This window comes from Grampus griseus (assembly GCF_964374135.1).
Source record: "Grampus griseus genome assembly, chromosome: 5".
Lineage (NCBI taxonomy): Eukaryota > Metazoa > Chordata > Mammalia > Artiodactyla > Delphinidae > Grampus > Grampus griseus.
Genome location: NC_138998.1, coordinates 28,316,132 through 28,429,379, shown reverse-complemented (window position 1 = coordinate 28,429,379; position 113,248 = coordinate 28,316,132). Strand labels below are relative to the sequence as shown.

General features: G+C 39.0%; 2 protein-coding genes and 1 pseudogene across 8 annotated transcripts; 1 reads left to right on the top strand and 2 right to left on the bottom strand.

The window, feature by feature from the left end:
* Positions 1-5,658: 5,658 nt before the first annotated feature.
* Positions 5,659-86,050, bottom strand: CEP70 (centrosomal protein 70). Of its 4 annotated transcripts, XM_082654108.1 has the most exons (19): positions 85,976-86,050; positions 84,286-84,384; positions 83,499-83,601; positions 64,347-64,472; positions 61,412-61,502; positions 61,165-61,288; positions 60,652-60,832; positions 54,277-54,446; positions 48,706-48,762; positions 39,238-39,319; positions 39,045-39,133; positions 37,528-37,602; positions 29,076-29,181; positions 12,047-12,217; positions 10,296-10,442; positions 9,946-10,114; positions 9,667-9,781; positions 8,600-8,679; positions 5,659-6,327 (listed from the first exon to the last, which is right to left on the bottom strand). In XM_082654108.1, the coding sequence occupies exons 3-19, from the start codon at positions 83,505-83,507 to the stop codon at positions 6,266-6,268; spliced, it is 1,854 nt and encodes a 617-aa protein (XP_082510234.1). In that variant the 5' UTR covers positions 83,508-83,601; positions 84,286-84,384; positions 85,976-86,050; the 3' UTR covers positions 5,659-6,265. The 4 variants fall into 4 exon arrangements, with proteins under 4 accessions (XP_082510234.1, XP_082510235.1, XP_082510236.1 ...); XM_082654109.1 differs by lacking the exon at positions 48,706-48,762; XM_082654110.1 differs by lacking the exons at positions 83,499-83,601; positions 84,286-84,384; positions 85,976-86,050 and adding an exon at positions 65,961-66,071.
* On the bottom strand, positions 33,627-34,167 carry LOC309822360 (TM2 domain-containing protein 1-like; annotated as a pseudogene). The gene has a single exon. The product of its transcript is annotated as a TM2 domain-containing protein 1-like (transcript).
* A 9,204-nt stretch (positions 86,051-95,254) lies between the features above and the next one.
* FAIM (Fas apoptotic inhibitory molecule) lies at positions 95,255-112,767 on the top strand. Of its 3 annotated transcripts, none has more exons than XM_082654852.1 (5): positions 95,255-95,483; positions 101,453-101,573; positions 101,862-102,090; positions 108,941-108,990; positions 112,354-112,767. In XM_082654852.1, the coding sequence occupies exons 1-5, from the start codon at positions 95,443-95,445 to the stop codon at positions 112,501-112,503; spliced, it is 591 nt and encodes a 196-aa protein (XP_082510978.1). In that variant the 5' UTR covers positions 95,255-95,442; the 3' UTR covers positions 112,504-112,767. The 3 variants fall into 3 exon arrangements, with proteins under 3 accessions (XP_082510978.1, XP_082510979.1, XP_082510980.1); XM_082654853.1 differs by lacking the exon at positions 95,255-95,483 and adding an exon at positions 95,755-95,859 and having other exon boundaries at positions 101,441-101,573; XM_082654854.1 differs by lacking the exon at positions 95,255-95,483 and adding an exon at positions 95,961-96,024 and having other exon boundaries at positions 101,441-101,573.
* The last annotated feature ends 481 nt before the right edge of the window (positions 112,768-113,248 follow it).

Sequence of the window (113,248 nt, the reverse complement as noted above, 5' to 3'; positions counted from 1 at the left end):
CGCCATGTAACATTTAATATTTAAAAATGTTTATTAAATATCTACTAAGGTCATATGCTAATCAACTACCTGTACTGTGACTGGTATTTAATGTTTCTGTTTACTCTCCAATTGACCTAGAAGCTACTTGAATTGATTTTCGCCCCCATCATCCAAGGCTATGCTAAGTACATGGCCGACGTGTAATAAAATTTGTTTCTGCTGTTTTGAGTGACAAATTCTCATAATAAAATGGGACAAGTGATGCCTGTCCTATCTACCTCACAGTGGCATTGTAATGTTCACTAAACAGACAAGTTGCTTGAAAATGATAAAGTGCCAGAGGAGTAGAGGGAATGTATCATATGTCACGTCCTGAATATCAGCAACCCTAAAACAACTACTGCAAGATGGCAGACAAAGCAGACAAGTGAAAACCTATCTGTCCTCTTCCAAACACATAGAAAACCTCGTTAAACTATGAACGACATTTATTTTAAACATGGTTGATTAAAAAGTAACACAGGTAGGGCTTCCCTGGTGGTGCAGTGGTTGGGGGTCCGCCTGCCGATGCTGGGGACACGGGTTCGTGCCCCGGTCCGGGAAGATCCCACATGCTGCAGAGCGGCTGGGCCCGTGAGCCATGGCCGCTGAGCCTGCATGTCCGGAGACCGTGCTCCGCAACAGGAGAGGCCACAACAGTGAGAGGCCCGCGTACCGCAAAAAAAAAAAAAAAAAAAAAAAAAAAGTAACACAGGTAAAATTCTGGTGATGATCCAAAGAGAAAATCTACAGCAGGGTATAGGAGTTGAAGGGGGTGTTTTGAAGAGAACCAGAATTTTAGCACACACCAGAGAGAAGGCAAAGCTACTATGTAAGGCACAGGAGCCTGAAAAGTTTTGTCATCAGAAAATGCCTTTGCTGCCAATGAGGACAAGCAGTTGGTTGTCAGCAGTGGGTGGAAACAATCACCTACTCTCTCCTACAGGACCACGGGGTCTGAAGTTACACACAGTTGACTGGGTGTGGAAACCTCCACACCTGGAAACTAATGTGAAAATTGGTTTAGAACCTGCAACCATGTGAAGCCCTGACAGAGGCAACCACAAAACTAGCCCTTAGGGTTGTCATGCCCACCTAGGGCACACGTTGGACCACTGTAGCAGATAATTCCCACTAAAGGGAAGCTCACAGGCAAAAATTATAAAAACAAAAACAATTTTAAATATATGAAGCACATGGGAATACCAACTGAAAAATGGCCACTAGATGTATTTCAGCAAGAAGGAAAATGTAACATTAAGGCAGAAGTGGCATGTGGGAAACAATGGAGAGCAAAGCAATCTGTAAAATGTGTTGGTAAACCTACGTAAGTCTTGATTGTTTAAGAAATATAAAGTAAGCAAGCAACCAAAAATGTTTGCAAAAACTGGGTTCAAAAAGCCTGTGGCACTGAAATGCTAGTACTGACATCTAAGAAGGACTATGAAGCTGGTTCAGAGGAATGTTAAAGTCCTTATTTAAGAAATTAAAGATAGTTTTCTATTTTAAGAATTAATTATTAGTATGTGGCAGTTACTAGTTTATTACCTTTCAGCTCCACGTCAACCCATCTTTGCCCTGCTTTGATACTAGAGACACCACAGCCTCCTCTCCTTTGCCAGGGAGCTTGAGGTTAGGCTTCCCAAATGAGGGCACTGGAGAGACACTGCAAGGCCAGAGTGGGAAGAAGGGGCCTTTCTTTCTTCTACTGAGGTGCTTTTTTCCTGGCTGTGTGAGGGCCATCCTCAGTTACCAAAGCACCGCCACAGTTTACTCTTGGCTCACGCCCTTGGGCTTTGCAAACGTAAATATAGCCTTCATGGTTCAGCACCATCCAGCACCCTCTGGCAACTTTCTTTGCCACAAGTTGGTTGCCTGTTCCTATAGCAGCCAGACCTCTACTCAAAGGTTTAAATCTCAGCCTAGTGGGAAGGCAATTTTTAAGTTTCTACGTTCCTTCCTTGTTCACTCTCCTTTATCCCTGGGGGTAGTATCTGCTTTCTGAAGTCGCTACTGCATACCCCTTAGAGTCTCCTTTTCTCCCCTTTTAGTAGGTAACTACCATTACTAGTTAGCCATTCTTGTTTTAAATTTTTCCTGTTAGGCTACCTGTGCAATGTAGTTTCTATCTCCTGACCTTGACTAAGTGTATATTAAAAATTTTAAGATAACCAATAAAATAGAGTAACAATAGAAAAATCAACAGAGCTGAAATATAAAACTTCCAAATCAGTAGTGACGAAGAAAAAAAAAAATAAAGAGAAATTCAATACCCCCAAAAAAATAGGAAAGAAAAAAGTAGCATAGAAAAATATGATAAATAGAAAATACAAAAGAAGATAGGCAAAAGACTTCTAAATATATTTGTAATCACAATAAACCCACTATTAAAACCTGCAAGGGGGTCAAATTCCATGAAAATAAAAAGTACAGCTATATGCTATTTACAAGAGGTTCACTTCAAACACATAGAAGTGTTGAAAATAAAAGGATGAAAAAGATATACTCAAGGGTAGTTTAGATTTGTTTATAGTAATGGTAGCAAACATCATATTTAATGGTGAAACATTAAATGCTTTCCTTTTGAAATCTGGAATAAGAAAGGGCTGCTTGCTATCACCACTTCTACTCAGCCCTGTATTGTGGCATATGTAGTTGGGCAAGAAAAAATAGGTATATCTGACCAAAACTGTTGTTATATACAGATGATATGATCATGAGCATAAAAATCCAAAATAATCTAAAGGTATACTGCTAGAGTTAATCAGAGAGTTTCTAGCAAGATTGCTAACTGCAAAGTTAATATTTAAAAATCAACTGTAGTTCTCTGTTCCTGAAATAGTTGGAAAATGAAATTTTAAAAAGATAATTTATAAATGTATAAAAGATCAAATACTATGAATACATCCAACAATAATCCCTATGGGAAAATTATGAAACTTTATTAGAAATGTTAAAGGGAATCTAACCAGATGGAGAGCTATGCTGTATTTGGAGTTTGAAGACCCAACATTACAGATGCTGATTTTCCTCACTGATCCTATCCTTAATGAAAAAAAATCTCAATATGTAGTGTGTGTGTGTGTGTGTGTGTGTGTGTAACTTGATAATCTGATTCAATACACATGGAAACATAAAGGGTGGGAGGCCATCAACTGGATACCAAAGTTTATTTTAAAGTTAAAATAATGAAAACAGTGGGGTACTAGTGCAGGGAGAGACAACTGGACCAAAAGAATAGAAAAGAGAGTCCAGTAACAGACCCATTCACACACAGATATTCAATTCATGACAGAGGTAGCACTACGAGCAGAGGGGAAATAGATTTTTCAATAAATGGTGCTGAGATAACTGGGTATCTATGATGGAAAATGTAAAAATGGTCCTTTACTTATACCACATTTAAAAAATCAAACAACTGCAGGTATATTAGACTAAGTGTGAAAGGCAAAAGTGTACAGCTATAAGATAAGAGAATAACTTTACAACTTGTGACTAGAGAAAGGTTTCATAAGACACTTAGAGCACTAACTATAAATCTCTACATCTTTAACTATACTCTCTATATTAAAATTAAGTTTGTCAGTTCATAAAAAGAAACTAGAGGAAAATGGAAAGAGGACATAGAATGGAAGAAGACATTTGCAACACATATAACTGTCAAATGGCTCATGACCAGAATATATAAATAACTCTTACAAGTCAATAGGAAAAGACCGACTGTCCAATAGAAAAGTGAACCAAAGATACATACAAGCACTTCAAAAAATAAATACAAATGGCCAATAAACAAAGGAAAAGATGTTTAACTTCATTAGTAATCAGGAAAATGAACATTAAAACCACACTAAGAGCTCTATACACTATACTGGCAAAAATAAAAAATCTGACTTACCCAAAATTGGTCAAGATATGGAAAAATGGGAACTCTCATACATTAATGGTGGGAGTATAAACTGGTACAACCACTTTGGAAAAGAGTTTGGCATTTTCTTCTAAAGTTGAAATATACATTCTCCATCAAAGTTGCACACTATACAACCCCAGAGGCTCCATTCACATGGTTAGATGTGTTTTACTCTAGGACCCAGCAATTTTATTTCTTGGATATTGCTTCTAGAAAACCTGCACACATGCGATGAAGGATGCACATACAAGAATGTTCACAGCAGTAGCTCACAACAGCCAAGAACTAGAAACAACCCAAATGCCAATCTCTAGTAGAACAGACAAATGGATTATGGAACATTCATAGAGGAATACTAGACACCAATGAAAACAAATGACCTAGACCTACACACAACAACATAGATGAACAGTACAAACAATGTTGAACAAAAGAAGAATTAAAAAGAACATATACAATATGATTCCATTTTTATAAAGTTCAAAAATAGGCAAAACTAAACTATCTTGGTCTAGGTGTACACACAAAACTGGCAAAACTATTTAAAAAACCAAGTAAGTGATTAACATAAGTCAGGCTAATGGGGGAAGACACATATGGTATGTGGGGGAGGCCTTTGGGAGTGCTGGTGAATGTTCTGTTTCTTAATTGTTGCATGGGTGTGCACTTTATAATCATTCATTATACTTGACATTTATGGTTTTTATCATACTTAGCATATGTGTTATATTTATAACACACAAAACAGATTAGTGAAATAGGACTTCCCTGGTGGCACAGTGGTTAAGAATCCTCCTGCCAATGCAGGGGACACGGGTTTGAGCCCTGGTCTGGGAGGATCCCACATGCCGCGGAGCAACTATACATGTATGTCAACTATACATCAATAAAACTGTAAATAATCAAGAGCTAAACAATGGTTGCAGTACTTATATTTTAAATAATTAAAACTGGATAAAAGTAGACCTGATAGAGAGGGCCTAATGTTCTTCCTACTAGCAGCACTGTCCCTTCTCAGTGGCCCTCCAAAAAAACTCCTAGGCCTCTGAGGAAGAGTTTGAAAACCTCTGTTTTAAACTAAGAGTTAACCACAGGCTCTTAAACTAGCTGACAAAATTTAGATTAACATAATTTTAAAATTATATTTCTTCCATGCAAATCAAAACTATAATGAGGTACCACCTCACACCAGTCAGAATGGCCATCATTAAAAAGTCTACAGGGCTTCCCTGGTGGCGCAGTGGCTGAGAGTCCGCCTGCCGATGCAGGGGACGCGGGTTCGTGCCCCGGTCCAGGAAGATCCCGCATGCCGCGGAGCGGCTGGGCCCGTGAGCCATGGCCACTGAGCCTACGCGTCCGGAGCCTGTGCTCCGCAATGGGAGAGGCCGCAACAGTGAGAGGCCTGCGTACCGCAAAAAAAAAAAAAAAGTGGGGGTAGGGGGTGAGGGAGCAGCAGTAACCAAAAGTGGCCCGTACTCACAGATGTGAAGCCAAACACCTGTCCTTTAAGAAAATCAGAATGAATATGGAGAACAGAGGGTAAGTAGAAAGCATCAGGAAAACTACTCTTACGTAAAACACAGCAAAGGTGAACCAGGAAGGGTGCCCACGGAAGGCTCAGCCTAGTAAGAGAATACGACTCATTATCGGTGAGGAATACAAGTAAGTCACTGAGAACATTTACGTTTGGAAATTCATTACAAAAATTTTATTTAAGATTTCATGCCCTTATAAAAAGTACATCACATCAAGACAGCAAAAAGGACACTTTATGAGAGACTCACATCCACTCATCTATTTTACCTCATAATTCATTTCCTACCCTAACACGATAAAAACTTTTTTCCTTCTTCCTTTTGTTCCTTCTGCTCTGAAAGGGCAAGTGTCATGAGGGATATCTTAATAGTATGTGCCATTTCCTTGCCAGGAAAGCAACAGCTTCCTGCTGGCTGGACTAAAGAGAGCCACTGGCATTCCTTGTTCCCAGGCCAAAAAACTCTGAACTTAAATGCAACCTTTCTATTACTTGCACTCTCTCCCTGAGTGTCTCTCTTACACGCTGTACTTTAAAACAATCTTACATTTTAAGCACTCAAGAATTGCTTAAGAAATGATTAAAGGATCTAAAGTTAATTTAGTAATTAAACTTAGCAATGTTTTCTATAAAAGAATCTCAAAGTTAATAAAAATTATATGGATGGAGAAGGACCCAACAGAAAGAAGGGGGTGAATTCTGAGAGTATATACATTTTATAACCCTTGTCTCAGAGTAAGATCAATCCTACAAAATATTTAGAATGTTAAGAATGCAATTTACACAGTAAAAATGATTTGTTTTCAGCATGAAAGTATTTTTAATTTCCTTACTGCAGGTACAATGGCATCCAAGTCATCAATTTCTGTAATAGAAAAACAACAATAATAAAAGAATAGCTTTATCCACTGTTAGGCTCAGATGAAATGAGAATCTCTATTCAGAGGCAAACTTCAGACACAAAGGCAACATCACTAGTGCTTTCATGCACATGAAACTTTTCTCCAATAGTGGTGATGAGTGTATCACTGATTCAGACACAGATGCTTCACAGGGCAAAAAAAAGGGTAAAAGCTACCACACACCTACAAAAGCACCCTCTGACTCTGATATTAATCTCATTAGCAGTGTGCTCTTATTAACAGATCCTACTAGCAACATTTATGATATTATGTTACTGCCTCTTTAACTACATGGGTGAGCCTACATGGTGAAATCCCCAGAAGAGGCACTATCTCTCATGGGCCCCCATCTAAGGACTTAGGGATTTCTTCTCTTGGAACACAGTCCTGTTCTAAATCTATGATAAAGATTTCTCATTAGTAGGATGGCTCTTAGGTCTACCTTTTAGGATGAAGCCTATCTACCTAATAAAAGGTGTGAGGTGTCTCAGAGTAAAATCTCAGATGCGATGTATTATAGAGCTTAGCCTGGTCCAGCCTACAAGATAGTTCAGGTTCTTCTCTGCCAGATTCTTTCGGAATTTGACCTCTCTTCCTAAGACTATCTTCTTCCAACCAGCCTAAGTTAGAATTCACCATCTGGAAGCTCCTAGCCACTAAGGAAGGTCCTTCCTCTGATTATGTAGACTCCAGCCCTACTTAAGGTAAACCCCAGTGGCAGGTTCTCTAAATTCTCACCACTTTTTTCTAGATTATTCTGCTAGTTCACTGTTCATAAACTCACTTCCTTTACATAAAACATGATTCCTTGGATTCCATCTCTTTCCCTCCATGTTTAGCTGGATTTTGATTGTTCTTCCTTTAGCCAAAACACATGACCCATGCTGTTTAAGCTCCTGACTTCAGTCAGAATCCTTCTCTGAATCCACTTATCAAAATATAGGAAAGGAAAAAAATGAGCAAATCTACAGCAGAGAATTTGGTTCACATCTTACATTGTGGTAAGGTACAAAGATCAAGTTATTCCCTGACCTGCATTCTAAAATCACACCTGTTGAATTGAAGCAAATGATCCTACATGAACCATGCTGAGTATCCTATCTGAGGGGAAGTTTCTATAGAAGGATTCTGAAATAAGTGTTGCTAGCACACCTATTAAAATGTTTATTAATGACAAGAAACTCATTGTTTAATTGCTACGCCAAAGCAAGTAAAATCATATTATTGCAGGAAACAAGGCTCTCTGAGATACAAGGCAACACACTTATACAATTCACATCTCAAGTTAAACTTTCAAATTACATTTTCCCAAACAACAACAAAAAAACACTTTCAATTTCAAATGAGCTATATGGAAAAACAAAGAATTCATTAATAAATAAATCACTTTAACCTTTTTAAAAAGTGGGGGTTTTTTTGGCCACGCTGCGCAGCTTGCGGGATTTTAGTTCCCCTGCCAGGGATTGAACTTGCACCCTCGGCAGTGAAAGCCCAGAGTCCTAATGACCACTGGACCGCCAGGGAATTCCCTAAACAGTGTTCTTAACAGTAAGATAAATTATTTTTATAGCCATATATAATCACACTTAAAGAGAACTGGGTCTCTGTTTTGCCTATGATTCCTAAGCTAATTACATTTTTTTTTCCCTTTAAGAGATATTACTACTGACGAATCCCTCAATCTGACCAAGAGTGTAAAATGTAACTCTTCCCTTCAACAGATTTATAAATTTATCTCCTTTCTACAGATGTTTACTTTATATTACTTCTCATCACCTTAGAAGGAAATTTAATTTGTATATCTAAAAAACACAGTAAGTAGGAACTATCTTTAAAAAAAAAAAAAGAGAGAAGAAAAAGAAGGAGAAGGAGGAAGAAGAAAAAAAAAGACACCTTCCAAGATCATAAATTCTAAGGATATTTCTCATTAGCCAATGACAGAGTCAAGGTTACACTGGGCCTAGCCAGAGTAATGTCATTTCTCATTTTAAGGTCCTAAAACAAAGGCAGCCCCCAGCTCCTTAAAGGATATATATATGTTTCTCTGTTCTGCAGACTAATCCCAACCAACTTTAACTGCAAGTTAGAAGTTTGTTTCCAGAACTGTTAGTGGTTTCCAGACACTTTCTACAACTCTGGGTAAAAACACTAATACAGTGACTAAGGAGCACTGTTTCCTCAAACCCACTGACATCTTGAGACTCAAAATTTAACCACCACCAACAAAGATCTTACCTAAGATTTCAAGTAGATCATTAGTAAATGCCTGAAATGCTGGGAAAAATTCCTCATGTTCTTCCAATTTGTTGATAATGCTTTAAAAAAAATGCAGTTTACACTGAATTTCCAACTTGCATCTCACTGGACATAGAACATTTCAAAATGGAAAGAAATTGTCCTGCTAATTTAAATATAAGTTTAATGATCATTTACTGCAATCCATTCTTTTTCAGCTCTTTGTTCATCTAGTAACTTTTCTAAAAAAAAAGTCTATTATCAGTGTAATCATCTGTTCTAAAGTTAAATCTATATAACATTCCTAATATAGGAATTTTCTATTTAGCTTGAGGATTCTTAAGAGACCATGCTTTTATAACATTTTCTAAAAAGAATTGGCTTTTATATCCTGTATTCTATTAAACATTAAGAATAAGTATCAGTAATCAGTAAAACTGTGGGAAGGAGAAAAAGACCAATAGTGAGACATACATTCCTTTTAAAAGCATTAAGTATCAGAAAACTCAAGGGTCAGGTAAGGGTTCTTGGAAAACTTGCAGAACATATGTTGAAGTATAATATCTGGGGAAGGAGGGAGGAAGAGTATAGCTATAACATTTTGATATTTTAAAAAAACATTAGGTTTTATGTCGGAGATGCCTAGCTTTTTAAAAAAATCCTTAACATCTTCCTATCAAATAATACACATACTCTTAGTGATTATTTAGTGATCAGTGATTGATGGTAATGTACTAAAAATTGGACTTATATATTCTGAATTCACATAAAGTTGCTAATAAAGTATGAATTTCTCCATATATAATTTGGAAACAAGCTTATAGCAATAATGCTGGAGTCCTGACCCACCCTATGTAAACCTATAGGCCCTAGAGTCTACTTTTATCTTGAAAATACTTGACATTCTCTCCATCCCTAAGGTGTGAGATTATTTTAGATTGTCAAGTTATTTTAAAAAATGCTATTCCAAACAGGAAAGGTAAATAACTTATGAAGTTTTGGAAGTCTTTAATTTTACCACTCCAAACATTCTGGATGGTACTTTGCAACCTTTTCAAAATAAATACCTTTGGAGGTCTTCAGGTCCCAATACCTGCATAACCTGTTCATTCACATCTTCATTAACCAGCCTACACAATTTTCCAACTGTGCTCACCAGCACACACAATGAGGATGAACTATCTGCAAAAGAGAAATAAAAGGATAGGATATTTTAAAAGAGAGTTTTCAAAATCATTAAATCAAACACTTTATGCTTCAGTTAGCCTTGATTTTTTTAACTACTTTTTGTTGATTTATTAAAAATAATTCTTAAATGGGGGGCCAAAAAAACAAAGGGTCATCACCTAGTTCTAAGAGTTCCTGGAGGTTTCTCACAGCATTGTTCACTTCTCCAAGCCTAGTATAAACTTCATTCATTCGGGGATAGACTCCAGTTAAAGAAGGCACATCAAATAATTTTTGGAAGTGAGAAACAATAGCTTGCAAAATTTGAAAGTCTGGCATATTGCTGTCCTGCCCAAAAGAGAGGAAGAAAAAGATAGTTTACATCTTAAAATTATTCCAAATCTTTAATAAAAACTTTCAAAAGAGAAATAGAGTTCTAGTAGAATATCTATATCCATATCATTATTAGTTTCTAAGATAAAGAGTACATTAAAATGTGAACATTTATGTAAGTATTAGGTAGTATTACCTTTTCCTTATTTTCCACTTCTTCTAACATGGTATCTACTATAAACAACAGATCTTCAACTTTGACACCTTCATTTTCATCCTGCTTCTTTAAATTATGCCAAGGCACCAGTTCTGCAGATAGTATTTTCAAGGACTTATACAAATCCTTTACGAAAGAAACAATATGCTATTACTGATTTTTAAAGTTTTCATAATAATGCTAATAAAATATAATTATCCAAGCAGATTTAATATATATATTAACCATCATCATTATTTTTTTAAAAAATACCATTATCAGTTTAGAAAAAGTCTGTTAAATTAGTTTTCTCCAGGCCTTATATATATATATATATATATATATATATATTATCTGGAATCTGGATGTTTAAAGTAATTATAATTTATTTATTATTAGCATATGTTATTCAAGTAATTATTTTGAAATATTGATGAATAAAAAATAAGCTTGTCCTTAATATTTTGCCCTTGATTTTTTAAATAAGATATACTGAGATGTAATTCACATACCATAAAATTCATCCTCTTTAAATGTGCAATTCAGTAGTTTTGACTTATTTACAGAGATGTGCAATCATCACCATTATCCAACTCTAGAACATTGTCATGACTCCAAAAAGAAACCCTGTATCCATTTACAGTCATTCCCCATTCTCTCCTGCTCTCAGCCCTTGGGTAACTACTAATCTACTTTCTGTTTCTATGGATTTGCCTATTCTGAGCATTTCATTTAAAAAAATGGAATCATACAATAAGCGGCCTTTTGTGACAGGCTTCTTTCACTTAGGATATTTTCAAGATTCATCCATGTTATAGTATGTATCTCCAGGAAAGTTTTTAATTCAAAAGGATGCCTGAAGTAATTCGACTTGATTTTCATGACAGCCTACTTAGTTTTCCTGGCCTAGATATGTTGTCCTAATCTATTTAAAACTGTGCACAAGAGGCCGGGCTCCTGGAATTTTAGAAGTCTAAGACTGGTCAATCTATAAACAAATATTTACTGAGCATCTACTATGTGCACAGCACAGTGCTTGGCCCTTTAGAACAATGCCATCCAGAAGGAATGTAATGTGTGTCACAGTAATATTGTCTAGTAGCCACATTTAAAAAAGTAAAAAGAAGTAGGTGACAATTTTAATAATATATTTAACCCAATATATCCAAAATATTATCATTTAACAGATAATCAATATTTTAACTATTTTCCTCCATAATAAGTCTTCTAAATCCAGTGTGTATTTTTATACCTGCAGCACATCTCAGTTGGGACTAGCCACATTTCAAGAGATCAAAAGCTACTTGTGGCTTAGTGGTTATTGTATTAGACAGTGCAACTCTAGAATACAGAAAGAAATACAGGAAATTCTTACTTTTCTCAACTTCTTATTTTAGTCCTCCACTTATTCAACACTTTCCAATTAATACCCAGACCTCACATATTAATATCTTTAATCTTTCATTTGGTAAGAAGGCAGTCATCTATTTTAGCAATTCAAGGCAACACAATTCAGTGCCAAATAAATGTATTAAACAATACGTGCCACCAGAATTTGAAAAAAAGTCAGGAAGTCAGAGCATAACGATACTTTCATTAACCAACGTTTTTCATCATTAAGGTGCAATTATAAAGAAAAAGTCTATGGTAAAAGCACACCAAATATAAAACTTTGCTTGAGAATAAAAGTATATAAAGCCCATGGACTCCTACAGATTTGCAAAGCCTGTAAAGAATATTCAACCCCTTACCTTTAAGGAAGCCAGCTGATCTGCCCACATTTCTATTATAGGAACAAGATGCTCAAATCCACAATCTTGAACAAGATCTTTATTAAAATGTTGGGCTCCTCCTTTGCTCTGTTTATAAATTATTACTGGAGCTCTTGGATTGTGAATAATTGAATTGATGCTCCTTAATACCTTTAAAAAAGACAGTGTTTTTAGTTGAAATGTTTACCACAGTCCTATCAAAGTGATATATGTTAAAGGAGTGCTTTACATATCAATGTAACATCATTACCGAGTTAGAGATTCATTGGACAGGATTCACCAAAACAAGTGTCTTTCAAAGGACTGTACAGAACAAGTGAGTGAAAAATGCTGTGTTATTTTTCTTTTTTTCCCATAGAAAGCTACAGGTCTCCTGAGAATTTGATTTTTGATGCTTATTAACAAGCAGTTTTGTTGTTGCTGTTGTTTGGTTTAGAACATGCATTTCAATGTTTTGCTTCTATTATATTTAAACTCTACTTTGAATTCCATTTTAATGGAAAAAAATAATTAATTCGCCTTCATTAAATTATTAATGAGCACAGGAACATAGTATTTCTTCTCCCTCTGCCTCACACCAAAGATTAAGGAGGGCAGCAGAACTCCTAAAAGAAATCAGGGAGCTGATATTAGCTGAGTGCCAGAAGGTCATAGCACAATTCCCTTCCATGAGGGTGGCAGTGGACCAAGGGGGATTACATACATGTCTAGCAGTATGTACCCATACCTCGTAGTAGATTGTTAGCAAAAATTACTGCAATTATTACTCTTCCTTACATCCTCTCCCCTTGGCAGTATGACACTTCAGGTTCTCCCATCAAGAGGTAGAGTATTTCCTGCTCCTTGAATCTGGGGTAATCTTGGGCCTTGCTTTGGCATACAGAAAAGGAAGTTATGGTGTGCCAGCTTGAAGCCCAAGACTCAAGGGGCCTTGATTATTTCTGCTCTCTCCCGTTGAGATCTGCTGCCACATGGACCAGCCCAGGCTAGATGGTGAATGATGAAAGACACATAACCCAGTCAACCCAATCACTCTAATACAACTCCAGAGCCACTTAGCTGACTTGTACCAGATTGCAGATGCATGAGGGAGCCCAGCTGCAATCAACAGAACTGCCCAGCTGTCCAAGCACCGTAATATTAAAGGGGTGTTATTTTAAGTCACTAAGTTTTAGAAAGGTTTGTTACACAGCAAAAATAAACTGATACGTATATAAAGTCAAAGATAGAATAGAGCAAGGAGAGGAGGCAGCAACAAGAGAAGTCTGCCCTTTTACTTCTTCTGGTATGGTAAGAATATACCCTGTGACCAAGTGGACACTTTGGAAGACAGTCAAGCTTTGCTTTCATGGAAAAAAAAAAAAAAAAGCTACCTATAGCTGGAGGACCCTAAGGGAGTATCACTTGAACAAGAGGAAGAGAGGGATTCATAAGAGATCAGCTGGAAAATGCATTGCCCACAGAATGAATGGTATGTTGCCAAGGTCCCTAGTTGGTAGAGAGGAAATAACTGCACATACACACACACACACACACACACACACACACACACACACATTCTGTGATAGAGAAAAACAGGTAGTATTTGGTCATTAGCCACACAAAGGGCACCAGTGCTAGATTATACCAGCACCAGTCGAGAAAGATTCTACCCTTTTGCTTTGTGTTCTCACTCAACATTCACCCTCACTGACAACCTGGAAGAAGCTAGATATAGCAGAGGACTAGGAGTGAAGGGGAGCAATGAGAATAAAGAAACAGATCACACCCGCTTGCCACACTGCTTATTTGGAGAAGCATAGGTCAGACATGAGATAAAGTAAGCATAAGGTAGAAGCCTTGAACTGGATGAGAGATTGAAGTTTTGACTGAGATTTGAATGACTTTTTCTCCCAATTTTTCAACAAGGAAATTTTGAAACATACAGAAAATAAAAAGAATATAAACAATAAATACTATATTATATAGTCAGTGTTCACCAGAAACAGAACCAATAGGATGTGTATGTGTGTGTGTAAATGTCTGTGTATTTATTTATTATAAGGAATTGGCTCACACAATTATAGGAGCTGACAAGTCCTGAGATCAGCAATTGCTGAGATCTGCAGTCAGCAATGCAGCAATTAGCCAATGGCATAGTTCTAGTCTGAATTCCCACAAGCTTGAGACCAAGGAAGAGCCAATGTTTCAGTTCAACATTTGAAAGCTGGAAAAAAAAAATTGATATCCCAGCTCAAAGGCAGTCAGGCAGGCAGAAAGTTCCTTCTTCCTCAGCCCTTTTGGTCTACTCAGGCCTTCAGGTGACTTGATGAGACCCAGCCACCACGAGGAGGGCACTCTGCTTTACCCAGTCCACCATTTCAAATGTTACTCTCCTCCAGAAACACCCTCACAGACACACCCAGAACAAGGCTTGACCAAATTATCTGGGCACCCTCTGGCCTAGTCAAGCTGACACATAAAATTAACCATCACAAGTCCACCCCTCGTCAACTTGGCACCCATACACTTTGCCTTAAACATACTTAATCTCCAAATAAAGACAATAACAAGATCATGGATCACCTAACATGATACAACTGTGCTGTGTACAACCAAAAATGTACTAACCCCTTTGCCAGAAGAGGAGGTAAAGTCCTAAAGTGAGGATTACTCTTCTCCTTGATACCCTGTAACTTAAAAACTATGATATAAAAATAACAATACTCAAATATGATGACATAGTCATTATATGATAAGAGAATAAGAGCAGGAAAAGAACAAAGATATTTGCTATATATATATATGTATTTACAAATATATACATACACCCATGTGAACATATTCATAACCAAATAAGGAGGAAATACACATGACAATTATAATCCTCATTTCTATAAGTCATCATATGGTCACAGCTGGTATTTATCACTACTTTCTTCCATTACCTTTTTTTTATTATGTTTGCCTTCAGCAAGCACCTCAGCTGGTCCTGGTCCTTTACTTGCTGGGGTAATCCAAATCTTCATTCCTGAAGGGTCTGGGCCATTAGTAGTTCTGCCTAGACCAGGTTGTTGGAGTTTTCCATTGACCTTTATCACAAGGCATGGCAATACTAAGAGATGCCCTAAGGGATGGCCTGTATTCTAGACATTCTCTTCCTTTCCTTCCTTGTGGAGTGGTAGTACACTGCTCAAAGTTCTGCCCAGTGGGAGGATTTCCCTTCACTACTTTCCTTCAGGGATGTCCCAGACAGAAGCTGTAGTGTTGCAGTTGTCTACTTTAATGTGGTCCCTTCAGATTATGCAGAGCCACCTGTAAATCAGGCCTAAGTCTCCCCTTCTTATGTCAATTGATCACAGGGAACTCCCCATGAGGCCACAGGTGCAGGCTGGGGGAGAGAAGGTAGTGCAGCAAGAGTGGGAAACCGCAGGCATTTGGCCACTGCTTCATGTAATTTATTGTGCCTTCAGGGCCTGCTCAGGCCCAATTTCACATGTACCACCTTCATTTGATGACAGAGTGCTGCTGTGCTCACCCAATTTTATTGGCTTCGTGGGTCAGATGACACCCAGCTCATGACGGGTAATTCAAGTCACATGGTAACTTTGTGGCCCACCGTTAAGCCTTCTACTCAGGCCCCGCAGCAGGCCAAGAGTTATTACTTAAAAGGAAAGTAGTTATTTGCAGAGGATGACAGGATCTTTCTCCAAAATCCTAAGAGCCTGACTTATGATTCACCTACAGGGGCCACCAAAGGCTGCCAGCAGCATCCCTACCTGCCATGACAGTCTAAGCCCCATCGGATCTGCTGGATCCTGTGGCCCGAATGGCAGAGCAGCTTGCATGGCAGCCTGGACCGATGCAGAGCCTTCTCTTGTTCTGGGCCCCACTCAAAACTAGTGCCTTTTCAGATCATTCAGTAAATGGGTTGGAGTAACACAACACATGAGGAATATGTTACCTCCAAAATCCAAAGAGGCCTACTAGGTGCTGTTCCGGGTTTTTGGTTGTAAGAGGTGCCAGAGCAATAACTTATCCTTTACCTTAAAGGGAGATCTTGACATGCCCACACCACTTGAGCCCTAGAAGTTTCACTGAAGTAGAAGGCCCCTGAATTTTTGTTACATTTCTTTCCCATCCTTTAACATGCAAATGTCTTACCAATAAGTTGCTACTTCTTGCTCAGTAGGTCCAATCAGCATAACGTCATCAATGTAATTGGTCAGTGTGATATCTTATAGAAGGGAAAGGTGATCAAGATCCTTGTCAACTAAGTTATGATATAGGGCTGGAGAGCTGATATACCCCTAAGGCATGACAGTGAAGGTATATTATTGGCTTTGCCAGTTTAAGCAAACCGCTAGTGGTGGTCCTTATTGACAGGTATGGAGAAAAAAGATTTTCTCATCTCATTCAGAAACATTCTCAGAAAAACCCAGAATAATGTTTGGCCAAATATCTGGGCACCCTGTAGCCCAGTCAAGTTGATAAATAAAATGAACCATCACAAACACCCATATAATCACTACCTAGATTCAATAATTGTTAACATTTTGCCATATTTGCTCACTCTATCTATATTTTGAGCTGAACCATTTGAAGAAACTGCATGATAGCATGATAACACTTCACTCTCATACATACTTAAGCTCTTAAAAGTAGGCATATTCTTCTACAAAGTCATAATGCCATTATTATAAATAAGAAAATTAACAATAATTTCCCCCCACACACACCTACAGTCAGTATTTGACAAAGAAGGCAAAATACACAATGGAGGAAAAAAAGTCTCTGCAGCAAGTGGTGCTGGGAAAGCTGGACAGCTGCATGTAAATCAAAGAAGTTAGAACACTCCATCACACCAGAAACAAAAAATAAACTCAAAGTGGCTTAAAGACTTAAATATAAGACAGGACACCATAAGACTCCTAGAAGAGAACACAGGCAAAACATTCTCTGACATAAATTGTAGCAATGTTTTCTTAGGTCAGTCTCCCAAGGCAATAGAAGTAAAAGCAAAAATAAACAAATGGGACCTAATCAACTTATAAGATTTTGCACAGCAAAAGAAACCATAAACAAAATGGACAACCTATGTACTGAGGGAAAATATTTGCCAATGATGTGACCGACAAGGGCTTAATTTCCAAAATATACAAACAGCTCGTACAACTGAATAACAAAAAAGCAAACAACCCAATCAAAAAATGGGCAGAAGACCTAAATAGACACTTTTCCAAAGAAGACATACAGATGGCCAATAGGCACATGAAAAGATGCTCAATACTGCTAATTGTTAGAGAAATGCAAATCAAAACTACAATGAGTGCTCGCTTCGGCAGCACACATACTAAAACTGGAACGGCACAGAGAAGATTAGCATGGACCCTGTGCAAGGATGATAAGCAAATTCGTGAAGCATTCCATATTTTTTTGTTATAAAGCAGAAACTAACACACCATTGTAAAGCAATTATACTCCAATAAAGATGTTAAAAAAAAAGAACTACAATAAGGTACCACCTCATGCTGGTCAGAATGGCCATCATTAAAATCTACAAATAACAAATGTTGGAGAGGGTATGGAGGAAAGGGAACCTTCCTACACTGTTGGTGAGAATGTAAGGTGGTGCAGCTACTGTGGAAAACAGTATGAAGGTTCCACAGAAAACTAAAAATAGATTTACCACATGATCCAGCAATCCCACTCTTGGGCATATATCCTGAGAAAACTATAATTCAAAAAGACACATGCACCCCAATGTTCACAGCAGCACTATTTACAACAGCCAAGACATGGAAACAACCTAAATGTCCATAGACAGGTGAATGGATAAAGAAGACATGGTACATATATATACACAATGGAATACTACTCAGCCATAAAAAAGAATGAAATAATACCATTCGCAGCAACATGGATGGACCTAGAGATTATCATACTAAGTGAAGTAAGTCAGACAGAAAAGACAAATATCATATGATATCACTTATATGTGGAAGCTAAAATATGATATAAATAAATGTGTTTACAAAACAGAAACAGACTCACAAACATACAAAACAAACTTATGGTTATCAAAGGGGAAAGTTGGGGGAGGGATAAACAAGGAGTTTCAGATTACCAGATACAAATTATTACATATAAAATAGATAAACAACAAGGCTGTACCGTATAGTACAGGGTACTGTACTATATTCAATATCTTGTAATAACCTATAATAAAAAAGAATATATATGGATATATACATAACTGAATAACTTTGTGGTACAACAGAAACTTAACACATTATAATCAACTATACTTCAAGAAAAAATAATAAAAATAAAATAAAAACCCAATAATTCCCTAACATCATCAATGCTTGGACTGAAGTTTAAATATACTGATATGTATAATATGTGACTATAACCCCCTTGCCAAAAGCTATGAGTTCTACTTTATATATTATTCAAGAACGGGAAAGGGAGACTCAAAACAACCACTTTAAAGAGAGAAGAGTTGGAGCTTCCCTGGTGGTGCAGTGGTTGAGAATCTGCCTGCCGATGCAGGGGACACATGGTTCAATCCCTGGTCCGGGAAGATCCCACGTGCTGCGGAGCAACTAAGTCCGTACGCTACAACTACTGAGCCGGCGCCCTAGAGCCCGTGAGCCACAACTACTGAGCCCGCGTGTCACAACTACTGAAGCCCGCATGCTTAGAGCCTGTGCTCTGCAACAAAAAGAAGGCACCACAATGAGAAGCCTGCACACCGCAGTGAAGAGTAGCCCCCACTTGCCACAACTAAAGAAAGCCCACGTGTAACAACGAAGACCCAACGCAGCCAAAAATAAATTAATAAATTTAAAAAATACTTCAAAAATAAACAGAGAGAAGAGTAATGCCATTTCCTTTGTTTCCACCATCAAGCCCAGGCTATTTGATAAATAAAAAAATAAATAAATAAAAAACGAATAATTCCCTAATATCAGGGAATTATAAAGTATAAAGACAACATACCGTTTTCATACTGAATTTTTGTCCCTACTCATACTTCAAGTTACAACTCACAGGTCTCCTGGTAATATGATTTGAGATGTTTATTTTGGAGCTTTTTTATTATTTAGTTAGTTAGTTAGTTCAACAGAGTGTATTCAACATTTCACTTCTATTTAAACACATTCCAAGGCTTCCCTGGTGGCGCAGTTGTTAAGAAGCCGTCTGCCAATGCAGGGGACACAGGTTTGAGCCCTGGTCCGGGAAGATCCCACATATCGCAGAGCAACTAAGCCCGTGCGCCACAACTACTAGCCCACGCTCTACATTTACTGAAGCCCATGCACCTAGAGCCCATGCTCTGCAACAAGAGAAGCCACCGCAATGAGAAGCCTGTGCACCGCAAGAGCAGCCCCCGCTAGTCACAACTAGAGAAAGCCTGCACACAGCAACAAAGATCCAACACAGCCAAAAAAAAAAGACCCTAAACACATCCCTTTAATGGAAAAATGAATTAATTCCCCTCCACAGAATTATTATTGACAACAGAGTATATTCTTCTTCTTTTATTTTTTTGGGGGGGCAGTGCTGAAGTATTAAAGGATAGCTTTATTACTTTGCCAGGCAATGGGGTCATACTGGACTTCTGCCTCGAAAACCTATGTGTCCTAATCCAGGAGGATTTTTTCTTTTTAATCTTTTTTTATTTTTTTAACACCGTTATTGGAGTATAATTGCTTTACAATGTTGTGTTAGTTTCTGCTGCATAACACAGTGAATCAGCTTTACATATAAATATATCCCCATATCTCCTCCCTCTTGCATCGCCCTCCCACCCTCCCTATCCCACCCCTCTAGGTGGTCACAAAGTACGAAGCTGATCTCCCTGTGCTATGCAGCTGCTTTCCAGCAGCTATCTATTTTACATTTGGTAGTGTATATATGTCAATGCTACTCTCTCACTTAGTCCCAGCTTACCCTTCCCCCTCCCCATGTCCTCAAGTCCATTCTCCGCATCTCCATCTTTATTCCTGTCCTGCCCCTAGGTTCATGAGAACCATTCTTTTTTAGATTTCATATATATATGTTAGCATACGGTATTTAGTTTTCTCTTTCTGACTTACTTCACTCTGTATAACAGACAGACTCTAGGTCCATCCACATCACTACAAATAACTCAATTTCGTTTCTTTTTATGGATGAATAATATTCCATTGTATATATGTGCCACATCTTCCTTATCCATTCATCTGTCGATGGACACTTAGGTTGCTTACACGTCCTGGCAGCTGTAAACAGTGCTTCAATGAATATTGTGATACTTTTTTTTTTTTTTTTTTGCAGTACGCGGGCCTCTCACTGTTGTGGCCTCTCCCGTTGCGGAGCACAGGCTCCGGACGCGCAGGCTCAGCGGCCATGGCTCACGGGTCCAGCCGCTCCACGGCATGTGGGATCTTCCCGGACCGGGGCACGAACCCGTGTCCCCTGCATTGGCAGGTGGACTCTCAACCACTGCACCACCAGGGAAGCCCACATGTCTTTTTGAATTATGGTTTTCTCAGGGGATATGCCCAGTAGTGGAATTGCTGGGTCATATGGTAGTTCTATTTTTATTTTGAGGAACCTCCATACTGTTCTCCATAGTGGCTGTATCAGTTTACATTCCCACCAACAGTGCAAGAGGGTTCCCTTTTCTCCACACCCTCTCCAGCATTTATTGTTTGTAGGCTTTTTGATGATGGCCATTCTGACTGGTGTGAGGTGACAGGTCATTGTGGTTTTGATTTGCCTTTCTCTAATGATTAGTGATGTTGAGTATCCTTTCATTTGTTTGTTGGCAATCCGTGTATCTTCTCTGCAGAAATGTCTATTGAGGTCTTCCGCCCACATTTGGATTGGGCTATTGTTTTGATACTGAGCTGCATGAGCTGCTTGTATATTTTGGAGATTAATCCTTTGTCAGTTGCTTCATTTGCAAATATTTTCTCCCATTCTGAGGGTTGTCTTTTCGTCTTGTTTATGGTTTCCTTTGCTGAGCAAAAGTTTTTAAGTTTCATTAGGTCCCATTTGTTTATTTTTGTTTTTATTTCCATTTCTCTAGGAGGTGGGTCAAAAAGGATCTTGCTGTGATTTATGTCATAGACTGTTCGGGCCAATGTTTTCCTCTAAGAGTTTGAAAGTGTCTGGCCTTACATTTAGGTGTTTAAACCATTTTGAGTTTATTTTTGTGTATGGTGTTAGGAAGTGTTCTAATTTCATTTTTTTACATGTAGCTGTCCAGTTTTCTCAGTACCACTTATTGAAGAGGCTGTCTTTTCTCCATTGTATATTCTTGCCTCCTTTATCAAACATAAGCTGACCATATGTGCATAGGTTTATCTGTGGGCTTTCTATCCTGTTCCATTGATCTATATGTCTGTTTTTGTGCCAGTACCATACTGTCTTGATTACTGTCACTTTGTAGTATAGTCTAAAGTCAGGGAGCCTGATTCCTCCAGCTCCGTTTTTCTTTCTCATGATTGCTTTGGGGGACTTCCCTGGTGACACAGTGGTTAAGAATCGGCCTCCCAATGCAGGGGACATGGGTTCGAGCCTCGGTGTGGGAAGATCCCACATGCTGCAGAGCAACTAAGCCCGTGCTCCAAAACTACTGAGCCTGCACTCTAGCACCCACGAACCACAACTACTGAGCCCATGTGCCACAACTACCGAAGCCACACTGCACAACTTCTGAAGCCCGTGCACCTAGAGCCTGTGCTCCGCAACAAGAGAAGCCACTGCAATGAGAAGCCCACGCACCACAACAAAGAGCAGCCCTCGCTCACCACAACTAGAGAAAGCCCGCACCCAGCAATGAAGACTCAATGCTGCCATAAATAAATAAATTTATAAAGAAGAAGAAAAAGATTGCTTTGGCTACTCGGGGTCTTTTGTGTTTCCAAACAAACTAAAATTTTTTCTTCTAGTTCTGTGAAACACGCCAGTGGTAGTTTGATAAGGATTGCACTGAATCTGCAGATTGCTTTGGGTAGTATAGTCATTTTCACAATATTGATTCTTCCAATCCAAGAACACAGTATATCTCTCCATCTGTTTGTATCATCTTTAGTTTCTTTCATCAGTGTCTTATAGTTTTCTGCATACAGGCCTTTTGTCTCCTTAGGTAGGTTTATTCCTAGGTATTTTATTCTTTTTGTTGCAGTGGTAAATGGGAGTGTTTCCTCATTTTCTCCTTCAGATTTTTCATCGTTAGTTTATAGGAATGCAACAGATTTCTGTGCATTAATTTTGTATCCTGCTACTTTACCAAATTCATTGATTAGCTCTAGTAGTTTTCTGGTAGCATCTTTAGGATTCTCTATGTATAGTATGTCATCTGTAAAGAGTGACAGTTTTACTTCTTTTCCGATTTCGATTCCTTTTATTTCTTTTTCTACTCTGACTGCCATAGCTAAAATTGCCAAAACTATGTTGAATAATAGTGGTGAGAGTGGGCAACCTTGTCTTGTTCCTGATCTTAGAGGAAATGGTTTCAGTTTCTCACCACTGAGAACATTGGCTGTGGGTTTGTCATATATGGCCTTTATTATGTTGAGGTAGGTTCCCTCTATGCCCACTTTCTGCAGAGTTTTTATCATAAATGGGTGCTGAATTTTGTCAAAAGCTTTTTCTGCATCTATTGAGATGATCATATGGTTTTTATCCTTCAATTTGTTAATATGGTGTATCACATTGATTGATTTGCATATATTGAAGAATCCTTGCATTCCTGGGATAAACCACACTTGATCATGGTGTATGATCCTTTTAATGTGTTCTTGGATTCTGTTTGCTAGTATTCTGTTGTGGATTTTTGCATCTATGTTCATCAGTGATACTGGCCCGTACTTTTCTTTTTTTGTGACAACTTTGTCTGGTTTTGGTATCAGGGTGATTGTGGCCTCGTAGAATGAGTTTGGGAGTGTTCCTCCCTCTGCTATATTTAGGAAGAGTTTGAGAAGGATAGGTGTTAGCTCTTCTCTAAATGTCTGATAGAATTCGCCTGTGAAGCCATCTGGTCCTGGACTTGTTTGTTGGAAAATTTTTAATCACGGTTTCAATTTCAGTGCTTGTGATTGGTCTGTTTATATTTTCTACTTTTTCCTGGTTCAGTCTCGGAAGGTTGTACTTTTCTAAGAATTTGTCCATCTCTTCCAGGTTTTCCATTTTATTGGCATAGAGTTGCTTGTAGTAATTACTCATGATTCTTTTATTTCTGTAATGTCAGTTGTTACTTTTCCTTATTCATTTCAAATTCTGTTGATTTGAGTCTTCTCCCTTTTTTTCTTGATGAGTCTGGCTAATGGTTTATCAATCTTGTTTATCTTCTCAAAGAACCAGCTGTTAATTTTATTGATTTTGCTATTGTTTCCTTCATTTCTTTTTCATTGTTTTCTGTTCTGAACTTCATGATTTCTTTCCTTCTGCTAACTCTGGGGGTTTTTTTGTTCTTCTTTCTCTAATTGCTTTCAGTGTAAGGTTAGGTTGTTTGAGATTTTTCTTGTTTCTTGAGGTAGGACTGTATTGCTATAAACTTCCCTCTTAGAACTGCTTTTGCTGCATCCCACAGGTTTTGGGTCATAGCGTTTTCATTGTCATTTGTTTCTATGTATTTTTTTTTTTTTTTTTTTTTTGCGGTATGCGGGCCTCTCACTGTTGTGGCCTCTCCCGTTGCGGAGCACAGGCTCCGGATGTGCAGGCTCAGCGGCCATGGCTCACAGGGCCAGCCGCTCCACGGCATGTGGGATCTTCCAGGACCGGGGCACGAACCCATGTCCCCTGCATCGGCTGGCGGACTCTCAACTACTGCACCACCAGGGAAGCCCTGTTTCTATGTATTTTTTGATTTCCTCTTTGATTTATTCAGTGATCTCTTGGTTACTTTAGTACTGTTTAGCCTCCATGTGTTTAAACTATTTTTTACAGTTTTTTTTTTCCTGTAATTGATATCTAGTCTCATAGCTTTGTGGTCAGAATAGATACTTGATACTATTTCAATATTCTTAAATTTACCAAGGCTTGATTTGTGACTCAAGATGTGATCTATCCTGGAGAATATTCTATGAGTACTTGCAAAGAAAGTGTATTCTGTTGTTTTTGGATGGAATGTCCTGTAAGTATGAATTAAGTCCATCTGGTCTATTGTGTCATTTAAAGCTTATGTTTCTGTATTAATTTTCTGTCTGGATGATCTGTCCATTGGTGTAAGTGAGGTGTTAAAGTCCCCCACTATGAATGTGTTACTGTTGATGTCCTCTTTTATGGCTGTTAGCACCTGGCTTATGTATTGAGATGCTCCTATGTTGGGTGCATAAATATTTACAATTCTTATATCTTCTTCTTGGATTGATCCCTTGATCATTATGTACTGTCTTTGTCTCTTGTAATAATCTTTATTTTAAAGTCTATTTTGTCTGAGTATTGCTACTCCAGCTATTTTTTGATTTCCATTTGCATGGAATATCTTTTTCCCTCCCCTCACTCTCAGTCTGTATGTATCCCTAGGTCTGAAGTGGGTTTCTTGTAGACATCATATATACAGGTCTTGTTTTTGCATCCATTCAGCCAGTCTGTGTCTTTTGGTTGGAACATTTAATCCATTTACATTTAAGGTAATTATCAATATGTATGTTCCTATTACCATTTTCTTAATTGTTTTGGGTTTGTTTTTGTAGGTCTTTTCCTTCTATTGTGTTTCCTGCCTAGAGAAGTTCCTTTAGCATTTGTCGTAAAGCTGGTTTGGTGGTGCTGAATTCTCTTAACTTTTGCTTGTCTGTAAAGGTTTTAACTTCTCCTTTGAATCTGAATGAGATCCTTGCTGGGTAGAGTAATTTTGGTTGTAGGTTTTTCCCTTTCATCACTTTAAATATGTCCTGCCACTGCCTTCTGGCTTGCAGAGTTCCTGCTGGAAGGTCAGCTGTTAACCTTATGGGGATTCCCTTGTATGTTATTTGTTTTTTATCCCTTGCTGCTTTTAATATTTTTTCTTTGTAGTTAATTTTTGACAGTTTGATTAATATGTGTCTTGGCATGTTTCTCCTTGGATTTATCCTGTATGGGACTCTCTGCCCTTCCTGTACTTGATTGACTATTTCCTTTCCCACATTAGGGAAGTTTTCGATTATAATCTCTTCAAATATTTTCTTTTCTTGTTTTTTAAATATCTTTATTGGAGTATAATTGCTTTACAATGTTGTGTTAGTTTCTGCTGTATAACAAAGTGAATCAGCTATAGGTATACATGTATCCCCACATCCCTCCATCTTGCATCTCCCTGGAACCCTCCCTATCTAGGCGGTCACACAGCACCAAGCTGATCTCCCCATGCTATGCAGCTGCTTCCAACTAGCTATCTATTTTACATTCTTCAAATATTTTCTCAGACCCTTTCTTTTTCTCTTCCTCTTCTGGGGCCCCTATAATTCAAATGTTGGTGCATTTAATGTTGTCCTAGAGGTCCCTGAGACTGTCTTCAATTCTTTTCATTCTTTTTTCTTTATTCTGCTCTGTGGCAGTTATTTCCACTATTTTATCTTCCAGGTCAGTTATCCGTTCTTCTGCCTCAGTTATTCTGCTATTGATTCCTTCTAGAGAATTCTTAATTTCTCTATCTTCTCATTTTAACTTACTGTGTTTGGGGTCTCCTTTTCGCAGGCTGCAGGTTCATACAGTTCCTGTTACCTTTGGTGTCTGCCCCCAGTGGGTAAAGTTGGTTCAGTCACTTGTGTAGGCTTCCTGGTGGAGGGAACTGGTGCCTGTGCTCTGGTGGGTGGGGCTGGATCTTGTCCTTCAGGTGGGCAGTGCCACATCTGGTGGAACACCTGTGTATCTCTTTTTCTTTTCCTTTGTGTTTGTCTAGTTTCACTTGAATTGCACCCTGCTCTTCAGATGAGAGTTCCTAGTGTGAAACGGCTGTGCCCATCACCTCAGCTTGGCAGGCCATCTACTGGAGCACTACGCTCCACACTGCAATTGATCTGGGAGGATTTGATCAGGGGGTTTATAACAGTGGGTCAAAGGTGGGGTCTCTGACAAGATTAGGGTGTGAGCCGGGCCTACACTCCTTTAATCTCATCTCAGGTCTCCTAATCTTGATGATCTTCTCTGGCCCCTTCAATCCTGCCTCAGGTGGTTTGTTGGCTACTCCTCTCTTGATTAGCAACTGTTCGAATCTGCCCTTTGGAATTCAGGGAAGGTCATGGATGCTGGAGTCTTGCCTTGGTTTGTAGAAGCCAAACCTCTAGACGGACAGATTAAGGGAGTGAGCATGTTGGGAATATCCAGTCTCAGTCTTCTCACTTGCATATCCACATAAGAAAGACGAAGGATAAATAAAAGGAAGATCATTTAAAATCCAATTTAGTGTGAATTTTGTTTTAATTTTGTGTCTTGAAGAGATGCAAATTCAAAGGAAAAAAAAGATGGAATTCATAGGTAATTCAGGGTATGGAGAGCAGCTCACAATGAGGAATCCAGAGTGATTATTCCATTTGCATGTGAGGTTAGTGGCTGGACTTTTTTTTTTTAATGCTTCTTCTGGCAATTACAGTATTCGATTTCTGGAGCTTTAGTGGAGAGGGCTCTGTGTAGAGAAGCTGGGGGCCGGCTCTGTCCCTCCACGGAGCATGGTCATTCCCAAAAAGTGCCCTTCCGGCTTGGAGCACCTGGGCGATAGCAGGGCCTCCGGAGAGGGGTGGCCAGTGGCCGAGAATGGAGAGCTTTCCTTTCCTATAAAGCAGGATTACTAATCCATCTTGGAGGGTTTTGAAGCGCACAACTCTTCATTGCAAAGGAAAATGCATCTGGACACCAGCACTTCTGGATAGTGGTGCCCCAAAATCACCCAGTCGAGCACTTTCGATAGAGCAAAGCCCCAAGATTTCCTAGAGGTATATATTCTTCTTTATAACTTAGCCACACTCTGATGATTGGCAGCAAAAGATGTATTAACAATGAATAAATGGCAAAATAAAAAATTCCCAGAGAGACTAGAATTTATGAAAGAAAAGTCACAATACAGGTCTCATCTTATTCAGAAAGGGTTTGCAGGTACTGACAAACTCTTGGTATGGGTAAAAAAAAAACGTTTTTAAGGGTAATCATTAAAAGAATAGAAAATGATTAAGATGATGATTGTCCTACCTACCTGAAGAGAAAAAAAGAGCAAAGGAATCTCCACCTAGCAAATGTCAGGAAAGAAAAGAATGGAACAAGAAACCATGTAAATAGAAAACAGAAAGTAAGATATCAGGAATAAAAGCAGATATATAAGTTGGTCTCAGTGTCTATGAATGGTTTAATTCCGCTGATGAAAGAACAAACCCTCTCAAAGTAAATCTAAGAAACAAAATGAAATTTAGTTATATAGTGGATACAAGAGAGTTATCTAAAACAAAACAGTTTTCACAAAGGTGCCTGAACATAAAGTCAACACAGAGATGTACAAAGAACCAGCAACAATCAATTAGAAAATGTAATGGAAAAAGGATCCCATTCATAATAGCAATAAAAGTTATAAGATAACTAGATAACCTAGGAAATAAACAGAACAAAAAATATGCAAAAGCTAAATTTAAAAATATATAAAACTTTATTGAAAGCTAGAAAGGAAGACCCAAAGAAAATTAGAGACATATTTCTGAGTGAGATGATTCAAAACTGTAAATGTGGTGACTTCCCTGGTGGTCCAGTGGCTAAGACTCCACGCTCCCAATGCAGTGGGCCCAGGTTCGATCCCTGTTCAGGGAACTAGATCCCACATGCCGCAACTAAGAGTTCTCATGTCGCAATAAAGATCCCACATGCCACAACTAAAGATCCCGCATGCCGCAACTAAAGATCCCACATGCCGCAACTAAGACCTGGCACAGCCAAACAAATAAATAAAGTTTTTAAAAAAATTGTAAATGTATTATTTTTCCAAATATTAATCTAAAACATTAACTCAATTTCAGCTCATCTCAATGGGATCTATTTTTGAATTTGACAAATTATTCATACAGGAAAATAAATGTGCTAAAAATATATCCAAGGAAAAAATTTAAAAGAACAATAACAAGACACTTACCTTAAAAGGTATCAAAACCTACTATAAAGCTACAGAAATTAGTATAGAAATGGAAGAGACTAGAGAGTCTAGAAACAAACCTATGCATCTAAGGGCATATGGTATATGATATACGTTTCAATTCAGTAAAGTAGAGAAACAATAGTCAACTAGAAGCTGCAAACTCAAATGCCTATAGAAGCCAGGTAAGAGCATAAATGAGTGAAGCAAGGACGGGGTGGGACTGTGGCTAACTGAAGAGCACATGCCCATATGTGACAGGGGAAAGGCCTAATTCTGTGCTGATAACGACTATGCAAGAATTTGCTGCCAGATTCTTTGGTTTTTTAAGAGAAACTAGAAATAAGGACTTAAATAAAAATCCCTTAATTAAAAAAAAATTAGTAATTAATTCAAAGTTTAAAAAAACCTGTATGGGCCCAATAAAATATGAGTGCAGGCCCAGTTCAGTCAGTAAACTACCAGGCTTACTTGCTCATTTATTCAATAATAAATGGTCTATAAATCAAGTAAAGTTAGATCTTTACATCATACCACATAGAAAATTAAATTTCAGATGGACTAAATATCTAAATTTAAAAAAAGCATACAAGGACCTTAAGAAATAGATTTACTTATGTAATAATATCAACAACAGCAAAAACAAAAACAATAAAAAGGGAAATGGCTTAAGTAGGTAGAGAAAAGGATTATAAAATCTGTTAAAATCTTATCAGCTTTTCACTACCCTACTTTGAACAGGCCAAAGTCTCTTTTCAAGGGTAAGACAAATTCTCAGTCAAGTTACCACTTTTAGCCAAGTAGCATGTCATGGCAAGACGAGACAGGCTAAGCAACACAAATAAAGGATACAAGTATTCCTTACCAATTGATCATTCATTATACTGTGATTGTAACCAAGGTTCACTGTAAACCCCAGTCTTTCTGTCAACTGTTCAATACCTGAAAGTATCTCTGGTCAGTTAGGGTCTGCTGCTGGTCATCTTTGCTGGGCTCATCTTTTCCGTCTTTGTCCTCAGCCTTTTTTTGACTGATAAGATCCTGTAATCTAAAGGGGAAAAAACCCAAGATAATACAAAATGCTTTACTAGACACTGGATTAAGATGACAAAAATAAGCCAATGATCCAGCTACCCTCCCAAAAGCTTTGTCATTTTCCATATATATGCGTGTTTGTGTGCATGCACATACATGCATATATGCATAAATTTTTTTTTAATTTTAAGCCATGTTGTCACTGGAAAACAAGAAGACCCTCTTAACAGACACAATATAGAAGGAATCCCTGAAAACTAAAGGGATCAGACTGATGAAGAAAGTTCTAACCAGTCCCCAGCACTTATAAAAAATAGAATAGGAAAGAACTACAGTAAAGGATGAAAGCAAGTTCCAAGGTACTCCAAGCTTGATGCTGTAGGTAAGGGAATCAACAAACAATGGGTAGGGAAAACAGTTTGGGCACTGCAGCAGCAAGAGCTAGGCAGTTTGGTCCTTCCTTCTTCATAGTCCTCTTGTGCCGAAGAGAAGACAACAGTGACACCTGTCCGTCAAGAGGGCATGAAAACCCAAGAGACCATTGTCCCAGGTGGCTACCAGAACTCTGGGGGAAAGTCTCTTTGTCCAGAAACCTAAAAACACGAGTGTATCCACCTAGTAGCCCTTCTCCAAATATCTCTGAAGTCAAGGCTGTAGTAAATATTTCTCCCCCACCCACCATGCCTTAGAAAAAAGTCTCTTATTAAACCCACTTCAAATTAACCAGTATGCCTATCAGTTTCCTGTGGAACCCTGACCCATTAAAACTGATTCCATGACTCGTTAGTAAGCTTTACTTGCTGTTTGTAAAATAGAATGGCGACATTCTATCGTGTCATTTGCCTACTAAAAACAGTGGCTTCCCACTACTTTTAAACTAAATCCAATCTCCTTGGGTTAGGTTTGAACTTCTCCATGCTGGTAGTCCTAACCCAATATTCCTCTGGACTCCTTTCTTACCTCATCTCTTACTACCACCTTACAATTATCTCCTTCACTCACATGTATTCCCCTTGATCTTCACTCAATTGCTTTTCTCTGCTCTCTGGTGAGCATATGCCAGAAACAAAATAAACAGAATTAGCTCTAGATAAAAAGTCAACCTCCTTCCTCTAATAGACACAGAGACCTCACAATCTATTTTCCACTTGACTTCCCATCTATTTACCATATTCACATATTTGACAGTTTTGCCTAAAGGCAGTGCCAGGAGCATACTGTCTAGAATACAAAAGTGACACAGAAAAGCCAACAGCTCTATAGTGGGACTACAAGTCAACTGACATATCTGAATTTAAATGTTAGTTAACCTTTCATTCAGGTGGAAAAGTTTAATTTATCAATGAACTGTTTGCAAGTATGATTAATAAATATTATACTATGGATATATAATATTTTAACTGTCAGTATAGTAACCTGAATATATATATCATTGCATATACTAGCTTACAGTCACTCTGGGAAATGAAATGTGATTCAATTAATTAGGTGAATAAAGAGATACCCTCAATGTAATAACGATAATAACTAACATATATTGGGAGCCTGGTGATGACAATAATTAGTATTTATTGAGAAACTTCTCTATGCAGGAACTCTTCTAAGCACTCACATGTATTAATTTATTTAATCCCATTGTTTTTCTAAATTTACAGAAGGTAAGGATTAGTAAAAGCTAGGGATTCATGGGGAATTGACCTTTGGTTCACCTAGTCTCACAGTAAATATTTGCCACAGCATAATACTCCTGAAAACTTTTGTATTCTGCAAAACCACACGTGAAAATAACAGGGTTCAGGAGAAAAGTAAGTGTTAGCAACCAGACTATTTAAAACTGAGGCAGCTTTATAACTAGACAGCTAACAAAAACAATAATTGGTGCCTCAGGAGATAAGTTAGACAGCTCAAGTATGTCTGGAGGTTGCCTCAGGCGATATTACAAATGCACAGCCAACAGAGCAGAAACGTTGGCTTGAGGATGCCAAAACTATGAAGATGGAAGTGGAGCTCCTGGCCAAAGAAGCCGACGTTATAATAGGTGAGGAAAGAAGGGCAACCTGCTCCTGGCCAAAGAAGCTGAGGTTAAAATAGGTGAGGAAAGAAGCGCAACCTGCCTCCAGCCTATAGTCTGTCTAATGCTGAGGGTCAGGGAGGGAGCCCTGGGTGCAGTTTCTCATTTTAAATTTTCTTAAGATAGATCTGAAAGGGCAGGTGCCTATGTACTAGCAAAGCTTTCCCCTTTCTGAAGTCTATACTATACTGCTATTCTAACTCCTTGTACCTAGGAAAAAAGTGCATGTAAACAATTCAACTTCTATGTTATACTATTAATCATTCCCTTATTTTCCAATTGCATATGACTTAATTGGTGTTTTAGAAACCCGTGTTTGAACAGAATATGCTGTACTCAGAAATATTCCAGGGTTGTTTTATAGTCTCCAGAGTAGTGAGCAGAGCCTGAAGGCCATAAAAGTCTCCTAAAATGGCTAAGGAATTCTTTACATACTTAGCAGACACCCATTCCACATAGCTAGCAGCAACAGCTATGTTTCTTTGTGGAGTCTGGAAATCCAGAAAACTGTACTCCCAACTTAAAAACTATGTTGATAAGTTTCTATGTGCAGACACTTCATAGCTTTTAACTGTGTCTGTTGAAGCCTTTCCATAATCTCATGGTGACTCCTGTTCTGGAGTTCTCTTTGGGGGATGGATGGGGGAGCCTTAACTAAAACACTTTTTCCACTCTGACTCAGTATTTTTCCACTTCCTGCCCTTCCCCTAGGCCCATGAAAAAACAGGAGTCATCTGTGCAGCATGTCATTTATTGACCCTTACCTGATGCCATTCTATGGGGAAAAACGGAACACCAAGGAGCCAGTCCTGTTTTGGCCTCTTTCTTATATTACTGCAGTAAGTCAGTAAAGCCTTGATTGTTAATTTCAGTTTGGCTCATTTTCCTAACTGACCACCTCAACTCCTGTCAGCTCAACACTAGGGTGATGAAATTCTGATTTTATTTTCTTCTAGCAAAATATAAATACCACTGAAAAATTAAATGGAATTAGTGTAGTACCTTTGGTTATCTTGCACTGGCAGACCTATTTGATCACTTCCCAGCAACAGAATTTTATAACCAACTTGTTTGTAATATTAACTCAAACAAGAAGCTTTCCCATGTTAAATTAATTTGATATTTGAAGACTGGTTAGTTGAAAGGTAACTACAGACTAAAGAAAAAAAATTAATTTTCTCTAGTTATAAAAGGGAAAGAGGGACGTCCCTGGTGGCGCCATGGTTAAGAATCCGCCCGCCAATACAGGGGACACAGGTTCAAGCCCTGGTCCGGAAAGATCCCACATGCTGCGGAGCAACTAAGCCTGTACGCCACAACTACTGAGCCTGCGCTCTAGAGCCCGGATGCCACAACTCCTGAAGCCCACGCGCCTAGCCTAGAGCCTTGTGCTCCGCAACAAGAGAAGCCAGTGCAATGAGAAGCCCGCGCACCGCAACAAAGAGCAGCTCCCGCTCGCCGCAACTAGAAAAAGCCTGTGCACAGCAACGAAGACCCAATGCAACCATAAATAAATAAATAAATTTCTAAAAATAAGGGTGGGGGGAGAGACTTTCCTCTCCTTTTCTTGTAGCATTTCCTTTGGAAAACCTGTAGTTATAAATCCTAAGAAGTATGTAGATCTTGTTAAAATTTACATAAGCCTCCTGCCAATTTTATACCTAGCAATGTCTTTCTTGGGAACCTTAGAACCATCTCTTCAAAGGTGGACATCAGGGAAGAGGGTGCCTTGTCTCCTTTTCCCTGTTGGAGCTTAGCCTATGCTCCTGGCTCTAAACTGTAACTTCCTCCTTGTCATGAAGATACAATACGTTTCATTTTTCCTTTGGTTAAAGACAATTCCATGTATGTAATGGACTGCATATCTGCCTGGCTATATTAAAGGGTGAGATTTCTTTCGGTCTTTGAAATCTGTTTAGCAGATTGCCTCTAATGCACACTGCAGTCTGGCTGGATATTTATTCCAACTGTTATATAAAACTGTTTCTTTTTTTTCCTACATATGTGGAGAGGATTCACTGGGTTGACAGGAGATTTTTTTTTAATTTTTTGAATAAGTCATACTTTTATTTTTCAGAAGCGAAAAGGACAAGTGGCAACTTGCCTTTGGAAAATACATTAATATCAGAGTAATAAGCTATCTATCTCATAGAGACAGTAGCCTAAGAAAGACTGTATTATCATATAAATCTCAAAGCTCTATTAAATAAATCGCAGAATAATATGTTTTTAACTGACACAACAAAACAAAAACATCAGCAACAAAAAATTAAACAGAATCCATAATGTGGTATGTGAAGACGGAAAAAGGAAAATCTGGAAATCTACACACAGAGAGCTCTCTATTAAAATCAAGGAGGCCCAAATCTGTTTCTTTTAAACAATATTCATGGATATAACTGCATTTTTCTAAATGTCTCATTGGTAATACTCAGTCTCGTAAGTCTGGTTCCATAATAATCTATAATGTAACTATTTCCATCTGAAGGTCCAACAATCTGCATTGAAATAAGAATGAAATCAATTAGGTTCCCAATTCCACAAAATCCTACAGTGTAAAACTTTAACAAACACATTTCGGTAATATATAGACTTGAGAAAACCAATTTCGTTTCCAGTAAAATGTGTTTCATTGCCACCAAAATCCTTACAAGTTATGTTGGGTGCTGGAAAACATGGAACATGAGCGGTGTAGTTTGTACAGTTAACTGGTTCTTGTGTAGCATCATTTATTTTTGGATCTTTATAAATATACTGTCCCAGTTTGAGGTCCTCGCACTTAAGTGACTCCTTGCTGCCGCCGGCAGCAGCTCCCCAAGGTCCTATGGTTACTGACACAGCCCACAGGACAGCCAGGAGCCGAGCAGCAGCAGTCTTGGAAGCAACCAGCCCGGAGGGCCAAGCGGCCGCCATGCTGGGGACCAGCGCATCCCCCTGGAGATTTTTATTTTTGATTATTTCCCTAACATCACAGTAGTTCTTTGAAAAAAATATTCTACCTCTGCCCCAGCAGAAAAGAAAAATTTGAAAATTTTTTACATTGAAAAAGTTTTTTTCATTGGGTGTTCTGTTTGGTTTTAGTTATCAGTGTGGTGGTTAAGAGTGTGAGCTTGAGAGTCCAAATGCTTGGGTATGGACCTGATTTCTTTCCAAGTTCTTCCACATACCACCTCCTGTGCAATATGGGCAAGTTATCTAACATTCCTAATTCTGTTTCACATCTAGATACCACAAAAGTTCCAAACTTAAAAACAAATTAATGACAGATTTTTTTAAATTCCAAATGTAAATTTCTAAAAAAAAAACACAAATCCTTTATTCAAAATGCAAATCATTTCTTCAAAATTCAACAGGAATACATAGCAGGGATTGGTTCTGAATCACAATTTTAAAGTCTAATAGTGAAGTCACTCTAAAAACCAGTTCCCAAATGAATAACAAAAAACATATACACAATCAAATCTCATTATTCATGGTAGTTATACTCTATAAAGTCACCATGTACACTGAATTAGTGAAGACTGAACCACTGCTGCTAGGGGAAATACAGGATCAGGTTCCTGCATGCCTCTGGTCACATTTTCCTCAACTGATCAATATATATAACCTTGTTTTATGTGTGTTAATGTTTATAAAGACATCTTTTTAAATACTGTTGTTTCATTAACATTGGACTCATGGCTAACAGCACTATAACTCATGCCTAAATGAAGTTTCTCTAACACATGTATATTCTCTGCAAGGTACATCACAGCCTTCTTGTGTGTAGAACACCACACAGCTTTTCAGTACCATGCTTGGGACCATCTTGGAGAAATCACCAACAAAAAGCAAAAAATGAAAAAATAAAAGTGGCACATGACAGCAAAAAGAATGACTGTTTACATTATGAAAGCTGAAACAAAAGGGCAGAGCATCACGTTGTTCCGCAGCTGAAAATGTGTATACTGGGCACATCCATGAATGATTGTGCAAGTGCCATCACTACTGATTTGGGGATTAAAAACAAATTTTAGCAGATAGGCAAATTCACAAATATGCAATCTGTGAATAATGAGGAAACGACTAGATATCTCTATGAATATATGTGCATGCCTTTGTGTGTGTGAGTATCTTCACTGATACATTTACATTGAAGTCCTAAGATTCCTTTGAAGGGGATCAGGATATGCCACTCCAAAATATGCCACTTTGAGGGATGGCCTAGTGCTTAGGATTCCGGGCTTCACTGCCGTGGCCCAGGTTCAATCCCTGGTTGGGGAACTAAGAGCCCACAATCCCCATGGTGTGGCCAAAAACAAAAACAAAAACAAACAAAAAACCCAAAATATGCAACTTTGACATAAGAAATGTTTTAAGCTAAAGGAATTTGAGAAATGGCAGGAGCAGGAAGGACTCTGACCTCCCCCTTCTCCCCTGAAGCAGACCATAAGACCCTCATGCAACAGGTGCCCTCCCTGTACCCAGAGGAAAGGAGCATCTTTATCTCTGAAGACAAGGAATCTGAATTTCCCCCAGTTTATTACCCTTAGCTCATACCCTTTTGTACTATCACATTTTCCCACAACTTTCCACTCTTCATCAAACCTAGTAAATGCTCAAGCTTAACAATTTCTTCAAGTCTTCATTTCTTCTCAGGTCAGGTAAAACTTACATTAAATAAATTTACATACTTTTCTCATGTTAATCTGTCTTTGTCAGTTTAATTTTCAGGCCCAGCCAGAGACCCTAAGAAGGCTGAGAAGTTTTCCTCCCTTACACCTTCTCTGACTTTTTATCTCCCTTACATCCTCCTTTTCCCAGCTGCTCCTTGACCAATTTTCCTATCTCAGCTAATGCCCCAACAACTACCTAGTTATTCAGGACTAAAACTTAGTCTTGATTAGTGGATTTTTGGATTTTTTGACTCTTGATTTTTCTCCCCCCGTCAGCTGCCTATATCCCCAATCCATCACCAAGTCTCATCAGTTCTATCTCCACTACTGCCACCTTTGACCATGTCACTACCACTTCTTGTCCAAACTCATACAATAGCAACTCTCACACTATTTCACCTTTAGTACTTATACTATATCTAAATTGTCATTTATTTTTTCATTGCCCTTCCCCCTTCACATAACCTTCATGAGAGCAAGAACCTTTTCTACTTGATTTACCACTGTAATTTCAGTATGCAGAATGCCAAGCATATAGGAAGAGGTACTACAGGTACCTAAAATATCAAGCAATCGTAGGAAGGGAAAAAATATTAATTGAATGAATGAAGGCAACCTTTCCAAACCTTTCACTTCTCTTTTCTTTTTTAGTTTTCCTTCCTTAATTTAACTTAATATGTAATTCCTGGATGGCCAGAATACTATACTTCCCTTTCACTGTGGCATGTGCTGCCATAAGGAGGAAACAGCTGTCACTGAAAATTGAATCAACATATGCTAATACAACTGATTTAATACACCTAATGCATATTTTAACTCATGTCATTTTTAAAATATTTCATCTCAGTGCTCACTGCACTACTTCAAGTCCCATTCCCTTGAATCAAAGAATACACGTAGCTAATCTTCAGAAAATACTATCACTATTTGAAGACCAACTTTTTGAAACTCCTCTGAGTACATGCTTTTCAAAGTCATAAAAGAGAGGTGGTGGATATGAATGACACACTGCATTCATTCTGGGACCTTTAGTTGTTTTTTTTTTTTGCCGTCGCAGACCTCTCACTGTTGTGGCCTCTCCCGTTGCGGAGCACAGGCTCCGGACGCGCAGGCTCAGCGGCCATTGCTCATGGGCCTAGCCGCTCCGCAGCATGTGGGATCTTCCCACACCGCGGCACGAACCCGTGTTCCCTGCATCGGCAGGCAGACGCTCAATCACTGCACCACCAGGGAAGCCCCAACCTTTAGTTTTAAAATACAATGAGGCTATATATTATTCATGTCATAACTACCACCAACAAAAATTTGGGCCTTGTCACCTCTAATTTCAATGATTCTCTTGCAATTCCTCCATGACTTTCAAAGACAACTTTCTAATTAAAATCTTTGCCTTTTATTATATCAGACAATTACCTTTTCCTTGTTCTTATTTAAGATGCATATACAGCCAAATGCAATACAGTAGAAACCTTTAAAACTGTGGAACCAGAAATACCCATTTTTAATGTCATTTCCCCCCATCAGCCTGGTAATTTTGAGCCACGGTCACTATGGGGTAAGCTGACAGATAATAAAAATAAATAATAAGATACAAAATCTTAATAAATTTTTAACTTTGGTAAAATATAATTACTTGATGCTTTTCTTAAGGGCTTTCTCCAGCTTCTTCACCTGTTGTTGATAAAGTCTTAATTCATGCTGTGTGGGCCTGTAGAAGATAAATCATGTTGAACGCACTTATTTTTATTTAATAAAACTATACCGTAAAGATATTTAATAATAAACAATAGTGTATACCCTGTTACTTGTCACAAATATGCTTAAAAATTCTTAAAATATTTCATGATTGCTTGGCTTCCCTGGTGGCACAGTGGTTAAGAATCCGCCTGCCACTGCAGGGGACACGGGTTCCAGTCCTGGTCCAGGAAGATCCCACATGCCACGGAGCAACTAAGCCCGTGCACCACAACTACTGAGTCTATGCTCTAGAGCCCGCAAGCCACAACTATTGAGCCCGCGTGCCACAACTACTTAAGTCCACATGCAGCAACTAAGACCCAACACAACCAAAATAAATTAATTAGTTAATTAAAAAAAAATTTCATGATTGCTAATGAGGTATTTATTGGCCATTGGGTTTCTTCTTCTGTGTATTCCCTGTTCAAAACTTTCTACCCATTTTTATTGTTATTAATCTATTACTTGTTTCTATAGTAAATTATCTCAAATGCACGGACAAGAATAGAGAATAGTAAGACAAATAGTACTGTGTCCACCCCTCAAGCTTTATCAAAGTTGAATAGTAATTTGTTTCAAATATTTTAACTAAAACATTATACATGTACTTAAAACTCCATGTGTGACCCTGATTACTGTCATTGCTCTCCTTCCCATACCACAGGTGACCACTATCTGAAATTCATTCTTCATTCTTCCCATGCATGTTTTATAAATTTTTACCTCATATTCAAATAACCATAAATTTACACATTATTATGTGGCAGGCTTTTAAACTTTATAGAAATGGTTTTTACTGTAGGTATCAGTCTCCTCTCCATTAAAGTATAAGATTTACAAGAACAAGGTATTTGTTTTGCTTATTATATATTATCCCAGAACTTAAGGCCATGTCTAACTTACAATAGGTATTCAACAAATATCTGTTGAATAAAAAACTCTCAGCAGTGTGCATTCCTTATTACTCTCTGTTAACAGGTAGAGTGCCATCCTTTTGCGGTTGTATGATGTACATAAATAAACCTTTCTGTTGTATGCCATTTAAACTTTTTAATTCCCCCCCTTCCCACAACACGGGCATATGATGAGGTAATAAGACATTCTAAAGTAATTTGGAAAAAACAATTGAAATAAAAAATAAAGTTATTTGGGAAAGGGAAACCTGCTGGCATAAGACTGAATATATTCTGAGTTCCTACCCAGTTTTATCTTCTTCCTATTTTCTCACTTTCCTTGCCTATGTATGTATTTTTGCTCTTTCCATGATATGAGAGACAAATGACTAAAATAAGTATGAGTATGAGGTCCCCAACATTAGTTTTAGAGTAAAGGGGACAGAATGATTCATTTAATATTCAAAATTCCAGTTTATGCTTAAATGGAAGTTAAATAAAAATGACAAGTTTCTCTCACCTGCTTTCCAAATCTTTTTGGAGATTCAGCTTTTCAATTAAAAGTGCATCTATCTTAGATTTCGATTCCTTGAGTTGATTCTGTAATGACTGCAACACATTTCATAAAAATATGGTTAACTTTCCTGGGAGATTATTTAGATTATCATTTTGCTTTATAAAAAAAGTATTTATCAGTCATATAGTCCCCATACCATTAGAAGGCCTTTGTAAGTGGGTGAAGCACTCAGACTCCTGTAGTCTTCTTCTGACTCACTTTCATCTTCTTCATATTGCCTATGAAAAGATACATGCAGTGTATTTATGAAAAAAAGATCTAGCTAACAAAAATCAAATCAACACAGTAAGCGTTTGATAACCTAAACGTGAACTAAAATTTAAGCTAAATTTCCTACTGATTCTCACAGAAAATGGTATTAGAACATACTACTTACTACCTAGTGCTACAGTGTATATTTGTTCACTAATGCCTTAATTGGAAGGTAAGATCCATGAAGACCAGAACTTTGTCTTGTTCACCATTGTATCTCACTGCCCAGAAGAATATGGGGCATAAGAGGTGGTGAAAAAACACTTCTTGAATGAATAAACAAAGCATATTGTTTTTTCCTTCTAGTACTTTTAGGTCACAAAAATATCTATATCAAAAAATGCAGGGACTTCCCTGGTGGCACAGTGGTTGAGAATCTGCCTGCCAATGCAGGGGACACGGGTTTGAGCTCTGACCTGGGAAGATCCCACATGCTGCGGAGCAACTAAGCCTGTGTGCCACAACTATTGAGCCTGCGCTCTAGAGCCCACAAGCCAAAACTACTGAGCCCACGAGCCACAACTACTGAGCCCGCGTGCCACAACTACTGAAGCCTGTGCACCTAGAGCCCAAGCTCTACAACAAGAGAAGCCACCGCAATGAGAAGCCCACACACCGCAATGAAGACTAGCCCCTGCTTGCCGCAACTAGAGAAAGCCCGCGTGCAGCAACTAAGACCCAGCAACGAAGACCCAATGCAGCCAAAAATAAATAAATAAATTTATTTTTTTAAAAAATGCAGAGTATAAGTGGACAAGGCCACAGACTTAGTGTCCCTGATTCAAGTCTTGACATCACCATTAACCAGTTGTGTTATTTGGGTAGGTCAGTCTCTCAAAATTTGTTTTCTCATCTATAAAATAGATAATTTTATCTATTAATTAATTTTATCTATTAATTAATTGATTTTATCTATCAATTAATTAATAATCTGATAATTATCTGATAATTTCTGTCACATCTACCTCACAGAATTGGTGTTAAAAGTTAAAAAGATATCAAAGCATTCTGTGAGCTATAAAGTACTAGAAAATCAGTATTAATGTTTTTTAAAATCCTGATACACTTAACACAGGGCTGTCTGATACGGTAAACGCTAGGTACACACGGGCAATGAGAACTTGAAATATAGCTAATGCAACTGAAGAGCTAGACTTTTGATTCTATTTCATTTTTTCTTTTTTAATAAATTTATTTATTTATTTTTGGCTGTGTTGGGTCTTCGTTTCTGTGCGAGGGCTTTCTCTAGTTGCGGTGAGCGGGGGCCACTCTTCATCGCGGTGCGCGGGCGTCTCACTGTCGTGGCCTCTCTTGTTGCGAAGCACAGGCTCCAGACACACAGGCTCAGTAGTTGTGGCTCACGGGCCCAGTCGCTCCGCGGCATGTGGGATCTTCCCAGACCAGGGCTCGAACCCGTGTCCCCTGAATTGGCAGGCAGATTCTCAACTACTGCGCCACCAGGGAAGCCCAATTCTATTTCATTTTAATTAAAATTTAAAAACTGAAGCAGTGTAAAATATTCTTCTGTTAAACACGACTTTATTGTTTAGGACTACATATCACTACCATGCATCATGTTAAGGTATTAATGTTGTGGCCTAGCTGTGCACTGGGTGCGTGGGTAGTTTGTAGTACTATATACAAACACACCACCAGTCTAGTCAGTATCAAAGGACTGATTCAGTTAGAATGTTTTTTTTCCTATATACCAATATAACATTGTAAGGTGTTTGTTATGATACTATATTTATGGTGATGCCTATATAAATCATAATTGATAATTAATATAGTTATTATTTTAATTATAAGAACTAAACTTTTTTAGTTTAAAAAATAATTATGGACAGATTTTTAACAGAATCAAGTGGAGATGATAACATCTGAGAGTACAATAATTGGAACAGTAAAGAAAAGAGACTGAAAGAACGTATGCCACAAATTTCCTAATGAATGCTACTATAATTTGCTATAAAGAACTCTTACAATTCAACAATAAAAGACAAAAAAGTCAATTTAAAAATGGGCAAAGGATGTGAGTAGGCATTTCTCCAAAACAGATATGCAAATGGACAATAAGCCTATAAAAAGACACTCATCATTAGTCCTTAGGGGAACACAAATCAAAACCACAATGAGATATCCCTTTAGGATATTCACAAAGTTGTGTCACCATCTCGACAATCAATTTTAGAACATGTTCATCACCCCACTGAGAAATACCATACCCATTATCAATCACTCCCCATATCTCCTCTCTGCCCTGAGTCCCTACTCCACTACAATCCAATTCCTAGGCAACCACTCATCTACTTTCTGTCTTTATGGACTTGCAGATTCTGGACATTCCATGTAAATGGAATTGTATATTTTGTGATGTTGTGTTGCAGCAGAGTAGGGGCTCAGGGCGGGGAGTGATTGCCAACGGGGTTTCTCAATGGGGTGATGAACATGTTCTAAAATTGACTGTGGAGATGTTGACACACTCTGTGAATATCCTAAAAATCATTGAATTGTATGCTTTAAAATGGTGAATTTTATGGCATGTGAATTATATCTCAATAAAGCTGTTATTTTAAAAAGTTGTTATATAAAAAATCTTTTAGGATAATAAAGTAGATGACGATAGGACGCATTTTCAGCAAATACATAATGAACATATTAAGAAGTTTCCTTTCAACAGTCAAAAAAGAATTAAAGTCACCGAAACCAAAATTAACCATACAACAAAAACTTTTAAAATAATTTTTTAGCAAAATCTGAGCTTATAATTTTGGCCACCTATAAAACATTTTGAAGTGTTGCACAAAAACAGAAACTGTCCTTACATGAAATAAATTATTTGTTATGGAAATTTTGTTGGAAAATTATGAGAAAACAAAAGTTATTTTTATAAAAAAGTGAAAGATCTTCAATTAAGTCCATGAACAACTGCCTGGAGAATACAAGACCTTTCTTATAACATCAAAGATGAACTGATTTAATTTTAAAAACTGCAAATACGTTTCTTTATCTTTAGATGAATCATATCTCAATTAACACTTTGGGAATGTTCTGTCTCAGAGGACTTCCAGATTTACCAAGAAATGTTGACAATTTGAGGTCTTAAAATAAAAACATCACACTTATGGTGTGTCTTTGAATTTTACATATCTATCAAAGAAGAATTTCAGCTAGATATGAAAAAATCATTTTTTTCCACAATGGAAGGTGCTCTAGCTTTGTAACATCAAAAATCCAGATTTACTGGAATGTTCAAAAGACTGATGTTTCTCATTGCTTTGTTATACTGTATAATACATATTAGAAATGTGCTCAGTTTTCTGAAGCAGACTATGACAGTGTCATGAATATAGTTGTTAAAATTATACAGCACCTGTGTAAATACTATACCAGTTTGCAGAACCACTGAAACAAAATGACTTTAACAATCTTGTGTTTTTTGCCAATGCTTATTGGTTGAGCCATGGAAGGGTTACAAAGACTAACTGTACTGTTAACCTGGATATTAAATAAAATATATTAAAATGTATTTCATTGGTTTCTTTTTACTTTTCAACTTGGCTACATGAAAATGAGAAATTATATATGTGGCTTGCATTACATTTCTATTCGAGACAGCTGTACTAATATATCCCTCAGACCTTCTTCTAAAACACATGCTAGCCTTGAACAAATGACCATTTTAGGAAAGATGACTAAAATAAGGAAGACTGAGTAGCCTCTATATAACAAGTACTAAAATAGATGTTTTATACAAACTATTTCACATTTAACAGGTGAGGAGTTTGAGTAGTTATTTAACTTGCTCAAAGTCACGCAAATAGTTAGTAGTAGTAGTGAGATTCAAATTGAAATCTCTCTGGTTCCAAAGCCTATGCACTCACATCATTCCCTATATATACTCTAAAATACCTGCCACTATGGCTATACTTGTTCTCAAGAGAAACCTAATATATGAATATAGTAGAGGAGACCAATTTTAAATGTATGCAGACCTAAAGGGAAATGAGTTTCAGTAAAGAATCCTCACTTTCTTTTCCTGTAGTTCTTTATTTAGCATTGACAGATTTCGTGGTTTTCTTGAAGTAAAAACATAATTCTAAGCATCCACAAACTCTCATTTGGACATGGGATCCCCACAGCCAAATTCCTCCCACCCTTTCTCCAATGGCCTCCAGAAGCCTCAGGAGGGGCCCAGTGTTGAAGATCGTGCTCCTTAGGGGTAGAGAGAAAGAGCAAAACTAGAGAAATCCTGTGTTTTATTCTCTTCCCTAATCCAAACCATGTTCAGTCAGAGGTTAATCTCAAATCCACCTGCCTCCATTTCCCAAGACCAATTTAAAAATTTCTATCTAAAAAGAAGGATGGAATTAGACAAGGGGACTTCACTTTACTAATTCATTATAGAACTATTTTCCTTGGGGTAACTTTCCAAATGTCTCTGACATCTCAGAAGAAATTCAATCTGAGGCCTGTAGGTTTTATTCCTACGTTACTTTCCTTGGCTCTTTAATCTATCTACCAAGCCAGGGAAATACTAATAGAAAAAGCCAGCAATATATTCCATGTAATCTATAGTGATATATTAATCTATATTACCATATAGTGATATAGTAATCTACAGTGATATATATTTCTGGGTAAAGAAAAGTAGGTAGGGGCTTCCCTGGTGGTGCAGTGGTTAAGAATCCACCTGCCAATGCAGGGGACACGGGTTCGAGCCCTGGTCCGGGAAGATCCCACATGCTGCAGAGCAGCTAAGCCCGTGAGCCACAACTATTGAGCCTGCGCTCTAGAGCCCGCAAGCCACAACTACTGAAGCCCACACGCCTAGAGCTTGTGCTCCGCAACAAGAGAAGCCACCACAATGAGAAGTCTGCACACTGCAACGAAGAGTAGCCTCTGCTCGCCACAACTAGAGAAAGCCCGTGTGCAGCAATGAAGACCCAATGCAGCCAAAAATAAATTCAATAAATTTTTTTTAAAAAAGTAGGTAAAGTAACAACATAGCTGAGAGCCTATCGTTTTAAAATTTACTTTTCCTCTATTTCAGAGGTTACACCATGTTTGCAGTCTTCTAAGATTTCCAACTGCTTAACACTTGTATTCAAATATCTGCTGCCTTGATTGCAGCTTCCTTTGCTTTTCCTGAGTTTTCTCATGTATGGAGGCAGAAAGGAATACCAGTCCACAGTATTCAGAAACTGCCTTTCATGAGCTCTCTGGAGGCCTTCTCAAGCCTGTGCCCTAAAATGAGGGTCCAGATGGTGTGCCATAGGTGTGCTGTGCAAAGGGATTACAAAGGTGCCAAGATATTCATCTCTCTCAGCCCTCAGGACAACTGGACAGACCCCAGTGTGGTACACAAACATCACTTTCTGTGTTTCATGATGAGAAAAACTTTGGACAACACTGCCTTTAAAAAGTGGGTGTTTGGGCTTCCCTGGTGTCGCAGTGGTTGAGAGTCCGCCTGCCGATGCAGGGGACACGGGTTCATGCCCTGGTATGTGAAGATCCCACATGCCACAGAGAGGCTAGGCCCGTGAGCCATGGCCGCTGAACCTGCGCTCTGCAACGGGAGAGGCCACAACAGTGAGAGGCCCACGTACCGAAAAAAAAAAAAAAAAAAAAAAAGTCAGTGTTAAACAGAGGGCTTCTACCTCTGCAAGAGGCCCATGTCCCATCTGTCTTCCTCCTTTGGTCTTGCTCCCCTAGCTCTACAGGTGTATACGTCCTCCTCCTGTGCTTCCTGTTTATCCCACTTAGGCCTCCAAATCACAGCCCATCCTCCTTCATTTTCCCTTCTCTTTCGCCTTCTTTTTTTAGTAATATAATACTTGTCAGTTAATTCTACACCCTCCTTTTAGAGTACTCCTGCTTCTTCAGGTGATACTAATATCCTATTTGCAGATCTCAAAATCCACCTTGAAATTCCTACAATCTATCAAGTTAGTATTTACTCTTAGAAAAAAGACTGATAAACTTTGTTCAGTCAATGAACTATGAAAAACTCTCCTCAGGGCAGACTCTTCATCACTGCAAAGTATAAGTGACTTCTAATTTTCCACCTGTGAGAACATTATGTATAATGCAGCCCCTATTTTCTTCCTATATCCTTCTCCCTTAATGAGACATTCAGTCCAAGTATCTGACCTGAGCGTAGTTTGCACCGGCCAAAGTATTATATTTCACTTCAGCTAGACCAATGATGATAGGATTGCTAAGCAAAAAAGTAATTCCTTTTCTCCAAGGTCCTCATTCCTCAATCCCAGATTTTCACTGCAAATTCATGACAACCAGATTCAACACCACCCCCCACCAATGGCCTCAATCCTTTTATTATTTTTAGTCAGAGAATGCCAGTTGGCACAACTTCAGAGGCAACCTCTCACACCACATTCTACACAAGACATTTCAATGATGGCTATACTAAATCTTCTCTACTCTTACTACAAATCCCAAATGTTCTCTCTTCATCATCTAGATTGGTGGTCAGCAAACTGTTGCCTGTGGGCTACATCTAGCAGGCTTTTTTAAATTAATGTTTTATGGAACACAGCCATGCCAATTCATTTACTTATTGTCTATGGCTCATTTCATGCTACAACAGCAGAGTTGAGCAGTGGTGAGAGACTATACAGACTAAAATGCCTAAATACATACAGTCTGGCCCTTTACAGAAAAAAAGTCAACCAAGTCCTGAATCCAGATTACAATTTATTAAAGATATAGAGCAAAGGTTTCAAATAATATTCAGCCTGGACTGTATAATATGTTGTAGAGCACTGAGTTTTAGTTGCAAACATTAAAAGTCTGATTTCATTTATAAACCTAACATTCTAACTTCTCAAAAAAGCAGATTTAGCTACAGTGGGCTCACATTCCTCACAGAGTGTACAGTTTAACTGCCCCCTTGAGACTGATGGTACACAGCTCTCCAATTTGCCACAGTTCCCACCTAACCTGCTTTACTCATTTTCATTATTTTCCTGATTCTGCAAGCTTAACAGTTTACAACCTCTCAAATGAAATTATTCATTTGCCTTCTCTCTTACATACTATGACTGTTCATTTTAGGCTAGGCTATGGTACCCTGCTACTTGGTCAAACACCGGTTTAGATATGGCCATAAGGTATTCTTTAGATGTGATATTTAAATCAAGAGACTTTGAATAAAGCAGATTACCCTTCATAATGTGGGTGGGCCTTGTGCAATTAGTTAAAGACCTTAAGAGCAGAGACTGAAATCTTCAAGGGAGGTATTCTGCCTTCAGGTTGCCTTCACCCTCAACACTGCAACATCAACTCTTCCCTGGGTCTCTGGCCTGCATGCCAGCCTTACAGATTTCAGACTTGCCAGCTTCACAATCGCATGAACCAACTCCTTTAAAATAAATATCTCTCTGCATATAAATGTACATTCTATTGGTTCTGTTTCTCTCTAGAACCCCACCTAATACACATACCTACAACCTCATCACCAGCTTTTCTGTATCAAAGGAAAAAGCGCCTTCCTTCTTTCCAAGGCAAATGATGTCTTTTTGTTCATTTATAGCTCACTCTTGGTCCTGTATGAAGCCCAGCCAAACTGGCTTATAGTACCATAAAAAAGTCTACTCTCTTACATCTATGAACTTTTGCTCAAAGCATACAAGCAGTGGGGTTTTTTTGCCTTTCTGCTTTCCCAAATTTTACTTATTCTTCAACCTCAAGCACAACCCCCATCTGCTTTGTAATGGCTTTCCTGGTTACTCCATCTAAAACAAATTTGCTCCTGTTATCGACTCCTGTATTACTTACTGTCTGTACAGTTTTTAGTAATTACTCTATTGTGACATTATGCCTTAGTGTCTTTTAAGTCTCATATTATTTTTAACTATTAATGTGTTTACATTTAATTTCCCTTACTAGATTGCAAACTCCTGGAAGCTAAGAATTGTGTTCAAAACGTTGTCCTAGGGACTTCCCTGGTGGTCCAGTGGTAAAGAATCCAATCAGCCTTCCAATGCAGGGGACGCAGGTTCGATCCCTAGTGGGGGAACTAAGATCCCACATGCCGCAGGGCAGCTAAGTCTGCGTGCCTCAACTAGAGAGCCCATGTACTCTGAAGCCCACGCGATACAACTGAAGAGAGAAAAAAACCCAGCACGCCACAACTAAAGAGAAGCCCATGCACCTCAACGAAGAGCCTGTGTGCCGCAAAAAAAAAAAAAAAAAAAAAAATCCCGTATGCTGCAAGGAAGAGCTGATGCAGCCAAGATAAACAAACAAACAAAACTTTGTCCTGTCTCTAGAATCTATCTAACACCATGCCTACCATCTAAAAGACACAGTTTTGAAAATCAGAAGGTCCCTGAAGTTAATTGGTATACTACTACTTTCTGAATAGAACAAAGCAAGGAGTTGCTCTATCATTAGTTGTTCTCTTCTCATCTTCCCTTCCTTCCTTTTTCACTTCTTTCTTCCCTTCTTCCCTCCATCCCGCTCTTTTTTAAGAGTCCCCAAGGTGCTAGAAGGAATCAGCAACCAGCACAGCTCTGCCATCAGTCCTACTGAGTTTCTGGAGTCAGTACTCTTGGGGCAAGAATACTAGACAATGTATGCTTAATGAAAGCAGATATGCTTAATGAAAGCAGAGAACTTATCTGCTTTATTCTAGTTTATCTATTTTATCTGTTCAGTAACAAAAACAGAACTTGGCAGAAAGTAGGTGCTCAAATATTTGTTAAAAGAACTGTTCCATTTATAAACAATGAAACAGAATAGCCACTGTTTTAATGACTATATTAAAGCACTTTAGATTATTTGGCCTTAGATATCTTTCAGCTATTTTTGGTTAGTCAAAGACCATTATTTTTAAACTTTACCATTATTTCTTTAATCAGAGGCGACAACTGTGTTTTACTCTATATACTTGATTTTTCACTATGACATTTAATCTTTATCTCATATAAATCTGCATACTAATTAGGCTGTACTTTGGCAGGCAGCTAATCCAACCCTACACACTTTGTGGATATACTCAGTAACTATCTAGTGGTTAGATGACATCAGTAGAACAAATTATAATACTTCAACAAAAGAAAAATACTATTTCTTCTGTGACCGATACTTTGGTGATTATTAAATATACATATTTTAATATAAATGCAATATACTTTAACATAAGTGGTAAAGTACAGTCTTGAAGATCTTTATAAAAAAAGAAATTTGTAGTTAAACATATTAGGTAAATTACATATATATCAGGTAGATTTCCAAAGTATATTTGTTTCAAAAGCCCATAGAAACTTTTGTTGTAATTCATGACTCGATAATAACTTTAAAAATTGTAATACAGGACTAGTCGTACCTTTGTTTATGAAATTTTCTAATTTTAGATTCATAGTAATCAATTAGGCAAAGCAACCTAGAAAACAGATAAGTTGAATTATTTTCAAAATGTGGTACTGGAACATTTACTATTCTCTCTATACAATTTCAAATTACAGTGATAAACATACATGTTATCTGCAAATTTATAAAAAATTTAAGTGATTTTTGCCAGAAGCAAGTATCACACTATGCCATATATTTTAATTTTAATGTATATATTTTTAAATAACCACAGACATTAAATCTCAACACATTAAATGCATATTGTCCAAACAGTTCTACCTCTAGCAATCACTCCCACAGAAATACGTGCCTAAGGCTGTAACTCAAGATGAACGAAGTTGCTTGATGCACCATTATTTATGAGTGAAAACTCAGATACAATCTAAATATTTGTCAACAAGGGAAAAGTTAAATAAATAATGGCACATCCATATTATAGAAAATGAAGAGGCATGAGAAGAGACAATGTAAATTTCTACATCCTAATGCGAACTGATAAGGTTTAAAAATGTTGCATAGCAAAATGTATAATATTACTCTATTTTTTTAGGAAAATAGTTATAAATGAATCTGTATATGTATTGAAAATGAACTCTATGGGTTCTTAGCTGAGGGGTAATACCACAGCTAGGGGACAGTGTTGGTTGTCACACTGAATAGTTGGGGAGGGGGCGACGATGCTTAAAAGTTCATCGATGAACATGATGAATGCTCATCATGCCCTACACAATGAAGAATGGTCCCACCCAAAAGCCAATAGCACTATTGCTGTGAAACACTAGGAAGGACAAAAACCAAACTGTTAAAAGTGGTATCTCTGGGATGTGGAAATTAGGAGGGGTAAGCAGGTCTATAACATTTTACTTTACATACTTTTATATTGTTTGAATTTCTAAAAGCACATATTGCTTTTGTAATTCAAAAAATCCTCAAAGAAAAATAAAATAACACTATACTTTCACATATTATTCTTTTTAAAGCAACAATGTATAGTATTTCACTCCTATCTTGGGAAACTTTTTTTTTCAGAGCTAATTCAACCAACTGTGCTTTTAATATCATAACTTTCCGGATTATCCTTCCTCTTCAACTTTCCCCATCCCAACACGTACCAGCTTTCATATTATCCTGCAAATGTGCTTTAATTTCCTTTATATACTTCACAAGCCCTCTCACCCCTTCCTTCCCCCATGCTACCATTCCATTTCTATCTTCTTCCTTCACAGCAAACTTCATTCATCCTGAATGACTGTTACCTCTACCTTCAATAAACTTTTAAAGAGGACTTACCAGGAATTCTGAGCAAATAAAACAGTGGGAAGGCAAACACAAACCAATGAGGTGGCATGTAACACTTCTTACCACCCTCTCCTTCTTCAAACACTCTTGTTCCTTGGTTAGCCTGACACCCAAACGTAACTCCTCTTCTGTCTCTTCTTTCTCTCTCTAAATTTTAAAGTTCTCTGGAGTTCAGCCTTTCTAACTGTAGGCCTGATATCTCTCTGTGGCTGACATAAAGTACCTAATGTTCGTAAATGAACCCATTATCCTCCTTCCCCATTCCCCAAACCTAGCTTGAAATCTGGCTATCTTTGACTGCTCTCCTTCTTTCAACATCTACAGTCAGTCAGTCTAGACAATTCCTGTCCATCTCTGCAGTATCTCTCTTTCTTTTTTCTTTATAGACCTCTGTTATCTACCAACTAGACTATTAAAACTGATCACTAATTTTGTCTGTCTCTGGGTTTAATTTCTTTGCTCATAAATCCTGGGCTTTTTTAATCCTGCTACACAGAAAGTAGAACCTAAACTCTTCAGCCTGGAGTTGAAGCCCCTCAAAGTTTCAGCACACCTTTCCTTCCATACTGTCTCCTAAGATACCATCACCTTGTGCACCCTACGCTCCAGACCTCTCGGACTACCTGGACTACTTGCCACTCCCAAATACGTTTTGTTTCCCAGACACCATATTTCTCTAACTAGAATACCCTTTTCCTCATTAACGTCTATTAAAACTCTACAATTCCTCTTGGACATGCACTAGAACACAGCAGGGAATGACACGGAGTCTTTGGCTTCATTGAGCTTACAGCATCATGGGGAATACAGATGCCAGAACAAATTAATACAAATGTAATGAGAATTACTACACACAAAATTCAAACTACCATCAACTGCTCCCTTTAAGGAACATGATATGTCTTCCCGTCTGCAAATAAATTTTAAAGCATTCGTCTAGGACTTCAACACACCTCAGGAGAATTGTTCCTGGGTATTGCATATTTACTGTTATGACTGTGTATGGAATTTTCCTCCCATTACATTTTCTGCTAGGTTATTATTGGTGTAAAACAAAAGCTATTGATTTTTATAGATTTATTTTGTAAACTGGACACCTTATTAAACTCTTTTATTGTGTTTTTTTTTTTTTTTTTTTTTGCGGTACGCGGGCCTCTCACTGCTGTGGCCTCTCCCACCGTGGAGCACAGGCTCCGGACGCGCAGGCCCAGCGGCCATGGCTCACAGGCCCAGCCGCTCCGCGACATGTGGGATCCTCCCGGACCGGGGCACGAACCCGTGTCCCCTGCATCGGCAGACAGACTCTCAACCACTGCGCCACCAGGGGAGCCCTTTTATTGTGTTTTAAAAAAAAATTCTACAGTTCCTAATAATCTAGTTTACAAGTTACCTCCTTCATGAAGTCTTTCTGGTAATCCCCATCTTTCTCAGTGGAAACTAAGCTTTCCTTATGCCACGCCCAGTTAGTATCCTGTCTGCCTTACCATTACAGCACATACCAATGTGCCTTTTATTTTACTTACCTGAGTATGTGTCTATCTACCCAACAAGCTATCAGGTCCATAAATGCAGCAAACATCGCTTTACTCATCTGTGTATGTCCTATACTGTTTTGTCCCAATGCCTCTGTAACTTTTGACAATAGCTGTAGTGGCTACAACTGATGCATTTTTATATAAGGGTTAATTCACAATTTTTAAGTTCTGTGCTCAAACTGAAAATTTGTTTTATTAAAAACCAAATAGGGCTTCCCTGGTGGCGCAGTGGTTGGGAGTCTGCCTGCCGATGCAGGGGACGCCGGTTCGTGCCCCGGTCCGGGAGGATCCCACGTGCCGCAGAGCGGCTGGGCCCGTGAGCCATGGCCGCTGAGCCTGCGCGTCCGGAGTCTGTGCTCCGCAACGGGAGAGGCCACGGCGGTGAGAGGCCCGCGTTCAGCAAAAAAAAAAAAAAAAAAAAAAAAAAAAAAAAAAAAACACCAAATGAAGTGGAGAATCTCTAGGCCATCAGACAAATTCACACCTGAATTAGCTTGACTTCATCTGGTACTTGGTAAGTTTTCTCAATGCTTCTCTCCCTTTTTCTTGCCCTCTCACTCATTCAAAGTGCCTGTTATTTTGTTTTTGTTTTCATTCCTCTTCCTCTATCTCTCTTCTTACCTTATTCTCCCACTGTAATTATCTCTCTCCTTTTGTTCTTCCTTACTCCTATTTTCCTTTCTTTGCTTTTCTATTTATTCACACCTAGCTCCAACTACATTTTGTTATTTAAATTATTTATTATTTATATTTTTATCCTAGTTCGTCCTTCAAAAGGATAAAAATTGTATATATATATTTGTGTACATGTATGTGTGCATTATCTCTCAAATAATTATTGAAACAATCTATAGTTTCAACTTGTTTTTAACTTATATGTGACTTCATTTACTTTTATAGTATAAAACAGACATACCTAATTAGTAAAAATCCCCAATCCTACTATGTAAACACATAAGACTAGTTAAAATGTAACTAGTTTATACTATTAAGTGAAAAGAACAAGGTGCTATCTTTTATACAAAGAAATATAATATTCATACTGTTTGTATTTGCTAAAAATAACACTAAAAAAATTATCTATAGGGAGAAGTAAGGAATAGGTTAAGGGGACGGGAATGAAAACAAAACCTCTCCAAATATAAATAATTACAGTTTTGACTTTATAATTGTATAAACGTCTTACATATTCAAAAGTAAATAAATTTTAAAAGCCAGCCCTAAAAACTGAAAACAAACTGAAACAAGTAAACCTAACTGTATATTAATTTGGTGCCACAAACACACAGAAAAGAAATATTTCAAGATATTTTAGAACATTATATTTTGACTGTACCCATAGTGGAATATATTATTAATGTCGAAGATAATTGCAAAGAAATTTAAATTTCATTCAGTTGGCTTATTGTTAGTAGCAATACTGGTATTATTATTTTGAAACTTTTTCTATATTATAGGATAAAGCAAATAAATAATTATGATATTATTCTTAGGAATAAGGATTTTCAGTGTAAAAGAAAACCGTTAAAAATGTAAAATCAGAGTTTAAATAAAAACCCAGTAGTGTTAACTTCAGTTAGAAATTTTTCTCAGAAATATACATAGTTCCTGGTACTTGCCACTAAAAAGCCCTAAAATCAATGACAACGTAAGATAAGCAACCTAAACACTCAAACTGTGGTCTCTAAAATCCATTCCTGACTAAAAGGAACCAGAGCTCTTTTGAGAAATGTCTAATCAATTCATTTTAAATGAGTTAATTTTAAATGTTCAGTGTTAGTTTTAACAAATACCTAACTCCATTCCTCAAAAGAGCTCCTAGGGCAAAACAATGTACAGGATATATCTTCTGCCTAAAAGTAAGAAATCTAACAAAGATTAATGGAGTTGGGTCTAAGGGATATAATACCAACATGATAAAGATCCCACCGGCCAAAGACAAGATAATTTGATCATTAAAAGCCCACGAGTTAATAATAACCTTTGAAAAAAGAGAGATAGGCACAAACAAAAAATCTTACTGCTTATCATTGGAGATCATTAGGGCAACCACTGCTTACTCTAAAAAATTAGAATTAAAATGAAAGAACTGAGCATTGCACTTCCCTGTAACAAACCATATAGGGCAACCAAATAGTCCCTATTCAAAAGGAAAGGTTCTTTTTTTTAATGGAAGACTTCTGGGAAAAAAAGAAAAAGAAAAAAAAGGGGTAGCAGAATTGAAAATAAGATCATCAATGGGGGAAACCATTAGATGAAAGGGTGATGAGAAATTTTATAGTGGAAGGATCAGATTGTTATTATTTAAACCCCTGAACAATCTCATCATCCCTGAGAGTAGGTCAACTAGACATTATGTGCCTCCTGATATGTTATAATTAGAAGCATAAATTACCACCTATGAAGTATTTTGCCAAAAATACTTGCATCTGAATTTAGCTCTAACTTCCAGTTTAGAGGGAACATAGGAGATAGAAGAATAAATTAAATGACATAGTAAGGAAGCAAACAGACAAATCTAGCATGTACTTCTCCAGGACAACTGACCATTTTCTTCAAAAAGTTAATGACATTTAAAATAAACAAACAGCAGAGAAGAGGGAGAGGAATACTTCACCAGTTTAAAAGAGATATAACCACACCCAAGATGAAATCTGTTTTTAAAAAAGTGATGACTCTAGCTACATATCAATTTTCGTAGCAAATATTACTGTCTATCCAAGATGGTATGAGGAACTCTCTTGCAGAGATAGGAGAACACTCTGTTTTGAGTGATGATGCGCTCTTCGTCCTCCTTTGTTAATCTACAGATATCCTTCTGCAAAGAAGCAATAGTCTCTTGTTGCTCCATTCGTTTTTTCTTATAATGCTCACATTTTGCCTGTAAGAAATTTTTCAAAAAATATAATTATGATATATACATCAAGGACATGCTGTCCTAACAATATTGTACACAAAGCTATCCTCACAATTTCTATCAGGCTGCTTCATTCAAGAACTTCAGTACTGAGCCTGTCTTTAAATGGGTGCAAGCTCCAGGAACACTGATATGTCAGAAATGCAAAAACTATAACAAGTAAAATCAGTGTAAAATGGGGAAAATGTAGCTTATAATTGCATGCATTCAAGGTTTCATAATAAGTAAAAGAACTCAATCTCCATAAAACTGATATAATTTTATATATATGTTTAGATGAAAATAATAATCAGAAAGAGACCAATATTAGGGATGTCAAAAAGAACCAAGAATTAAAATTAATATTCTTAAGTGATCAACGATAATTCAGGATTTCAGATGGTTTAATCACCTTAGGCATTCATGTAATGTGGTAGACTGCAAACTCAGAGAAACCAGGAATTTGTTCAGAAATAATATGTACCCCAAGATTTATACAAGGGAATGTAAATCCTGAATACTCTCTTGCCTTCAGTGAAATATCACCAGCCTGGTTTTCCTTTATTCGATAGTTTCCATCCCTCAGTGTCCTTAGAAAGCTCATAATCAACAGTACCATCATTGTTATTATTAATACACTTTTTATAAAGCTCAGTGAGAAACCCTATCCCCATCTGGCCTGCACAATACTAAGACACACCACTTTCAGAAGACAATGCCATATCTAAGCACATGTTCACCTGCCGATAGGGTCAAGTTTGCACAGACTTAAGAGACCCTCAGGGGAAAAAGGAGACTCAGCTCCTGGTACCATACCATCTGTCAGTAACCACCAGCTATACCCAGAACTTATCCTCTGCCTCAGCCCCACCTTGGAAGCCAGGCAGGAGCTCTACAGCCAAGTGACTTGGGTCCCAATTCCATCTCTATAAGTTAGCCATGAAACTAGAATGACTGAATTTTTCAAGGTTGCAGGGTGTAAAAGCAAGATACAAGAATCAACTGTATCTCTCCTAAGACATTCTATGAGGTCAGTGTTACCCTAATACCAAAACCAGACAACACACAAAAAAGAGAACCACAAACCAATATCCCTTAAACAATGATGCAAAAACTCAACAAAATACTAGCAAACCAAACTCAGCAGCATATTAAAAGGATGATACACCATGACCAAATGGGATTTATTCCTGGAATGCAAGAAAGGGTTTTTCATACGTTGAACCAATGTAATAGACTACATTAACAGAATAAAAGGAAAAAAAACATGATCATCTCAATTGATGGTGTCTGTGTGCTGCAACTACTGAGCCTGTGTGCTGCAACAACTGAAGCCCATGTGCCTAGAGCCCGTGCTCCACAACAAGAGAAGCCACTGCAATGAGAAGCCATGCACCACAACGAAGAGTAGCCCCTGCTCGTCACAACTAGAGAAAGCCCAGGCACAGCCACAAAGACCCAACGCAGCTAATAAATAAATAAATAACAAAACGACAAAAAAACAAAAAAAACCAAATTGCCTAAAGGCTTGGGCCTCTGAGATAATACCCAAAGACCCACAGGAATAAAAGATTCTCTCTGTTCCACTGATGTTATGTACATAGTTTCCAAAAGACAAAAGTGGGACTATAAATCTGCCACACAGCAGAGTCACTGAACTCCCAGTTCCCTGACAGATACAGATAAAGGCCTGACATACATTCCTAAGTTATTTTTGCAGGAAGCAGACCCCCACCAGAGGAAAACTGCTGACTGCAAGCATGTAGACACCAGACTGGTTGAAACTAGAAGGTTGATGATACTTGAAACTTCACCTTGATGCCAACCAGTGCAAGAATTGAGCACAAGCTGATCAGGCACTGTGCGGCCCCCTCCCTCACCCAGCCTTTAAAACCCTTTCCCTGAAAGTCCTCAAGGAGTTGGCACTCTTTTCCACCTTCTCCCTTGTACTCAAGCTATCCTTTCAATAAAAAGCTTTGCTTGCCTAAGAATCTTGAGGGAGCAATATTCATTTCTATGGTATTACTGTCCAAGAATCTGGAGAGGGCGCAGTAACAATTTTAACAGCCCATGCCATCCTTCCTATATCTCTTTCCTCCCTACCTAGATATCAGTTACTTATAAGGCAATCATGTATTAGGAATATCTTGCTGACTTTAATATACATTAGATCTATTTTTTCATTTGGCCCTAAAAAACACTCAATTTCATGGCTCCCTGTGTACTTTAGAAAGCTAAAGTCAATAGAGGAATCCAACACAAAGTAATAAAAAAAAATTGAAGCTAAAGAACTTGTGGAGAAGTGTAAAAAAGAGCTTGGTGGCTTTACACCAGATAGTTTGGATAATACATAATAATTAGGGCACAGAATATAGAGCTAAATTTTTTTCCTGCTTTTTAAAAGTTTAAATAATAACAGGAAGGAAGTATTTTGTGCTATTTCGACTGTCAGCAGTAAATACATGTATGGAGAGAAAATAAAAATAAATATGGAATTGAAATATACAACAATAATATAAGTTGGAGAATGTCAAAAATTGTTTTATGATTGTTACAATGTCATGGAATAAGGTAAAAAATACAAAGTAAAATTACATTTTGAGAAGTCAAGAGTGCATATTTTAATCTTTGACGTAACCACTAAAAGAATAGTAAAAATCAGTTTCCTGATCCATATACTCTCTATGAAGAAAGAAGAGGGAGAACTACCTGATACTGTTCACGTTGACTTAAAACTGAAATTATCTGCTTAGATCTTTAGAGAACCCAAACGTTTATCAAACTTTATACACAGAAGCTAAGTACAGAAAAAGGGAAACTGTACTGAAGAACATAGAAACTGCAAATACAATGTTGTCTTTTAGTTTCTGCGTTTCCCGAGAAATCTCTCAACAGCAATCTCTCAAGAGCAATCTTTCAAAATATTATTGTCAAACATCTGTTAATTTCCTAGATGTCTTTGCCACATACACACAAAATCAATGTTTCCTTTCTCTCAACTGCAAAATATGCAGCACTAAACCATTCTAAAATTGTAAACAAGCATATGCCAAAAAAAGAAAAATGTGCCTCAAACTGTGAAATAATTGTTCTCCAGGAGCACTTCCATCTTCCCCAAGAAAGCACAGATTAACTAGTACAGTACAGAATACATGACTAGTCTGTAATAGAACTGGACAATCAGGCAACATTGAGGGGCAGCAGTTCCTTGGGTTTGCCAATTTCTGTTACATTCTATAAAAAGTACCCTTTAGAGGCTTCCCTGATGGCTCAGTGGTTGAGAGTCCGCCTGCCGATGCAGGGGACACGGGTTCGTGCCCTGGTCTGGGAAGATCCCACATGCCGCGGAGCGGCTGGGCCCGTGAGCCATGGCCGCTGAGCCTGCGCGTCCGGAGCCTGTGAGAGGCCACAACAGAGAGGGGCCCGCGTACCGCAAAAAAAAAAAAAAAAAAAGTACCCTTTAGGTACTTAAAAAACAAACAAACAAGCAACTAATTTCAGTTGAGCAAAATAGCATAGACACCCTACCCCAACACCAGGTTTTCACACCCCAATCCTAATTCTGTCTGTCCCCCACGGCAGACTGGAACATGAGACCTCCTCTGTACCAATTTATAAGCTACATAACAAATCTCTGGGACCTGAAACAAAAAGTTAATGGCCCATAATTCATCTAAAACAGATGAACTACTTGACAGAAAATACATGCCACTCCAAGTCACTTCTTACCAATGAATCCTCAAGCATCTATTCTTTCAACTGCCTAAAACCCTGGTACATTCATAAGTCTTATATTTTAATAATTTGACTTTGTGATTTTTTATAGATCAACCTCTCTGAAAAAAAAAATAGGCATTGTCCTTAAAAAAAAAACAACACTGCTCTCCCCTGCCCTCATCTCCCTCTCTCAGTACCACCTGATGGCTGCTTTCACATCAGTAAGTTGATGAGTTAAAGAGCTTCAGGTTTCCGCATGGTCCTATATCTGAGAGCAAGGTCAAAATCAAATGCATACAGAAATATTTCCAAAATCCCCCTCCCTGTAGAGAGAGTTTGAATGTACCGTTGATGAGGAAAGCAACCTAACAAAGCAAACCTAAAAATGTAAAGTTCTGGGCTTCCTTGGTGGAGCAGCGGTTAAGAATCCACCTGCCAATGCAGGGGACACGGGTTCGAGCCCTGGTCCAGGAAGATCCCACATGCCGCGGAGCAACTAAGCCCGTGCGCCACAACTACTGAGCCTGCACTCTAGAGCCCGTGAGCCACAACTACTGAGCCCACGTGCCACAACTACTGAAGCCCGCGTGCCTAGAGCCCGTGCTCCACAACAGAAGCCACCGCAATGAGAAGCCCGTGCACCGCAATGGAGAGTAGCCCCCGTTCGCCGCAACTAGAGAAAGCCCGCACCCAGCAACAAAGACCCAACACAGCCAAAAATAAATAAATAAAATAAATAAATTTATGAAAAAAAAAAAAGTAAAGTTCTAACAGTAAAAGATTTTGTTGACTGATGAATAACAGAAACAGACTTGGCCATCAAAGAATGACAGTGTCTTCTCCAGAACGATGATCAATACCAGCAGGTAGAGTACTGTCCACCCCAAGCTGGCAGCCTAAATGAGGGCAGAACACCAACTGTCTGAGGCCTCATACCAGAACTTCTTAGTATCTCTGGCTGATTCTCTCTGGCTCCTGAAATTTATATTAACTCATCAGATCCTTTCGATGCTGCCAGTATAAACTGAGGGGACATCCAGACGCTGCCTTGAGGAGTAGTGGTCCCTTTTAGGCAGCCTGAACTCTCTGTGTGCAATAGTGTTGTGCCGACAAAAAGCATTTATAATGATATAATGTTTCTAAGTATCTGTAATGTCTCATAAAACTAAATACTGGTTATCACTACAAAAATTTATTTCGTTTAATCATAATAAACACCAGAGGTTTGAAATAAGAGGTTTTTTACATTAGGAAATTAAGTATTCAATGTTATAACATTGTTATTTCAATAAAAAGTAATAAAACAACTTAAAATCACAAAGTATATTCCATATAAATATTATGTAAATTTAACTCAATAATTCAAGTATTTATTGAGCATCTACAACTAATAATAAAGCAGACACTTTCTTAGCCCTAACCAAAATAGACAAAAATATTTGCCCTCATGGAGCTTACATTCTAACACAGAGATATATAAACAAAACAAAGTGTATATAGTATATTAGCATGTTAGATGGTGCTAAGAACTATGGATAAAACAAAGCACAGAAGGCAATATGATATGTGGGGGATAGGACTGCCAACTGTAAGCAAAGTAGTCAAAAAAGGAATCCCTGAGAGATTGTGATGTGACACTTGAGTAAGGAGACAGAAAACAAACCATGCAGCTATCCCTAAAAAAGCATGCATGGCAGAGGGAAAAAGAAGAACAAAATGTACAAAATCCCTGAGGTGAGAATAGTCAAGGAAAATTTCAAAGAAAAGCAAGAATGTCATCGTGGCTGGAGGAGAATATGCAAGAGGTATAGTAGATGAAGTCAGAAGGTAACACGGGGCCAGATCATGTAAGGCCATGGTAAGAGTTTTGGATTTTCCTCTTAAAAAACAAAAAGGAAAGTCATTGGAGTGTTTTGAGCTACTATGTTGAGAGCACATTGAAAAAGGCAAGGGTGGGAGTAGGGAAACCAAGAGAGAAGCAGGAAAGAAATGAAGGTGACTTGGACCAGAATGGAGACTAAAAGAAGAAAGTTTGGGAAGGAAATTCAGGAACTCAGTTTTAGACATGTAAAAAAGTTCTAGATGTCTATTAGACATCCAGTAGAGATATCAAGTAGGGTGCAGGATGTGAGTCTGAAATTAAGGGAAGAGGTGTGCGCTATGGATTTAAAAGTGCTGTGAATTGGACTGAGCATCACCAAGGGAGTTAGAATTTATAGGAAAGAGAAAGGTCTGGGGAATCCAACACTAAGAGGTTAGGAAGATGAGAAGAATCAGCAAAGGAGCTGAAAAATAACCAGTGGGGTTGAGGAAAACCAGAAGAGAGGATGTTCTGGAAACGAAACAAAGTATTTCAAGGCAACAACGATAGGTCAAGTAAGATAAGGACCACTGAATTAAGCAACATGAAGTCACCTGTAACCCTGACAAGCTGTCTTAATACCATCGTGTAAGAAAATGTTTAGCTCAGTACCTGTAAAGCTTTATGCTCCTTTTGAAGTTCTTTTATTTTATTCTGTTGCTGGCAAACCCTATTTAGGGATTCATCCTCCATTTCACCAATTTTGGATTTCACACTCTCCATAATTTGTTCCAAGTCATTAGCTCGTTGTTCCTGATCTGCTGCTCGGCTGTGTTGTAGCTGAAGTTCATTTCTAATAACACATACACAATTCCTCCCTTAGTAATAAAAATAAAACATATCAACAAACATATCCATCTAACAACACAATGAGTTTCTAAAATTTCTTTGCATTCTTAAAATTTCTATCCTATAACACAAACCAACTGAAGAAATATAGGATACCATTACATATCTAAGCTAAGCTATTACCAAAAGATTTACCTACTAAAAACATTTTTAATTTAATATTTAATCACAATGGAAAATTAAATTTTAAGATTTTTTTCAAGGGAGTTATTTTTAGAATGCATACCACTTGTACACAAACAATTGAAAAGAGATCCTTTTTTTCCATTTTCTTACTTAAGCTGCTTATTAGTTTCTATGAGCTCCCGGATCATGTTCTGTTGACGTGATGTTTCTTCCATCAAAGTTTTTAAATTCTCCCTCATCCTTTGTGATGATTGTTTGTCAAAAATGATGAGATCTACATTTTTTGAAATGTAATACACATAGTAAAAATAAAGATAAGGAAAAAATTTAACATCAAAAATTTTTTAACAGAAAAAGAACATTTTTATCTTAAGAAGCAAGAATAGGACCTGATTACCTTTCGTATCTGTTCTTTTGTCTAGAGATAAAGGTTTTAAGCCATGCATCAGCAACAGCACGTTTATGCTTTCCCATTCTGCTTCTTCCCGCTACAATTACGAGGGAGAAAAGGATCAACTTTAAGATATAAGGTGAAGAAATACCCTTGTATATAATTTCCTTTGTTTCCAAAATAACAGACTTTCTCCAAAAGCTTTAATAGGAATTTTTATACACATATAATGATTAAAATTAAAACAAATTTGTTTCTAACAAAATTAAGAGACTAAAAAGGATGCAAAGAAGCACAGATAATTACATTATATAATTCCAGAATACTCATATATAGGCCTTCATGGATAAATTAAATAAAAATTAAAAACCTTGTAATTTCAGTGAAACAAGCAGAATTTAGGTTTTTTGTTTTTTGTTTTTTTTAAGTCTTTATTGAATTTGTTACAATATTGTTTCTGTTTTATGTTTTGGTTTTTTGGCCGCGAGGCACGTGGGTTCTTAGCTCCCCAACCAGGGATCGAACCCACACCCCCTGCATTGGAAGGCCAAGTCTTAACCACTGGACCACAAGGGAAGTCCCACCCTTAGGTTTTTTATTTAACTGGACCAGACCAGGCCCCAATCAAAATAAAAAGCTGCAAATTAGGTTATATTAATTGAAGAGTAAAGGAAGGTTGAGTCACTAAGAAACAAGTGTCACTTTAATCCTGACTAGGGTCACAACAAAATCAAAACATATCTGACTTGACAGAGCCAGTAATTTAGATAGAACTTGTCCATCATACAAGGAACTAACTATGAAAAGGAGTCTGCCCATCCAGGTAACTGATTCTAGTAGAATCATTCTGAAAGACACTCAAGTTTTGTATTGCTGATTCTAAATATGTATTTACACCATAAACCTGAGAGGGTAAGTAACTCTCACTCTCTAGATTAAAAAAGGATAAAAACTAAAATAAATAAAAACCTAACAATGGGAAGAAAAATAAGAACATAAAATATAGATAAGAACAGAAATGGAGATTTTTTTAAATGACACATTTAAATCCATGATCTTAACAGTTTTATAACAGGCTCTTAATTTAAGTACAATGATCAATTTTGAAATCACTGTGTGAGTACTTTGTGTTCTTTTTAAAAATACCTTAAGTATCTTATTTATTTGTGAAAACATAATTTGAGTGAATTTTCAATCTATTTAAATGCTTGAAAGAATATATTTTATACATTTTCATTAGTGTAGAGTATGTAAATATCATAATAACTTCAAGATTAATAATTTAGACAACTTCTCCCCTCCCACCCACCTAGACAATTTTTAAAAGTATTCTTCACATCCAAATGCCCCTCAGACATTAAAATATCTACCAAGACAGATAAGCAACAAGGATACACCATATAGCTAGAGAATTATAACCATTATCTTATTTTATATATATATATATATATATATATTTATTTTTTTTTTTTTGCGGTACACGGGCCTCTCACTGTTGTGGCCTCTCCCGTTGCAGAGCACAGGCTCCGGACACGCAGGCTCAGCGGCCATGGCTCACGGGCCCAGCCGCTCCGCGGCATGTGGGATCTTCCCAGACCGGGGCACGAACCCGTGTCCCCTGCATCAGCAGGCGGACTCCCAACCACTGTGCCACCAGGGAAGCCCTTATAATATTTTTTAATGGAGTAAAATTTGTAAAAATACTGATTCACTGTGTTGTACTGTGTTGTACACCTGAAGCTAATATAGTACTGTAAATCAACTATACTTCAACTATACTTCAATTTTTAAAAAATCTATCAAGACAAAAAACAAATTATTATGATGACTCTCTGATAGCACTATGACTCACAGTGCCAAACAAATCTTTCCTTTTGACTGCTGACTTTCTTCCCTTTCTTTATCCTTTCTATAATCCTCCTCCCTCCCACAACCTTTTCCCTTATTTATGTCTTCTGGTCACAAAGATTAATGACACAGAACTAAAATTATGCTGATAAGCCAAAAGCTCTGTGTGGGTATATAAGTGGATGCCTACTATGACTCATGAAAACAAAATGCTCTATAAATAACAACGTCACACATTTTGAATGACCCAATTACACATATCGTTCTTTGATAGCTCTTTTAAGAGAAAGAAAAACATAACTGTTTGCAAATTCTGAAAATAGGTGAGAATGGTATTTTCCAAAGTATGTGCTGCAGAACACCAGTCTAATGAAACATTCATCAGATTAGTGTTAAATAAGTAGGAAATACTGTATACTAAAGCCTCTTTTTGGAGACGGATAGTATAGTAAGTCCCCTACATACAAACGAGTTCTGTTCCAAGAGCGTGTTCGTAAGTCCAATTTGTTCTTAAGTCCAACAAAGTTAGCCTAGGTACCCAACTAACACAATCGGCTATACAGCACTGTACTGTAATAAGTTTCAAATACTTTTCACACAAATAATACATAAAAAACAAACACAAAAAATAAACATTTTTAATCTTACAGTACAGTACCTTGAAAAGTACACTAGTACAGTACAACAGCTGGCATACAGGGGCTGGCATCGAGTGAACAGGCAGGAAGAGTTACTGACTGGAGGAGGGAGAGGAGGTGGGAGATGGTAGAGCTGAACAATCAGCAACAGGAGACGGAGGGCAAGCTGCAATTTCACTCACGCCTGACGTTGATGGCACAGGTTCTGGTTCCTTGCTGGCACCAGATGCACGTTCGCATGTTTGAAAGTTCGCAACTTGAAGGTTCGTATGTAGGGGACTTACTGTATTGTGAAGTCTTAGAATAATGGTATCACTTAGTAGTCTTTAACTCATCATTTCCCAAAATGATTTTTACTAAAGCAGCCTTTGAAAGTAAGATTTTTCACATTTGTAGATGTGGTATTCTTTGACATATATTTTGACAAACACTGGCTTCAAATATTTTAGGTTTACCTGTTTTTCAGTCATGAGTCCGTCTGATGATTTGCTGGACTCCTGGGCTTCAGGGGCTGCTGTAGATACAATTTTCTTTGTAGAGTCAAAGGAAGTAGAGGTTGGCAATAAAAATTTGTGAGTTGCCTAAATTAAGAAAAAAGTGCAGCAGTTGTTAAAGGAAATTACATCTAAAAGAACCTACTACTCTTAGGCAATTTAAGTATTCCTGTGTCAAAACTTTTATGACCTCTAAGAAAACTGATTTCAAGAATTTTATAATGTTCTCCTCCAGAAATAGAGCATTATGGGGTTTTACATACATACACACAAAGAAAACTATTTGTTTTAACTAGATAATATGAAAAGCAAGTGATGCTAATAAATAAATTGATGTTTTTTGGAAGCTGCTTCCCCAAAAAACTAAAAGAACTGTGTCTGACCCAAAGTTACAGGCCAGTCTAACAATTCACTGGACTAATTCGAAGGGTAAATGACGTGCCCCATTCTTAGGTGGTCTTTATTTATTAAGTAGCTAAGAAGCTAGCAACAAAGGATTCTGTACGGCACACACAAAGGTTTATATTAAGTTTACCCTCCCATCACTTGCTCTTGTTGTCTAAGACTGCCACTCTGTAGGAAAATATTTCCTTGGATTTTTTGATATCTAACTGCTCCTTTGCAGAGGCACAATCACACACACACATTCATTAGCATCATGCAATCTCAGAGCTTGAGAGAACCTCAGAAGTTGTTTAATCCAAAATCTATAGCTGCCCAGAGCTGGCAAGAGAGAGTGCTGGGAGAATTGTACCAGTATATCAGATGCTAAAACCATCTGAGGCCCAGAGAGGTAAAATGATCTTCCCAATATTCCTTAGAAGTAGGTCTCCCCGCTGCTAGTTCAGTATTTCTTGCAAAGCACCATTCTGTCCTTTTATATCTGCTTCAGGTAGTGAAATCCAACTAAACAATTTACTAGCCACCAATAATTCATTTTCAGCTAAACCTAGTAACATGTTACAAATTCTCAAATTCTGCCATTTTTGCTGCTTGACATCACAGAGTACTCTCTCCCCTTTAAATTCTGGTCTCCAACAACTAAGTCACCCACTATGTTACCCCTCCCACCTTTATTTTAAATAAAGATACTTCTCAAAAATATCAGCCAACTTCAACGGCTATCACCTTTCAGCTAGTTTTTAAACTTTTCATTAGAGAAATTTTCAAAAATACATAAAAGTAGAGAAAGAGTACAATGAACCCAAGTATCCATTAATTCAGGTTCAATGATAACCAACATTCTTCCATACTTGTTTCATTTCTTCCTTACCCACTTATATTTCAGTATTCATCTCTAATAAATACAGACCCTTTTTAAACATAACTTCAATACCACTGTCACACTCAATTATAGTAAAAATTCCTTACTATCACTTAATATCTAGCCCATGTTCAATTCTCCCCCAAATGTCTTAAAAATGTCTTTTGGGGTTTTTATTCAAGGAATGCATATAGCATTCCTAAATTTCTTTTAATCTGTAACAATCTCACTCATCTCCCCCACCCTCTTTTTTTTTAACCTGACATTTATTTGTTGAAGAAACAGGCCATTTGTCTTATAGAATTACTCACATTTCAGATTTGGCTTATTGTATTCTTATCATTTAACATATTTCTTCATCCCCTGTATTTCTTGTAAACTAGTTACATCTAAATTCAGGTTCAGTATTTTTTGGCAAGAATACTTCAGAGGTGATGCTGTGTTCTTCCTACTGCATCACCAACAGGAGTCAGCCAGTTTTAAAGTGGGAAGAATATGTCTGTAGCAGACATAAGGGGAGTAAATATCAATGTAAGAGAATCCCCCAAGAGTGTGGAGCCACACAGTCTAACAATCTCCCTAACAGCCACAACAGACTTCTTTCAGATCTTCAAAGTGTCATCTCCCTCCAGGTTCGAGGCCTAGGCACTCTTATCCTCTTCACTTAGTTAACTCATACTTGACCTCCAGCTCTCGACTCATATTTCCTTCTTCAGGGAAATCTCCCCTGATCCCATGACTAGATCAGGTCCTCTTTTTATATGCTCTTCTAGCACTACAAAGAGTAAAGTATAAAGGTTTAGAGGTTCAGAGTCAGGTGGCCTGAGTGACTAGCAGCTTAACCATTTATTAAACTGTGTAACATGGACAAACTCAACATCTTTGAGCATTGATTTCTTCATCTGTAAAAGAGAAAACACAGTAATACCTATATCTCATAGGTTGAATTAAGTCAGACAACATATAGAAAGTATGTAGAACCTGAAACATAGAAACTTATAGATAATTGGTGTCATTGCCATATATTAGTATGCTGAATGAAACAGATCTTACCTAATCATACCACTGTATATTATCTTAGACTTTTTCTACAAATTACACAGCTTAATTATCTGTGTAATTTCTTTTTTTTTTTTTTCCCGTACGCGGGCCCCTCACTGACGTGGCCTCTCCCGTCGCAGAGCACAGGCTCCGGATGCGCAGGCCCAGCGGCCATGGCTCACGGGCCCAGCCGCTCCGCAGCACGTGGGATCTTCCCGGACCGGGGCACGAACCGGCGTCCCCAGCATCGGCAGGCGGACTCTCAACAACTGCGCCACCAGGGAAGCCCTGTGTAATTTGTTTTATATGAACACGTCTACATAAGACTAAATTCCATGAGGTGAGTAGCCTACTTTTTGGTAATAGTACAGCAGAAAACTCTGCCTCCAAAGACAATGAAAAAAGCTGAATAAACTATGTTAAAGAAATGTCTTCTTCTTAAAAGCATTAAAGAACTAATAAGATAATGACGAATTATCAAGGGAAAAAAATCAAGAAGATTAAAATTCACTTTTTCCCTGAAGGCATTTGCCAAATCCAAAGAAAAATCTGTGAAAATGAATGCTAAAATCAAAGTCACTCCCCCATTTAAAATTGTTACCTAGATGGGCTATAACTCTCAGAATAAGGGTGAACCAGATGCAAACCACCTCTGAAACCTAGCTTCCTCTCCTCTGGGTCATTCTTATATGTCAAGAAGGTCCCACATTAATAGTGCTTCCATTGATTTACCAATTTTCAAGAAAATGAATTGGTTCCTTATCTTCTGAAGATAATCCTGTTTTAAAAATCTAATATTAGTATGAGGTTGTGAATTTAAACATATTTTATACATTTCAGTTCACTGCAATTATTATTATTAATAATAATATTAAAATGGATTATAGACCTAAATGTAAGACCAGATACCATAAAATTCTTAGAGGAAAACATAGGCATAACACTCTGACATAAATTACAGCAATATCTTTTTCGATCCATCTCCTAGAGTAATGGAAATAAAAATAAACAAATGGGACCTAATTAAACTCAAAACCTTTTGCACAGCAAAGGAAGCCACAAAATGAAAAGACAACCCACAGAATGGGAGAAAATATTCACAAACAATGCGACCGACAAGGAATCAGTCTCAAAAATTTACAAACAGCTCATGCGGCTCAACATCCAAAAAACAAACAACCCAGTAAAAAAATAGGCAGAAGACCTAAACAGACATTTCTCCAAAGAAGACATACAGGGACTTCCCTGATGATGCAGTGGTTGAGAGTCTCGCCTGCCAATGCACGGGACACGGGTTCAAGCCTGGTCTGGGAAGATCCCACATGCCACGGAGCAACTAAGCCCATGTGCCACCACTACTGAGCCTGCGCGTCACAAATGCTGAGCCAACATGTCACAGCTACTGAAGCCTGCATACCTGAAGCCCGTGCTTCTGCAACAAGAGAGGCCACTGCAATGAGAAGTCCGCACACAGCAACAAAGACTAGCCCCAGCTTGCTGCAACTAGAGCAAGCCCACACGCAGCAACGAAGACCCAACGAAGCCAAAGATAGATAAATAAATTTTTTTTACAAAAAGAAAACATACAGATGGGCAAGAGGTACCTGAAAAGATGTCCACCATTGCTAACTATTAGAGAAATGCAAATCAAAACTACGAGATATCGCCTCACACCAGTCAGAATGGCCATCATCAAAAAATCTACAAACAATAAATGCTGGAGAGGGTGTGGAGAAAAGGGAGCCCTCCTACACTGTTGGTGAGAATGTAAATTGATACAGCCACTGTGGAGAACAGTATGGAGGTTCCTTAAAAAACTAAAATATAAAGCTATCATATGATCCGGCATTTCCACTCCTGGGCATATATCTGCAGAAAAACACAGTTCGAAAAGATACATACACCCCAGTGTTCATTGCAGCACTGTTTACAATGGCCAAGACACAGAAGAAAATCTAAATGTCCATCAATAAAGAAGATGTGGTATATATAAAATGGAATATTACTCAGCCATTAAAAAGAATGAAATAATGCCACTTGCAGCAACCTGGATGGACCTGGAAATTATCATACTAAGTGAAGTTAAGTCCAGCAGAGAAAGACAAATATCATATGATAACACTTATATGTAGAATCTAAAAAAAATGATACAAATGAACTTATTTGCAAAACAGAAAGAGACTCACGGACTTAGAGAATGAACTTATGGTTGGGGGAGCAGGGATAGATTGGGAGTTTGGGACTGACATAAACACACTGCTATATATATATATATATATATATATATATATATATATATATATATTTCTTTTTTTTTTTTTTTTGCGGTACGCGGGCCTCTCGCTGTTGTGGACTCTCCCGTTGCGGAGCACAGGCTCCGGACGCGCAGTCTCAGCGGCCATGGCTCACAGGCCTAGCCACTCTGCGGCATGTGGGATCTTCCCAGACAGGGGCACGAACCCGTGTCCCCTGCATTGGCAGGCGGACTCTCAACCACTGCGCCACCAGGGAAGCCCCACACTGCTATATTTAAAATAGATAACCAACAAGGACCTACTGTAAAAAAAAATTTTTAATCTCAGTATGAGGTCATTAATTTAAACATATTTTATGGATTTCAGTTCACTATTATTATTATTATTATTATTATTGAAGCTTATGTGGTCTCATCTTTGGCTGGGGGAAGGCTATTCAAGCCTATCCTTTTGATATGACTCCACTAGTAGCTTCCTTGTTGTCTGATATCTTGAACCAGTTCTGCTCCAAATCTGAAATCATCCATTTCTTCAAGATCAGGAAGAGATGATTCTGGGAAGATGGCAGCGTAGGAAGCATAAGGAATGAGTCTCTCTAACTAGAAAAAAACTTCACTGGCAGAATCTGTCTCATGTTAACTATTTTGGAACTCTGAGTCTATTGAGGCTTGCAAATTCCACTGAAGTATTAAATGATGATTTGTGGTTAATTTCAGTCTATTTCACCTCTCAGCAGGGTAAAAGTTACCTATTCCCCACCCTCAGCTTTAAGGCAGGCAGCTGTGCACCATGTACCAGGAGCAGGTTATAACCAGTTTGTGTGAGTCAAGGTGGGCAAAAAGGACCTTGTCCTCCAAATTCTGGGGTTCTGTGATCTGACTGATTGCTGCTTCTGATCTCAGAGGAGCAGAAAAAGAAGCAGGGGTCTTATTGTACTCCCTCCCATTGTTATAAGCTCCTCCTCTCACGCTGGTTAAAGTGACGTACAGGGGATTTAAAGGACCATTGTCCTTTTCTTCTCTTTTCCCCTTTTGGAAACCGTACATTTAAAAACTAGGACATTTAAAAACAAATGCAGGGACTTCCCTGGTGGCGCAGTGGTTAAGAATCCGCCTGCCAATGCAGGGGACGTGGGTTTGATCCCTGGCCTGGGGAGATCCCACATGTCGTGGAGCAACTAAGCCCATGCACCACAACTACTGAGCCTGCACTCTAGAGCCCACGAGCCACAACTACTGAGCCCATGCACCACAACAGAAGCCACCACAAATGAGAAGCCCGCGCACCACAACGAAGAGTAGGCCCCACCTGCCACAACTAGAGAAACCACACGTGCAGCAACAAAGACCCAATGCAGACAAAATTTTAAAAATAATAATTAAAAAAATAAAAGTAAATACACATATGGGAAATTAGAAAGTCACTGCACATGACCAAGAAAGGTGTAGGCTAAAAAAAGACCTTAAGTTTATACCTCAGGCTGATCCTCAGCATAGAGACAGCCATGACAATTTAAAACAAACAAAAATAAAACCCAGAAAACCTTGGTGAAGGAAGAGAATCTTACTTCCAGACATACCCAATTATTAGATTGAAATGTTCAGTTTTCAACAAAAAATAAGGGATACAAAGAATCGGGAAAGTATGGCCCATTCAAAGGAAAAATAACAAATCTACAAAAACTGTCCCTGAAAAAAAAGACCTGATGGCAGAACTACTAGACAAAGATTTTAAAACAACCATCTTAAAAATATTCAAAGAACTGGGCTTCCCTGGTGGCACAGTGGTTGAGAGTCCGCCTGCCGATTCAGGAGATACGGGTTCGTGCCCCAGTCCAGGAAGATCCCACATGCCGCGGAGCAGCTAGGCCTGTGAGCCATGGCTGCTGAGCCTGCGTGTCCGGAGCCTGTGCTCCGCAATGGGAGAGGCCACAACAGTGAGAGGCCCGCGTACTGCAAAAATAAAATAAAAAAAAATTCAAAGAACTAAAGGAAGATGTGGAGAAAAATTAAGAGAAAATATATGAACAAAATGGAAATATCAATAAAGAGATGGGAAACCTGAAAAGAAATCAAAAAAATTCTGGAGTTGAAAAGTACAATAACTGAAATGAAAAATTCACTAGAGGCATTCAAAGGCAATTTGAACAGGCAAAAGAAAGAATGAGTAAAAGTGACAGTAAGACAATATAAAATATCGACTCTAAGGAACAGAAAAAAAAGACTGAATAAAAGTGAACAGTGTGGGACCTCCCTGATGGTCCAGTGGCTAAGAATCCATCTTTCAGGGACTTCCCTGGTGGTACAGTGGTTAAGAATCCACCTTCTAATGCAGGGGACACAGGTTCAATCCCTGGTCTGGGAATATCCCATATACTATGGAGCAACTAAGCCTGTACACCATAGCTACTGAGCCCATGTGCTGCAACAACTGCAGCCCGCAAGCCTAGAGCCTGTGCTCTGCAACAAGAGAAGTCACCACAATGAGAAGTCCGTGCACCACAACAAAGAGTAGCCAGCACTTGCCGGAACTAGAGAAAGCCCGCGTGCAGCAACAAAGACCCAATGCAGCCAAAATATAAATAAATTTTTTAATTAAAAAAAAAAAAAGAACCCATCTTGCAATGCAAGGGATGCTGTTTCTATCACTGGTCAGGGAACTAAGATCCCACATGCCGCAGGGCAACTAAGCCTGCGTGCCGCAACTAGAGAGCCAAAGTGCTGCAACTACAGAGCCCACGGGCTTTGGTGCCCACGCACCACAACTAGAGAGAAGCCCAAATGTCGCAAGCCTGCATACTGCAAAGAAGAGCCCGCACACTGCAACAAAAGATCCCACATGCCGGGGCTTCCCTGGTGGCGCAGTGGCAGAGAATCTGCCTGCTAATGTGGGGGACACGGGTTCAGAGCCCTGGTCTGGGAGGATCCCACATGCTGCGGAGCAACTAAGCCCGTGAGCCACAACTACTGAGCCTGCGCGTCTGGAGCCTGTGCTCTGCAACAAGAGAGGCCGCGATAGTGAGAGGTCTGCGCACCACGATGAAGAGTGGCCCCTGCTTGCCACAACTAGAGAAAGCCCTCGCACAGAAACGAAGACCCAGCACAGCCAAAATAAATTAAAAATAATGATAATAAAATAAATAAATAAAATAAAAATTAAAAAAAAAAAAGATCCCACATGCTGCAACTAAGACCCGACACAGCCAAATAAATAAATAAATAAATATTTCTTTTAAAAAGTGAACAGTGCCTAAAGGACTGTGAGACACCATCAAGCAGGCCAACATACAAACTGTGGGAGTCCTAGAAGGAGAAAAGGGAGAGAGAGTGGCAGAGAGAATATTTAAAGAAATGATGGCTGAAAACTTCCCAAATTTGTTGAAAGATACAAATATATATATTCAAGAAGCTCAACAAACTCCAAGAAATGTAAACTCAGAGAGACCTACACCAGGAAGTACTATAATCAACCTTTTGAAAGACACAAAGAGAGGATCTTGAAAGCAGCAAGGGAGAAGTGACATATCACATACAAGGAATCATCAATAAGATTACCAGCATATTTCTCAACAGAAACTTTGGAGTCCAGAAGGTAGTGAGATGATACATTCAAAGTGCTGAAAGAAAGAAACTGTCAATCAAAAATCCCATATCTGGCAAAACTGTCCTTCAAAAGAGAGAATAAAATTAAGACATTCTCAGATAAACAAAAGCTGAAGGAGTTCGTTACCATTAGACCTGCCCTACAAGAAATGGTAAAGGGAGTCCTGCAGGTTGAAATGAAAGGACACTAGACAGTAAATTGAAGCCATATGAAAAACTAAAGCTCTCAGTAAAAGTAAATGGCATGGTAAATATGGTAAATACATGGGCAATTATAAAAGCTACTATTATTATGACAAAGATGTGTAACTCCACTTTTTGTTTTCTATATGATTTAACACATTACTGACCAGGGGAGTTTTATAGAAACTAACGTCTGTGGCCATCAATTTGTTATGTAAGTGAATACTGAAACACCCGTGTTTGAGTAAATATCAACAACTTTTTAACTTAATGTATTCATTTGAAACTAAAGCATCCTATTATTTCGTTACAGAGTGTGACAGGGAGTATAGCAGGCACCTCTGTGCAGGGTAACAGAACATCTATTACAAATACACCATGTTTCACTGCACTTTCCCCTGGAAGAGCAGACTCTACACTATCTGGCAGCATTTTTTTTTTAGTCCTGTGGGGATTATTTCCTCTAGGATATGTTCTCTTATTTTACCTGAGAATTGACAAGGTGGATCTTTGTGCGGGGGCTCTTTTAGAAATGCCACAAAAAGGACCAGGTGCAGGACTACCACTACCTTCACCAGAATGGTGAATGAATGAACTACATTCACCAGTTACCCATTCTCTAGTTACTGCTAACAAAAACTGCTTGTAAGTAATTTTATTCTGTGCCTTAAGGCTACAATAAATTTTAAATGCATTGAATAAACTGAAATTACTCAAATAGAAACCCACTTTCTCATACCATTTTCAAGTTTTCCAGAGGATATTGAAGTTTGCCAGATATTGATTGGATCAATCAACTCCTTTCATACATTATACTCTAATACACAAGTAGGCTTACTTATCTGATGGCCAGTCCTCCTGTCTTCCTTTCCTGTAGATGCTATGGAGGCATCATGAATAGTTGTCACCATGCGGACTAGCTTCTTATCTTTCCATATAAGAATCACTTCTCCCTTCTGTAAGAATGTCATTTCTCCCCACTGTAGATTTTTAGATTTCTCCTTTAATTCGTTTGGTAGACACGATTCTCTCCTATGGTCCCACAAACTCTGGTTTTATTTTTCAACAATATTTCAGATGTGGACACACTGTTGTAATAATTGTCTTAGTAAATATGGTGCCATAAATTAAGATAAGGTTGTAGGACCCATAATATTGTTTCTTGCAGTTTCTTTGCTTCACCTGTGTAAATCTCAAGGTTGCATAGATATCCGATTTCACTTTCACTAACCATCCTGACCAAAATTTCATATTTTGTAAGTTTTCTGGGATTATAGGTTTTGAATCTGAGCCGTTCTCTCCACTTTATGATTGCCTCATCAAGTGATAGTTCTTGTTTGGGTATTATAGATCGATTGAAATTTTGGTAGAAAATAATCCAAAAGAGGTTTAACTTTTGAAATTCTGTCTGCAGGAAGTGGAGTTTCTGAGTTATCATTAAAGTGAAGAAATATCATTATTTGTTCAAACCTTCTTCTCGTCATAATCTTTGGAAAGATAGGTGTTTCAAGTAAGGGATCAACCAACCAATATTCTTTCCAGTGTGACTTTCTTATTTGTCCCACCAAAATTATTAATCCAAGAAACTTCTTCATGTCACTATCAGTTACATCAGTCCATTTTGAAGCCTTATCACACTTTTTATATGATTTTTCATTCTGTTGGTGATACAAGTTTGTCTGAGAAGTGACCAACTCGAAAAAGTAGTTACCAAAAATTAATTCTGTTATTTCACTAACACTTTGTGGGTTATTACACTCAATAGTTACACCTGACACATCTGTAAGTCTTCTAATTTTCGTGAAATGTTGTCTTCAATCCACTCTTCTGTAGAAGCAAAGGAGCATTCTCCAGCACCATGAGCTTCATTTTCACTTTCTGTATCAGAATCAATCACTAAGGTTTTTTGTCTTTTTGTTGGCCTAATATTCACATCATCTAAATCAGAACTATATTCTGAAGAACTATCATCTTCTGAGACACTAGTATATACGTCACTTGGAAAATCAGAGAAAGCACCTGCATAAATTCACTGAAAAATTCTTCTTTACTCAAAATTTCACAATGCGTCATTTTTGAAAATTTTACCATAATAAAATTGCATTTATAATATACACAAGATTGGAACAAAAACTTAAAGGAGCAAAATGTGAATGATAATGACAATCATAAGTTGTATAAAGAACCTTTGATCAATTTTAAGTTCTAACAGCTTGGCACAGTGATGTTAATTGTATCACTCTCTAAAAACATAGATACATCTCCAGCCAATAACATTTGGGTAATAAAAGACACATTAATAAGTCTCCAGTCAATAATGTGTTAAGAAACAGATAATTTTTAAAAAAACAATCACTAGTCTAAAAGCTAATATTATTGTAACTTTGGTATGTAATGTCACATCTCATTTTCCACCTAATTTAGGAGACTAGGGTCTTCCCTGGTGGTGCAGCGGTTAAGAATCTGCCTGCCAATGCAGGGGACATGGGTTCGAGCCCTGGTCTGGGACGATTTCACATGCCGCGGAGCAACTAAGCTTGTGCACCACAAATACTGAGCCTGCGCTCTAGAGCCTGTGAGCCACAACTACTGAAGCCCGCACACTTAGAGCCTGTGCTCCGCAACAAGAGAAGCCACTGCAAGGAGAAGCCTGCGCACTGCAATGATGAGTAGACCCTGCTCTTCGCAACTAAAGAAAGCCCACGCACAGCAACGAAGATCCAATGCAGCCAAAAATAAAAATAAATAAAAAATAAATAAGAGACTAAATTAATTTAAAATAATTATTAATTTATGTTTTGGGGCACACATGTATAAAGATGTAATTGTGCAACATCAACAACTAAAAGAGGTGGGGGAGTGTTATAATTTATAATGTTAAATGTAATCTCCATGGTAACTGCAAAGAAAACAGTGATAAAATATATAGAAAAGGAAATGAGAAAAGTGAAGAGAAAAACATTTCACTACAAAAAAATCAACTAAACACCAAGACAGTAATACAGGAAATGAGAAAAAAAAAAAGGCCATAAGATATTACTAACAATAGCAAAATGAGAGAAATAATTCCTACCTATGAGTAATCACTTTAAATGTAAATGGGTTAAACTCCTGACAGATTGGCAGAATGAATTTAAGAAATCCAACTACATGTATCTAAAACAGGACCCACTTTAGATCCAGCAACACAAAGACGTTGAAAGTGAAAGGATGGTAAAAGATATTCCATGAAAATAATAACCAAGAGAAAGCAAGGGTAGCTATATTAGCATCAGACAAAATAGACTTTAAATCAAAAAAGGTTACTAGAGACAAAGGACATTACATATTAATAAAAGATTCAATACAGCAAGAATATATAACAGTTACAAACACTTATGCACTTAATAACAGATCACCAAAACATATGAAGTAAAAATTGACAGAATTGAAGGAAGAAATAGTTCTACAATAGTAGTTGGAGACTTTAACACCCCATTCTCAATAATAGATATAACAACCAGATAGAAGAAAAGTAATGAAACAGGAAGAAAAGTAATGAAACAGGATGTGACACAGTAAACCAACCAGATCTAATAGATTTATAAAGAACACTCTGGGGAATTCCCTGGTGGTCCAGTGGTTAGGACTCTGAGCTTCCACTGCAGTGAGCATGGGTTTGACCCCTGGTCAGGGAACTAAGATCCCACAAGCTGTGTGGTGTGGCCAAAAAAAAAAAAAAAAAAAACCAACAAAAACACTCTACTGAACAACTACAGAATACACAGTCTTCCAAGTGCACATGGAACATTTTCCAGGATAGACTACATGTTAGGCCACAAATTAAGTCACCACAAATGGATGAAGTTAGAAATCAATAACATAAATAAAAAATTCATAAATTTATGGAAATTAAATACAACACGTTTGTAAATAACCAATGGATGAAAGAAGAAATCACAAGAGAAATTAGAAAATACTTAAGATATTAATGAAAATGAAAACACAAAACTTACAGGACACAGTGAAAGTAGTGCTAAGCAGGAAATTTAGCTATAAAAGTTTACATTAAAAAATGTGAAAGGTCTCAAATTAACAACCTAACTTTACAACTTAAGAAACTAGAAAAAGAATAACAAACTAAACCTAAAGCTAGCAAAGGAAAGAAAATAATAAAGATTAATTAGAGCAGAAACAAAGGAAATAGAGAATAGGAAAGCAATAGAGGAAGTCAATGAAAGACAGCTGAAAAGATCAACAAAAATGACAAATGTTTAGCTAGATGAACAGAAAAAAAGAGAAGATTCAAATTATTAAAATCAGAAATGAAAGTGGGGACATTACTATCAATTATACAGAAATATAAACTATAAAACAATACTATGAACAATGGTATGCCAACAAATTAGATAACCAAAATGAAATGGATAAATTCCTAGAAATACAAAACTTACCAAGACTGAATCACAAAGAAATAGAAAATCTCAGTACACCTATAACTAGTAAGGAGATTGAATCAGTAACCAAAAAACTCCAAACAAAGAAAAGCCTTGGACATGGTGGCTTCACTGAGGAATTCTACCAAAACATCTCAAACTTTTCCAAAACATTAAAGAGGAGGGAACACTTCCTAACTCATTCCTGGAGGTTAGCATTACCCTAATATCAAAACCAGACAAAGACAATACAAGAAAAGAAAACTAAAGACTAATATTCCTTATAAGCATCAATGCAAAAATCCTCAATAAAATAACAAGTAAACCAAATTCAGCAGCGTATTAAACTATACGCTATAACTATAAACTATAAACCATTTCCAAGTGGGAGTTATAGTTGGAATGTAGGAATAGTTCAACATATGAAAAGAAATCAATGTATTACTCTACATTAATGGAATGAAGGAAAAAAAATATCATCTCAACTGATGCAGAAAAAGCATTTGACAAAACCCAACACCCTTTCATGATAAAAACACTCAACAAACTAGGAATAGAAGGAAACTAACTCAACAAAAGCCATATATAAAAAAGCTACAGTAAACATCATACTCAATAGTGAAAGACTGAAAGCTTTCCAAGATGAGGAACAAGGCAAGGATGTCCACATTCATCACTTCTTTTTTTTTTGGACTATAAGTGCTTTACAATGTTGTGTTAGTTTCTGGTGTACAACATAGTGAATCAGCTATATGTATACATATATCCCCTCCCTCTTGGACCTCCCTCCCACTCCACCCCATTCTCACCCATCCAGGTCATCACAGAGCATGGAGCTGAGCTCCCTGGGCTATACAGCAGGTTCCCACTAGCTATTTTACACATGGTAGTGTATTTATGTCAATCCTAATCTCCCAATTCGTCCCACCCTGCCCTTCCCCCCACCATGTCCACATGTCCATTCTCTACAACTACATTTCTATTTCTGCCCTGGAAATAGGTTCATTTGTACCATTTTTCTGGATTCCACATATATGAGTTAATATACAATATTTGTTTTTCTCTTTCTGACTTACTTCACTCTGTATGACACACTCTAGGTCCACCCACATCTCCAAAAATGACCCAATTTTGTTCCTTTTTACGGCTGAGTAATATTCCATTGTACATAAGTACTACATCTTCTATATCCATTCATCTGTCATTGGACACTTAGGTTGTTTCCATGTCCTGGCTATTGTAAGTAGTGCTGCAATGAACATTGGGGTACGTGTGTCATTTTGAATTATGGTTTTCTCTGGGTATATGCCCAGTAGTGGGATTGCTAGATCATATGGTAGTCCTATATTTAGTTTTTTAAGCCACCTCCATACTGTTCTCCATAGTGGCTGTATCAATTTACATTCCCACCAACAGTGCAAGAGGGTTCCCTTTTCTCCACACCCGCTCCAGCATTTATTGTTTTTAGATTTTTTGATGATGGCCATTCTGACCGGTGTGAGGTGATACCTCATTGTAGTTTTGATTTGCATTTCTCTAATAATTTAGTGACGCTGACCATCTTTTCATGTGCCTCTTGGCCATCTGTATGTCTCCTTTGGAGAAATGACTATTTAAGTCTTCTGCCCAATTTTTGATTGGGTTGTTTGGTTTTTTGATATTGAGCTCCATGAGCTATTTGTATATTTCAGAGATTAATCCTTTGTCCGTTGCTTCGTTTGCAAATATTTTTTCCCATTCTGAGGGTTGTCTTTTCATCTTGTTTATGGTTTCCTTTGCTGTGTAAAAGCTTTTTAAGTTTAATTAGGTCACATTTGTTTATTTTTGTTTTTATATTCATTACTCTAGGACGTGGGTCAAAAAAGATCTTGCTGTGGTTTATGTCAGAGTGTTTTTCCTATGTTTTCCTCTAAGAGTTTTATAGTGTCTGGTCTATTTAGGTCTTTAATCCATTTTGAAAACTTTTGTGTATGGCATTAGGTATGGTGTTCTAATTTCATTCTTTTACATGTAGCTGTCCAGTTTTCCCAGCACCAATTATTGAAGAGGCTGTCTTTTCTCCCTTGTATATTCTTGCCTCCTCTGTCATAGATTAGGTGACCATAGGTGCATGGGTTTATCTCTGGGCTTTCTATCCTGTACCATTGATCTACAGTTCTGTTTTTGTGCCACTACCATACTGTCTTGATTACTGTAGCTTTGTAGTATAGTCTGAAGTTGGAGAGCCTGATTCCTCCAGCTCTGTTTTTCTTTCTCAAGATTGCTTTGGCTATTCAGGGTCTTTTGTGTTTCCATACAAATTGTAAAATTTTTTGATCTAATTCTGTGAAGAAGGTCATTGGTAATGTGATAGGGATTGCACTGAATCTGTAGATTGCTTTGGGTAGTACAGTCATTTTCACAATATTGATTATGCCAATCCAAGAACATAGTATATTTCTCCATCTGTCTGTGTCATCTTTCATTTCTTTCATCAGTGTTTTATAGTTTTCTGTGTAAAGGCCTTTTTATTCCATGTAGAATTGGAAGTTCTCACCAAGCAATTAAGCAAGAAATAGAAATAAAAGGCATCCAAATTGGAAAGGAAGAAGTAAAATTACCTCTATGTGCAGATGATATGATTTTATATGCAGAAAACCCTAAAGAATACACACACACACACACACACAGAAAACTGTTAGAATAAATGAATTCAGCAAAGTAGCAGGATACAAAAATCAACATATAAAAATCAGTACATTTCTACACACTAACAATGAATAACCCAAAAAGGAAATTAACAACTCCATTTACAACAGCATAAAAATGAATAAAAACGGCAGTAAACTTAACCAAGGAAGTGAAAGCCTTGTACGATGAAAACTACAAAACATTGCTCAAAGAAATTAAACAGACATAAATAAATGGGACTATATCCTATGTTCATGGATCATAAGACTTAATATTAAGACATCAATACTAACTAAAGCAATCTACAGATTCAGTGTAATCCCCATCAAAATCCCAATGACATTTTTTGCAGAAATAGAGAACCCATCCTAAAATACATAGGGAATCTCAAGGGACCCTGAATAGCCAATACAATCTTGAAAAAGAAGAAAGAAGCTGGAGAAGTCACACTTCCTGATTTTAAAACTCACTGCAAAGCTATAAAAATCAAAACATAGTGGTACTGGCATATAGACAAATGGAGGAGAATAAAAAGCCCAGATATAATTCCCCACATTTATTGTCAAATGATTTTCAACAAGAGTGCCAAAAATCCAAAGGGGAATGGTCAGTCTCTTCCTCTTCTGGGAAAACTGTAAAACGAATGAAGTTGGATCCTTACTTAAGACCATACACAAAAATTAACTCAAAATGGGGCTTCCCTGGTGGCGCAGTGGTTGAGAGTTCGCCTGCCGATGTGGGGGACACGGGTTCGTGCCCCGGTCCAGGAAGATCCCACATGCTGCGGAGCGGCTGGGCCCGTGAGCCATGGCCACTGAGCCTGCGCGTCTGGAGCCTGTGCTCCACAGCGGGAGAGGCCACAACAGTGAGAGGACCGCGCACCACAAAAAAAAAAAAAAAAAAAAATTAACTCAAAATGGATCAAAGATCTAAATATAAGAGCCAAAACTATAAAACTCTTAGAAGAAAACATAGGGTAAAAGCTTCACAATCCTGGATTTGGCAATGCTTTCATGGATATGACAGGAAAGGTGCAGGCAACAAATGTAAAAACAAATTGGACTTCACAAAAATTTAAAACTTTTGTGCATCAAAACATATTGTCAACAGAGTAAACAGGCAATCCATGGAATGGGAGAAAATATTTGCTAATCATTTGTGATAAGGGATTAATATCCAGAATATATAGAGAATTCCTGAAACTCAACAACAAAAATTCTGATTAAAAAATGGGCAAGGAACTTGCACTTATCTAAAGAATATATAAAAATGCCCATAAACACATGAAAAGATTTCAATATCACTACCCATTAGGTAAATGCAAATCAAAACTACAATGAGATACCACCTCATACCCATTAGGATGGCTACTATCAAAAAAACAGATAGTGAGGATGTTGGTGAGCATGTGGAAAAATTGAAACCCTTGTGCACTGTTGGTAGGAATGTCAAATGGTACACCTGCTGTGAAAAATAGCATGGTGGTTCTTCAAAAATCTAAATGTAGAATTGCCCTTATGATTCAGAAATTCTACTTCTGGGTATATTCAAAAGAATTGAAAGCAGGGTCTTGAAGAGATATTTGTACATCCATGTTCACAGCAGCACTATGCACAATAGCTAAAATGTGGAAGCAACCCAAGTTCCATCAAGAGATGAATGGATAAGCAATATATGGTATATCCATACAGTGGAATATTATTCAGCCTTAAACAGGAAGGAAATGTTTACATATGCTACAACATGGATGAACTTTAAGGACATTAGCTAATCTCAAAAAAACAAATGCTGTATGATTCCACTTATACAGAAAGTAGAATGGTGGTTGCCAGGGTCTTGGGGGGATGGTGAGTTATTGTTTAACGGGTATAACGTTTCAGCTTTACAAGATGAAAAGAGTTCTGTGTGCGTCTACAGATAGAGCTAGGATACTTATATCTGCCTGTCTACTGAAAGCCCTCAAACAGTGACTGACTCAGTATCCCTAGAATACAGATTATGATCTTGAAATCCTATTTCCTTCTTTAAAAAAACAGAGTTTCTTGAAGAAATGATGATTTCAGATTTGGGACAGAATTGATTTAAGATATCAGACAACAAGGAAGCTATTAAAGACTAGTAGGGTCATATCAAAAGGATAGGCTTGAATAGGCTCCCCCCAGCCAAAGATGAGACCACATGAGCTTTGATAATAATAATTGCAATGAACTGAAACACGTAAAATGTTTAAATTCATGACCTCATATTGATATTAGATTTTTAAAAAGAATTGTCTCAAAAACAAAACAAAAAAGAATTGTCTTCAGAAGATAAAAAATCGATTCACTTTCTCAAAAATTGGTAAATAAATGGAAAGAATCAAACACTTATGCTGCCTTTCCTAAAGGAATTGTACTGCTGCATATTCAAATGATAGATAAAGGACTAATATTCCAACTAATAAGTAAAAAAGCCACGATAGAATACCACTATTTTGCAACCTTCAATGAACAGATATAGGCATCAAGTACAAACAGGTGCTGAAAACACAAAGAGAAACAATGCGACATTCCACACCTCCTATGGTCTTGGCAAACACCACCTAGAGAATTACCAAAGGGATTGAATCTGAGTCTGATCCAGTCTTGGATCCAGCTACTAATATACAGGAATTACCCAGGGCAGAGAAACATAATTAACTGTACATGAGTGTGCAATCTGCAAAATCCAGACTGTAGGGTATACACGTCAAATGACCCAAGTTCTTCATCAGATAAATTGTAAGAAAAGAAAGGAATAGGGAGAAAACCTACAGATTAAAAGAGATTTTTTTAAAAATGTAATGACAAGACTACATTATAGTGCTGAAGAATACAGATTTATGAAAAAACTTTTTTTAACACAAGGAAGCAATTACTATAAAAGTCAGAAGAATGGCTACTAATGGGAGTACACAAGTAGTTGTAATTGGGATGGAGCGAAGTTTTAACACAGCTAGCACGGTTCTTCACCCTGACCTAGGTGGTATCGTCTTTCAGTAATTCATTAAGCTACACATTTTTATGTATGTTCTTTTGTTTGACTTCATAATAAAAATTCATTTTTTAATAAAAAGATTTTGTTAAATAACAATAAAAGCAAAAGGAAAGGAAATACTAACTAAAAGAAGGCTGGTATAGCCAGAATGCCTAGGTTTGAATCATGGATTCTGCCACGCAACCAAGAAAGTACTAATCTCTGTGCCTCAATATCCTTATCATAAAATGAAGATAATAAAAGTACTTAGCTCATAGGTTCTTGTGAAGATTAGGAAAGTTAATATAGAAAGGACAAATAGAACAGTGCCTGGCACACAGAAGTGGTGATCAGAGTTGGTGACCAGCTATCTGTGTTATCTTAAAAAGTTATTTAACCATTCTGGGCTTCAGTTTCCTTAATTGAGTTTAAAAAATCTGATAGGAGGGACTTCCCTGACAGTCCAGTGGTTAAGCCTCTGAACTTCCAATGCAGGGGCATAGGTTCGATCCCTGGTTGGGGAACTAAGATTCCCACATGCTGTGGTGGGGTGTGGCCAAAAAAAAAAAAAAATACAGTATCTGATAGGATTATGAGGAGGTCAAAATATACATATAGTATTCCACAATTAGCAGATCCTTTCCAGTCTCTCAACATCCAGAGAGAGTTATCTGTCACATCAGACATACCTCAGTCATAGCACAGTCCTCTTGCACTTTTCACCTGGTCATTCAAGTTGATCTCAATGAAATGATCACTCAGTGACTCTCATATCTGAAACTGGATCTTCATCTAAGTTTCAAAAAGATAAAGAGACCCAAATCTTAAAAAGTTCATCTCCTAGTAAGAATGGTCATGTGTTATTCCCAGAACAGGCATCTGTCTTACTGGTGGTAACCACTAAACAGAAGCTGGAACAACTGAATTAGCTAATGGACTCCGATGCTCACCACCACATGCCTTCACCATTGTCTTCTTTCCCCTTATCTTTCCTGTCCCCGCTCTGTTGAAACATTTACCTGGGAGTCCAATTCTATCATCATCTAGCATCAATTCTGATTCTGGCTTCAAAGGTAGAATGTGGGAAGCAGTCAGCCTTGAGAGCAAGCTGCAGACATACAATGCATGCCGCCGCTGCTCGAAGGGACTGTGCCTACTTGTTCCCCTCCTTGTTCCATTCCATGGGAGATAAATCACCAGGGCCCAGAGATCAGAAAGAATGTAAAATGAGACAAGCAAAGCTGTCTCCCCCCTGCACGTGCAGGTTATTTTTGATGCTTCTGGGTTTATGGGTTTTCTCCCAGGGGAGTTAACCTTGAGCCGAGACAGTCTGTAGATAATGTAAACCACCATCTGGCAGCCTTCCTTTTTCTAGTCTAGATAATCTGCCACTGTAGCATAATAAAATTTGCCTTGCAACCATCAGTTGTCTTGGTCCTTCTGACCCCATCCGTCGGTGCTACTGCAGTTCCTTACCCCTTCCCTTCTGACCCTGGGCGGTGAAATCCTCTTTCTCTGGCTGGTCTGCGGCAGTAGAATAATTCTCACAGGCAGGCGTACTCTCAGACGATACCACTGAACACAAAAAGCAAAGGCAGGGAGAACAACTTTCACAATTTCACCTGTGACCAAGCCCTCCTTTTCAGAAGTCCATACTGTGAAATTAATGTGCCAATAGTTTGCAGCTGCCTTTACCCCACTACAAGCTGTAACAGGACATAGGTCTGGAACTCTGAGTCAGAAGAGACCCAATGCTTCCCAAAGCCAAAGCAGAAGGTGCAGCTTGCTTTAATCAGTGTCATAACACACCTAAAGTAAGACTGTGAGAATAGGAGTTGCAGGGTTGGAGTTCATTTGTACACAGCATAGAAAGCCAAGTGCATAGAAGCAAAACACATTTCTATCTCCTTGCACTGAGATCTCCCAAGAGTCCTTTGGTAACTTGCCCTTTATAGGTCTGAAGCCCCTGTAACATGCACCATAAATTAAAATGTAATTATTTTTCACTACTTTGGGGGGGGGAACTGTAAATAAAGCATGGCCAGTAGCTGTTCTTTCTCAAGTGAGTCACATCAAAATGTGCAATTAGCTTTCTCAAAAGTACGTATTTCACTTTACTGCAATAAATGGAACATCCAATGCTTTCAAAGTCTCTATTGTCTATTAAATGCAAAAGCTCTATTCCAAAAATATGCCAACATGCTGTTTAACGTTCCTAAAAATAACTGAATCTACCGCAAATAAGGAAACGGAATTAGTACTGGATCTCATCTCAACCAAATCATTCTGCCCCGCGAGAGGTTACATAAAGGGTCAGAACACGCCTCCAAGCAGAAGCTGCGGGCAAAACCCTAGTCAGCCACCTCTTCCCCAAAGTGGGGCGGGGAAGGCCCGGGTCTACTTGGCAATACCAAAAGTAAAACAACACAACACAACAAAACCTCATACAGAGGACTGAAACCAACAGAGGTAATGCGTGCCCAGTGTTTAACATTATCACGGTTAGAAAATAAAGTGGTACAAAAACCTGTTTGGTCTGCGTGTTACGGGTCTCTTAGCCTTGCAATATTTTCACCTCATTGATTTTCTTAATAAAATCAAATTAGGCTTCGCATAAAGAGGCCCCTCCGATTCTGAAATGGTCCTAATAAACCGGAGAAGGAGATACCTACTCTACCCGTCCGCGGAGCCCCCACCTTTTGCTACGGGCCTTCACTAGCCAAGCGACCTTCTCAGACACCTTGACAACTGCAAAGCGGAGCGGGTCGGCCCTAGTGGACGCTTGGGAACGGAGTAACTACAACCTATCCAGAATCCAGGCTGCGCCGGCAATCATTCCACGCTTCACACTCACTGCCTCATCTAACCTTCTCAACCACCATATAAGGCAAGAATTACCAGCTGTGTCCTACAAATGAAGAAACTGAGGCGCCGAGACGTTAAATGGGAAGCCAAAGATCACAAAGGGTGGGAAGCCAGACTTGAACCAGGTTTCTCAGGTCACCCCGCTCCCCCCGGCCTTTACACTGGGATTTTCATTGCTCCTCTCTGGGAACCCCAGCAAGGGTCAGTCTGACCACTCGCAGGGCGCAGGTGTGGTCAGTTCCCGGGATTCCTCAGGCAGGGGCTCCAGCCGCCGCTTCTGTAAACCCCAAGAGCCGCTCACCTTACTCAGTCGCCGCCGCTCACCAGCAGCGCGCCCAGCCCCGCCGGCTCAGCGGCCTCCGGCCCCGCCTCTGCGACCGTTACCACGCCGTGGGAGGCCGGCCAATCGAGCCCGAGCGCGTCGAGAGGCCTACCTCTGCTCTGGCTTAAACGCCGGAGCGATTTTCTCGGACCGCCCGGGAAGGCTGGGCCTGCCCCGCGCCCTCTGGTTGGCTCCGCTTCTGCGGGTGGGGCCTAACTTTGACTTAGACCTGTGTGTGCCGGGCCGGCTTTGTCGTCTGCGCCTGCGCACTTCCATTGCAGCTGAAAATAGGCTCTGGCTCAAGTTGTCTCTCTCACTTACCTGGATCACACACGCACGCGCGCGCACGCGCGCGCACGCACACGCACACACACACACACACACACACACACACACACACACACACACACACACACACACACACACACACACACACACACACACACACACACACACACACACACACACACACACACACACGTCGTGTCTGCTAGCTCCTGCGGGTCACGTCAGCGTGTTCTCTATGTTCAGGACCTGGCTGAGCGGTGCAGCGCCTGGCATTTGGAGGACGCAAATAAGTGTTTGTTGATGACGTTTTACCCTCCCATTAAACATTTTCCAAATCTCCACGAAGTGTCAGGCCATACATCGAGCTCCAAAAATGCAAAAGTGTCTGGCTGGAGATGTTCAAAATCTAGTTAGGGAGATAGGTATACACCCTGAAATTAAGGTGTAGTGTGATAGGCATGATCAGAGAAAGGTGTCTAGGGCACAGAAGGGAAAGAAAAGGAGGATTTACCTAGGTCCCTGAAGTCTTCCTCGACCAGTGCGTCTCAACCCTGGCTGCACATTAGAATCACCTGGGGAGCTTTGGAAACAATGTTCAGACCCCAAGTTAAGTATATCAGAATCTGCTGGGTAGGACCCAGGCATTGGTAGTTTGTAAAGCTCCCCAGGTGATTCCAATGTGCAGCCAAGGTAGAGAACTACAAACCTAGAGAGATGCATAAGAAGAATGATTCTGAACGGTGAAGAGTTCCCCAGCAATACAGATAGGAAAGGCAGAAATGCGTGGAGGGAGAGGGGGTTCAAGGACCTGCTGTTCTTTATGTCTCAGCACAGAAAGAATTCATTGAGAGGCAAAGTGATAGATCAGAAGTGTTTTATTAGAGTAGGACGCTTGCGAGGCTTACAAGCTGGTGGGCAAGGGAATGCCGCTCCGAGAACTTAGTGGGCTACAGTTTTATAATCAAAGAAAAAGAAGACCACCTTCTTCCTCATTCTTGAGTAGATATCAAGCTTCCATCATCAGTTCCACCTCCACATCAGGTGGAGGAGTTTTCTTGTCCCCACATGGTTGAACTGGGACTGTCATGGTGCAATGGAAATGAGCAAAAAGGCAGTAACATATACTAAAATATGATAAATCATCTCGGGTTTCAGTATAATGTCACCTTTTCCTTATATTTTTGTTTTTAGTGTGCACAGAGAAGCATGTCCTAGGAATCATTAATTTACTGACCTCACTGGGCAGGATGTGTGTCTCATGCCACCACTGTTTTGTTTTGGGGCAAGTCATGCTTCTGTTGCATGCATGGTTTTGTTGCTAAGCAAGCCTGCTTTCTTGAGTGATCATTAACTTACAGGGGTCTCCCATACTTTTTCCTTACAATTCCCTAGTGGAGTTAACTATTTAATCACCTACTTTGGCCGTTTACTCTGTCCCTATCAGTATTTAGAGAAAACTTCATGTGCAAATTAAGATAATAACTCCAAAGCACGTTATTATAATGCCTAGTTCACAAGTTCTCAGTAAACCTTACTTTTTTTTTTATCTTTCTGTAATTAAACCTAGACTTCTTTGGTACAGCTCATATCTGCCCTCCCCAAAAACCTAACTCCCAAAGCATTGGCCAATATAATGGGCTTCCTGAGGAAGCTGAGGAGCATGTTGAATCATTGGAGAATCAGAGAAGGAAGGCCTTTAGCAGGTGTGCTAAGGAGCTGGGACTTTGTACTGGAGGCGATGGGGAACCATAGATGAGTTTTCAAAAGGAGTATAAAATGAAAAGGCTTTTGTTTGGGTCTTTTCAAGCCTAACTTTCTTGCATCCTGATATATAAGTAAAAACTGTAAAAAAAAAAACCAAAAAAAAGGCGGGGGGAGGGCTCCACAGTGTACAAATATGATCAGTGTTCTTTCTCTCCACAAAAGGAAATCATCTCAATCCTCTCTGTATCACCTTAATAAATTCAGAATCTACAAATAGGGCCCCTTCCCACCTTTTTCAAAAACTTATAGCAGGTTAAGCGATCCAAAAATTCCCAAAGGAAAATCCAGCTGTGACACACCTGAAGGGAAGGCCTGGTGGCCTTTGTCATTGCATCTGATAGCCACACGATGTCACTGTTCGCAACCTGTACTTTCCAATTGGTCAAATGATGCAAGTCTGTAGCACAGCAGGTCCCACAAAGGCCAACAGGGATCTCCCACGGAGGGCATGGTGTCTCTCACAAGGAGGTCTCAGGGTCACAGCTTTTAGGGTTCAACTTTCAGGCCCATACTCAGCCTTCTTCCAGGCAGCTGGAGCCACTATGAGTTTGATCTCTGTGTCTGTCTGCCCCATGCAAACATGTCCTCACCCCACCGCCACCCCCTGCCCTTTCCATACTTAGCTATTCACACTAGCCTGGTTGGCAGATTTTCATTTTTAACACTTGGAACACAAACAGTCTCACTGCTTGACTTTTCCAGGGTAATATGGTGACTTACCCACTTTTCTGAGTGTAGCTGCCCTAATTATAGCTAGGAGGCCAAACATCATTGGTCAATTAGGATTATTTGCCTGCAAATAGAATACAAAATCTGATTTTAAAAAAAAATCTGATTCAAACTGTCTTCTTAAGCAATAAGGAAATTGATTATCTCACATAACAGGAAGTCCAGGGGCAAGATAGACTTTGGACTTGTTTGATGCAGTGGTTCAACAAGTTACCAAGACAAGTTATTGGAAAGTACAGGATATCAAGTTTACCAAGTTACCAAGGAAAAGTTTACCCTCTGGGGTGGGTGCTCCTTGAGTCACATGGATTACAAGAAGGAAACATGGCTACTTGGGTAAAATTGGAGTTCTGTAAGGATCAAGAGGAAAATGGACGCTAGACGGATGATCACCAGTATCCTTCACAATCTTCAAAGCAAAAAAGGCTGTTTATTCTCTAATTCCTAACAATAGAACCTCTCTCCCATCACTCCTGGATTTTGTATGTAGCAAGGGGAGGGGAGGAAGCTCTAGAGCACTGTCCTCCAAAGGAATCCCTTCTTCTGAACCCCTAAGGCTTTTCTAGCATCTCTCTGCCAGAAAAGGAAAGGGCCCTGCACACAAGTTCAGCCTTTAGGTCAGCATCCTGCTGCACTGGTCTCAAGAGTCTTCTGTGGACCTCATCTACCCACCAGGATTCTAATGGTTCTAACACTCATTTAACATTCGTTCATTTACAAAAACTTATTAAGCACCTGTTACGTACCACGGATTGAACTAGATACGTTCTACGGTGGTGAGTAAACCCACCCTCATGGAGCTTACAGTATAGTTGGCAAGAGAAATATGGAATACAAATAAGCATATAATTATAATAATTGTTATGAAGGAAGAGAATAGGGTTACATACAGGAGACCTCCCTGAGGAGGTGACATTTAAGCTGAGATCCAAAGCCTATCTTCATTTCGTCGTACTGCTTTCCTCTGTGTTTTGACTTCCCAGTATAATTTTTTTAAGGTTTTATGTATGTATGTATTTAATATGGCTGCATCGGGTCTTAGTTGCAACACGTGGGATCTTTGTTGCCGTGTGCATGATCTTTGTTGCAGCATGAGGGATATTTTAGTTGCGGCTTGTGAACTCTTAGTTGCGGCATGTGGGATCTAGTTCCCTGACCAGGGATCAAACCCGGGCTCCTTGATTGGGAGCGCAGAGTCTTAGCCACTGGACCATCAGGGAAGTCCCCCGCAGTGTAATTTATAGCCTACATTAGCAATTAAAATAGATCTATTTCTAAATTTCTAAACTGATTCTCAAATTTTCTCCTGAGTATAGAACTATCAGGTGCCTCCCCACAATAAGAAGTATAGCAAATATGAATGGCATTTGGTGAAGAATTCTTGCAGATTCTTCGACTCACAAGTCTTTTAGACTTAGAATCCTTTATTACACTAATACATTTGCTCTGCCTCCCCTGGGGAGGTATGATCTATGGGGACATGGATCATACCTCACTAATCTTTTTCCAGTACCTAGCTTAGTCCCTGGCACATAGTAGGTGCTCAATACAGTGTTGAACTATATTGTTAAATCTGAGTCAGATTTATACAGCAGCATTCACCTTCAGTAGCCATTTTCCAGTATGAAAGACAATAAGCAAACAGCTCAGGTAAATATATTAATAACAAATGCTTAAGAATCCATACAGCATAACAACAGTTAAATGAATTGAGCCCTTACAATGTGTCAGGCTCTGGGCTAAGCACTTTCATTTTCTAACTTGTTGACGCTTCACAACTTTAATGTAAGTACCGTTATTATCTTTGTTTTACAAATGATCAAATTAGAAAATAGAAGTTTAGAGAAATGACTTGCTAAGGTCACACTGCTAGTATGTGGCTGAGCCAGGATCCAGGATCTGAAACCAGCATTCAGGCTCCATGAACCAATGGGCATCTGCTCTACTGTAAGATTGGTGTAGGCACTTATTCCAACTTGCAATTATTTCACCTGTCTCTGTATTAGTTATCTATTGATGCATAACAAATTACCCCTACTCATAGCAGCTTAAGCCAAACATTTATTACCTGGAAGTTTCTGTGGGTCAGGAATACAGGAGTAGGCTAACTGCATGGTCTGGACAGACTCTTTCGTGATGGTGCACTCAACGGGTTGGCCCGGGGCTAGAGTCATCTCAAGGTTCAAGCGGACTGAAGGATCCATTTCCAAGCTCACTCACGTGGTTGCTGGCTGGCCTTAGTTCATTCCTTGTCAAGTGGACCTCTCCACAGGCTGCCCGAGTGTCCACATACATAGCAGCTTCCCACAGAGGAAGTGATGAAGAGAATGTGTGAGCACCTAAGACGGAAGCTGAAGTATTTTTTATAACCTGATCTTGGGTGTGATATAGCATCACTTCTGCTGTATGCTACTGATTGCACAAACCAACCTTGCTAACACTTGGACAAGGGCTATACAAGGATGTGGATACTAGGAAGTAGGGAGCTCTGGGAGCCATCGTGGAGGCAACCTACCTCGTTGCATCCGTTTGCTAATTTTTGTGACTGTCTTCTCCACTAGAATGTAAACTTCACGGGTGGGGAAAAGCCATCAGTGATTCTCGTTGTCATATCCCCTCACACGCTGCCTGCCATATAAGAGATTGTCAATGAATAGTGAATAAATGTGATGATGGTGATACTGTTACTGAATTAAGTTGTATGGACCCTACTCAGGCCATAGCCCGGCCAAGGCTCTCTGCCTTGTCAGGGGAGGGTTCTTTTTCCATTTGGGTTCGAGTGAATAATGAAACAGAAGCTGAGATGAACACAGCACAGGCTTTATTCAGTGCCCAAAGAATAGAGAAGCGGGGAACTAAGTTCACAGATCATCTTCTCACCCACCTGGCAAGAGGGCTTTAATGTTAAAGAGTACTGTAGGGCTTCCCTGGTGGCACAGTGGTTGGGAGTCCGCCTGCCAATGCAGGGGACACGGGTTCGTGCCCCGGTCCGGGAAGATCCCACATGCCGCGGAGCGGCTGGGCCCGTGAGCCGTGGTGGCCGCTGAGCCTGCAGGTCCGGTGCTCCGCAACAGGAGAGGCCAAAAAAAAAAAAAAAGTACTGTAAAGACAAAGGGAGGAGGAGTGAGGCTAATGATAGGGGGGCATATGCGTAAGTCTACCAGGGAAGGGGCAGGGCTTTTTCCAAAGGAGTGGCATACCACCCGTTTTGATCCTTTTTGTTCTATAAAGTCCAGCCCTGGTGGCTGGTAGGGTGTATCATTTAATATGCTAAGGTAGTTAAATCAACATATAATGAGACTCAGGGTCTGTTGTAGGTCAGATTCATCACCATCTTGGTCCCAGCTGGTTCCCTCTGTTTTTTTTGTTTATAGATTCCTTTCTTATCTCTGGACCCTTTAACTTAAAGATTTAGGTAAACTCGTGCTAAAGGTGGGGGGTTGAAGGGTTGTGAGCAGAGACCAGGATCAGCTCTGGCAACAACAGGAATTCCAAAGGGTGGCTTCCTATAATCCCGTCCCGCTCTCACACAAATTCCCAGTTGCCATGCATGGTACCATGTAAATACTTTTTTAAGGCAGAACTATATCATGCCCTAAAACATGTACTCATGTATATAATTTCTATATAACTATAGAAGGTGGACTTGGAAGCAAACACACCAAATCCATGAGAACGTTGGCCTTTGGGGAGGAGAAGAAAGTAATGGTGCTGTGGGTGAAAGTCAGGTAGGGCTTTATCTTCTACTGGGATTTTTTTTATTGAGCCAATATTTAACGATGGTCAATTCTGGGTGGTGGGAATATGGGTATTTTTCTCTGTACTTTTCCATATTTTTAAAATTTCTCAAAATAAACTAGATATAGATTTCTAGTCTTAAGCAATTGGAACATGTGCCTTGGAATGATCCTTAGGCACTTAAAAAGTGCCTTCCTTTGGCTCTTTGCTCTAATTAAGGGTGTATCTACAAACCCCGCTCTCCAGATGACTCAGACCAAAACCTATTTCCTCCTGAAATTGTCAAACTTTTCTGGTTTGAAGTTCTACAAAATCACCTTGGTTCGCTGCTTCTCCACTTTCTGTGTTTTGTGTAGATAGAGCCAGAGCCTCCATGGGCTGAAGGAGAGAGACCCAAGCAGCAGCAGCAGCCTGGCTGGCAACAGGAGGCTGTGGTTCCTGGCACTGGTGCTGACATACAATCCTCTGAGGCCAGAGTCCTGGACCCCGGGCCCGTTTGAAAAGCACTGGTGCCTCTTCCTTTTACACACAGACAACAGTCACGCTGGACCAACACTGGAAGGGTGCATGGAAAGTTTTAAACCTGTAGGTATCAGATTATGCAACTTTTCCCTTTTTTTGTTTTTGTTTTTTTGTGGTACACGGGCCTCTCACTGCTGTGGCCTCTCCTGTTGCGGAGCACAGGCTCCGGAGGCGCAGGCTCAGCGGCCATGGCTCACGGGCCCAGCTGCTCCGTGGCATGTGGGATCTTCCCGGACCGGGGCACGAACCCGTGTCCCAAACCCGTGTCCCCTGCATTGGCAGGCGGACTCTTAACCACTGCGCCACCAGGGAAGCCCTTTCCCTTTTATTTTGATGTCCATTCATGCTGTTTAAGTAGTAAGTTCAGAAAATCAGTCAATCCATTAACAATTTCCTTTTCCAATGGAGGCCCGACGAAAACATGGACTATTGTGAATGAAAGCACTTTTAGCTGCTGTCTTAACATAAATCACTGACGTCCATGGGCAGGTTGGTGAGAGGCAGCTTAAGAGGTTAGAGCAACATTTAGGTACTTCTTGGGTAACAAGAAGACACTCTGAGAGTGGAAATAAAGTCAAAAGCAGGATCAGCCAGATGAGTACGTTTCACACTCAGTTCAATACCTTTCACAGTATTTTGTTCAGACTTTATTTCTTTCCATGACAATCCTGTTTGATAACAAGCGACTATTCCTATCTCCAGTGTCCTGGACCCAGGGAATGAGTAGGTAGAAAATGCAGCCCAAACTGGTGTGTTCCTTAATTCCAGGTATCCCAGAACCTATACCCAAGGAAGAAACAGTGGCACAGAAGAAGCCAGTGGAGAAATCTGACTGCCTCGCCTATTCTGGGGACAGACTTGGGTACACTTCACGAGTGGGCTGACCCCCACGACATTCTGGGGCCCCTGGGAAGAGGGGCTCCCCAGGCCTCTAAGACAGGACCTATATTTCTGTTCATGCACAATTAATACTTTTCTAATAACAGGCCTTGTTAATATGAACTTTTCAAATCCCACAGGCCTGGCTCCACAACTTCTGAAGGGCTTTGGGTCTCTCTGCAAAATGGGTGTAAGTATAATCACTGGACTGTTGTGAGAACGACAGGCAATGATACACAAGGCACAAAGCAAGCATTCGATAAATTACACATCATTGGTCTTGTAAAAGATATTCTGATTCCCAAAGTTTTACAAGAAAATATGATTCTTCATTAAACAATACTTTTGAGCTGCTGCCCAACCAGGGTTTCCTGGTCCTAGCCCAACAACTCACAGCTGTTTCTCAGAAGAACTAAGGATTGGGAGAAAGGAATTAGGGAGGTATCTTCAGCTAGCCTTGTCTCATCTCTGGAAATCACCACTCTGAGGCCTTTTACCTTTGCCCCCTAATTTATTCTTTTAACAATAATTTATTGAAAACTCTCTTTTCAGGACACTAGTGCAGAAAAAAACACAAATATGAAAAGTCTTTGTCTTCAGGGAGCTTTCAATACAGGGTTGCAAACAAGAAATCAGTGCTCTCTGAGATCCAGTCTACTACTCTGCAGACAGGTTGACCTAATCAATAGATTGTTCTTTATTGTTTCCCAACTCCCCTTCTCTCACATACTTGCTCAGCACCCTCACTACCAATCCCAGAGGTGAAACAATCCTTTTTAACGTTAACATCAAGCTGCAGGAAGAAATTACACAATGGGGCCTAGATGTCCCTGTTCCTCCAAATCTTCAGAGCCCCAGGACCCCCGGAGAATCCCTTCACATGTCTCTATTTTGTTGCTGGGGCCCACGCTCCACAGGGACCACTCACTGCTCTTCTCAGATGGCCCACTCACCCACGGTCCTCCCTCCCTGCAGTGATGCTGTCTCTTCCTTAATGTGAAAAAAATCGAGGCCACCTAAAACATTACTCAGGCCTGCTCTTCATTCATTCATTTAACAAATATTTATCAGAGCCTAATACAAGCCTGCACTGTGCAGACGTGGGAGATGCTAGAGTGAGGACCCATCAGCCACCGTCCCGCCTTCTCGGACCTCGGTGTACAATTACACTGCACATTCAGCAAAGATTACAAAGAATACTTGCACACCCTGAATGGAGCTGAGAAGGAGAATTTCAGGTGTTGCAAGCCTTAGGGGCCAGCGTAGTTTTCCTTAAGAAATGATATTTGAAGAACAATCTCAACAGCAAAATGGAGGTTAACTAAGGGAAGAGGCAGGGAGGAGCGTCCAGGCAGAGGGAAGAGCACGTGCAGAGGCCCTGGGTGAGAAGGACTTTGCAACATTTGAGGATCTAAATGAAGCCAGAGGAGGCAGGGGCAACATCAAACACAGGGCCTTGCGCCAACCCTAAGGAGTTTTGATGTTTAAAGAAATAGCCAGCAGCCTTACAGGGTTTCAAGGAGCGAATGCCACGATCGGATTTACCTGCCCCGCGGCTACAGAGCAGGTAGGGGGGTTTGGCCCACCTGGTTTTCCCCGGCGTCCGACCAACGCCGGCTATCCGCTGTTTCTTACCGAGGAGCCTAGGGAGGGGGTGAGAACGCAAAGCCGGCGGCGGGAGAAGCGGGCGGGGTTGGGTCGCCGCGGGCGGGGTTGGGTCGCCGCGCGGGGAGGAGGAAGGCGGCCTGCGCGGGGCACCCCTGGGGACCTGAAGCGCGACAGAGAGTCGGCGCGCTCGGGACTTGCGCCTGCCGAGCTCTCGCTTCCGCGGAGGCTGCGTCTGGTTCTCGGCGACCGGACGAGGCCACGCTGCCTAAGTGGCCGAGTCGGCGGAACCCACCGGTCTCTGGGCCCAGAGCCCCGCCGCGGCCCACAGCGCTCAGGTGAGCCCCACACTTCAGGTGGGGAGGCCCGGCCGCCCCGGAAGCCCCTGCCCGCAGCCCCAGGCGACCCCGCCGCGGCGCTGGCGGCCGCCATCTCCGGGCGGCGGCGGTGGCGGCGGGCGCGCCGAGCGGTGGGCGGTGTCTCCGTGGCCTGGCGACCCTGCGGTGAGGCCCGGGCCCGCACGGGGGGCGGGGAGGGGGCTCCTGGTGTCTCCCGGCGGCCGGGCCGCGGGCGGGGCAGGGACCGGGGTGGGCGGCGGGGCCCCCCTACCCGGCCAGACCCCGCGACCCGCGGCTCCGGCCTCTCCCCGAGTATAAATTCATACTTGTCGCCGTCGGAAAAGTGGAGCAGAAAAGCACAAGCAAGGAAGCGCAGGAGCCGATCCCCCTCTCCCGGGAGACACTCGGGTTAACATTAAGGTGTATTTCCTTCCAGTCCCCTCTTCCCTGCAAGCATGAGCGAGCTGCAGTTTCGCTGAACATGGATCGTAAAGTGCCGCAGCTGGGCTTCTGTGTCTTACTAATACATCCCACGCGTCTGCGCGCGGCTTTCGATGTTTTTCTCCATCCTTTTCATTGGCCGCGCTAGTCTGTGTTGGGGCCAGGTTGACCGCGCCTGGCCGGGGCTTGACGCTCGCTGAGTGACAGGACTGTGATTTACATAATGGATTATCTCTCTGATGGTGAGCATACAGGTGGTTTTCAGTTCTTAGCTATTACAAAAAGCAATTTGTTGAGCACTGTTCCGTCTGGTTTTTTGAGCACGATTATTTGTGTAGAGAGAATCCCTCGTAAGGCTTGTGGTATACGTTGCAAAAATGCACCTCGGAAAAGTTATTTCCGTTTTTGTGCCTCGCATTTGGGAACACCTGGCTTAGGGAGCTTTCTGACAGACTTTGCTGGAGATCCCAGTGCTTCACAAGGGACCCGCCGGACGGTGTCAACACCTCTTTAAGTTTGACCTGCCTTGTAGCTGGCCTTACCTAGAGCTTTGCTGAAAAGGAACTGTGAGTACCTTAGTAATTTTTAAAACTGACTTAGGTTTAGCTTGGATAAACCATTACAGTCTCCAATACGACTAAACCTAAGTTAAAGCAAAATTCAAGCTGGGGTTAGTTAGATGAACAGTGGAAACTGTTTATATTTGTCATACTTTCTGATACATGGATGCTGGGTTGCTAGGGGAGGGATTTTAAAGGATTATGCTGATGGGTATGTCACCAGATACTCAGAAAGCTTCCTTTGAAGACATGTAAAGTTTCAAGTGAGTGAGTGACATTGTCCTTATCAGTGAAAATAAATGGAATTTGTTTCTCCATCCTTTTTATTTACATCCTTAAAACTTTGTGTTGAAACACAGGGGATTTTTCTTTGTAATAATCATTTTCCAGTTTGGTCACATGGTCGTGATAATTAAATGTATGTATGGTGGATAAATTTAGAATATGACATGTGTTTATTAAGTCCAATTTGTAGCTTAGAGATCTGTGTGAGACAGATACATGGACAGCTGTGATCATCTCTTGGTTATAGGTGTAATCATATTCCAAGAAACACTACTGGCAGGGCACCTGGGGTTTTTTTTTTTTATATAGTAATCTTTTATTTATTTATTTATTTTTATATTTATTTTTGGCTGTGTTGGGCCTTCATTTCTGTGCGAGGGCTTTCTCTAGTTGCGGCAAGCGGGGGCCACTCTTCATCGCGGTGCGCGGGCCTCTTCACTATTGCGGCCTCTCTTGTTGCGAAGCACAGGCTCCAGACGCGCAGGCTCAGTAGTTGTGGCTCACGGGCCTAGTTGCTCCACGGCATGTGGGATCTTCCCAGACCAGGGCTCGAACCCCTGTCCCCTGCATTAGCAGTCAGATTCTCAACCACTGCACCACCTGGGAAGCCCTGGGTGTTTTTTTTTAAAACAGTTTTGTTGAGATATAATTAATATAGCATACAATTCCCCCATTTAAAGGGTATCATTCAACGGGTTTTTTGTGTATTACAGTATTAATTTTTTAAGTTGTGGTAAAATATATATGACATAAAATTTGCCATTTTAAAATGTACAGTTCAGTGGCATAAAGTACATCCATGATGTTGTGCAACCGTCACCACTATTTCCAAAACTTCTTCAACACCTTAAACTGATACTCTATAAATAAATGTTGAATGTATAAGTGAATGTTGATAGTTGAGGGAAAAAGTTTTTTTCTGTGATCTTGATTTCTAACCTTTCTAATTTGCTGTGTTGTCTTTTATACTTTATATGAAATATAATTATAATTAATATGGTACGATGCCTTATGTTAGTGTGATAATATTTGAAGTTCCTTATAATGGAAAATTGGGCAGTTCTTTCAAGTTTGCTGAATTACTGAACTTTCTAGAGTCTCTAAAAGTTGTAGAGCAAATTTTGAATGATATCCCAAAATCTACTCTGATTTACAAAGGATGCTTATTTAAGTTTATATTATGCTGTTGGCTTACTCTATTGCTATGTATTCTCTTTGCTTTGATAGTTGCAGGATACCCTCCGCTTTCACAGGAGATATCCTAAGAATTTTTTTTAAAGATTTTTTTTGATGTGGACCATTTTTGAAGTCTTTACTGAATTTGTTACAGTATTGCTTCTGTTTCATGTTTTGGTTTTTTGGCCATGAGGCATGCGGGATCTTAGCTCCCCGATCAAGGATGGATCCCGCACCCCCTGCATTGGAAGGCAAAGCCTTAACCACTGGACAACCAGGGAAGTTCCCCTAAGAAATATTTTTAAGACTAGAAAAATCCACAAATATATAAGGTGCTGAAAAAACGAGGGATTTATTTTGGGTACAGTGTGTTTTGAATCTTTAGCTTTCATTCCAAAATGCTTAGCTTTTCTTTGCCTGCTGGATCGCTTTTATGGATGCTAAGGTCTTTAATATCTTTAAATTTTTTTAATTAATTAATTAATTTATGGCTACGTTGGGTCTTCGTTGCTGCGCGCGGGCTTTCTCTAGTTGCGGGGAGCGGGGGCTACTCTTCGTTGCGGTGCGCAGGCTTCTCATTGCGGTGGTTTCTCTTGTTGCGGAGCACGGGCTCTAGGCGCACGGGCTTCAGTAGTTGCAGCACTTGGGCTCAGTAGTTGTGGCTCACGGGCTCTAGAGCGCAGGCTCAGTAGTTGTGGCATACGGGCTTAGTTGCTCCGCGGCATGTGGGATCTTCCCGGACCAGGGCTCGAACCCGTGTCCCCTGCATTGGCAGGCGGATTCTTAACCACTGCGCCACTAGGGAAGCCCTTAATATCTTTTAAAAAACAATTTGTGGCTTCTGGTTGTTTCCAGACCAAAACGATTGTCAATCTCCCGTTTTTTACAAGGAGTGAGCACCCTTGGACATCTATACAGAAAAGGCTAGACTGGAGTAGATCTTAGGAGCAAAAAATAGTTGAAATTATTTTTCAGTAGGTTTGGCAGGGGTACAACTGTTAATCCCAAATATTCAAATGTGGGGGGTTTCCTATGTGTGTGAGTATTATGTGTGCTTCTGATTTTAGCATTACAGCCCAGATACTGTTTAGTTAATTACACAGGAGTTCTGGACTTCAGTTTTGGCTTGGGCTCTTCTAGTGACCTGAGCAAACTACGTAACTTTTATGGATTCATTATTGGCACTAGTAAATTAAGTGGGCTTGAGTAAGTGGGCAAATTACATTTGCTCTTAGAAAGCAAACTGGCATATCCCTGGATGCTTCTTGCAAGCTTAACACATATACCATTCATTTCACCCATTTAAAGGGTATAATTCAATGGGCTTTTTATATATTACAGTATTAATTTTTTAAGTTGTGATAAAATATATATGACATAAAATTTGCCATTTTAAAATATACAGTTCAGGGGGCTTCCCTGGCTTCCCTAGTTCAGTGGCATAAACTAGAGTTTATTCTCTGGTTTTAGGAAATTATAAATCCATAACAGGTAAAAATATGATTGGCTAATTTGCGTGATTTAACTTCTTTCCCTGAAAATTAGATATTGCAATTCTATTGTATGTAAACGCTATTTCATCAGAAACTGCGTGCAATTTAAGAAATGGATTGCAGGGTTAGAAAAACTCTTTGCAGATGTCATCTTTGTTGCTCTCAGTCTTTCTTTGCTGCAATTCTCCTTTTCTCTTTCCTGGCTGCTAATTGGATTAAAGACTGTTTTGCCAACCATGGCATCTGGAGATGACAGTCCTATCTTTGAAGATGACGAAAGGTAAATGTCTTGCATTGCAATAAAACTAGCTATGAAAATTTCAAGAAAGTTTTAATCATTCAGGAGAGGTATTTATCCAGGCTACTTTTTAAAGGACACATTTTGTAATATTGCAGAACACATAGTTTTGCTTTTCTGTGATTTCGAGCAAGGGTGGTAAACACCTGGCATGGAGGTAGCCAGCACTAATGTGGCATCCTTTCCCATAGGACCTGGAGGTAAGGTCTCCAAATCCATCTCAGCACAAAATTCTTGGCAGTCACTTCAAAATGATATAAAATCCATTTACTGTCTTTGATTTAGACCCTACAGAGGAGATTAGAGTGAATGAAGAGTAGGATGTAGTCAAGAGACAGACTCTGGAGCCAGAGTCCTAAGTTTACGTCCCATCTGCCACTTACTGTCATTGTGACCTTAAACAAGCCCTTGGCCTCTCTGAGCCTCAGTTTCCTCATCTATAAATAGAGATAATGATAGTACCCACCTCATGGTGAGGATTCTTTGAGTTAATATATATAAAGCTCTTAGCACAGTGATTGACACACAGTAAGTACTAAATAACTGTTAGCTATGATCATTATTGCTGTAATAAATGTTACTTCTCTCAAAGCTAAAGATCTATATCAGTATCAAAATAGTACTTACATGTTACATATTCATTATACATAACAGGTTATTCACATAGGACACACATATAATATATATTTTATATTAAATTGTGCCAGAAACTTGACAAAACAGAATCCTTTATATTTTTAATAAGATTTCCTATAATAATGACAAGATTACTATCTTCCATAACATTTTTATATCTATTATAGAACATTTCTTCCATGACTTCTTTTTTCCTCAGTCTTAGTATTATAAATTAGAACCTTTTTTGTTAAAATTAATCCCTAGTTATTGGTTTAAGTATAAAATGTTTTGAGAATTCTTGCTTTAGAGTGATTGGATCTGAAAAAGTAAAATCAAAATTAAATACTGTGCTTTTTAAGTGACGGGAGGGAGAAGTAGAAACTTTTTACTGACCTTTCCAAGCATTATTCTGTGGCCTAGCTTAGAATACTTTCGTGGATAAACTGACTGATTCTTAATCCTATTATATTAAGGTGACTTTGGAATTATCTGACTATATACCCATATATAGTAATTTCATCTTAAAAGAAGAATGCATAAGAGGGAGAAGATAGTTACATGTACTGTAAGTAGGCTTTCTTAGCTAATATCACTTTAATATTTTATAATTTCAGGGCTTTTTGAAATCTGATATTTTCACCTTGGAAGGATTAATTGGTTATTCTATTACTGTTTTGGCCTATTATAATTGCTTAATTTTATTCCCTTAGCCCTCCTTACAGCCTGGAAAAAATGACAGATCTCGTAGCTGTTTGGGATGTTGCTTTAAGTGATGGAGTCCATAAGATTGAATTCGAACATGGGACCACATCAGGCAAACGAGTGGTATATGTAGATGGGAAGGTAGGAAAAACTGTTACTTTGTAAATATGGTGTACAGGGAAGCTTGATTTTGCTAATGTAGATTCTTCATATGTGAATGCAAGGCTTTTCTCTTACAGTGGTTATCTTTATATATTGGCCTGTATCATTTTGCCATACAAAGTAAACTAATAATAGTTGTGCAATTCATAGACTATAACATCTAATATTTAAACTTAAAATGACTTTATTTTCTAAAACCTTTGTATCGTGAAAATATTAAATTTTCTTCCATTTATGTGTTTTCAACTTTTATATTTTATTACTTAGGAAGAGATAAGAAAAGAATGGATGTTCAAATTAGTGGGCAAAGAAACCTTCTGTGTTGGAGCTTCAAAGATGAAAGCAAGCATAAATATAGATGCTGTCAGTGGGTTTGCTTATGAATATACTCTGGAAATTAATGGGAAAAGTCTCAAGAAGTATATGGAGAACAGATCAAAAACCACCAATACTTGGGTATTACATTTGGATGGTGAGGACTTTAGAGTTGTGCTGGGTAAGTGAGAGCCGTTTCTGCAGAATTTGTTGGCTTTTTATGGTGGCCATTTAATTAGTTCCTCTAACTGTCCAGACCTTTTATGGGAGCTTTGAATAGGAGAGAATGTTAAGTGCAGTTATATTTCTCACGTGTCCTGTGGAAATGAAGTATTCATTGAATCGACTGATTTATATGGAAAATATGAGAGCCAGATTTTATAGTGATGGATTCGAGGATTATAAACTTGGGTTTAAAGAAAGAAATATTGATGTAGACATTTGTTATTATTTGATATTTCTCTTTAAAACCATGTCTAAAGGCAGTTGGAAATTAAAGATTCATCAGTAAAAAGGGAATTTTTCTCTAGATAGCAATAGGTTTAGGACTGCAGCAGATCAAAATCATCAGTCCAGATAAAGTAGATTAAAAAATAAAAAGTAAGCCATTGCTCTTTGAGCTAAGTTCTGCTATTATAGATTGCCATCTGTGTTCTCAGTTTCTATTGGGCCTACAAAACTTGCAAGACAAATATTTACTACCTTTTCACTCTTCTGGTTACTCTTAGTATTTCCTGCTTCTCATATCACTAAGTTAAGACTATGTAGATCATCTCATTAATTCATTGATTCATTTATTAGGTAATATTGAGAACCTCTTAAAGGGCAGTTTGTGTACCAGGCCTTGAGGATCCATAAATGAAGAGACTTTGTCTGTGTCTTTTAAGAGTATATAGTCTAGGGCTTCCCTGGTGGCGCAGTGGTTAAGAGTCCGCCTGCCAAGGCAGGGGACACGGGTTTGAGCCCTGGTCTGGGAAGATCCCACATGCCACGGAGCAACTAAGCCCGTGCGCCACAACTACTGAGCCTGTGCTCTAGAGCCCGCGAACCACAACTACTGAGCCCACGTGCCACAACTACTGAAGCCCTTGCACTTAGAGCCCATGCTCCTCAACAAGAGAAGCCACCGCAATGAGAAGCCCACACACCGCAACAAAGAGTAGCCCCTGCTCGCCGCAGCTAGAGAAAGCCTGCATGCAGCAACGAAGACCCAACACGGCCAAAAATAAATAAATTTATTAAAAAACATAGTATATAGTCTAGTTGAATGCTAGAAAATACCTTAAAATTTTTTTTTAAGAATGAAAAATGTTTATCAGGTAATAAATGCACATAGTTGGGAAAAAAAAAGGAAACCAAAAAACTCCTGTATGGTTTATTTATTAAAGAAATTGGGTCCATTTTTCTTGAAGAGGATAGGAAACCACCAAATTGTCTTCCAAAATGGCTGTACCATTTTGTGTTCCTCCCAGCAATGAGTGAGAGTTCCTGTTACTACACATCTTTGCCAGCAGTGTTGCCAGTGTTTTGGATTTTGGTCATTCTAGTAAGTGTGTAATGATATCTCACTTTTAATTTGCAAGTCCCTAATAATATGTGGTGTTGAGCATCTTTTCATATGCTTATTTGCCATCTGTGTATCTTCTTTGGGGAGCTGTTTCTATAGAGCTTTTGCCCATTTTTCAGTTGGGTGGTTTGTTTTCCTACTGTTGAGTTTTAAGAGTTCTTAGTATATTTTAGATAACGAGTTAAAAAAATTGGAACCATAATCTTTAGTGCATTATGAGATTTACTTATCATGAGAAAAAAGCAGATTAATTTTTTCAACCATTTTGGCTTCAGTTATATTTAAAAGATGATGTCTAGGTTGCCATTTAAATACTTCCTGTCAGTCAATAATTCTAAAAATGTAACAAAGATATTAGATACACATTCTTTATCGGATATGTTTCGCAGTTATTTTCTTCCAGCCTGTGACTTGTACTTTCATCTTTATTTCTTTTTGATTTAAAAAATTTTCCTCCTCTTCATTTTCTGTTTCTATTAAGAAATTATTTATTGTGTTTGTTTTGTGTTCCTTTTAGTTGAGTCCTCATTTATGAAATTATTTTTATTTCTAATTTTTACTGAGTTCTATACTTCATTTCTCAGAGTTTCTCTAATCATTGTTTAGTCATTCTTTCATATCTTGTATGATTTTCTTAATTTCTTTCAGCTCGTTTTGAAGTAGTATTTCACAGCTTTACCTTTCATGTAAGCATGTCTTTCTGATACTTCTATTATCTATAATGATGGTAGTCTGTTCTTCTTTCTTACAATTTTGTGTGGATCTAGAGCTCAGTACCTCTCTTTGATAATTCTTATATGATCTTAGTTTTTCTGAATTTATAGAAGGGAGTGTGGTTTTGTGTAACTTTTTAAACTTCAGGTTCTTGAGTTCCCTTTTCTGTCGTTTTTGGATGACGTTAAAAATCATTGGGGCACACTTTCTGAGATGGCTGCTGTTTGCTTACCCCGTTTTTTCTAGATTTTCTCTTTTACTCTCGTTTCCCTGGGGGCTCAGTTTGGATTGTCTTCCCATCTTCTCAGTGTGGGGTTTGTACTGGAAGGGAGCTTCGGCGGGTTGGTTTGAGGGTTCCTGGGGCCCAGACTGCTGTAGCCTTTTCAGACCCCTCCAGCTGCTCCCATACCCCATCCACTGTCAGATGTAAAACCCCTTATAGTTCAGCTGCTCTTCACACATCCCCACTCCGAACACTCCAGTTAGAACTGGGACTGCTGTCTGGGGATTCTTAGGTCCACCAGAGGCTCTGCTGCTTCCCTCTGCTTCCTTCTGCATGGTTGCCGATACTACAGCTACGGTCTTGGAGTTGCCCGTGGTTCCCCCACCTATTGGTACTGTAGAGTTTGTGGTGTAGATACTGTCTATCGGGTCTTTGGTTCTGTTCTGTTGCCCTGTCTGTTTTAGCAGGGGAAATTTGGAGACAGTAAAAAATTCATGCCTCTGCTACCCCTACCACCATCTTCATCATCAGCTTTCAAATTTACTTCATCCCCTGTTGAGTAAGATGAGGCTGTGAACATACAGTTCCCCCGCCGCTCCTCTCCCACCTTTACCACCTTCAACTTCTGTCTTCTCTACCTTTTCTTTGACATCATCAGAGTAGTTAATATTTGTATTCTGTTCTGTAGCCATAACTGTGTTCTCCTGTGTTTTTTCTATAGGTTGATTCTAAAATTAAAAACCAATAAATAACATTTATATTATTGTGATTTTGTAAATATTTTTGGAGTGGGCCACGGTTACATTCTTTCTCTGTATTATTGTCACACCCCCTGTGCCACTCAAAGGAAGTTGTTTTTAGTGTCAAGGTCAAGTGAGTTTTCTGTTCTATAATCTACTAGTTTCTCAAAATTATACCTCATTTTTTGTTTACTTCACAATTGGACCTTGATTTTTTTTTTTTTTTTTTTTTTTTAGTCATTTGTTTTTCTGGGCTCTTCTGGTGGCTTTTCTCTTTTCTTGTTGGAAATGGAAATATATCTTCTTCGCTCATGTTCCTAATGTCTGTTTGCATTTTTTACTCGTATTATCTATTGCTTTGAAAACTTCTCATTCTTAATGACAGTATTCTTGGGCGTCTGTTGACTTCCTGTTCAAAACTAGATAGTTGCTTCCCAGGCCTGCTGCCCAGTGGCTGTCCTGGGCTTGCTTTCATGGAACCCTGGCTTTAGTTCCATCAGTTATTGAATGCCACAGCTGCCAGTTTTACCTTTGTTTACTGGAAAATATCCTTAAGTGATTTCCTAATAAAGGGTGTCTAGGAGCTAAATATTATATGAACCTTATATGAAGTTGATACTTTTGTGGAGTATAGAGTTCTAGCTTTAAAATGTGGAGTTTTTTTCCTCTGAGAAATTTTGAAAGCCTTGTTCCATTGTCTTCTATTCTCCCTTGTTTTGAATGAGAAGTTCTATGCAGTCTGAATCTCATTAGTTGTTTCTTTCTGGAAGCTTTTGGGGGCTCATCTTTATGTTCCAGAATTTTACAGTGTTGTGTTTAGAAATGTAGTGGCTCACCAGCTACTTTACTTTTAGGTGAAAAATGGTATTTCAGCATGTTTTTTATTTGCCTCTTTCAGAATTGGGTGAGGTTGAGCCTCTTTTCATGTGTTTACGGTCCTTTTGTGTTTCTTTTCTGATAATGCCTGTACGTGTCCTTTGACCTGTTTTCTCTTGGGTTGTTGGTCTTTTTCTCCTTGATTGCTAGGAGTCCTTCTGTTACTAAAATTAGCTCTTTGTATTGTGAGCTTCAAGTATTTTTCCCAGTCTGTCATTTATTATATGACTTTGCTTATACGTATGCATGTGTTTTTTTAATCATGCAGAAATCTTTTTTACTTTCATGTAGTCAGATTTACTCACCCCTTTTCTTTTATGGCTTCTGGATTAGCAATGTTCTTCAGAGGCATGTTAATAACAGCTATTATAGAAAATCTGAGTACATGTACACATTCAGTTGGCCCACTAAATAAAATTCCGATTGTCACCACCGTCATGGTTTATTTGAGCACCCTGTGCTCTGATCCAGGTGGCTGAGCTGGGTTTCCCCACAACTGTGGCCGTAGATGCTCCCCACTCAGGCTGCCATTGGGCTTCCCCTCCCATACCTCCTGGGCCCCTCTGCTCTTCTCTTTCCCTCTAGCCCAGTTCAAAGTCCTTTCTCCACTCTCTAAGTGAGGCTCACATCTCGAGGTGCAGGGAGAAGAGACCGTGTTCCTGGAGTAGACGGCTTGTCAGTGTCAAGGCATCCAGCCTTGACACCCAGGCAGGTTTGTTTTTTTTTTTTTTTTTAATATGAATAGTACTTTTTTTTTTTCTTTTTAAGAAGATGTTGGGGGTAGGAGTTTATTAATTTAATGTTTTTGCTGTGTTGGGTCTTCGTTTCTGTGCGAGAGCGTTCTCTAGTTGTGGCAAGCGGGGGCCACTCTTCATGGCGGTGTACGGGCCTCTCACTATCGCGGCCTCTCTTGTTGCAGAGCACAGGCTCCAGACGCGCAGGCTCAGTAGTTGTGGCTCACGGGCCTAGTTGCTCTGCAGCATGTGGGATCCTCCCAGACCAGGGCTCGAACCCATGTCCCCTGCATTAGGAGTCAGATTCTCAACCACTGCGCCACCAGGGAAGCCCGTGAATAGTACTTTTTAATGATTTGAAATTTAAATGCAAACAATTACCAGAAGAAAGCATGTAATTTTTTTTTGAATTGAATTTTTAAATTTATTTTTTATACAGCATGTTCTTATTAGTTATCTATTTTATACATATTAGTGTATATGTGTCAATCCCAATCTCCCAATTCATTCCACCACCACCCCTCCTTTCTCCCCTTGGTGGCCATAAGTTTGTTCTCTACATCTGTGTCTCTATTTCTGCCTTGCAAACCAGTTCATCTGTACCATTTTTCTAGATTCCACATATATGCGTTAAAATACGATACTTGTTTTTCTCTTTCTGACTTACTTCATTCTGTATGACAGTCTCTAGGTTCATCCACGTCTCTTCAAATGACCCAATTTCGTTCCTTTTTATGGCTGAGTAATATTCCATTGTATATATGCACCACATCTTCTTTATCCATTCATCTGTTGATGGGCATTTAGGTTGCTTCCATGACCTGGCAATTGTAAATAGTGCTGCAGTGAACATTGGGGCCCAGGCAGGTTTTGACCCCTGGGCTCAGTATGCACACACAGGTCCCGCTTCTCTCTAGTCTTCGTTATAACACCCAAAGCTCGTCTTCTGGCTGCTTAATGAGTGCAGTCCTCCCACCTGCCACTCCCTGGGACATTGACATTCACAAGTGGCTCTAGGGATCCTTCCCCAAAATGCATATGCGTTTGTGACATGCGCACACATGTACACACCCCCCTGGAGTGAGCTGCGGCCGCTTAGCTAATGCCCGAGTGTATCGTGGCAGCATTTTGCTCTATCATGTCAGCACTGTCATCTGAACAGTCTGTCAAGTACTATGCCTATATTTTTTTCTTATGATCCAGTAATTTTCCTCAAAGTGAAACCATAACAAAATGAATAGAGATTACTGTGCTATCCAGTATGAAATTTAAGGCTAAATTGCTATCTATCCTGTATGAACAGCAGGGTAGCCTTTTCTGGCGGTCTCTTTGTGCCATCATCCAGTCGGGTTAGTGAGAGGCAGGAGGAATCATCTAGTCACTGATGTTAGAGGACATTCTAGGAGGGATAAATTAGGAGTCTGGGATTAGCAAATACACACTACTATATATGAAATAGATAAATGACAAGGTCCTACTGTATAGCACAGGGAACTCTACTCGATATTCTGTAATAACCTATAAGGGAAAAGAATCTGAAAAAGTGTGTGTGTGTGTGTGTGTGTGTGTGTAAATGAATCACTGTGCTGTACACCTGAAACTAACACAACATTGTAAATCAACTATACTCCAATAAAAAAAAGAAAAGCAATACTTGCTATAATCCAAAAAATAAAAAAGGGATAAGGTCAAATATTGCATTACTTAAAGTACGTATGTTTTTAAAAGGCCAAAAACACTCTTTAATTTGCTAAAATATATTGGTATCCTAAATGGAAACACATTGTAATCCTGGGAGTGTGTAAACGCTTCTTTGATTCACAACGAGACCTTAAAATTTTATTAAAACATTTCAGATGATATGAAAAAAAAGACATTCTGTGTGGAAAGGTCCCTCTTCGCATTCATTTGTCTGCATCCTCCTTTAAAGATTTTCTTTAACAAGTCTTCATTAATTTGTATTGGGATCATGATTTTTTCTTAGAAGATTGCTTTCATTTTTATTTCGTCTGCGAACAAAAGATAAACACAGTTTCTTCAAATTTGGAAGAATTTCAAAGCCATGAATGGAATTAATGGAGTTTTCAAAATCCAGTGTAACAGACTCTTCTTAAAATAATGAAGTGTTAACTTTAAATCACAGATTATAATTTTTTTTTCATCTGTTACTTTTACAGAAAAAGACACTATGGATGTATGGTGCAATGGTAAAAAAATGGAGACAGCAGTAAGTTGACCTTTTGATTACCCTCACCATGTGCGTGAGTGACCATTGAAATGTTGCTGTGTTTCCTAACTGGAGATTTTATAAGTAATGAAGGTCCTCTTGGTTAAAAACAAAAAAGAGATGAAGTAATACTGACTCCAAAATCTGAAGAACTTTCCTGGGCAGTGCCTGGGGCAGTGAGAGTTTGGTAACAACTTATGTGTGGCACCAAGCTCATACTCTACCTTTCCTCTCCTGGACCAGCCTCTACCCTGAAAAGAGTTCCCACATTTACAAAATCCTCCCCGGCGCGGTGCAGCACAGCGTAACCTGCTGCACGTCGGGACTGGGGTCCGGTGCGGAGAATCCTTCGTCCTGGGACACGGGCGCGCGGCTAGAAAGGTGGCCGCCCCCTCGCCCATCACGCCCGTTTCATGAGGACCCTGGTGCTAAACCATTCGTAGACGATCTCCTTTTGGGTCTGGGTTTCGTACCTAGCAGAGCAGCTCCCTTGCTGCAAACTTATTGAAAGTCAGTCCTCGACACAAGGGTTTGTAAAAAAAAAAAAAAGAAAGAAAAAGAAGTCCTCCCCAAAGGTTGAGTCCTCCTGTGTTTATCCAGGTTAAAGAGGTGCTTTATACCACTGCTTCTCAAACTTGCATGCATAGAATCAGTTGGGATCTTGTTAAAGTGCATATTCTAACATGTCCTCAGGTGTTGCCAGAGCTGCTGGTCCACAGATCACACTCTGAATAGGAAGGCTTTACACCATACACTCAAAAAGCAGATAGTACTTTTCTAAAAGCAAAGATTGTGAAAAAGAAATGATGCACACAATGTCAGGTGACACAAAGGCAGGTAGGAAAGGGCACTGTCACGAACCCCAGAAGACAAGTGAAATTTGTAGAGTAGCAGTGCTAAGAGGCTACCCCACCCATTGAAGCCAAGCACAATGAAATCCCCATCCAAACCCCAGTGTGTTGGGCTTTTGCTGCTTGCACTGTTAGGGCTGTGGTGGGATGAATATAGGAGTGCATCTCAAGTGGGAAGGAAGTAATGGTATGTACAGCAGGGGAGGAAGTGAAGCAGGGGAGGCGGTCCTGGACAGCTGGGAGTGTGGAAGCAGGAGCTGAAATCTTTGGGTGGAAATTCCCATGTGTTCTGGGGTCAGCTGGCAAGCAGGTGGTATACCAGCCCTGGTGTCCCCTTTCATGGCTTCAGACGTGAACACCAGGGCTAGAGATCGTGAGAAGATCTCTTCCCCGGCACAGTTTAGCTAGTTGCAAGTTGTGGTTGCTGCTGTTATCTCCCTTCTCTATTGTAGGTCTGGGAAGGTGAGGAGATGTGCTTGGAGGGAAGGTCTGGGATGAATGTATTCAGCAGACTAGCTGGGTTTTATAGCCAATCTGCTTCTAAGGAAGTGCCCAAGCCAGAAATCAAAGGTTACAAAGATTAATGCTTTTCTCTTTATTAATCCTAGTTTTAATTCTTGAAGGGAAATGTAACCAGGGCTCACTCAAAATTGATCCTCCAGAGTTTGATCCACCCTCTGGGTTAAACCTACCCATCGAGACTTTTATGCAGAGAGGCTTGGAGAGCTCTTCAGTATTTTATGTCTCCTTTTGGACCAGCTTAAGTTTCCATGCCTACTGTGTGCCCGATGCCACATCTACTAGTCCTTCCTATTCTCCCTTTCCTACCCTGGAATTCCCTAGATGGAGTCTGCAGTTTGGGATCACATTCCTTCCACCCTCCAGGAATTCTCCAGTGCAAATGTAAAGAGAGATTTAAGAATGTGGTTGTAAATAAGTAGGGAGTTGAAAATAATGTCCATCCACAATGTCTTTGTTCCTCAGTAATTGACAAGAAACCACAAGTGTTTGGACAATAGCTCTGTCTCACCCAGTTGCCTCCTCATTGTAACTACGACCTAGTTTGCCGGGCAGTCTTCCCCAGCACTATGCACACCTGCTCTTGCTGCCTGTGAGTTACGGCTTATTTTCTCCATTTCCTTTTCATCTCAAAGCACCGTGACCAAGACCATGTATCTGTCAAATTACCAAGAAGCTACTGACAAGGGTTGTATTACTCAACCCTTCCTCTGCCCTCTAAATTGATTTTTACAGAAGTATGACCTGAGGGATTTTTTCAAAGCTCAATGTGAAAAGGGGTAAAAAGAACACACTAGACTCCAGGGCCAGCACCCCCAGTCCTTGTGGTCAGTACACCTCCGTGTTGGCCAGATTCTTCCCAGAGCTAAGAAAAAGCTTCCCTCTCTGATGCCTCCTGTGCTTTCTTTGGTTAGATAATGTTAGCTACGGGGCCTTGCTCTGTCTGCTTTGGCTGCCAGGAAGCTCATAGCCAAGTTGTGAGTCTGATGGTGCTTGCTTGCATAATCCACTTTTATCCTCTAAGCCTCCTGTTCTTCATTCCTTCTCTGTACCACTTGGCCCCTATCTTTTTACTCTAGATCAGTGCTGTTCAATAGAAATATGAGCCACAGATATGAGCTTCATATATAACTTTTCTAGTAGCCAGATTTCAGAAGTTTTACAGTGAAGTTCATCTTAATAAAAATTTGATTTAAATCAGTATATCAAAAATATTATCATTTAACATGTAATAAATATAAAAAGTTTCTACTGAGTCATTTTACATTCTTTGTTTCATACTAAGTCTTCCAAATCCAGTGTATATTTTACCCTTAACATAGTATCTCATTTTAGACCCACCTCATTACATGCTCAGTTGCCACATGTGGCCAGTGGCTACTGTACTGGACAGAGCAAGTCTAGACTCAGTAGTGTTTGGTTTTATGTTATTTTTAATGTATTTATTGTAAGCCACCTTATACACTGGGGAATCAGATGTTCAGAGTGGTTAAGAACACTCCATCCCTTACTGACTGGGGCCTTCAGCAAGTAATTTAACTACTCTGTGCCTCAGTTTCCTCACATATCAAATGTGGATAGTAATCGTACTCCAATCAGGTTATTGTGAAGATGCAATAAAATAATGCATGTAAACCATTCTTTGTATAGAATAAATCACTAATAAATGTTTGCTATCAGGTTTATTATTTTTACTTTTGAAAATGGTCTACATTGTCTACATAGTGTATGTTATAGACACATAGCCATTAGGTACACTTTTTTTTTTTTCTCTGAAACTTAAGATTCTTAAAGATTGTAGGGGGTACAAATAAGAAACCTTCATAACAGAGACGTAACAGCATCTAAATACAAGCTTCTAACTTTAATCTTGCCAAGTTTAACATTGAACTAATATGTACTTCATTATACCTCCCTTTTTGGGTGATGTTAATGCTCTAGACAAAGACAAATGTTTCTGGAACACTAATTCCTCCTTCTTTTGTTTGCCCAGGGTGAGTTTGTAGATGACGGAACTGAAACTCACTTCAGTATTGGGAACCATGACTGTTACATAAAGGCTGTCAGTAGTGGGAAGCGGAAAGAAGGGATTATTCATACTCTCATTGTGGATAATAGAGAAATCCCAGAGATTCCTGAATGACTTCATGTTAATGAATTTTAATCAAGAAGTAAAGATCAGGACTTTTAAATTACTGTGGTGATTAAATATGTTCAGTATATACTTTTCAGTACATCTAGTCGCCATGTTTTTATTTTTTAGTTACTTGAAACTGTAATAATGTTCCAAAGGTCAGGAAAAAAAATTATGTATCATAAATATTGCAATTTATTTTGTAAATAATGTAAAATGTTTTAACATCAAATGGAAAATAAGATATGGACCAAAAATCACTAGTGTTTTACAAGAGCAACTTTTACTATAATAAATGCTATAAAATAAAATTGGTGCTGCTTGATTTGTGTTTCTTAAAATGGATGTCTTTGTATATTTTTAACCTGTGCAGATAGATTGTCTAGTTTAAAGCAATTGGTATACAATGATATTATTAGTTTAACTGAAATGAGAAACATTTTCTATCTGGAAACAATGTTGAGATGTCAAAGAGTGTCACGTAAGAATTTAATTAAAAATAGGCTTCTGAAAAAAAAAAGTTTTCTGAAAATCCAATTGTTTAATCAGCATGATCAGGACAAAAAAAAAAAGGAAGAAGCAAACTTCTTTACACCAGATAGCATCAGTTGCATTGTCAAGCAGTGTTTAGAAAGTCAGAGTTGCACACCTGTGTGGAGGTAGCTAGCACCAGTGTTAGCGCTTTGTGACTGAAGCAGACCCACCCAGGCAGATTCACAGAGATGCCGCCTCAGTACGGGAAGTGGTCCAGATT

Bases quoted from the DNA above. Each gene is read 5' to 3' on its own strand.
- CEP70 (XM_082654108.1), bottom strand. The intron at 39,320-48,705 runs GTACGACTAGTC...ATCTTTTCATAG, and splicing joins AGAAAATTTCATAAACAAAG to GCAATATGAAGAAGATGAAA. The intron at 10,115-10,295 runs GTAATACTACCT...TCTTTTGGGCAG, and splicing joins AAGTGGAAAATAAGGAAAAG to GACAGCAATATGCCAGACTT.
- FAIM (XM_082654852.1), top strand. From the start codon at position 95,443: ATGCCACGATCGGATTTACCTGCCCCGCGGCTACAGAGCAG. The intron at 95,484-101,452 runs GTAGGGGGGTTT...CCCTCCTTACAG, and splicing joins GCCCCGCGGCTACAGAGCAG to CCTGGAAAAAATGACAGATC. The intron at 101,574-101,861 runs GTAGGAAAAACT...TTTATTACTTAG, and splicing joins TGGTATATGTAGATGGGAAG to GAAGAGATAAGAAAAGAATG.